Genomic DNA, 144,179 nt, shown 5'->3' with positions numbered 1-144,179 from the left:
ATGATCTCTTTTAAAAGCTGAGCAGGGAAAAGCTATAAGAAATAACAGAAATGTCTTTTTTCTCTTCAAAAATAATTTTCCTCTATTTATTATTTTGTTACAATTGTGAACTGAATTGTGTAGACTCTTCAAATATAATTATACATGAGATTGGAAGTGTCAATGGGAAAAAAATAATGTCACAAATTATGAATAGGAGATAAATCTGAATAATGATAAATATTTTGTAGGAGTGAGTGGCCTAACTTAGAAAAAAAAATTCTATGAGTAACAGAATATATATATTTATTGACATGAACAATGGATATTCTATCCCATAGGATATACACACATATATATATTATCCATGTCATTAAATAACCAATCAATTCAAGGACACACAAATTTTTTTTCTTATATTTCATCTTTTAAATTTTATTTTATTGACATACAGTTGATTCACAAAGTTTTGTTAGTTTCTGCTGTACAGAAAATGATTCAGTTATACATATATGTTTTCCATATTGTTTTCCATTATGGTTTATCACAGGATATTGAATATAGTTCCCTGTGCTATATAGTAGGACCTTGCTGTTTATCCATTCTATATATAATAGTTTGCATCTGCTGATCCCAAACTCCCAATTTATCTCACATCCACCCACCTCCCCCTTGGCAGCCACAATCTGTTCTCTATGTCTATAAGTCTGTTTCACACATAAGTTCATTTGTGTCATATTTTAGATTCCACATATGAGTAATATCATATGGTATTTGTCTTTCTCTTTCTGACTTACTTCACTTAGTATGATAATCTCTAGGTCCATCTGTGTTGCTGCAAATCACATTAATTCATTCTTTTTTTATGGCTGAGTAATATTCCGTTGTATATATGTACCACATCTTCTTTATCCATTCATCTGTCAATGGAAATTTAGGTTGTTTCCATGTCTTGGCTATTGTGAATAGTGCTGCTATGAACATAGCGGTGCATGTATCTTTTTGAATTATAGTTTTGTAGAACACACAAATTGAAGTTAAATTAACATTGTTCTGACATCATTTATTCATCAGCATCTAGTACCATTTTGCGCCTCCATATCTATGTTCTATCCTGCTCTCTAACCCAGGAGGTTGACCTGTATAAATCATATCCATGGTTTCTCATTCCTTTGACTTCCAGTTGAGTTCAGCCAGTGGAGAAATCTAGCAATAGTTTGAAGGGAGAGAAAAGAGTAAGGTAAGAGTATTTATTTTCCTGGCTTCTCCCTTCCCTTTCTAAGTGAGCTCAGACTGGCTAGTTCCTGAACCAAAAGTCACTCTAGGTAGCAGATGACACTCTACTATCTCCCTCTGGGTTCCAGTTACACCTCTTTGTTCCCCTAGGCCTAGGGTTGGTACCAGCTCATCTGCTGCTGAAGTCACTTTATTGAAGTAGCCTTTGTGATTTCCCTACACTGATTCTTTTATCTATGTCAATAAACATATCAAAATTATCCTGTTTTCAATGGGCCATATATTTTCTGTTGAGATGAGATTGATACAGAAAAGATATCTCTATTAACCATCTTCATATGCATATGTACTCTTTCTAAAGCAAAATATTTATATGACTAATGGTTTTATTTATTTATTTGTTGGTTTATACATCTTTATTGGAGCATAATTGCTTTCCAATGTTATGTTACTTCCTGTTGTACAACAAAGTGAATCAGGTGTATTTATACATGTATCCCCATATCCCCTCCCTCTTGGGCCTCCCTCTCACCCTCCACATCCCACCCCTCTAGTTCCTCACAAAGCACCAAGCTGATCTCCCTGTGCTATGCAGCGGCTTCCCACTAGCCTTCTGTTTTACCTTTGGTAATGTATATATGTCAATGCTACTCTCTCACTATGTTCCAGCCTCCCCTTCCCCTGCCCCGTGTCCTCAAGTTTGTTCTCTACATCTGCATCTTTATTTTTTCCCTGTTGCTAGGTTCATCAATACAATTTTTCTAGATTCCAGATATATGTGTTAGCATACGGTATTTGTTTTTCTCTTTCTGACTTACTTCACTCTGTGTGACAGACTCTAGGTCCATCCACCTCACTACAAATAACTCGATTTCATTCTTTTTTTTAGCTGAGTAAAATTCCATTGTATATACATGTCACATCTTCTTTATCCATTCTCTCTTTATTTATAAAGTCATACTTTCAGTGTATTTATCTGGAGGAAAAAAGAACCATATGTTGCATATACACAAATGATGCTTCTCTTCTTAATACTGACCAATATTTTCTTAAACTACAAATTAACTTTTATATTAATCTATGTTACATCATTTATCCTGACTTGGGACATCTTGGTGGCCCACCTAACCTCTATCTTCACTGTCTTAGAAGAACTCAAATCATATCCAGTAATCAACCCTATTTTTTACTCCAGAGTTGGAATCCTGATTGGTCTCTATAGCATTCTTCAAAAGGATCAAGATTTTTTGTGTTCTGAGAAGTAAAAAATTTTCAGGCTGTCTGTAAGAAAACTATTACAAATTATAAATGTAAACATATGAATGATTAAATATTTGTTAAAAACAAGAAAATTAATAATTAAAAAAAATTTAAACCTAAAATTAAAGCAGAAAAATAAATTTTATTAAACTGCTTGACTCATCTCTGTATTTTCCTTCCTTTTCAAAATCCATAGCCCTTGATCACTATTTCCTATGAAATAATTTCATAGTATTATTTTTGATAGAATAAAAACATGCTTTAGTCTTTCATTCAGAAAAGCTAAAATCAAACAACTTTGATTTTACTATTAATAATCACTTTCTGTTTTTAGTTTTGCTATTGGTATGTGCCCTACAAATTAAGAAATTCTGATAAATTCTATTTTATGTAATTTCCATCAAAAAGGAAAAAATATGATTTATTTATACTTGTTTATTCTACAGTATGAAATATATTCCAGACAAGAATAATCTTCCACTTTAATAAGTTAAAGATGCAAGTTGAATCCTCAGCTAACAATTGTACTCTTCTGGTGTTGGAACAATATTTCATAGACTATTTCTTATTTTCTATATTTTAAATTGCTTTTTCCAACCATTATCCACACCCTTCTCACACCAGATACCTTAATATATATTCATATTACATTTCAACCTAAGTACTATGTGCAGTAAATTGGAAGCCTAGCAAAATGTTAACTGTACCAACTAAACGTAAAGGTGACTACAAACCACACAAATACATACCATTAACCCTATACTATGTGAACTTCCAATCAAATTCTCCATAGCAGGATCTCTCCAAATATTCAAAACTTGAACACCATCTGAAATGAAGGGTAGTGACTGTGATAGAGAGAGTAAGTCAAAGTTCAGACACAGCAGTCTTAACTAATTTGGATTAAAATATTTTATTTTGCAAATTTTTCCAAAAAAGAAAATATGAAAACATGAACATATTGCTAGGGCCTCTGTCTGTGCCTTAGGAAAAGGTTATGGGCCTATTATGGGCCAATTAATGGGCCTAAAGCTTAATTATCTTGATATTAAATCCAATTCTTTATTAAAATTTTATTTATTTATTTATTTATTTATTTATTTATTTTTTCTTGTGTTGGGTCTTCATTGCTGTGCATGGGCTTTCTCTAGTTGCAGCTAGCGGGGGCTACTCTTCATTGTGGTGTGCAGGCATCTCATTGCAGTGGCTTCTCTTGTTGCGGAGCATGGGCTCTAGGCGCGTGGGCTTCAGTAGTTGTGGCTCTTGGGCTCTAGAGCGCAGGCTCCGTTGTTGTGGCACACAAGATTAGTTGCTCCTCTGCATGTGGGATTCTCCCAGACCAGGGATCGAATCCGTGTCCCCTTCATTGTCAGGTGGATTCTCAACCACCTGTGTGCCACCAAGGAAGTCCCTTAAATCCAATTCTGTCTCTGGTGATTGTATCTGCCTCAGATTTGGGCAGACAGTCTACTCTCTGAACTGACCAATCAGAGTAAAGAGAAGTGTTATTTTACCTGTGTTGGAAAAAGTTCTCTCTCCCCTTTTCATGGAGATGTGAACAAAATTTGCAACCATGAAGACACTGGCCAGAGTAAAGTTAATGCTGGCCAAGTGGGTTTGGAAGAGACCTCAACTCTTGAGGGAATGTTCAAAATATGTTCATAGCATCCCTGGAAATTACCCTATTTATGGATTTTTACTTTGTCAGGAAAATACCATTTCAGCTAGTTGAATTAGCATTTTCAGTTAATGAGCACAGAAATCATCCTAATACAATTAATTTGCATTTTTTCAGGCTTATTGTTTAAATAAAAGTAATTTACACTTAGATATAATTCTTAAATATGGAATTATTTAAAAATCCTTATAAACTGTTGAATTACACAGCTATCACAGATGGCATAAATGTTTTTTCCCAAATGATAAGAAAATTTTTAAGACCAGTTATTTCTCAAGTATAATAATAGCATTTAGTTTTAAGGACATTTAAGTATATGAAATAAAGTTAATATGTTAGAATTTACATTGGTATCCTATTCAGCATTCCCCTAAGGTAAACATTTTAATTTGTTGAGAGTAAAACATAGTTTTCAGAGTATTTTTTATGAATTTTCAAAGTTCAAGAATAAAGCATATGCCTCCTAAAAGCATTGATATAAAAATATATATCAAAGCATTTTCCTATTGATGAGTTATGTTTTAAAGGTTTGCAAATCTCAATTAGGTGTATTTCAAGGCATAAAATTGAAAAAGAAATTTCTTTTATTGTTAGCAAAAGAAACAAAACAAAACAAAAAACATAATCCCCTTAAGACTCAAAGCTCATTAAAGTTGCTTTTGTGAATAACTACTATCTTTTGGTTTACAATCATTAACACTCTGGGAAGTCCCAGGCAGGAGACAGTGAAACACATAACTCAGAGTGAGAGATAAAAGTGACTAAAGAGGAAGAAGAGGAAAAAAGGTTTTGTTTAATAATTCCAAAAGGAATGTAACAAAAGATCTTGTCAGAAAACATTAAAATTCTTTCATATGCAAAAAAAAAAATCATAAGCAGAGAGAAGTGAAATATAATGCCCAGAGGAATACTGATTAGTTTGAATCAGTAGAATATTTCTGTCTTATATGGAAACAGTTTACATCTTGAAGTTCCCTGGCAGAGCAAGGAAGTACTATTAGCAAATGGAGACAAAGAGAGAGAAACTGATTCACAACCTTTGATACCACTTTTCTATTCCATATGCTTCTGACAACTAAAGAATGATACTCACCATCTGGCTCTACATGGATTAATCATTAGCCACTGTACTTTCTAATTCTGAGAGGAGTTCAAAGTGGAGATCAGAAATGAGGCACTCTGTGCTCCGGGAAAAACTGGCAGAACAGGGTTTCAGACAGATATTTTCAGGAGAAAATTTTATGAACCCAATTTCTTGCATCTTCTCTTACCTAGAAAAGCACTAAGATCATTAATGGAGACATCTGCTCCTTGCGACTAGTAGCAACCTTCTACCGAGATGTGTGCTTGATTGCACATACCTCCTTCACCAAAATCATACATATCATATATATTCTGACCTTCCCTGCTACCTCTTCAGAGTAGTTCCTCACAGCTGAGAGGCTTTCTCCTCAGGAAGTCCTCAAATAAAACTGAACTCACAGCTCTCACATTGTGTGTCTTTTTCAGTTGTCACTTCACATTTCCCAAAGGTTCCTATAAATAGGAAACTGTTAAGGCAGTTCTCATAATGGCTTCAGCTTCATTTTTCCCTTATTCTCACTTTGAGATGCATTTACAGAGGTCTCCCAGGTCCCAGAAAGAACAGTCTAGTTTTCTGTTTCTAAAAGGATGTCATATTTATAGATATGTTTATGTCTACACTTTACTGAAATATACAGAAAGGTCTGCAAGAAACTGAATTTTACACATTTTATACAGGTGGTTGACATCCGTTGTACAAATCCCCAAGGAAGAATTGTATTTGAAACTATTCTGGTTCTTCTAAAAATGCTGTGGTAAATGTATGCAAAATGTGTTTGGCTCAATAACAAAAATTTTCATGTGTTTCAGTCCTTTTATGTTTATCATGTCTTTTTTTATTAGTTATATTTGCTTGTTGACCAAGGACCTACAGTTCAGTAGTTAACACAAATTATGACTGCTAAGAAAGCAGTATTTTTCGTTTACATTTCTCCAAAAATTTGTATTACCTCATTTAGGATACAAAACTTCTTTGCCTTTGTGCCTGAACTCGAGGGTTTTTAGTTTAGTTTGGGAGACAACACACAATAATATTAACCCATAAAGGTGATAACAAGGGTTTTTAGGTTACAAGTAGAATAAGAGGTACAAATAGATAAGAGGGTTTTTAGGGTACAAGCAGAATAAGAGGTACAAGTAGATAAGAGGGTTTTTAGGGTGCAAGTAGAATACAAAAGGATAAGAGGGTGTTCAGTGATCCCTTGTTTATTTTTTTAACTATCAAATAGTTCAGGTCTAATCATTTACAGAGAGAATGATATAACAAAAACCTAAGTTTCTTCCCTTAAGTTTTGTTAACTTGTAACATTTTTGTATCTTAAATTTAGATTACTCAAAATAATAAGAATACAATAATGCAGGTACATATTAAATCTGTTCTGCTAGTGTCTTCAATCTCTTGTCCTTACTTAGAAGTGACAACTGTCCTAAACTATCTGGACATCCTTGGTTTGAAATAAAGATACTGTACTATTGTACTGTATACAGTACTGTACAGCAAAGTACACAAAAGCACAACCACTTGTAGAGGATGCACACACATGACAATGTACACCAGACACGTGAACTAACTTACATGATTGGTCATGTGAACTCATGTTTGCATCTTTGAAAGTTCTCAACTTGAAGATTTGTATATAGGGAACTTACTGTATTTTAGCCTTTGACTGTAATGTTAAATATCTCAAATCTTTTGTAATTTCTTCAGTATTCCCCAACATTCAAAAAATATACATTAAGTTTTGTTTTAATTGTTATGGGAGTATAGTTAATTTACAATGTTGTGTTAGTTTCAAGGGTACAGCAAAGTGAATCAGATATATATATCATATACATATCTCCACTCTTTTTTAGATTCTATTCCTATATAGGCCGTTATAGAATATTGGGTACAGTTCCCTGTGCTATACAGTAGATTCTTATTAGTTATCTATTTTATATAGAATAGTGTATATATGTCAATCCCAATCTCCCAATTTATCTCTCCCCACCTTCTCCCCCTCTGGTAACCATAATTTTGTTTTCTACATCTGTAACTCTATTTCTGTTTTGTAGATAAGTTCATTTGCACACTTTTTTTTAGATTCCACATATAAGCAATATCACACGGTAGTTGTCTATCTCTGTCTTACTTCACTCAGTATGACAATCTCTAGATCCACCCATGTTGCTGCAAATGGCATTATTTCATTCTTTTTTGTGGCTGAGTAATACTCCATTGTACCACATCTTCTTTATCTATTCCTCTGTTGATGGACATTTAGGTTGCTTCCAGGTCCTGATATTGTAAATAGTGCTGCAATGAACATTGGGGTGATGTGTCTTTTTGAATTATACTTTTCTCTGGATATATGCCCAGGAGTGGGATTGCTGGATCACATGGTAGCTCTATTTTTAGTTTTTTAAGGAACCTTGGTACTGTTCTCCATAGTGGCTGGACAAATTTATATTCCTACCAACAGTGTAGGAGGGTTCCCTTTTCTCCACACCCTCTCCAGCATTTCTTGTTTGTAGATTTTTTGATGATGGCCATTCTGACAGGTGTGAGGTGATACATCATTGTAGTTTTGATTTGCATTTCTCTAATAATCAGTGACATTGAGCATCTTTTCCTGTGCTTTTGGGCCATCTGTATGTCTTCTTTGGAGAAATGTCTATTTATACCTTCTACCCATTTTTTTTATTGGGTTGTTTGTTTTTTCAATATTGAGCTGCATAAGCTGTTTGTATGTTTTGGAGATTAATCCCTTGTTGGTTGCTTCATTTGCAACTATTTTCTCCCATTCTGTGGGTTGTCTTTGAGTTTTGTTTATGGTTTCCTTTGCTCTGCAAAAGCTTTTAAGTTTCATTAGGTCCCATTTGTTTATTTTTGTTTTTGTTTTCATTACTCTAGGAGGTGGATCAAAAAAGATTTTGCTGCGGTTTATATCTAAGAGTGTTCTGCCTGTTTTCCTCTAAGAGTTTTACAGTATCCAGCCTTACATTTAGATCTTTAATCTATTTTGAGTTATTTTTGTGTATGGTGTTAGGGAATGTTCTAATTTCATTCTTTTACATGTAGCTGCCCAGTTATCACAGCACCACTTATTGAAAAGACTATCTTTTCTCCATTGTATATTCTTTCATCCTTTGTCATAGATTAGTTGACCACAGGTGCATGGATTTATCTCTGGATTTTGTATCCTGTTCCATTGATCTATATTTCTGTTTTTGTGCCAGTACTGTATTTTGATGACTGTAGCTTTCTAGTACAGTCTGAAGTCAGGGAGCCTGATTCCTCCAGCTCCATTTTTCTTTCCCAAGATTGCTTTGGCTATTCAGGGTCTTTTGTGTTTCTATACAAATTGTAAAATTTTTTGTTACCATGTGCCAGGAAATGTTCTAGATACAAAAGGCAAATAAGACAAATAAAAGTCCTGTATTGGGGAAGAAAGATGGTGGCAAAGTAGAAGGACATGGAATGCATCCCTCTCCACAGATGCATCAGGACTACACCAAAAGATGCAATAATTCCCACAGAGAAGCAGCTGAACACTAGCAAACAACCTCGGACACCAGAAAGGACTGCAAAGATCTTGACATAATTGGGTAGGACAGAGGAAAAAAAAAAAAAAAAGGAGAAAGAGGAGGAGAAATAAGGAAAGGGACGGGTTCCACACCCTAGGGCGGGGGGATCTGAAACAGAGGGGAGATTGCTGAATTCGGGGAAATGTCCCTTGTCTGGCAGGGAAACCCCTTCTTCAATGGGGAATTTTCCCTGGATCAGAAGGGAGGCATTTGGGACTGTTCAAAGAGGGTGAAGCGGCTGAGCTGTGGCAGATGGGAAAGAGTGAGAAACACACGGAGGATCTGCACCACAGCTCAGCATGTCTGGACTGAGACATCAATTCACAGCTGAGCAGGGATTCTGGGAGCTGGAACGTGGCAACCGGAGAACTGGTTCAGGGTGGGAAACATTGTTGGCAGTGGGGAGACAGACTGAGAGGACAGGAGGGAAGAAATCTGCAGCAGAGAGTGCCTACCGCAGAAAGCTGTGCAGCCATAGTGGCAGCTCGATACTGCTGACTCACAAGCAGTGGGGAGGAGCCATGGGTGTAGCCTCTCTTTCGGTGTCTGCAACGGACAAAGGAAGAACCCCTGTGGGCCTAGCTAATGCACTCAGAGATAACAAAGGCCCCTGGGTGAGGCTGGCCTAGAGTGCCTGCAGCCGAGAGACAAAAGCCCTCAGAGTGGTCCAGCTCTGGAGACATTCTGTTTACACCTGAGCCGCCGGTGTCCCTCTGCAACAGGCACCACCATGGCCGACTGAGCTGCCGTGACCCAGGCAAGGTGCACTGGCAGAGTCATAGCAGTGGGGAGGAGCTGCGGTTGGAGTCGCTCTATCAGCCTGAGCCACCCAAGCCACCGTGACCCAGGCAGGGTGCCACTGCTCACTCAGTTCCAGGGGGAGGAGCCACTATTGTACCCTCTCTCTCCCCACACACACGCACTTACAGACAAACAGTAAATGTAGCTCTGCTGGTTGCAGGATGATACAAAAAGCCCAAGGTAGGTAGAAGGACACATACAGCTGAGACCCCAAGGAAACAGAAATATTAGTATTAATTCTATTGATCTGGTCCATTCTGGGGTCAGTTCTAGGTTTTTCTTTTTTGTTAATTACTATCTTAGTCCTAAGGGATCTACATGTTTTTTTTTTCTATTTTTTATTCTATTTTTATTTTTAGCCTTTTTATATATTTCTATCTCTAGCTAAGTTTTTTGTAGTGCTGACTGTATCTCTCCTACCTTCTTTTCATCTCTATCTTTTATACATTTCTATTTCTTTCTTTTTCTTTTCATATTTCCAGTCACACTACGCTCTTCTGTTGCCCTGTCTTATATCCTTTTTTAGTTTATTTTATCTTAATATACTTATAAGCAATATTATTGGTCTGCTCTGTTTCCTTGCTTTATTCTCCAGTTGACACACTGCTTTGGTATTTATTATTAGGTTTTATCTCTATCTTAATTCTAAGTATAATTGTCTGATTTCATTCTGAGAATCTTCAGTCTGTCTGGTGGTACTCTTGCTCTTTATTATATATGATCCTAGCTTTCAAAATCTCCCTGAATTTGTGTTTGTGTGTGTGGTGGTTTTTTTTTTTTTTTTTTGGTTTGTTTGTTTTTGTTTTGTTCTGTTTTGGTTTTGAATTTCTGTTGGTTTTCTCTTTGATTGTCTGATAGCATACTCGGGTTCTTCTGTCAGGTCTTTCTAGTGCCTTATGTTCTATTTGATTCAGTATTTGTGTGTCTTATGCATGTATGTGTTTCCTTGATTTACTATTTGTTTGACTCAACACTCTGCCATTAGTCTGGGGCTTGGACAGTCTTCTTTAAACCCCTCTATTGCTGGGACAAGCAACCTCTGAAGTCTGGACTACTATGAGGAAACAAAGAAACACCATGCAGGCAAAGGAGCAGGAAAAAACCCCACAAGACCAAATAAATGAAGAAGAAATAGGAAAATTGCCTGAAAAAGAATTCAGAGTAATGAGAGTAAAGATGATCCAAAATCTCAATAACAAAATAGAGAAAATACAAGAAACAGTTAATAAGGACTCAGAAGAATTAAAGAGCAAACAAACAGTAATGGACAACAAAATAACTGAAATTAAAAATACTCTAGATGGTATAAACAGCAGAATAACTGAGACAAAATAACGAATAAGTGAGTTGGAAGATAGAATGGAGGAAATAACTGCCACAGAGCAGGAGAGAGAAGAAAGAATAAAAAGAATGGAAGACAGTCTCAGAGACCTTGGTGACAACATTAAGTGTACCAACATTCGAATCATAGGCATCCCAGAAGAAGAAGAAAATAAGAAAGGGTCTGAGAAAATATTTCAAGAGCTTATAGTGGAAAACTTCCCCAACCTGGGAAAGGAAATAATTAACCAAGTCCAAGAAGCACAGAGAGCCCCATACAGAATAAACCCAAGGAGAAATACACCAAGGCACATACTAATCAAACTAAAAAAAATTAAACACAAAGAAAAAATATTAAAAGCAGCAAGAGAAAAGCAAAAAATAACATATAAGGGAAAACCCATAAGGATAACAGCTGACCTTTCTGCAGAAACTCTGCAGGCCAGAAGGGAATGGCAGGATATACTGAAAGTCCTGAGCGAGAAAACCTACAGCCAAGAATACTCTACCCAGCAAGAATCTCATTCAGATTTGAGGGAGAAATCAAAAGCTTTCCAGACAAGCAAAAGTTAAGAGAATTCAGCACCACCAAACCAGCCTTACAACAAGTGCTAAAGGAGCTTTTCTAAGTAGGAAACACAAGAGAAGGAAAAGACCTACAAAAACAAACACAAAACAATTAAGAAAATGGTGATAGGAACACACATGTCAATAATCACCTTAAATATAAATGGATTAAATGCTCCAACCAAAAGACACAGACTGGCTGAATGGATACAAAAACAAAACCCTTCTATATGCTGCCTACAAGAAACCCACTTCAGACCAAGGGACACATATAGACTGAAAGTAAAGGGATGGAAAAAGATATTCCATGCAAATGGAAGTCAAAAGAAAGCTGGAGTAGCAATACTCATATCAGACAAATTAGACTTGAAAGTAAAGACTATTAAAAGAGACAAGGAAGGACACTACATAATGATCAAGGGATCCATTCAAGAAGAACATATCACAATGGTCAATATCTATGCCCCCAATATAGGAGCACCTCAATACAGAAGGCAAATGCTAACAGCTATAAAAGGGGACGTCGACAGTAACACAATAATAGTGGGAGACTTGAACACCCCACTTACATCAATGGACAGATCATCCAAACAGAAAATCAATAAAGACACACAAGCTTTAAATGACACATTAGACCATCTCGACTTCATTGATATTTATAGGACATTCCATCCAAAAACGACAGACTACACTTTCTTCTCAAGTGCACACGGAACATTTTCCAGGATAGATCACATCTTGGGTCACAAATCAAACCTCGGCAAATTCAAGAAAATTGAAATCATATCAAGCATCTTCTCAGACCACAACGCCATGAGACTAGATATCAATTACAGGAAAAAAACTGCAAAAAATACAAACACATGGAGGCTAAACAATTCACTCCTAAACAACCAAGGAATCACTACAGAAATCAAAGAGGAAATCAAAAAATATCTAGAAACAAATGACAATGAAAACACAACAACCCAAAACCTATGGGATGCAGCAAAAGCAGTTCTAAGAGGGAAGTTTATAGCAATACTGTCCTACCTCAAGAAACAAGAAAAATATAGAGTAAAAAACCTGACCTTACACCTAAAACAATTAGAGAAAGAAGAACAAAGAAACCCCAAAGTGAGCAGAAGGAAAGAAATCATCAATATCAGATCGGAAATAAATGAAACAGAAAGGAAGGAAACAATAGCAAAGATCAATGAAACTAAAAGCTGGTTCTTTGAGAAGATAAACAAAATTGATAAACCATTAGCCAGACTCATCAGGAAAAAAAGGGAGAAGACACAAATCAACAGAATTAGAAATGAAAAAGGAGAAGTAACAATGGACACCACAGAAATACAAAAGATCATGAGAGACTACTACAAGCAACTATATGCCAATAAATTGGGTAACCTGGAAGAAATGGATACATTCTTAGAAAAATACAATCCTCCAAGACTGAACCAGGAAGTAACAGAACATATGAAGAGACTAATTACAAGTACGGAAATTGAGGCTGTGATTAAAAATCTCCCAACAAACAAAAGGCTAGGGCCAGTTGGCTTCACAGGCGAATTCTATCGAACATTTAGAGAAGAGCTAACACCTGTCCTTCTCAAACTCTTCCAAATTATAGCAGAAGAAGGAACACTCCCAAACTCATTCTACGAAGCTCCAAAACCAGGCAAAGATGTCACAAAAAAAGAACATTACAGGCCAATATTACTGATGAACATAGATGCAAAAATCCTCAACCAAATACTAGCCAACAGAATCCAACAGCATATTAAAAAGATCATACACCATAACCAAGTGGGGTTTATCCCTAGGATGCAAGGATTCTTCAATATATGCAAATCAATCAACATGATACATCATATCAATAAATTGAAGGATAAAAACCATATGATCATTTCAATAGATGCAGAAAAAGCTTTTGACAAAGTTCAACATCCATTTATGATAAAAGCTCTCCAGAAAATGGGCATAGAAGGAAATTACCTCAACATAATAAAAGCCATATATGACAAACCAAAAACCAACATCATTCTAAATGGTGAAAAACTGAAAGAATTCCCTCTAAGAACAGGAACAAGACAAGGGTGTCCACTCTCACCATTATTATTCAACACAGTTTTGGAAGTTTTAGCCACAGCAATCAGAGAAGAAAAAGAAATAAAAGGAATCCAAATTGGAAAAGAAGTAAAATTGTCACTCTTTGCAGATGACATGATATTATACATAGAAAACCCTAAAGACGCTACCAGAAAACTGCTAGCACTAATTGATGAGTTTAGTAAAGTAGCAGGATACAAAATTAATGCACAGAAATCTCTTGCATTCCTATACACTAACAACGAAAAAGCAGAGAGAGAAATTAAGGAAATTCTCCCATTTACCATAGCAACAAAAAGAATAAAATACCTGGAATAATCCTGCCGAAGGAGGCAAAAGACCTGTATGCAGAAAACTTTAAGACATTGATGAAAGAAATCAAAGACAACACAAACAGATGGAGGGACATACCATGTTCCTGGATTGGAAGAATCAACATCGTGAAAATGACTGTCCTACCCAAAGCAATTTACAGATTCAATGCAATCCCGATCAAATTACCAATGGCATTTTTCACAGAACTAGAGCAAGAAATCTTACGATTTGTATGGAAACGCAAAAGACCCCAAATAGCCAAAGTAATCTTGAGAAGGAAAGGTGGAGTTGGTAGAATTAGGCTTCCTGACTTCAAACTATACTACAAGGCCATAGTGATGAAGACAGTATGGTACTGGCACAAAAACAGTAAGGAAGATCAATGGAACAGAATAGAGAACCCAGAGGTAAACCCAAGCACATATGGGCACCTTATCTTTGACAAAGGAGGCAAGAATATACAAGGGATAAAAGACAGCCTGTTCAACAAGTGATGCTGGGAAAATTGGACAGCAACATGTAAAAGAATGAAATTAGAACACTTCCTAACACCATACACAAAAATAAACTCAAAATGGATTAAATACCTATATGTAAGGCCAGACACTGTAAAACTCCTAGAGAAAAACACAGGCAGAACCCTCTATGACATACATCAAAGCAAGATCCTTTTTGACCCACCTCCTAGAATCATGGAAATAACATCAAGAATAAACAAATGGGACCTCATGAAACTTAAAAGCTTTTGCACAGCAAAAGAAACCGTAAACAAGACAAGAAGGCAACCTTCAGAATGGGAGAAAATACTTACCAATGAAGCAATGGACAAAGGATTAATCTGCAAAATATACAAGCAGCTCATTCAGCTTTATACCAAAAAAGCAAATAACCCAATCCACAAATGGGTGGAAGACCTAAATAGACATTTCTCCAAAGAAGACATACAGATGGCCAACAAACACATGAAAAGATGCTCAACATCACTAATCATTAGAGAAATGCAAGTCAAAGCCACAATAAGGTATCTCCTCACACCAGTCAGAATGGCCATCATCACAAAATCTAGAAACAATAAATGTTGGAGAGGGTGTGGAGAAAAGGGAACTGTCTTGCACTGTTGGTGGGAATGTAAGTTGGTACAGCCTCTATGGAAAACAGTTTGGAGTTTCCTTAAAAAACTACAAATAGAACTACCATATGATCCAGTAATCCCACTACTGGGCATATAACCAGAGAAAACCATAATCCCAAAAGAAACATGTACCATAATGTTCACTGCAGCACTCTTTACAATAGCTAGGACATGGAAGCAACCTAAATGCCCATCAACAAATGAATGGATAAAGAAGATGTGGCATATATATACAATGGAATATTACTCAGTTATAAAAAGGAGTGAAATGGAGCTATATGTAATGAGGTGGATAGACCTACAGTCTGTCATACAGAGCGAAGTAAGCCAGAAAGAGAAACAAATACTGAATGCTAACTCATATATATGGAATCTTAAAAAAAAAATGGTACTGATGAACTCAGTGACAGGACAAGAACAAGGACACAGATGCAGAGAATGGACTGGAGGACATGGGATTGGGGGGCAGGGGGCGAAGGGGAATCTGGGACGAAGTGAGAGAGTAGCATAGACATATATATACTACCAACTGTAAAATAGATACCTAGTGGGAAGCTGCTGTATAACAAAGGGAGATCAGCTCAATGATGGGTGATACCTTGGAGGGCCGGAACAGGGAAGGTGGGAGGGAGTCGTGGGAGGGAGGGGATATGGGGATATATGTATAAATACAGCTGATTTACTTTGGTGTATCTCGTAAGCTGGTACAAGAGTGTAAAGCAATTATATTCCAATAAGGAGCTTAAAAAAAAAAGTCCTGTATTATTGGCACCAACCTTCTATTCAATTAGATTTCACTGATATTATAGTCACATGACAATAAAAAATAGAAATAATTCACTGTTTTTCTCACTATTTTCTGGTTTTTATTTTATTTTTAATTAATTTGGAATTTATGTTCTTGTATAGTGTGAAGATATTGCTTATTTTTTATATAGATATCTAAACAATTATTCCCCAAACTCTTCATTTCCACATAGTCGAAAATGCCATATTTATTATACACTAAATCTTCGTTGTCCTAGAGTGTAGAACAGTTAGTTTTTATTGATCCCTCTTTAGCTATTTCTTGTTTGTTTAGATTCATCCTTTTAGAAGATTTATATTGTTTTAGCACATTGCAATGTTATTTAATTTTAAAATAATTTTCTGTTTACTATAATGCAGTTTATTTATTGAATAATCAAAGTCATTAAACATTTTTAAATGGGCAAAAAGCTGATTATGAATATCATCATGGGCTTTTATACATCCACCATAAGGTTAAAGATGAAAAGTTTAGCTGTTTCTTGGTAACCTAGTTTGAAAACTTTTGCATTCTTCCTAGCACCTTACTTTGCATTGTGCTTCAGATAAAAATTTAAGTTTAATGTTGTATTGCACTTGTTAACATGTTTGTATTTTAATTTTCTCATACAAAAATGCTCAAGTTTATGTTGGATATTTCCATGTGTTATGGTTTCAATTTTTTCACCATTGTCACATTAAAAATACAATTAATCTCAACTAAAATACTTCTGGAATAATTATTATTACAGCAGCAATAGTCATGCCAAGATGATTTATATTTTCCTCTTATCTGACCTTTCCACATCATGTATCATACTCCTATAGCTTTCGTATACATTAGACATATTCTGATCACAACTAATTAATGACTTCATATTATCTACACAAGCAAATTTAACATGTTTTCCAGAACTTTTGATGTCCTCCACAATTTTTTCCCATTTTATTTCCCCAGCCTCACCCATTACTATTGTCTAAAATAAGTCATCTACTCTAGCTGATGTGATACATGCTGACTTATTGCGAGCTACATAAATGTACCTGCCTTCTTTGAAGTCGTCTGCCTTCCTCAAGTCCATTGTTGTTTGTGAAGGAATATTTTCTTCTACAAACTATCTAAATTTACCCCTATTTTGAGACACCCAAACATCACCACTAACATGACACCTGCCCTGTAATTTCTAGTATGAACTAGGTTATTTGTCTTCCAGAGTATCACCACCTTTCCACCCCATTTATTTAATGCCTAGTCACATGCTGCCTAATAATATACACATTTGTTAAATGAATTAATAATTAAATCATGTCATATATTGTTACCTTGTGTTGCTATTTCACAAATATTTTGGAAATAAATTTTCATTTCATTCATTAATAAATATGTTTCAAGCTATGATGGGGGAAGAGTATAATATTGTTGTTAGTCCCTGATGGTATCAGTCAACTTTGTTAGATAATTGAGTGAATCAAGGAATCAGTGACACTGATGGATTGCATCTATGCTTTCTTCTCATAATTATGTATGTTTATTTTTCTTTGCCTGAAAGCCATGCTGTTTGTACTCTGCCTGATATTTTCTTTTATTTCTGAGGGTTAAAATGAAATTTTAAGTTCAATAAAAAGCTCTCCTGTAAGTTTCATTTTGCTTGTCAAATTGGATAAAAATTTTCTGCTTCTCTCTAAATTACGTGAGAAATTTAAACTCAGTAGACCTGACCACATGGTGGATATTTTTCTTTATAATTTTTAGTTTTTCTTCTGCTCAAGAATGTTTATGGCAGCATTTTGATATATTCAGTAGTTGTACAGCTGAGTTGAAATTCGGTTTCTTGTCCAAGTTCATTTTAAGTTTATTCTCTCATTTTGTTTTCTTTTGGAGGAATCACTGATCTTTTTTAAATCAGTGACCTCAATTAGGAAATTTTATGTTTGCTTAAAAGTGCATAGTGATATTTAGAACAGCAGTCATAAAGTGGCTATCTACACTTTGCCAAAATATCACGTGTTGAAAATGCATAGACAGTAAATATTACATAATTTCTATACCAATGAGATGATAACATATGATAAGAAATTTCCACTTGTGATTTTTTTTTTATGTTATCATAAATCTCATTTACTTAAACTCCAATACCAGATTATACACCGTCTTTGGAATATGCCTTACTTCGTCTTGCCTGATGTCTTCTCTGGCAGTGACAGTATTTTCTAATCATTTAAGAAGTTTTTACAGAAGAAACCCATTCCTATTACATATATCTTTATTATAAGTTTTTAATTCACTGTTTCTAAAATAGTTTGATTTATTAATTTATGTGTTAACTCATTTATTCACTCTATCTTTTTTTTTTTTTATTTAATACGTAATCTATGGGGGAATAGGGTTTTTTTTTTTAATTTTTTTTGGGGGTACACCAAGTTCAATCATCTGTTTTTTTTTTTTTGGGGGGGGTACACCAGGTTCAATCATCTGTTTTTATACACATATCCCCATATTCCCTCCCTTCCTTGACTCCCCCCGCCTCGAGTCCCCCCCACCCTCCCCGCCCCAGTCCTCTAAGGCATCTTCCATCCTCGAGTTGGACTCCCTTTGTTATACAACAACTTCCCACTGACTATCTATTTTACAGTTGGTAGTATATATATGTCTGTGCTACTCTCTCGCTTTGTCTCAGTTTCCCCTTCACCCCCTGCCCCCTCCCATACCTCGAGTTCTCCAGTCCATTCTCTGTATCTGCATCCTTGTTCTTGTCACTGAGTTCATCAGTACCATTTTTAGATTCCGTATATGTGAGTTAGCATACAATATTTGTCCTTCTCTTTCTGACTTACTTCACTCTGTATGACAGATTGTAGTTCTATCCACCTCATGACATATAGCTCCATCTCATCCCTTTTTATAGCTGAGTAATATTCCATTGTATATATATGCCACATCTTCTTTATCCATTCATTTGTTGATGGGCATTTAGGTTGCTTCCATGTCCTGGCTATTGTAAATAGTGCTGCAATAAACATTATGGTACATGTTTCTTTTGGGATTATGGTTTTCTTTGGGTATATGCCCAGTAGTGGGATTACTGGATCATATAGAAGTTCTATTTGTAGTTTTTTAAGGAACCTCCAAATTGTTTTCCATAGTGGCTGTACCAACTTACAGTCCCACCAACAGTGCAGGAGAGTTCCACTTGTGATTTTTAAAAAAAATTTTAAATTATAATTTATCAATTCTTTATATAAATGGGAAATATCTACAGGTCATTCTTCCTCTCCATAATATTGTAAAAGTATCTGAAACCACTGGAATTTTATTTTCTCCTCATTGTTACTGATAATGCATGTGACAAATTGAGATTAAAGCTATAGACTATAAACATGGATTTAAGAAAAGTAAATGTTCTTTGCTTTTAGCCAAGGAATGGAAAAAAAAATCCTTCCAATTGTTCTACAGTACAGTCATATAAACAGATCATTCAAAAACATGTTTGAAGACTTTGCCTCCTCTTTTTTACGTCCTGTTTTAATCCTCTGTCAGTTGAGAAGACTCAAATACCTTTGCTAAGAGGTATTTGCTGAGAGATAGAGAGCCGTTCATTCCAAATGATTAAATATAATTCCCGATATTTTTATCTTCTAGTTAATGTACCTTAATTGTGTTCCTCTGGCATGTAGAAAGTACCTTATCTAGTGTTGTATCTTGGATGATCATGGATTCGGTAAGGTCAAGAGAGCTGAATACTGCAAGTTGCATCTAGGTTAGCAAGTGTGTTAATATGACTAGTAGTCTAGACACGGTGATTAGGAAATGAAGTAGTATGTAAGGAATGCAATGGTTGGCTGAAGGACAAATTCAGGTTAAATCTGGTATAACTAGAGAAAGGAGAAGATCAATGAAATTCATCTTTTGACCATGTTGTTTACTTTTTGAGCTGGAACATTTTCCATCATGTTTCATTCTCCTTTTAATTATATCCTGATATTGAATTATATCTTTAATCATTTCCTATTCACTTTCTTTCTCCTGGAATGCTTATATAAGGCAGTCTTCTATCAACCACATTCTCCTTTAATGCAATCTATTTATGTAGAATTACTTTTAGTTATTACAAAGTAATAGTGTCATCATGGAATGTCTGGAAACAACATAACAATAGCAAGAGGAAAACGAATCACTCATACATAATCTCTGCTAACATTTTGTCATATTTTATTTGTGTAATTTTTATGGGATTGTGACCCTATATACATTTTTGTGTTCCCTTCTCATTTAAAAAACATTAGCTATTTCTCTATTTTACAAACTTTTTCTAGATACATTGCAATAATGGGATGATATACACTTGTAGATGTCTTATTAGGTGATCCAATTTGGAGAATGTAGGGTATTCTATTTTTCATCCATCTTCATAATTATCTACATTTTAAATTTCTTATCTTCCCTCTCACATAATCTCCTCAATTCTTTCTCTATACTAAAATGTCAAATGTATTTAATCTTATAATGAACTACTCAACATCGATGGGAAGATATTTATATGTTCTTAACTCCTCTGTTTCTCCTAAATGTTATCCAAACTATAAACAAATTCTTTTGGCTTGATCTTCAAAATACATACAGAACCAGACTTCTAACTTCTCATTAGGATGTAGAAAGTTGGAAAGAGTATTATTCTCACCGTAAAATAAGAAAAAAAGTAATAAAAAAACTATAACTTTTGCTAAATCTTTCAGATAGCTGAGGTCCCAGAATAATCAACTTGTCTGAAATCTGAGTAAATTCAAATATCTCCCTGGAGTGACAGTACACTGGCTTAGCTGGAGCAGAGAGCAGGAGCCAGAAAACCTGCCAAGCTAAACTATTCAGCCAAGTGTGTGTTAACATGAGAGTACAAAACTCCCGAGAGCCTCAGACATAAGGAAAGTTGTGCCTCCTTGCATGTTCTTCTTCATGTATCTCACAGTGTGCATCCAAATAAAAGAGTTTTTTGGAGGGAAAAGGATAGAAAACTACAGAAAGCCTCCTTTTCTGATGCAAATAAGATAGGAAGTCTATACTATATCTTTCTCTCATATAGAACAAAGGAATTAATTCTCTGAAGGAAAGGTGGGAAACCCTAAAAGCACAGGTGAAGAGCCATTGTGGTTAGAGTAAGGGAACAGAAAACAAAATTAAGCTCTGGGGGAAAGGCAGCAAAAGGACCTGGGTCCATTAACTATCTCCTGCCACTGGGGAGGGAAAACAACGTAGAGGAAGCCAACCTCAAGGCAGAGGAACACATAACCTGTCTAAGACTGAGAACGGACAAGGACAAAGAGAAGGCTCCATGTTCCTCACCATAAAGCCAGCAAGAAGAGAGTAACAAGTACTAGCAGTTTACCTCCAGGGGAGGGGCCAAAGCAAGGATATGCAGGATCAGCAGGGAAAGGTGAACACTAAGAATGGAATATAAACAGTGTGAAAAAGCCTCCAGGGATCCACACTGCACCTTAAGCACAAGGTGAAATTAGAATAATCGGAGGATATGGTACAACAAATCCAAACTCAAATTAATTTCTAGTTAGGTTAACTAAGTTCTCATAGTAAAGGTTTAGCAGAAGAGGCATGCTTATTTCCAAGCATAAATAACTTCAGTTTCTGCTGTCCTACACACGATGACAAACTTCCAATAACAAACTGCAAGACATATCAAAGAGGAAAGGGAAGAGAGGAGGGGGCCACTATCAAGAAAGAAAGAAATCAACAGAACCAGAACCAGATATGATAGTCTTTTGAAGACATTAGACAGGGAAATTAAAATAGCTATTCTTAATGTGTTAAAAGCTCTAATGGAAAATGTGAACAACATTCATGAATATATTGGGAATTTCACCAGTGAGATGGAAATTATACAAAGCAGTCAAATGGAAATGATAGAAATAATAATTGTAGAAACACTATCATAAATGACTAATGTCTTTGGCAGGCTTATCAGTAGTCTCAGCACTGACTACAAAGGGACAAAAGAAAATTTTGAGACGGGGGAGTGATGGAAGTTTTCATTGTGCAGTGAACAATGCAGTGTATTCATTGGTCAAAACTCTTAGAAATTTATACAAAAAGGGCAAATTTTACTGCATTTAGAGTATGTATGTGTGTCTGTGTATATCTTCATCTGACTGTTTCTTATCAGCTCTGGAGCTACCATCCTGGTTCCAACTACATCACCTTTTTCTGTAATATATAAATAACTGGACGTTGATGTTACTGCTGACAAAAATTAAAATTTTAGTTCTAAACTGGGAGCTAATTTAGGTGGAATGGTTTTGAGTTTGTTTTAGGCATCTTAAATTTGAAACATTGTCAGGCACTCATAACAAGACATCCGGCCTTTCTTCATCAAGTTCATGAAGAACTAGGCCTTCTCGCTTAAGTACCTCTCAGCAGGAAAAATTTTCCTCCTGTTGAATTAATAACAAATGAATTTTAAATATGTAAAATTGGTGAGGAGTAAAAAAACTAAGTAGTTTTCTATTCTTTTCTATGCCTTTAAGGTCTGAGGAACAGCTTTACTGTAAAATGCTAGGACATACACTTGAATCGAGCAGTTTGGGACCTAGATATGGTGATGTTTTAATCAAATGAGCAAGGGAGCCTTATGCACGTTCAATGTGTTACCAATGTTAAAGACAGAATTACAAATCAGATAAATTTGTTTCAGTGTGCTTTCCATTTTATAGCAGCACCCACATTAGCATGGAAGGTGTGAAGGCATTTATAGGCCACTTGCATCTCTATGTAAAACTTCTCATAATGCTGATATATTTCTGGGTAAGCACACTTTAAACTTAAATAACTTTTACATGAGATGCAAGTTCTGCAAATATTTCTAATGGGAGTTTTGTCACTTGGAATTCAAATTTCAAATTCAACTCTTGCAAACTTAGTGACTCATTAAACACAGAAAGAATTGTAAGTGTGTATTTACCACCTTGAGAGAATAATTGGATGATGAGAAAAAAAATCAAGTGCACAAATTAATGACCACGTTAAATCTTTTTGAGGAAAATGTAATTAGTTTATTTTCGGGTGACTTTTAAAATATCATTGTCAGATAAAATTGCAGCTTGTCAGTTGCAATGAAGATTTAGTTGAATGTACCTTCAGGATTTTAAATGAGTTTATCATGTTATCAAGAAATTATATGGGTCTATAAGCTAATGAGAAATGTGGTTAATATAAAACTAAAGTTATAAAAACATGTGTCACTGATTTAAAGAAGCTTAGAAATCAGTAGAGCCTAGCAAATTGAAATTTCTAGACTATATAATTTAAATAATTTGCAGAAAACTTTTTTTTCAAGTACTCCAAGAGTGCAGTCAAGCCTCCTCAGAATTAAGGCATCAGACACAGTATCTTGAGTTAGCTGTAAAATTCATAAGTATCAACTCTTATCCAAACACTCTCAGTTAACACAGATACTCATTACTTTCTGCAGATTTTCTATAACAGATTAGAGTTAATTAAAAATTGTACATTTCCCCTAAACAACTCTTATTGCCAAGCAAATGAGGTAAGTGGCACATTTGCCCCTAGGATTCTGAGGCATTCAGTATGATGTTTCCTTGAAGTGCCCTTTCTTGTCTCAAGAACCACAATTTCTATAATGCACCAAATTCTCTTGCATTCTTCCTGACAGTAAACATTGCTTGTCTTTGGCCTCATATAATTGCAGGCCATTTTCTACCTTTGGAGACCTTCTTTTCACATCTCTTTTAACCTAAGTCCTGGCCTGACATGTTCTTTCAATACTGGTCTCAAAATCTATTTACTCTAGAAGCATTTACTATTTAAACTTTATTACTTTGTGAATATTCAAAATATTTGTTGAAACAAATTGTGGTAGAAAGTTTAAAAAAATTACCTGATATATGTATGTTCTCAACTCTGCATATATGTAAATCAATTATTTCAGATTAGAGTGCAGACGTATCTTTACTATTCTTTTGTTACCTTCTTAACAAATATAGACTTACTCTCTAAATAATTGAACACATAAAAATTAGCATACGTATATAATTCATGTACATATATGTTTAAGGTAAATTTCAGAAAAGTGATGTTCCCTATAAATGATATTGGCAATCATTAAATATGAATTTATATTGAACTTGACTTGTTGGAAGTCATACAAAGGAAAGCTAGATGATATATGTTTTTAATAGAATTACTCATGCTATATATATGAATACATTGTTGAAAAAATAAAGGATGAAAGCAGTGACAGTTATTTAATTCTCCACTTGATCCAATCCAATATTTAGAGTAGTATTCCATGGCATAATTGTATAAATTATTAAACTATCTCAGCAAGGTCATATAATTCTTTTTTACCCTCCCAAACTCTCCTCTCATTCATACTTTTACCCTTTTATGTACTTTGGCATATATATCATGAGCATATTTTTAATAGTGGCAAATAGAGCTTACAAAAACTAACATACCCCCCCAAAATGATAACTTGTAGAAGGAATGGGAGAGATGGAGTGGGAAAGATGTGAGAAAAAACATAATATTGAAACATAAAAATTTTTTTAATTAATCTTCAGTCATAGTGGGTCTCCTTGAGCTTGCAAAACCTTTGCTTTCTTCTCCTTTTGTTCTTGCTAGTGTTTCTTCCACTGCTCCTCTCTGGGCTGGAGATGAAGCTGTTTAAACAGTGTAAGTTTTCTTGTAGAAGCTAACTCTGTTTATATGTTCATTCAAGGAATTATTTTCTTTAGATTGTCCCTGTGGTTTCATCTTTCATTTGTGTGTGGCTTATAGTTCAGGAAACTAGACAAACTTGCTTTGAGATCAAACACAGGTTTCCTATGGGAGACCTGAGTCTGCACTGTCTCAGCTGGTCAACTTGAATGTTTCAAAGATAGGCTCAAAGATAGATGCTCTTGATTGTCTATATTATCTCTGTTTCATCCTTCCTCTGCCACATTTGAATTCCTTTTTCTGTTTAAGTTCAATCTCTACCCCTGTGACTAAGGGGAAAGAGATCTCCATTCCTGACCTCACGGAGATTTTCTCATACATCAAAGCTAATCCTAGAAATCTCATTTTCTTTACCACCATATTCTTACAATTGGAGTTTTTACCAAATTCTGGCCAATGACCTGCTAGCAAAGTCTATGAGGAATTCTGGGAATAGTTCCTTCTTTTTTCCTCTCTGGACTCCTATCTGAATATGGCACCTGTAATGGCTGAGAATTCCCTAATATCTCCTGAGAATAGCCACCCTATGTGAAGGGCAGAGCCAAGAGGATGACAGAAATGTAAACCGCCACACTTGAATACCACACTTCCTCTGGACTATTGTTACGCAAAAGCCTATCCTTCTCATTCTTGAAATAATTTTTAAAAAGTGATTTTGTCTGTTACAAGCAGTAGAGGGCATTTTAACCCATACAAATGAAAAACCCAATAATTCCAAATCTATAAAGTAAATTTGCAGGGTTTTTATTCTTATCCAAATCATAATGACAGGAATCTCCAGGAGCGTAATTTTTGAAATTATAACCTTTCAAAGTGTCCTTATTTTTCCTGGTTGTTCCCCAGTAGCTTTCTCACATGGTGGATTAACACATCAGTCTTTCAACTATAGTCACGGCATAGCCTTTATTCAGGGCTTGTTCTTCTGCTCCTCATTCTGCTTGTTCAATTCCTCTTCTTACTAAACTCCACAGAGAAGTATCCACATTGATGGTGACCATCTGGAAATCAACAATATTCATGCAAAGCTTGCCATCACGAAATGTTGCCAAAGTTCTCAATCCTCCAGCTGCATGCTATGTTCTGTGCAGAGAGGCAAAAAATCATTCTCCTCCTCAATTCTGTACCATACTTGGTTTCCTTGTTCCCATGCAGCTCTGATTTTTCTCAAAAGTTTTCTACATGTTTCTGCCTTTAATGTCTCCCTCAATCAGGGCTCAAAAGCTGGCCATGTGGGGAAACAGAATGCATCACATCCCTGCTGTCATGATCTCACTTTCTCTCCTTATTAAAAAGGAAAAGTTGCAATGGATTCAAGCAGACACCGTGAGGAGGGTAAGGATGCTGATGCTGGCTGTTAGTTGTAATAACTGTGAATAGACACCTGCCAAACGTGCCCTGTTACAATCAAAAATTAGAAAAATAGTCTTCATGGCTGAGTGTTTTTCCCATTAAAATAGCTATTTGCTTTTTCTTGTCTTTACAAATACTGCTTGCATAAGTACCTTAAGGCAATTTCCAAATCTGTCTTGAATTTAATTAGATTGTTAAAACACTCAAAATAGCAACACTTGTGGAGATAATTTCAATTTAGGATACATTCTGAATTAAAAGCTGGCCACAAACTCCATGTTTATAGATCTAAGATGGTCATAACAACCTAATATAGTCATTTCACTCAGCCTACTAAATTTCTCTTTTATGCCCTAAGTCAATTATTGTTATCTCAACCCCATGGAAGATGAACATCAGAATATTTACGGACTAAATCTAGATGAAAGTGTATATTATCTAGGATGACTTGATGACAGGGAAGGTGAACTTATTATTTACAGGAGCTATGAAAATATGAGTAGGCCATGTAAAGGTGGCCTGGAAAAAAGTGATCTACTTGGCAGGAAAGAATATGTCCTACCTAAAGGTGGCTACCACGTCTCTGCTTCAGCTCATAGCTGCTAAGTAGAACTGTTTATTATCACACCTTCTAGTTTTTCAAAAGAAGCTACAATTCTAGGTTTCCATGTAAAATCTTTAGCTTTTTCAATATTGGCTACATTTTTAAATGTTTCAAAACATTATGTGAGAATGTGAATCAAAACCACAATTAGATACAACTTCAAATTCATTAGGATGGCTCTTATAAAAAAAAGGCAGGAAATAACAAGTGGTATATACACACAATGGCATATTAGTCTTAAAAAGGAATGAAATTCTAATACATGCTACAACATGGATGAACCTTGAAAACATATGCTGTTTGAAATAACCCAAACACAAAAGGACAAATATGACATGATTCCATTTACATGAGGTATCAAGAGTAGTAAGAGTCATAGAGACAGAAAAGTAAATGGTGGTCTTCAGGGGCTGTGATGGGGATAATGGGGAATTATCATTTAATGGGTAGACTTTCAGTGTGGGATAATGAAAACATTTTGGAGATGGATAGTGGCGATGGTTGCACAACATTGGGAATGTATTTAATTCCAGTGACTAGTGCATTTTAAAATGATTTAAATGGTAAAGTGTATGTTGTTATGTGTATTTTACCACAAACCAAAAGCTATGTGTACCTAACAAAACACATCTGCAGGTTGGATTTGGTCTAAGATCTGTTCTTTTTAGAAATAGAATTGTAGTAAAAGATTTAACATAAAACTAATTGTCTGTGGAAGACTAAACAGTAAAAAAATAATGAGGACATAAAGAACCAAATTGTCATATACCCAATATATGGAGTATTTTCTCTATAGAAAGTTTGCTTTTTTAAAAGGTATTCAATATACATTTGCAGAAATTGACTCCCTAATATTACCAGATCTCAGATGAAACTAGTTAAACTAATTCAGAATCAGCTCCTAACTCTGATATAACAATCTTGAGGTTTTATGACATCCCTTGAGGGAAATGGAGATCTGGTCTGTGGAGTAGACTCCAGCTTCTGATGGGAGGCTCCGAGTGTGCAGGGATGGGAAATGAAACAATAAGAGGATGGGACTCTGACTACAAGGTAGTGCTGCTGTAGTTGGCACATCATTTCTTTCAACTTTTTCTGATGACCCGAGACCTGATACTGTAATTTTTCTAGGGCAGGAGTCTTCATGGGGAACTCAAAAACTTATGGTTGAAAAAGTGTCACTAATACTACATCTATAATATTAGCATCAGCTGCACCTTTCCAGAGCTGGCCTAATCAGAGTATCTCTTCTGGGAATCTGAAATTTGGAATTATTTACAAGCCACAGAGTTGCTGAAGTAAAGTCTCATTAAAGCTTTGACTTACTTTCAGAATGGCAAGTCTGAATATCTTGAGACTGACTCATCAACAGCTTTGCTCGGTCTTGCTTGTCCAAAACTCTGAATCCTGAGAGATATGCTGCTAAACTATTAAATTATATAGATCTTTTTTTTCTATGAAACTCCTGTCTTTTTCTTAAAATAGCTCAGATCGGTTTTTGCTCCTGGAAACCAAAGAAAGACTGCTAATATCAAGTTAAAATAGAATTCTTAGCTGAATTGTTTTTCACCTTGACAATGACTTTAAAATTTATTAGGAATCAAAAAGGGAAGTAGCATAATTTAGTGTCTTTAATGTTGCACAAGTAAATACAATTGGGCCTTCACATCCATGGGTTCTGCATCCTCAAATTCAACCAACCACAGATCAAAAATATTTGGGAAAAAAGATCCAGAAAGTTTCAAAAACAAAAGTTGAATTTGCCATGTGTCAGCAACTATAGCATTTAATAGCATTTATATTGTATTAGGTATTATAAGTAATCTAGAGATAAAGTATAAGGGAGGATGTGTGTAGATTATATGCAAATACTGTGCCATTTTATATGAGTGACTTTAGCATCCTCAGGTTTTGGTATCCTCAGGAGTCCTGAAATCTATCCCCCACAGACTCCGAGGGATGACTGTATTAACATTTGTTAGGCCACAGTAACTAAAACTTAAACAGATATTACAATTGTTTTCAAATTGAATAAAAATATATGAGAATATAAATGTTAGGATTAATAGAAAATATGAATATATGGTTTTTTCAAATATCTCAGACAGATGTCTAAACTTAGATATTTCATAGAATAAATTAAAATCAAGTAAAATGCCTTTTTTCCCTGTTACATTAGCAAAGATTTAAAATAGGATAATACAAATCCACATAGATGTTCAAGGAAAGAAACATACTCAGGTATGTTGTAACCAGCAGAAGCAATTGAACAACTTCTACACAGATTCTTTTAGAATGTCTATAATTTCTACCCATTATTTCAGTTTTAAGAAATCTATCTTAAGAATATAACATAAAGTATGAAAAAGAGCTTCATTCCCAAGTATATTCATCCCCCAAACAATATAGAAATCATCAGTAAGAAGACAATCAACTAATCTCTTCCCAAAATGTGTTCTATAGTATGTTAATGTTATTTGAACAAAAGGTTTTATGATCAAGAATATTTAAGAGGTTTTTTTATATAGGGATCTTCACTCTAAGCCTTCTCCAACATTAAATGCTAATATGCACTATATAAGTTCCCAAGAGAGACATTTCCTCAAAATCCTTATCCCTAAGGCATTAAAAGATGATACATACGAAGAGTAACTAATTCTGTGGAAACTGCTTATAATTCACTTTCCATTGGAAAAAAGGGATGATAAGGAGTTGGAAAGAGAATATGTTAAAGGTAGAACAGGAATGTTGTTTCAATGACAAGATGATGTTTTTCTGTTTCTCGGACTTTCTGTGTTGTATTTACAAAACTATCTGAAGAAAGCAATAAATAAAAAATTTAAATAAACCTTTATTACAAATTTTAATACAAATAAGATAATTACTTAAAATAATCCTTCAATATAAACTTAATTCTGGAATGGCTGAAAAAACATTCCAAATGAAACTGTGTTAACTTGCACTATTTTCTGTATACGTGTGTGTGTATTTTGTGTATGTGCATTATGTGTGTGTGTGTGTTCATGTAGGTGTGAAAGAGAGAGAAGGTAAAATATATTCATATGCATATATCACTTAGGTAAAGGAAGACATATGTTTTCCTGATCCTGACATATCAACAAGTTTGATTCCTTCATGAGGTAGAAAATATTTGAATTTCACTAAGGATGTCAATGTACTATAATGAAAATAACAATTTTTTTGCATCAAAATGTATGAAATTTACCACAATTTAGTCCCCTCCAGGAGAGATGTAAGACATTTCATATTTAAATAGATGCAAAGAAACTGTGTTCTAGAGTGAATGTGAATAGATCGATTCTCAAATTGCTCATGAATCCAGATCCATTGATTGGCAGTGAATATTGGCGCTTTCATATTGTAGTAATGACGTAGAGTTAGTTTTATGTTTTTGTTTTTGTCTCAGTTATAAATCCACTTTGTCTCAGACTGAGAAGGAGGTAAAACACTGGAATAGGGGATATGTTGAACCACAAAGATTCCTCATTTGTCTATCTTTTAGGACAGTTGCAGGAGAAAAGCTGAGGTATCATTTGAACACATTAAAATTATTAAATTAATCGTTACATTAGTGAATCATTAATTAAATAAGTGATTAATAATTTATTTCATTAATCATTAATTAAGTTAAATTAACTACTAAAACACATTAAAACCCATCGGTTTTCTTTTTAAGGTGATGAAACTTTTCTAAAACTGACAGTGGTGACGGTTGCACATATCTAAGAATATACTAAAATCATTGAGTCTTACACTGTAAATGGGTGGAATCACCCACCAGTGAGATATCTGCTCTGATTGGTCCTAAACAGTTTTGTCCAAGTTTGTTGGTCTTTTATTTGAAACATTTTTGTGGGTACATGTAGGCAATCTATAAATAAAACTTTGTCTTCTGATCATACTAATATAACTTTATTAAACTAAGACATGAGATACTTTAAAAATGGGAATTGTTTAAATTTTATAATTGACCTGTAGCATCATACTTCTCAGAAGACCTTTCTCTTATATCATACATCTAAAATGCTTCAAAAAATCTCATATTCTTAGTTATCTCATTTCATGTACAACCTACCCATCCAAACCTCAGCATACTTGGAAACAGCTGCCCTGACAAAGAAGTTATGTTGTTACCCTTCCTCTGTTATATTAAATATATCCTATTTTTTTAACCTGTGTATTGATAATCTTATCAGTAGCAATTAGGTGCTTCTACTAGGAGAAATACATCTTCTTATCTGTAGGAAAACCACATTCTAAAATAAAGAAAGTGTATTTCATGATTTAAAAATATGAAACATAGTCTATGGTTTTGAGTGTTCAAATCCACTTAATAGAGACAGTAGGCAGAAAATATGCTGAACTAAGATAAGTATTTTGGTTAGGAGACAGTTTGACTTCTCTAAATCTCTCACTCCATATCCTAAATTTTATGAAATTACTACATAAAATCCTGGATTTGATAGCAATTAAGTCAATCAGTCTTAAGTTTTTGTCAAAAGTAAATCACTCTTTATTAATAATTTGGCTCCCAAATTTAGCTGAACTTTACAACTTTCAGAAATCAAATCAATCATAGGGCAAAACCAATATATGAATGCATATTTTCAAAAGATTGTATGGTTTAACTCTTGTTTTCTTAAAAAGATATATTCTGAATCTTTGCTAAAATAAATAAATATATATATAATTATTTATGATCTAACCTAGAGTTTTAAAATTACAGAAATGTGTACTTTGCTAGTAGTAAAATGATTTTACAGTCAGAAGAATGTCTTGATAATGGCAGTTCTTACCAAAGAAAACTTTGGGGCTCATAAATCCTAAGGAGTCATGATAGGTCTATTTCATGGATCTTTAAATGATGACAATTTGAGCCTGTTAATAACTAGACTTAACTTGAGCATTCTAGATACAGTCTATCCAGGACTCACCATTTCATTCTGTGTCTACATTCTTAGGTGGTCTTCAGCCTTACTCAGAATTTCATGCACACTTAGAAGAAATCCATCCTATCAGCAAAAAATGTAACCACCTGTGAAGGTGTTTCTGGAAGGGATTAGCATTTGAATAGGTAGGCTAAGAAAAAAAGACCAATTTCACCAATGAGATTTGAAGGAAGGGAGGGAGGGAGGAAAAGAAAGAAGTAAAGGAAAGAAAAGAAAAAAAAAAAGAAAAGAGGCAAAGCCATTAAAAGCATTACCTTCATACATATTTTATATGTATATTTTTAAGATATTTCAATTTAATTTTCAGTGATCCTAAAGTAAGTAATCATCTTCTACTCAGCAGATATTAAGCACCTGAAATTACTACTAGAGAAACATGAACAATCTTTCTTAAGTAGTACTTTATTTAAACCTTTTGAATGCCATTTTCATGGAAATAGATAGATATAATTTGTTTACAAATGTTCAATAGGCATAAAAAAGCAAAATATAATTTTATGTTATTTAATATGAGCTTTCATCAATAGGCAAATTACATAGAACTGGAAGTTTTCTTTTAAAAAAAATAGAATGCCAGTGAACAAGCAAACAGACATGCAAACAGAAGTTGATTTTATTTTGATACATTAACAGCAATAGGAGAGAGCACAGATCAAGTCTGGATAGCCAGCTTCCTTGTCTTGAGACAAAGGGCTGGAGAGTTTTTGAGCTCTGGGGTTAAATAGTAGAAAAGTATGGGAGAACAGATGTTAGATGGGAGGTTGATCAATAGGATGTGTTGACTACATTGGGTTATCTTGAGTTTGCAGATATTTGGGAGGGGGCGGAATTGGGCCATTTGTGTTTGTCAATTGGCATTCATGGAAGTTAGGCTCCTTCGTTCTCAAAGAGACTGCGAGATAGGGACCCTCTCTTCCTTGATGATTACATTTCAAAGGAATGGCTCTAGGTCCTTGAGGAAGAGGTTTCTGGGTTATAAAACTGGCAAGAGTCTGGGAGAAGATTTATATACATTTCAAAAAGGGCAGAGAAAGAGTTTACAACTGTAAGTTTTCTAAAGTCAATTTTCTAAGGAAAAGGAGGTCAGGGACATGCAGTCAGTTAGAAACCTGTCTAAACTTAAATCAAACTCATGGGAACATTAAAGCTGCCTTGGTCAACTATAAGGTGAATCAGATTAAGCACTTTAATTGAGCTAATTATTTTAAATAATTCTACATTTAATATTCTATAAGAATATAATTTTAGCTTATGGTATGTAATTTTCCTAAAATTAGATATATATGATAATTCTATACACTTCTCAATCCTCGTATCGAAATATTCGGAAGGAAGTATCTTCAGATCAGGGTCTTAAGGTAAAGGATTCATGGGCTTCGAAGTTCAGGCTGCTTGTGACCCAAATCTGACGTTTAATGGGTATGTGACCTTAGTGAATGATTTAGTTCTTTCTTGTAAAATGGAGATAAGAATAGCCATCTTCTACAGGCTTTAGCTATATCTGACAAGATACTACTGTAAAATGCCCAACACAATGACTAGCACGCAGAAGACTGCCACCAAATACCAGTCACCTCCTCTTAGTATCCATGAAACTGCTGTAAATAAAGACTAGAATAGAAAACATAACAATTTTCTGACAAGGAAAAAAATAACTGTATTCTCCCCTCTTTTTCCCTTCAAGCACATATAATTATATCCTGTACGACTGAGTGTTCAGAGCAAGGGCCTTGAGGTCGTCAGTTTGGGAATTCCATGTCTTAGCACACCAGTGACTTCTGTGACCTTAATTGAACCTCTGAGCCAGAGCTCCTCCATTTGTCAATTAGATATAATATTGGAAAACATCTCTCGTTCACGAGGGTGCTTTTAGCATTACTGAAAAAAAGAATCTTTTTAAAGCACACAAAATGAAAGTACTGTTGTTATTAAATATGTGATGAATTGTTGACAATTCATAGTCTGTGATGTCATAAGAATCCATACCTTTAGGAAGCAAAGATTCTCTTGAGAATCTTAGCCAGGAGAAACTATTTAATGACAATTGAATTACCTGTAAAATTGAAAAAAAAATCATTGAGAAAACTCAGTATCACTATGGAGAAAGAAGAAGCTATTATATTATACCTTAGTAAAATACATATAACACTGGAAGGGAATTTAGATACAGTCTTATTCCTTGGCCATGTCTATAAGAGGCAAGAACTACACTGGGACATAGTCAAGACATTTCCTTTTTTGAACAATATGCTGTCAAAGTATATATTTTATTTTATTATTTATTTTTTTAAAGCTCTTTATTGGAAAATAATTGCTTTACACTGTTGTGCCAGTTTTTGCTGTACAACAAAGTGAATCAGCTGTATTTATAAAGTATATATTTTAGAAAGCATTTAATTTAGTGTTTGGAAAGTCAGGACCTTTACCCACATTAAGAAATTAACACCTACTAATTAATTTGTGGCATACATTTTTTATACATTGATAACATGCAATTTGTAAATGTTTCAAAATATACAAGTGGTCAACTGAATATTGAATAAAAGCTTTCCAATGTTTACAAGTTTCCCTTTGTAAGCTGTAAAATTTCAGCTTGAGAAGGATGAACTTTTTGTCTAGGATACAACAAGTTTTGATGTGAAAATTAACATTTTAAATAAGATCAATGCTTACTGGAAAGAGAATGAAGTTTATAATCTTTGTAGCAGGTTATAGTTGAAATACTGAACGCATTAATTATAAATGATCCTTAAAAATTCTTCATGGTGTCATAAATTTTAAAAAGCTGGATACCTTCACTTAAAAGTGATAATGACAGATTTTAATGAGTAATATCTATTTTGATAGAGAAAAGAGTACAACAGGAAGTGAACTCAACTTCTATTTGTACAGAGGTGACTCGGTGTTCTATAGGAAGAATGATGGAATAGGGAAGGGGTTGAACAGAAACTCAGTAGGGTTAGGTAAATGAAAAATTGGGGGGGTCAGCCCATGTGATACTTACCTGGATATGCTAACTGACATTTATTGAAGTTAGGCTCCTAACATCCCACAGAAATTGGGGGATGAGACCCTATCTTCAGATGTTGGCTGAAACAAACAGTTAAATTATGTTGGCAGCCTTGACTTTTCTCAGGTAGGCACCTTCAGGAGGATTAGGGTCTCCTATGGATATAGCCTTGAGCTTTTAGATGTGATTTTGCCTCTTGATCAAGGGGTCTACAGTCTAGATAAAAGTAAAAGCCATGAAGAAAGAGTTAAAGTACTACAGGTGCCATGGTAGAAGTCTGTACAAGGCACAGTGCAAACATAAATAGAAGTCCACTCTACCTGGACAATGAATATTAATAAAAGAGGTAATATTAGAAGTGAGCTTTGATGATCAGGTAGATGTTCTTCAGGTAGACAGGGATGGGAAAAGTAGTTTGTGTAAAGGAATCAGAATGAGAACTGCAGATATATAAAATTCTCCAGCATATCTGAGAAATATATGTGGAAGAATAGAGTTTCCATTAGTGGGATGGAGACTCAAAGGGAGGGGAAACAGTTTTTAAGTGAAACAAATAGAAGCATATGATGAAGAAAAAAATATGCCATTGTATCTCAGCACCCAAACTGTGCACCCCTCCACCCCAGGGCGGCACAGAAACCTCATAGGAGTGCCATGGGACATTTTACATTTCAGGGGGAGACACTGCAATATTTGTGTCATACCGCACAGATCACCCCTATGAAGTCATCAGAATTAACTACTTAATAAATCATACTGTTGGGTATTTATTTTACCTGAAGGGTGCTTTGAAGAAAATAACTGTAATATGAAGGGTTCCAAGTGCCAGGAAAGTTTAGGCAATAGCCATAATGACCATTAATTTTATTTTATAAGAAAGAGAGAAAACCAGAAGAATTGTAAGAAAGGGAACCAAATGGACGAACTTGGATTTGGGGAAGATTGTATTGATAGCAGTGGGAAGCATACATTAGATGGTTGCCATTTTGGAGGCTTGGTAACAATTTGATATTATTGTAATTAGACAGGAAAGAGACAATGAGATGTCTGGTGAATGAGGGATCTGTAGCTAAAGGAATAACTGCTATTACTTAGGTAAGTGGCTCTTTACTTCCTTGTTGTTCCTTTGAAATGCTAGAAGTCTTTGGCAACACTCTTGTAATTATTAAATTATATTAACTATTGCTTAGCTGAAATTTTAGTCACATTTCTTTTTTACATTTTTAAATTTATATTTAATTCTCTGATAGATATTTGAACAAAGTCATTTACAGTGTTACACAAAGCAGTGATGTGACACAGAGCAACATTCTTGCTTGCATGTCCCAGTAAATATGGTATATTTAAAATGCTTGGTTGACATCATATTACACCTTTAACTTACTTTACAGAGAAAGCTAATATTCTACTAATTAAGAACCAGTGACCTTGACTGATCAGCTTAATGGAAGCCAGTACCAGAAGTAGTTCCTTAGTACATATGACTCATAAAATGTTTTCATTTCTGAGCTCAGTTCATGGTTGGCCATGAACTGAATCTTCCCTTGCCACTGAGGACATTTTTTGCAAGATCATTTTATGTCCTTAGTAACCTGAGTCCTGTATTAAAAAAGAGAGTTCAAAATATGTTATGGCTAGTATTTCTTAGGTGCTTTCCGTGATGCAGGCACACTTTTCAACACTTAACATGCATTATTTTACTTGATTCCTACACCAACCCTACGATGAAGGTACTATCATTATTATACCCAATTTACACATGAGGAAACTGAAACACAGATGCAAGTGTGTCAGGTCACATGGGTATTAGATTTCATTACTCCACAGTCTGTAGTTTTAACAACCACACTGTAACTCTTTCATGTGCGAGCACTAATTAAAGTTTGTGTTTAATTACATATATTTTTGAAGAATATTTAGTTTTAGGTTCATAAGATAATTGAGGGGAAGGTAGAGTTTTACCAAATACCCCTGCCCTGACCTATGCATAGATTCCTTCATTATCAACATCCTCCACAAGAGTGGTATCCATATGTTTGTTATAACTGATGACCCCACATTGACCCGTCCTAATTACCCAAAGTTCATAGTTTACCTTAGAGTTCACTCTAGGTATTGAACATTCTGTAAGTTTGGACAGATGTAGTGATACATATTCACCATTAGTATTATACATAATTTCACATCCCTAAAAATCCTCTGTGGTCCTCTTCTTCATCCTTCCCTCCTGCTAAGCCCTGGCAAACAGCGATCTTTTTATTATCTCCATGGTTTTGCCTTTTCCAAAATGTCATATAGTTAGAATCATCCAGTATGTAGCTTTTTCAAATGGGCTTTTTTTCACTTAATAATATACATTTAAGTTTCTTCCATGTCTTGTCTTGGCTTGATAACTCATTTTGTTTTAGTTCTAAATGATACTTTGTTGTCTGGATATATGATGGTTTATTTATTCATTCATCTATTGAAGGACATCTTGTTTGCTTCCAAGTTTTGACAATTACTAATAGAGCGGCTATAAACATTCTTGTTCATGTTTTTTGTGGACATAAATTTTCAACCCCTTTGGCTAAATACCAAGGAGCAGGATTGCTGGGTTGTATGGTTAGAGTATGTTCAGTTTCATAAAAACATGCCAAACTGTCTTTCAAATTGGCCATACCATTTTGAAATCCCAACAACAAAGTATGAGTGTTCTTGTTGCTCCCCATCCTCACCAAAATATTTTTTAAAGATTTATTTATTTATTTATTTTTGGCTGTGTTGTGTCTTTGTGGCTGAGCACGGGCTTTCTCCAGTTGTGCAGAGCAGGGGCTACTCTTTGTTGTGGTGCGTGGGCTTTTCATTGTGGTGGCTTCTCTTGTTGCTGGGCATGGGCTCTAGGCATGCAGGCTTCAGTAGTTGTGGCACGTGAGCTCAGTATTTGTGGCTCATGGGCTCTAGAGCGCAGGCTCAGTAGTTGTGGCTCACGGGCTTAGTTGCTCCATGGCGTGTGGCATCTTCCCAGCCCAGTGATTGAATCTGTGTCTCCTGCTTTGGCAGGCAGATTCTTAACCACTGTGCCACCAGGGAAACCCCTCACCAAAATTTGGTGTCATCGGTGTTCTGGATTTTGACCATTCTAATAGATGTGTAGTGGTATCTCATTATTTTAATTTGCATTTCCCTCGTGACATATGAAAGCATCTTTCCATAGCCTTATTTGCCATCTGTATATCTTCTTTGGTGAGGTGTCTGTTAAGGTCTTCAGGCCCATTTTTTTAATGGTGCCGTTTGTTCTCTTATTCTTGAGTTTTAGAAATCTTCGTGTATTTTAGATGACAGTCCTTTATCAGATATGTCTTCAGCAAATGTTTTCTCCCCATCTTGTGACTTATCTTCTCATTCCCTTAAGTAATCACGTATTTTAGATTTGAGTTATATATACTAATTTACAAAGCTCTCTTTGACCTAGTCAGTTGGATAAAATATTATTAATCTTGTTTTAGAGAAAATATTATTATGACTATCGAGGGATATGTTAATAAAAATAAGCTTGACGATGGCAGTTAGAGGGAGATTGCTTTAAAAGGGCAGCCTCACTAGCTACAATGCTTTGGTGTCAGATGCATAGTCCTTAGGTTTATGGATAAAAGAAACTTGAATTTCTCAGTTCTTTCATATTTATAAGGTCCTCTGGTGCTGAGGACTTTATTATTTCATAATAAAATCATGAAATACTGATGTTAACTTGGAATGTTACTACATAGACACTGATAGCCTAGTCACCAGAACTCTAGTACCCACCATCTGGGTTCTTCCTTTATTACATCAAGGTGCTTGGGACAAAGATTTGAAAAATAAGTGAATAATAATTACAAGATTACATGATGACCATTTAATTAAAGAGAAACAGAGGGTCTTGGGATATAATTCATTCATGCCATGATAAGGCTTGAGTAATTGTCACTGCCTTATGACAAAGTACATTCTTTAAGACTGAGGTGAGCGGGGGTGGTGTGAGGTGAGCGGGGGTGGTGTGAGGTTCACAGAGCATGTGGGTATTGTAAACAAAAGGGAAAATGTGGCAAATGTTCAGGGATAAGAGAAGATTACTTCTTGGAAGTACAAGTATTTTAAATTAAAATATCTATCCATCTACGGTTAATAGGTATATACAGAATACGAATGAGAATTGTAAGAGAAGATGAAGCAGAGTCATATAATGAATGGATGTCTCACTAAAGAGACTGGATGTTTTCCTGAAAACATCAATAGGTTTCACATTTATTTAGCTTTATGTCTGGATACAGGCCAGGAGATACAGAGCTATAGCATCTTCAACTCATCTTCCTCTCTCTCAGTGACTCCATGTACATAGGTTTTTTTTTTTTTTTTTTTGTCTATCTCACCACAAGGATGTTTGGGTTCCACTAATGAGAGCCAACGTATATGTGGGTCACCTTGTCACACAGAAGCTACAAGCTGTATTTTCTGCCAATTGTTTATACCATTTCATCCCTGGGCCCCAAACCTGTAGCTCTCTCACCCCAGGGCTGACTTCATACAACAAACAGAAATACTATTTCTCAGTTTTCTCAGCTCCACTCCTTCCAAGGAAAGGGTGCTGTGGGAAACTGAGGTCCTTCTCTGAGAGGCTGCATCAGATCAGGCTGATGTTAAATTCTTTCTTGCAGTTTCACCCCCACATCCTCAAGTCAATATTTTCACAAAACATATTCCTCAAATATTCTGTGATGTTTTTCCTGACAGGCACATCTAATATTTTATATGCAGGAAAAAGCAAGCTAGCACATCTGCAACCACCAAGATTTGTGCTACCCAGTAAAGTGTAGGTATCATTTTCCTAATACATGTTAATCTTGAGCAATGTGCTTCATAAATCTTTAGATACCTTTTTATCAGTTGCGTGTTGCCCTCTCATTCAGTAACACTTGTATCTTTTAAAAATTATTAGAGACATTTGTACATGTGTTTAGTTTCTCTAAGGCCAAATTTACTATTTTGTCTGGACAATCAGTTTCCAAGGGGGTAATGTCAATTGAGGATTTTAAACCAGTTTCCCAAAATATCTTTTTGTCCTGGGGGTCATTATCAGTATCCATTTCGTTTTCTTTAATTTCCATATGTAAGCCCATAAAATATTATGCCAAATAGCAATAGATGAGACATTAAAGTAATGCTTAGCACATAAACCACTTGTTAATATTACACCAAATAGCAGTCGATAAGATATTACAGTGATACTTAGCACACCAAACATTTGTTTTTATTGCAGTGTAACTTCCCCATCCTTCCCAGCAGAATCATCTCTTACCCATAGACTATATATTTTCAGTGACAGGGATGGTCACTAGAGAGTTCAATAAATTCAGGATTCCTTCTGGCCTGGAGACATAATCATACTCAGCTGTGAAGGAATAGGTTTTTATTGACACTGGTTCCCACATATTAATATAGAGTGCAACTCATTTACCCTACAGAGAGAACACAGTGTTGGTCTTTTATCTGCTCAATACCCACTAACTGTATAGCAAGAAAGGGCATCTCCTTTTAAATTCATGGCACACATGCAATAAGGGAATGATAAAGAACACATTTTCCAGTGACATCCTACTATAATTTAGCTTGCCCTTAGTATTTCAATAGGTGCAGCTCTCTGCCTTGGGCTCTGAAACACCGTGGCATTGCCCTTTAAACACAAAAGCTATCAAGAACCTTCCTGGGTGAAAATACAGCTCCTTACCAGAGTTGTTGCTGGGTAGAATGTCACAAATAGCCTTTTCTTCCCTCCAGGTAACGAGAGCATCACCAGGTCCTTCTGTTCCTAGAAATAGATGGTAGGTTTGCGGAGATAAAAGATAACAGGTCAGTGTCTACCACTGGGCAATAAGGCTACATTTAGGGTGAGTCTTAGCTTGGTCACATTAGGCAAAGTGACCATCTAATCTACGATTACCTTAGGAATAAATAAAATTCAATTCAAAGGCATACAGTATCTTAAGGAGTAATGCTCCATTCAGCTGGAAGGACGGTAAATGCAATCCTAATCTACACCACTAGATCAGATAACCCAAAAGAAAGGAAAGCCTTGTGAGGTATGAAAGATGCAGATTAATGCCACAGCTTCATATCCCACCCACTTTTTCCAAGTAAATAGAAACCTTCCCTAAGTCTATTCTTCCCTCAATCCTTCTCATATTCGAATGAAGCACACACTCTCTGAACTGCTAGCCAGGCTTTCTTATCCTTCTTATCCTTTGCACCCTCTGTCATTCAAACCTGAATGTTTTAATTGCCTATTCTAATTTTCAGTTAAGCCACTCCTGTGTAACTGATAGGAATACATGTCCATTGTATATTGTGCTTTTGGTCCCATTTTGGTAAACTGGCTATGGTGAAGTGTATTCCCTCTAGGACATATAAAGGGGACCCCAACCACTTATCTATTCCTGAAAAGACCCACTGAAATACTCCAGGGGCCATGAGCAGTGTTCTGCATAATCCATTTGTCATTGGTGTCCTTAATCCCATGGAATCTCCCAATGCCATTTTTGGACATTCTTTTTCCTCTTGATAGCATTTAAGACAGTCTGTCACTATACTAGTGACTTTCCTGGGTGACCCTGGTACATGCCGTTGTTTCATCCACCGTGGCATTGCTTGAGCACTACTGTGCAAGCTCAGCTCATGTACCCAACTGTTTTTTCCCAGGGGCAGACCAGGGCATCTGCCTTGTCCTTCCAGTGCCATAAATGGATTCTCTTGGTGAGCATCTACAGATGCAGTTCTCCCTAGGAGTTTCTGTAGGGTCATCCACAAATTCACCCTTTCACACCAGGCTTCTCTTATATATATGCTCATCAAGGAGCCATATGCCTGTATGTTTATGCAGTACAGCCCTGGGCTGTATATGCATCTAAATAGTCAGACATTTCCCTGAGGCCAAGAACCCAGTTTTTCTTGCACTGTAACATATACTACTCTCAATTCAGCCCACTATATATTCTTATCCTGTAGCTAGGACTTTTATGGACCACTCTCAGGTAGCAACAGCCTTCCATACAAAGTTCCACCATTCAGTAGAACTCCCATCAGTGAATCTGGCAGATGTTTTGCCTCATCAGATTTCAGACCCTATGGCAATAAGAGCACATAGATCTTCAGGAGCCCCATTATAGAGGCAGAAATACTACCTACTTGTGGATATAGTGCACTCCCCCAAAGCTGATCTCTCTAGAATGTTCCCAGATATACCATTTATATTTTATCAGGAAACCTGTACAGCTCCTTTTCATTGAAATCTCTTTCTGATATCACCCATTGAATCATAGGTAACCCAAGTCTCAATATAATCTGATGCTCTTCAGGTGTGGGGGCTGTTTCTACTAGAGCCAGATAATGTGCATTAGCTCATGTCTCTCACATGAGCTGTTATTAGACGTAGTATCAGGGAGTATGTTGGTCTGGAAGTCTAGCAAACACCTTTAAGCAGCATTCTAAGGTTTTTGTGAGGGAATCAAGTCTGTGTGTGTTTCAGTATTGGCCTTCTCTAAAAATCCTGGCACCTGTTATGACAGGAGTATAAGTCCCAGAAGGGCATTTTGGGCTACTGTCTGCTCCGGACCACATTTAAACCCATTTCTTTCAATAGTCTCTTTGTATATCAGGGCCAACAGGATTCCCAGATATGGTATATGTGTCCTCCAGAATGCAAACAGGGCTTTTTGTGCCTCTCTCTTACTAATAAAGACCAGAAAGGATAGAGGTTTGCCCTTTACTCTTTGTGAAATTCCTCTTGGTAGTCCTAGCCCAGATCATTCCTAGAAAAAGGACTGACTGGGCTGGGCCCGGAGTCTTAGCCAGATTATTTAGGTATTCTCAGCCAGTCTCATCACAACTACAGCTTTTAAATTACTCTCCCTCCAGTCCCAGCTTCCTTTCTGAGAAGGAAAGTATATTATCAACTTCATGAATCAACAGAAAGTGCAGTAACTGAATCCTACAGAATGTGAGTGACCTTAAAGGAAGATAGAAAAGTATATATAATGGAATCTCTCTGGTGGAGATATACACAGTGCTTCACAGTTTTGGGAGATTCTGAGTCTGTGGCCACATTCCATCACCACTGGCCTGCTTAACTTCCTGATAATTTTCACCATGTTTGGCACACTAGAAGCTTTGGGGAGAATTGTTTTCCTTATTTCTGGATTTTCTCACAGGCCAGAGAGGACTAAGATGTCAAGAACTGGTGTTCAATAAGGACACTTGACTTCAAGACTTCTTTAATCAGGGCAGAGACTTCCTGTTGCCCTCCTGGATGGTGGTGGTACAGTTTAGTCTTTACTGCAAAATAAGGGTAAGGGAATTGAAAAGGCTCCCAATTAGCTGATCCAATTAAAACCTGGCAAAGGGCAGATGTCCCCAACATTCAGCTATAGACCAGGAAGGGCAAGACCTCTGTTCATGTGTCACATCCTTTCCATTTACAGATTCAAGCAAAGGGGATGGCACTAGTGGATATCTCTTCCTTTATCAGGTTCCTTATGTGGAGTTTACTAGGACCATGGTACCTCCTATCACAGCATCTCCATCTCCCCTCACCTTCCTTTATGACCTCTTAATAGTGTCACCTTGCTCCCTGGAGATTTATAGTACATTATGCATACCAATGCCCACTTATTTCAAAAAGTTTTACCAACCCTAGGATATTCTACCTCAACCAAAGCACACAGCCTTGAAAACTCCACTGCGGGTAGGGCAAACTGTCTTAACCTTCAAGTCAATCCTCTTTGGTTTCTACTGCTTCAACCTACAGAGTTCATTTAGCAGCCTGAGTCAACACATTTTGTTATTGTTCCCTAACAGCATCATTGGATTTAAATTCATCCAGGCTGGGTTAAAGAGAGCATATCTCATGGGATTTATTAAGGAAGGCAGCTGCCAGACACGGAGAGGATTTTCCTCTTTCCAAATACTGTTAATGAGCTAGTAAACCGTTTGAAAGAATGCCTTAAGTTTCTTCCCTTTTTATCCTTTGTCCTAACTGCCACCTAATAATAGGTCTAGTCAATTTACCCTTTCCTTAATTCTTTAGCTGCTGCTCTCTCAGCCTATCCCGTTTTGCCTTTCTTGACTATTTTACCAGTAATCCAGGAGATACATCTATGTAATTCAGCCACCCAGGCACCAAATTCTCAACAGAATCTCTTCACCACCCATACCCAGTTCTCTTTCCTGCATCATAGTGTTTTGACTCAAGGGTCTGAAAGCCAAACCTACTTCCAACACTTTTCTCTAGCACCACAGTTGTGGTTGTGGGTATGCGTTAGCAACCAGACTCAAGAGACACAGAAAGGATTTAACATAGTACTATGCTTGCTAGGTGTTACACAAGGACATAAAGCAGGGCATGCAGTAAGTTCAGCATCTTTATCTCATCCTCATCTCATCTCAGCAGCTACTCAGATATACAGGAGAAGAGTTTCTTCTGCAGCCTCAACCACATGGACACGTATGCTGCCACAGATGAGAGCCAAGGTCCATGTGAGTCAGCTTGACACATGGAAACCTCAGCCTCTATCCCCACCATGCTTTAGATCATAGCTATCACATGGGCCCTATACTAACTCGCAGCCCCTAACCTGAGGCAGATGTGTGTTCCACACAACAAATGAGGCACACAAAATATTCCTCATTTATCTTAACTCTACTGTTTCCAAGAAAGCAGTACTATGAGAATCGGAGATCTTTCTGAAGCAGGCCTGATATTCAGGCCTGATAGTAACCCTTTATTCATAAAAATTGCAAATATATATATTTATATATATATAATACACACATATATATAATATATTGTCAATGTGTTATTCATGTTTTTCTATTTCTGTGCCTACATTGTTTTCATTTATTACATTCATTTTATTTAAACTTTTATAATTTGTAAAATGTAATTATCATACAAAAATACATAATCACACTATAATAGATAGTATTTATATATAAATACCCATGCAACCACCTCCCAAACTGAGAAAACAAACATTGTGAGCACCTCAAAAGCCTCCAGATCATCACTTCCCAGACCAACTCTCCTTAGTATTTTCTGGCCCCATTTGTGTGTTTGACTTCTTTGGTAATTACAACCATGTGTTTCCCTATGGTTTTACCACTAGGTATACATCTCTGAACAGTACAGCTAAGATTTTCCTGTTTTAACTTTTATATAAATATACAAATGCTATATGTACTGTGTCTTACCTTTTTGTGTGTGAAGGGGCTCAATATTATCTTTCTAAGATTCAATCATGTTGAAGTGTGCAGTTATAGTTCTTTTATTTTCATTGCTATGTAGTATTATATTATATGAAAATATTGATATTACAATTTACTTAACATAATCATTAATAACAGACTGAATTATTTTAAGTTAAGGATACAAACAATGGTTCTTTTGGAATATTCTTTGCGATCATTTTTGTTTTTCAGACCAAAAAAATGATGAATAGAGACAGGAAATATAATTTAGCCAATATCATTCACCTGGTAGAACTGAACTTCTACCTAGGTCTCTGTGACCCCTAGTTCATGTTCTTCATTTCTTAACTAGGCTCTTGTAATAAGAGATATGGGATCAAACTAAGATAGTGGCAACTGAGATGTAATTGAACACACTCAACCTATTCTACGAACACAGATTCACTATGACGGTGATTAATTTGAAGTGGTCACTGCAGGAGATGGAAAAATCAATGATAACATCAATTAGTTTGGACTTGAACCTACTTCCTTTGGTAACTGGCAAGATAACCTAGTGATCAATAGTAATAGCTAACATTATTGAGAACTTACAATATGCCAGGAACTGTTGTGAATTCTCTACACGCATTAACTAATTTAATTCCTACACAGATCTATGAGGTAGGTTCTGTTCTCGTGTCCATTTTATAGATGAGGAAACTTAAAGAGATTAGATACTACTGTTGCAGAAAGCGTGGGGGGAACCTGTTCCAGGGCCCAAGAGTGGGCTCTTGTCTAAGACTCAAAAATGAATTGTCTGAGGAGACACACATGCAGAGAAAGCAAGAGACTTTATTTGGAAGGTGCACCCAGGCAGAGAGCAGCAGGGTAGTGGAACCCATGAGAACTGCTCTGTCACTTGGCTTGCAGTCTCAGGTTTTATGGTAATGGCGTTAGTTTCTGGGTTGTCTCTGGCCAATTATTCTGACTCAGGGTCCTGCCTGGTGGCCTGTGGATTTCTTAGCTGAGATGGATTCCAGTGAGTAGGATTCTGGGAGGTTGGTAGAATGTATGGACTGACATGTCCTCTCTCTTTTTGACCTTTCCCGAATTCTTCTGGTTGGTGGTAGCTTGTTAGTTCCATGTTCCTTACCAGGACTTCCTGTTTTAAGACAACTCATGCAAGTGGTTATTATTGAGCCTGCCTAGGGTGGGCAGTTTTGGTTAACAGTATCCCAACATTACAAAGTGGCCAGGTGAGTCAAAGTACTTACATAAGCTGCCGCTTCCAGAGCTCATGTTCTTAAACACAAAAATATAATATCTCCTGATAGAAGGACCCAGCCAATAGGCAGTTAACTATACAGATTTGATGCTTAGGCAAGAGATCTGGGCTGGAAATATGAATCTGAAAGCTGCGTATGTGCATACGCATGAATGCTTGGAAATGGATGCATTAATCCTGGAGGAGAGGGTAGCATGACCAGAGTTATGGGCATCATATGGAACTCAGCGAGATATAAGGAAGAAAGAATGACATGTTCGAGCTGTCCAGACAGAATTAGGATGAGTGGGTGAGGCTTTACACTCTTAGGTCAGTAGTTTTTAGCCAAAGGTAATTTTGCTCCCTCCTGGCCCCCCACCCCAGGGCATTTGGCAGTGTCTGGAGACATTTTTGATTACCATGACTGAGGGTACTACTGGTGACTAGTGGGTAGAAACCAGGGATGCTGCTAAACATCCTACAATGCACTGAACAGACCTCCATGATAAATAATTATCCTGTCAAAAATATCAACAGTGCATACCAAGGTTAAAAAAAACCTGTGCTAGAGCACAGATAATCAGATCTGGCCCATTGGATGTGGGCCAGCCTAGAAAGGGAGAGCGAGGCAGGTGAGGAAACTCTTCAGCTAAGAGGGATCTGCTGGTAGCACTTCCATCAGCTGGGATAAGTCATTTATTTCTAACTAGGAATGCAGCAGTGTATCACAGCATCTGCCATGACTGTGGAAGGGAGATAAGGAAGCTTGTTTCTGTCTAGCTGCTGGGATCAGCAGTGTATTAATCATGACTTTTTATTTTCTGTAGTTTTAATGCTTTGACATCATAGAGTCTTGCTGATCCTGAAGAGATTGTCCTTTGCAGGTACTAGCCAGTTCTTAGAGATGGTAAATGATTAGCCCAGGAACACACCTTTCATATGCAAACCAACAAATCCAGAGCTCTCACACTGCACCACCTCCTCTTTGTGACAGCCCCTACACCCCAGAGCCTGCTGAAATTATTCAAACTAGCCAGTTCTAAACCTGCTTACCCTGCCATGCCTATTCCTTCCCAGAAACACCACAGTGAAGGCTCTTGCCCAGATTTTCCCCTTGTAACCTCTGCATCCAGGTCAACCCTGGTGCATCCCCATGTGGCCCTGTATGTCATGGCATACGCCCTATTCTTGGGTACTGGAAGTAACAAACTATCTTTTCTATGGTAATCATCTCTTTTTTTGTTGGCCTCACCATAACTAAATAGTAAAATCTACATTTTAAAACAAGCAGGTGATTAGAATGATTAATGTATTTTTATTCAATTTTTGGCTTATTTTCTTTCTTTTCTTGTTTTATTAATTTAATTATTTATATTAAAGCATTTAAAAAACAACTTGGCTTTGGCTGCATATCAAGTATTACATTTTTTACTCTACCCATGCATATTTTTCTCTTTCAAAATCTGCATATTCTCCATGATAAGACTATATTCACACCTGATATTTGGCCATAAATATTATAGGTGAATTGCCCTAGTGTTGTTGACTGCCTATGTAGTTGCTAATACATCCCATCCTCTGATTTTAAGCCAAAGAGTCTATGGACATAGAGCTTCTATCAAATATTTAATAACATTATCATTAGTATTGCCTTGTAAACAATCAGTAATCCCCCTTGATCCATGTTAATGAGCCATGCATTGTTTATTTCCAAATAATTAATTTTCAACATTTGTTATTAATGACTATTATTGTATTGTTATCTAATATCACAATATGCACAATTTTGGATTTTCTGTAATTTAACTTCTTTGTGGCCTATTATAGGTCCAGTTTTTGTAAATGATCCATTAGCTTTTAGAAGAAAGTGTGTATGCTGCTTATTTGGAACATACTTGGCCCATGATTTAAATAAATTATAAATTAAAGTATTATGTAAACTTTATATTTTTACCTTTTTTTCTACATGGTTCTTTAAACCTGGAAAGTGTATCTCCACGGCTGCATTATTTTTTTCTTTTCCAGTTTTTCCTTATAAAGTTTTATTGCAGAGTTTTTACTTTAAATATTTTGTAGCTATGTATTTACCATATACAGATTTATGCCTCTAATATCTTCATGGTGGATGTATTATTTTCCAATATAAAATGACAGTCAATTTTTTCTGATCCTATGATGATTTATTTCCCTCAAAATCTAATATAGCTGATTTTAATATTATACTCTTTCTTTTGTTTGCCTTTACATAACACATCTTTGGCAGTTTTTTTCCCCCTTTGTTCTTAATTTTTTATTATTATTATTTTTACTTTCCTAAGTCATATTCCCTGAGGTGTGTCATTTGGAAATAACATCTAATTGGACCTTGGACTTTGTCTTTAATAGGAGAGTTTAACCCATCCAACTTCAAAACTTTTAGGCCTGTTTTATCTGAAAAGTTTGTCCACTTGCCCCTTCAGTTTCAATTAGTTTTTTTTTCTTTATTTTTCTCCCTCTCTCTCTTCTTTATCTGACTCTTCATGGACTATAATTTTATTACCCTTTTGGCTACTTTTTTGTAAAACATACATCTTAATTTCAATCAAACAGATACACACAAGTTAAAAAATAAATTCCAATAATCAATTTCAAAAATAAAATAGGGTTTTGATACCACCCAATGCAATCCTGGATATTAGCGTTATTTTACTTTGCTTCTTTCATCCCTCATTCACTTCTCAGTTGGATAATAGGAGATTGTTATGATCTGGAATTTGAGGCCTAGATTATTATTTTTACATGTTATATATTTTACTTCGATTATTACTTTTGTATGTTGTCTCATAACATATTTATAACATTTAATTCAACTTCTTTGGTACTACTGTTTGTAATGCCTAATACTAGGTATTCTTTAGTCTTTTATTTGAATTCATCTCTTAGCTGGATTTATGCATATCTTTGAGTAACTTGTTTTCATGGAGAGTCTTTGCTATTGCATTTTTATGTTAAATTAGTGTCCTTCCCTTATCAATCTATTGAATTTTCACTTTTTTTTTTTTTTTTTGCATCAGAGTCAGTATTTTTTTTGTTATATTAAGGACACAAAGCAGATGCTTTAAAAAAAAAGTGCTTTAAATTTCTGACAATAAATTTTTTCCAAAAATGTGTCCTTGCATCTTAAATACTGTTATTTTTCTTTTATGTACCATTTGTTACAATACCCACGTCTTTTATATCTGCTTATCCTGACAAGGAAAATGTATCCAAACATGGTATTTGTCCATAAACATTGTGAACCATCTGACTCTATTATACTCTCCCCTCAGATGGATTTTGAGCCAGAAGAATTATGGAGGTACAGAACCTCTATTAAAATTTCTTACATCCAAAAGACATTTATCTTTTGTGGCTATCTTGTCTTTTGAAAAGGATCATTGAAAATATTCTTTCAATCTTCCCTTGCTAGACACAGTGCAAACAACAGCAGTACGCAGTGTACAATGCTCCATGCTTCTGATCACAATCACTCCCTATTGGTACTTCTGTATTCCCAAAGGGCACCAGCACCTTCCATGTCTGCCTCTAGCTGGCATGGAATAATAATAATGTTATTTGCAGAATGAACAGAGAGAATGAAAAATGTGAGAAATTGGAGGATTGAGTAGTCTTGTATGTTCTAGAAAGCAGCTCTTTTCATTCACATTACAGGAAAAGTTTAGTGTTGTAGTTGGTACAGACATTGGGCATTGAGGCCAAGAGGCTATCTCTGGCAGAACAGTGAAGGCTAACGACCTTTAGGTTTACATGTTAGTTATCCCTTGTGATAGCTAATTATATGTGTCAACCTGCCTGGATCAGGGGATGCCCATTTATTTCTGGGTGTGTTTGTGAGGTTGTTTCCAGATGTGATTAGCATTTGAATGTATGAACTCAGTAGAGTAGGTGGACTTCCCCACAGTGGGCATCATTCAATCCATAGAAGGCCTGAATAGAGCATAAAATAGGAAACAGAAATTTGCCCCTTCTTTTCTGCCTTGGTGCTTGAGCTGGGACATCTCATCTCATCTTTTCCTCTTCTTGGACTGGGATTTATATCACCAACTTCCCTTAGGTCTCAGGTTTACAGACTTAGACTAAATTACACCACTTACTTTGCTGGGTCTCCACCTTGTAAGATGGCTGATTGTGAGTTTTCTCAGCCTTTGCAATCTCCTGAGTTCCCTACAATCAAGCTATGCATCTACGTCTATCTAATCTACGGGTTCTATTTCTCTGGAGAATACTTCCCTCAAAAGGCGAAGTATCACTCGTTAGTTATATTTCCTATTTCAGTTCAAGGAAACTTGTAATTTGTGTAGATAATACTCGTTGTCTTGATTTGGAGGGTTATGAATGCTCATATTATAATATTTTTATGGATTTCATACTTGGGAAGACTTGATCAAGCACTGCTAACAGAGGTGATTCTGACGCTTGTACTCATCACTTTAAATATGCAGCACAAATCCTAAGCACGTTTTAGGTTTCTGTAGTTACACTTCATAATTCACATCGCACTATCATCATCCAGTGATTTAAAATAGGATGTGGTTTTTTTTTTTTAAATAAATGTATTTATTTACTTTATTTATTGGCTGCATTGGGTCTTCATTGCTGCACACGGGTTTTCTCTAGTTGCAGCGAGCGGGGGCTACTCTTCATTGTGGTGCACGGGCTCCTTATTGTAGTAGCTCCTCTTGTTGCGGAGCACAGGCTCCAGGTGCATGGGCTTCAATAGTTGCGACACATGGGCTAAACAGTTGTGGCTCACGGGCTCCAGAGCACAGGCTCAACAGTTGTGGCACACAGGCTTAGTTGCTCCGTGGCACGTGGAATCTGGCATGTGGAATCTTCCCAGAGCAGGGCTTGAACCCATGTCTCCTTCATTGGCAGGCAGATTCCTAACCACTGCACCACCTAGGAAGTCCCGGGATGTGTTTTTTACCTATAGGTACCTACCAGCTTCTGTTCCCTGTTTTCCCACAGCTGGTGTTTCCTAACCCCCACACACAGCACAGCAGATTCTAGGACAAGCCTGATCTAATGAATTCTAGCCCCACATTCTGACAGTAAGCTTTGTCACCTGTGCCTCTGGTCTTGCTATAGTTTTGAAAATGTTGCTTTTGTTTCATTCTCGCATGTGAGTTTTGACAACTGGGCTCTGTCTTTTCCTCTGTGGCTTCAAATCCCTCTCTTGGTTACCTACTCAGTACTTTAAATCCTCTGGGTTTACTTATCTCCTAACACAAGCGAGGGATTGTAATCCTGCCCTGTACAAATCCTGCTCCTTGGTCTGAGGAGGACATTCAGCTGCTGCCTCGCTGCCCCTCTGCCTCTGCCTTCCTGCTGGAATGTATACACCTGGCCCTCCCAGTAGGCTTCCTTTGACACTACAACGTCTAAAACTACCATTTCTTTTCAACATTGTACTCTACTCCCAAAGAGTACTTTTTAGGAAAAGAGCACTTTCCCTAACTCCTGGCAGCAAGCTCTATTTCAAGATTATAGTTAGACCTGGATCAAGGTCAAGATTTTTCCAAGATAGACATATATATACTACCAACTGTAAAACAGATAGCAAGTGGGAAGTTGCTGTATAACAAAGGGAGTTCAACTCGTGGATGGATGATGCCTTAGAGGACTGGGACGGGGAGGGTGGGGGGGAGTCGAGGGAGGGAGGGAATACGGGGATATATGTACAAATACAGATGATTGAACTTGGTGTACCTCAAAAACTGGTACAAGAGTGTAATGCAATTATATCCCAAAAAAAAAAAAAAAAAAAGATTTTTCCAGGATTATCGAAACTGTTTCCTGGGCCGTACCTTGTCATATTAAAAAATGAGAACGTGTTGCATAAATGAGACATTCTTATCTCTGGGTTATGCCTGATGTTTCCTTCCATCTCATTCCAGCCAAATCCACAGCTAGTCCATCGCTGATGTAGTGGCTGCAAATCCAAATATGTATTTCTAAACTCACCAGAAGTCCCTAGATGAAGTCACAATTATCTTTTACCTAAAATAAAATAGCCTCTAATGTGCTCCCCAAGTTTACTATTGTCTGTGCCCCATTTCTTCTCTATGGAGCACCCAAGAGGATCCAGTCACTCCGCTGCTTCAAACCCTTCAGACCTCCCACCACGCATTGTTTTAGCATATGCTTCTAAGCCTTTGTTTGACTCATGCCTTCAGCTTCTACTTCTTTTCCAGTTTCTCTCCCTCTCTCATTCATTATGTTCCAGCCATACTGGACTGCCTTCTGGATTTTGAAGTTATGATTTATATCTCTGTCTGGAATGTTTTCACCTTCACTCTTGTGGCCAAATGGCAGTAAATTTATCATTTAGGCAACAGTACCTCCTCAAATAGGATGCCCTCAAAGACATCCTTACTGACCTCCCTGTTAGATTTCTATTCTATTCTCTGAGAGCACCCTGTACATTTTGTTGGTAGTATTTCTAAATTTTAAAAAATGTATTAGTTTAAATACTTGTCTGATATTTGGTTCCTTCATTATTCTGTAAACTTCATGATGATATCTATTTAGTTCATCACTCCCTAAGGCCTAGCAGTGTCTTGTACAAGTAGAGACTCAAACATATTTGGTCAATGGATGATGAAAAATAGGTGAACATGAAATGTAAATGAAATAGTAACAGTTTAGCAATAATATTAACTATTTCTTATTAATAAATTACATGCTTAGTGACAATGCTAGGTTAAGATGTTAGTCCACAAGGAAGTCTATCAATATTTTCTTCATATACATAAAAAAGGGGGAGAGTGTTAGGGTGTGATGTAGTTTAGAAACAATAATTTAATAAGTATTGGGCCTAGTTAAGAGATATCAGCTCTTTAGATATGCCAAAATTTCTTTAAACATTTAATTGTTCATTTAAATGTTTATCTGTGGTTGGAAGCGTTCAAACATCATTTTTATTCCCTTATACATGATAGTGAAATAGATGTAAAAACATATTTCACCAAAATTCATATAGCAAGTAGGAAGATAAATTTCTTAACTTTCATTCCTGAATTTTGTCTGCGAAACTGCTAATAAAGCAGGTTCCGGCGCCCTCCACCATCACCCTCTTCTGGGCATCTGACTCTCCTGACATCCGTCTTTCCAATGCCATTCCCAAAGACTCTATCGAGTTATGCTTCATAGCTCATGAGACCTGTAACGTCAGCAGCTCTCAGAGAACCAGCTAGTGACCCGTGTTTATCTCCCTGTGCTTTTCCTTGTTCCCTACTGTGGATTTGCTTCTCATCCTGTAAACATTGGTTTTGAGATTTCTTGAAGGTATTGGTAAGGCTTTGTCAAAATGCAAATTCCTGGGTTTTACCTCAGAAATCTGGATTTGGTCATTCTGAACCAGGGTCTAAAATCTGAATTCTTAAAAAAATTACAGCAGGTCCTCCCTATGCTCATGGTCCACAGAAAACACCTTCAAAAATCATCAGCTACTTCTGTTGTTTTTCATCTGGTCATCTATTATCTGAAGTTAGCACAAGCATTCTTTTGCCTAAGGTCACCAAATTTTGTCACTGAAGCAGTTGCCTCCGTATAGGGTCAACATTATTTAAAAGAAATAGTTTTCCACAAGTTAGCATTCATTAATTTAGTATTACTTTTGAGAATTCATAATATATACATTTTTTATTTAATCTTTAGAAAGGCTTAAATTCTTTGATTTATTCAGCTATTAACTTAATAAATATAGACAATATGGATTTGATTTTTGAATTTTTATATACATTTTTTATTCTACAACTTTGATAGTACAGGTTAAAATGCTTCCAAAGAACAAAGAGAAAACATAATAAACTTGAGATGAATTTGGCAAGAAAAGTAAATGTCCATTAATTTGTTCTTTAAAATTGTTTTAACACTTCAAGTATACAGATAAAATCAGCATTATGTTACACTTTCATGGCCATATTGTGCTGGATTACCTCCCCAAATCCCCTTTCCAGTCAAAAATGATGGTAAAAATGTGGTTTTACATCAGCTGCTTGACTAAAATATCTTTACTCACTACACTTCTAAGAGTCAGACTGCAGGTGGTCCTGAATTTACTTTAGATGTCTGCCACTATTCTCCATTTGAAATTTCTTTCAAGCAAAACAACTTAAAGGAATATCAGGAAGCAATTTGTTGGAGATTATGTCTTTATTTTAATCAACATAGAAAATTAACTCAATGACTGTAATACATCATCAGGACTCAGCTACATTCTGTGTGTTTTCTAGATGAAAGACTGAAATTTTCTGTGATTCATTGTGTGGTATGGTTTCTTCTTTTTTTAATTAAATTGAATCTAAATCAATTATCATATTTCACATTAAGTACTATTCTTTACTCCAATTCAAGACATACAACTTTATATTCTATCTCATAATCATGTAATGTCTGGTACAATTTTTCATACTTCTAAAAATCCTTATAAATTATACTACCTTTATGCTTTACAAAAAGAAAATTAAGTCTATATTTCTTTAACTTAATTATCTATGTCAAAACTAAAGCAGTGTATATTTATTTACTTCCTTTCAAGATGACAAAATAAGTATAGTTTTGGCTCTACCTTCCAATTTTTAATCTGCATGTTTGAAACAACTTGTAACTTTTAAACATTGTCTATCTTTTCTTTCAAAATGTTTTATGTCATTTTCCTTATTTTATACCAAATTAGAATTATTTTTGCAATTGTATATTTAAATATTTAATGATCCCAGACACAACTAAATGGCCTAATTCTTACTCATTTAAAATAAAATATTTTTTCTTGATTTTAATAGAACTAAAAGCTCATTGTTAAAAAAATCAAAAGGTGTAACAACAAAATGAAAAGTTTTTGTAATCCAGAGAAAAATATCCTTGTGTTTTTCTGTTCAGACTTTTTAAATAACGTAAATGTAAAAGTGTTCTACAGGTACCTGTAGTAGTCTCTTTTTTGTTACATAGCCTGCTTTTCACTTAGCAATGAATCAAGGATATCTTTCCATATCATTATATATCTTTGCATGGCATATGAATGTCTTTATATATATGTAATATAGCTAACATTCAATTGAAGCATAATATGCAATTATATAAATGTATCTTTCTATTTGTCATCAATAATTTTATGGACATTTAGATTTGTTGATGGTTTTTGCTATTATAAACAATACTATACATCCTTATTTTTACATATTGGTCCAATTAATTCTTATAGATTTAATTCTGGAGGAAGAATTGGAGCCAAGTTATTCATTTTAAATTGTGGTATATGGTTCTAGAATGTTTGCGAATGGTTGAACAAAAAATGTAGAAGAGTACTGCCTTATCTACACTATGGATGCTATATGATAGAAAGGTTTTTTTGTCTTTTTAAATCTGAAAACAATTTTTAAAATTTGGAGTTTGATTTGTATTTTGTTGACTATATGTGAAGATTAATTGGGACTGACTATAAAATGTGCAGGACGTGGTACAAAATGAAAGTCCAGGGACTTTGTTGAAAAAATATTAAGAATTTCAAGACTTTGACAGCAGAATATTATACCAAGCATGGGGACTTTATAAGCTTGGGGTTCTGTGTGACTCTGAAAGTTTCAGTCTTATGAATCTGCTCCCAGCCTTATGAACCTGGTCCCAGCCTTAGCTTTTTAAATGCATGTTAGCCCTTTTAATTTGATTTTTGACTAATGTTTATGAGTGGTTTTCATCCAGTTTTTGAAATTCTAGTATATCTTTTTAGTGATTTATAAGAACTTCTTATATAGCTCCATGCCCAAATTATTGAAGCATTATCTAATTTTTCTTATGTTTATGATTTTTTGTTTACATTTAAGTTACATTTAAATGTTTAATCTTCTTATATTGTTTTTTTACTTCATGTCATATTTTAACTGTATTTTCTTTTCACCAAACTGGTTATTCAATTGACCTGATATCATTTATCTTGTAATCAATATTTTACCCAGTGATTAGACATGCCACATTTTTCATGTGCCAGTAGGAACATAGGAACAAATTTCTAGGTTTTCTATTCAATTTCATGACTGTTTTTTCCTCCAAACCACACTATTTTAATTACTGTGGCTCTATGATTCTTTTCATTTGTCTTCCTTCAAAAATTTTCTCTTATTTTCTTACTGGTTAATTTTCTAACGTGTATTTTTTAATTGTTTCTTCAAGCTGGGAAATGGAACCCTTGTGATTTTGATTGAAAAAACAATGGATATGTTGATCCAACTGAATAAATTAATGTATTTAAACATTAACTTTTCACACATGAACAAGGTATAAACCTCCATTTATCTAAGTCTTTATTCATGTACTTCAGTAAAATATCTTTTTTCTTATGGGCCTGGCACATTGTTAAGTTTATTCTGCTTTTAGATTTGATCTTTTCAAAGGGCGAATGAAAAGCAGGTTGTTTTACAATTTAATTTTGTTAGTAGTCACCATGCTGTTTGCTTCTGGAGGTCTGTTTTTCACCTTTACCCACACTATGCCAAAGGGAAAAGTCCACTGTGGACCAAATCAGTTTCCCTTGTATTCTGGTTGAGTTCATAAGGAAAGGATAGCTTCCAGTACTTTGACAGCCCAGAGAAAATGTCATTACAATTTGCAGATTAGTGACTTATCTGCTACAAGAATTTGCTTGAATTCTGCTTGTCTTCTATTTAGTGGGACGCATCTGATCATTCACGTATTACTTAAGTTTAAGGGATTTGCAATGTGTAAGGTTTTATTACCTATTCAGTTGTTTAGCTGTCTGAAGAGAGAGGAGGGCTACACTTGCAGACCACCAGAGCCTAGGGAATTTTATTTTTAAAATTACTTCATCTGGTACTATATCCACTACCAATTGCAGAAATGCTTAATATAGGTTACTCTGTCATTTTGTTGTGAACTTGCCACATTGGTAAGAATTTTAAGAGATTCAAAACAAAACAAAACAAAAAAAATGAAATGAAACAAAACAAAATGAAACAAAACCCTTCCTGCTGGCTTTCTCTTTGTTGCATAGATGCATATTTTCTATGCACTTGTACCTTTTTGTCTGTAGGCTTCATTTATGGACTCTGGTCTAAGCAATTTGGGTGTACCCTTGCACTGAGGCTTTACACATCCCTTTTCTAATGAAACTCCTTGCTATTAACCAAATGCCAGATTAGAGAAGCATGACAAAGAGTGTCCCTTTAGGTACTTTCCTGTCTAGCTACTTTTAACTGTAGCTGTCTTAGGTTGGTAGTCTCTTGTTATTGATCTGTGGCAGGGAATGAGGCCTCAATTATAGCACACATCTTCAGCCCAAATTCTTGAAACTAAGAGATAGTAAAGAGAGTATTATTGGATTTGAAATTAGTATTTTGATTATCATTTTGTCTTTTTTTTTACTTCAGGAGTCCATCTGAATTTTTTGATAGCATAAGACAGACACTTTTATTTTTATTTTTGTAACTCATTTGACCAATTAAATGGGCATACTATTTTAATTAATTCCCTAATGTCAAACTATTATTCCACTATGAAGATGAATCTAAATGTGTTGTAGTATATTATTTTTTTAATATACTACTGGGTTCTATTTATGAATGTATTTTAATTAATTAATTAATTAATTAATTTACTGAGGTATATTTGACATATTTTAACAGTTTCAGTTGTATAACATAATGATTTGATATTTGTATATATTACAGTGATCACCACAATAAGTCCAGTTAATAGTTGTCACAAAAAAATAATTAATTTCTTTTTCTTGTGGTGAGAACTTTCATCAATAGCTTCTCCTTGACAAACATAACCCTTATCAATTTTTATTTGTCTGGAGTCCTTAATGGACTTTTTACTCACCTTATTTCAGGAGCCCTGTGCTTTCACCTAAAAATAGATACAGGCATTCCCTAATGTTTTATTTTTAGTTCTCGTCTTTTTTCTCTATATTTCCTATATACAATTTCATCCAGCTTTGTGGCTTCAATCATCTCTACTTTGTGGGTAACTCCGAGATCTTACTATCTACTTTTGCATTTCCCATAGGCTCTGGTTCACGATGATGCTTTTAAGTCAAAGCAATGTGTCCAAAACTAAGCTCATTATCTTCTACCTTCCCAAATATTTGTTCATTCATCTGTCCATCTATACATTCATTCATTGTTGTATTTATTGAATACTTTCTTTGTATCAGGTCCTGTTGCTGGATGTATATTAGTGAAAATGGCAGACAAGCGCACTCCTCTGAGCACATTTTCACAGAATCAAGAGACATGCATGCAGTACAGAAGTTGGCAGGTAAATGAGGGCTGGCATGATAAATGCCAAGTCATAATGAGTGTGGGATAGAATGAAAGAACAAAGGGAGCACCTAATCCTGTCTTGGGTGTCAGGAAAAGCTTCTTAAAGGAAGTAACATCTAAGTTAAGTGCTAAAGCTTGAGTAGTAATTTAGTCACGTAAAAGAGAGAAGAAGAGAGTGTTCCAGGTAAAGAGGACAGGAAGTATAAAGGTAAGAAAGGTCATGGCACAGGAGCAAGCCTAGAAACAGAAAATAGTTTGCTTTAGCTGCACTGCAAGGGGTATGAAGTAATGAGTTTTCCCACTGGAAAGGTAATCAGGAGCCAAATCCTTAAGGGCTCTTTAAGTTGTGTTAAAGAATCTGTACTTTTCCTGAAGGACAGAGAAAATATTGGAGGATTAAAAGGAAGGGAATTATATGATCAAATTTGAATTTAAAAATATCATTTTGACTGCGGTGTGAAGGTTACATCGAAAGGCCAAAGGCAGAGGAAAGAACAATTACAATCAAATGAGAGGTGATTAAATCTTTGATTGAAGCGGTGACATTAGTGATGAAGAAAAGCTAAGGATCTTAAAATATACTTTGAAGGATGTGGTAGTTTCATTAATTGGGGCTTTAGGGGGAAAAACAAAGACTTCTGGCTTGAGTAATGGGATGTATTAGGATGTGTGCGTGTGCGTGTGTGTGTTCTGACTCTTCTTCTGACCAACTAAATGTCCTGCAACTAACTACCCTGAATGTAGCATTAGACTCCATAGATTTAAGGGCTCAGTCCACAAGTCTGCCCTCACTTCAGATGCCAGTTGCAAGTACTGAATCACCAGGTTATCTACACTTCTGTCACTAAGCTAGAAAGTCAGGGGTTTCCACAATATGCCTCCCCTCCATTTTCCAGGCTCAGCAATTTCCTAGAACAACTCAAGAGGATCAGGAAAGCAATTTACTTGCTATTACTGCTTTATTATAAAGGATAAAACCCAGGAATAGCAAATGGAAGAAATGCGTAAGGCAAGATTTAAGGGAAGGGACACAGAGCTTCCATGACCTCTCCAGGTGCACCACCCTCCTAGTACCTTGACATGTTCACCAGCCCAGTAGCTCTCTGAACCCTGTTGTTGAGGGGCTTTTGTGGAGGTTTCATCAGAGTTACCTCATTAGAATAAAAGATGTTCTGATAACCGTTATCACTCAGGAAATTTCATGGATTTTAGGAGCTGTGTGTCAGGAATGGGGAACAAAGATCAAATATTTATTTTTTCTTATACTACAACCTTCTATGAGAAATGAAACAGAAGACGAGAAGCAGGTTAGGGAGGAAAACTTGAATTCAAAATCTTAAACATGTTGCATTGGAGTTTCCTAGAGTATTTATAAACATAAATAATCAGTAAAAAGTGAATGTGTCTGGAGTTTAAGAGAAAAATCTGAACTGGAAACTTTGCCTTAGTAATCCTTAGGACACTAGTGGTTACTGAAACCATGAAACTGAATAGAGATTGCCAACAGTGAGTACATTGCATGAGAAGAGAGAGGATCCAGATGTCTATTTAAGGGCTCAACCAGGAAAGGGAAGCCTACAAAGAAGATGGTGGGGTCATCAGAAAAGTAACAGGAAGAATCACAGGACTAAGCTAATATATTTTAAGCGTGTGTGTTCACTGAGCCTTGAATGCAGTAAGTATTTTGCATGGATTGATTTATGTAAAACTGGACAGCGTGGAGTCAAGAAAGTCAAAGGAAGAAAGTGTTGAACACAGATGAAACCAACTATAGAGCTGAATGCAACCAAGTGTGTTTATTGTATTTCGTGCAAGAAAGTCACTGGAGAACTTGAGAAAAGCAATTTCTGAGGAGTATTGGGGGCAATAACCATCCTACAGTAGGTCTAGGAAGTAATGGAAGGCAAGGACACGCTTCTCATGACTACTGCTAGGAACCCTGCTATTCGATGCATCCGGAATTGAAAACGTCTTCATCTTGGATCTGTTTCTTTCATTTGTCTTCTGAGGTGAATTCTAATTGCACAAGGACTCTTGCTTCTCTCTGGCTTCTTCTTGTCATTGCCTCTAAGAGGGCCACTCTCATTCAATCCTGGGCTCATAATCCAACACCTCAAATCCAGTTCCTGTTTAGGGAAAATCATACTATACCTATTATTTAAGGCCCAGTTCATGCTGCTTATTTGATTAAATCTCCCAATAATTTCATACTCAAGCATCTACTTTTTGCTAAACTCTTATACACTTCATGGGTACCCTTTTATAATATTTATAATTTTCTGCCTTGAGCATGACCACCCACATACTTGTCTTACCTTCCTTCCTACATGTTAACTTCATTAGAAGTCATATGTATTTTTACATTGTACATAGTTCCTAAAACAGAACATCTAAGTACTTATTTTGTTTCTGCATGATTTTGAGCTTTTGGACCTTGGGCAATCCTATCTAGGTCTTCTGAATACTATTCCTTCCGAAAAATGATAATATTATCTGTTCTGCCTACTTAATATTGTAGAATCGTTTTCAGAATTTAAAAAAATTAATGGTTTTGAAATGCTTTGAAAATGGTAGCATATACACCATTAAAACATGAATAATTTCTTATTTACACTGTTATTACCATTGCAGTGTTATAGTGTTATTAGTGTTGTTATTATAGTAGTGATACTAATATGATTGTTCTATGCTAAAAATTGCTAGTCTATTTAGTTATGCAGCAATTCAGCCAATTAGTAGCTTAAATGTTAATTTCTTCAATTCATAGCATATAACAACTATGGGGAAGTGTCTGCCCATTTGTTTTGATGAATAATTCAAGAAACATATATTTACTCAGAGATCCTTGAGTGTGTGTGTGTGTGTGTATAAAGTGTACATAGAGATATTGTGGTAGGCATAATAAAGGGCCCCCAATGGTGTCCACACCCTATTCCTCAGAACCTATGATTATTGGTCCTTACATAACAAAAGGGACTCAGCACATTGCAATTGAGATGGGGAGATTATCCTGAATTCTTTACTTGGGTCCAATACAATCTAATGAGTCTTTAAATTGGAAAAGGAAAGCAAAAAGTGGGTCTGTGGAATCTAAAAAATAATACAAATGAATTTATTTACAAAACAGAGCCTCATAGACATAGAAAACACTTACGGTTATCAAAGGGGAAAGGAAGGAGGGATAAATTAGGAGTGTGAGATTAACAGATATATACCACTATATATAAATTAGATAAACAATAAGTATTTACTGTATAGCACAGGCAACTATATTCAATATGTTGTAATAACGTATAATGGAAAAGAATCTGAAAAAATATATATAAATATATATATATAACTGAATCACTTTGCTGTACATCTGAAGTTAACACAATATTACAAATCAACTATACTTCAATTTAAAGAAGTAGGTCGGATGAATGTGACATGAGAAGGACTAGAGCTGCCATTGCTGGCTTCAACAACAGAGGAAGGGAGCCATGAGCCAAATAATGCCGTGGTCTCTAGAAACTGGTGCCTGCCCTCAGTTTATAGCAGGAAAATGCAGATCTCAGTCATGCAACTGTGAGGCACTGAATTCTGCCAACAAATTGAATAAGCAGGGAAAGGGTATCTCCCCTAGAGCCACCAAGAAAGGTAGTCCTGCTGATTCTTTGACCCTAGTCTAAGGAGACCTAAGCATGACTTTTACAGAACTGTCAGATAATAGATTTGTATTGCTCAAGATACTAAATTTGTGATAATTTGATAGGATAGTGATAGAAGGTACACAGATATAAATATATTTCTATAGCTATCTACATAATTTTGCAACTAACTTTTTCTTGAAAAAATATACATGAGCACCTTTTCATGTCATTTACAAAGAGGGCTCACTTACATGCACAGCTTTGCACACTACCAATGTAATTTTATAGAAGAAATCTTAAACATAGATTGGCTTGCACCAAGAATTAATATACCTACCACTTTATCAGATGCAGCCAATTTGCCCTTCAAAAAGGTTCTTTCAACTAATATTTCCACTAATAATATATGAGAGTGTACATATTCCACATCTTAGCCCAAACTGGATATTATCAGTTATTTTAATGCCATGGCCTTTACCTTTTCCAGGAATCAAAACTGCTTTTATGACTCTTGAGTGCTATTATTCATTCTTTGAATCTCACATACATTCTAATGTGACACATCAGAGGGTCACACATGATTTTATGAGAATATCCTCTTGACCTAGTAGATTTTCTTGGTGTCTATGATGAATTAGCAGTAGAATATTAATTATTCACTCAGAAAATACTTAATTTTGAATAAAAGGTCCATATTTCTGCATCCCAAAGCTTTGTATTAGGACTCAATTGATGGAATGCTGACTGTCCACATGCAACTGGATACTTCACATACCATAGTTGATGATGTTACCTAAAGTTACCCTGATTCTCATTCCATTCTCTGGTCTCTTCCTACCATCACTATTCTTCCCTAAGTTCTGAGAATATTAGTTCTTAAGTAATTTAAATAAAAGCATATGAGGGGCCTGGGCATATTTTATGAACACATAACAGCTAATATGCAGTAATCAATAGAGGACTCACACAAAAATAGAAGAGCTTACACAGAAAGTAGGTAAACTTCATGAGAGAAGGCTTTCATGGGGAACTTATTTAAAATTACACTTGCTTACCAAGTATCCCCAAATTTCTCCTAGATACTTCTTAGATTTTTAAAATCATGAAGCATTTTGAAATTTATGTTAAAATTTACTTTTGAAATATACATGAAAAATATGAAATGCATGTACCCATAATCCATTTAAAAATTAGTCATAGTTGCCTGAAACTTCTTTTTCCTGTTTATGTGAATATTTTTTGGTAGCTCTTCTAAAACTGTCTGCACTTAAGGGGTTGTTAATATTATTTATATTGTTGCCTTTGTTGTTTGGCTTTAAGGTCTCTCTTTGTTTTTGACACTTAAAGTTCTCTCTTTCTTCCAGCTCTGTCACATATTAAAACCAAACAGTTTGCAATTACATTTTACCCAGCATTTCTATGTAAGGGGGGCTAGTCACATTGGTTAGTTCACCCAGTGTTACATTCAGCAGAAGTTTTCTCTTGAAATTTAAAGTAAGGTTGTTGTGAAGAATTGGTCTTTTCCTTTCCTCTTGATACTGACATATCAGGCAGCATTGACAGAAGAACACTTTCCAAAACAGAGTGTATTCTGCACTGGCAACTCAGTCCTTTATTCTGGATGCAAAGTCACACAGAATTTTTAAAGAGGTCAAAATACTCCTTTCTAAAAACTTGGAAAGAAAATTAGAGACATATTTATTTATTTTGGGGGCTTTCTTATAGAAGAGGAATTATAGTGTTTTCTGTAGCTCTACAAAGAGCTAGGACCATTGTATGGAAGCAACAGGGAAATTCATTTGGGTGCAGGTTGAGGAAAGCTGTGCAGAATTTGTCCTGACTTGAGAATTATTTGCCTATTCTTGGCTGTTTCAGAGCAAAGTATAGCAATCACATGTTTGGAGTAGAAGAGATTGTTCTGCTAAGAGAAATGTTGTCCAGTTGAGCCCCCTAACATGCTATGAGTGGCCATAACCCCAACAAAGCCCCAGCAGATGCAAAACTGATATAATCAAAAGTAAAGTTAATGAGCCTAAGCCAGGTACCAGGTCAGTTAACACATTCAGACCTGCAGATGAGTATAGCTAGGGGTTATCGCTGAGCTGCCCACAGTAGGAGGGAAAAGAAATTTCAGGTCAGGAGGAAGGATAGAAGTAAGAAGAGAATTGTGTGGGGACTTTGAACATATGTAGGAAGAAATCAAGATGGAAAGAAATTTTGGATAAAAGTTTAGGAGAAGACAAAATCTTTTATTCCTTGGTAAACCCAATCTAAAATTTCCTCATTTTGCTTTTTTAAAGGGATTAATATCATTGATACTTTTGAAGCCAATACTTTCTCTATCTTTTGATACGTCTTTCTGTACTTTTCATGAGCAAGTTGCAGGAAATCTAAAAGTTAATGTTGCAGAATGAAAGTATTTCATATCTTGCAACAAATTCTAAACCTATAAAAGCAGTTAAAATGTAGGTATAAAGCTGTATTTTAAATACATCTTTCTGGGAGCACATTATATTTTTCTAATGAATCATAAAGTATTATTGACAGAGAGTACAGAATATATATGTATTCTTTTCTCTGCTGTGAAATCATAAATGGCCATTTGATAAGTTCTGCCTTTATTGTTGCACTTTTTTCATTTTAAAAGATGATTAAACATACTCAGGGAATTTATTCCTAAAGAAGCAGGAGTAAAAAATGTTACCACCAAGTTATCACACGCATGAATAGACACATACACACACATACACATATAGTGCTTTGTTTCTTATTCAGTCAATAAAGTATGATTTTTTGGCCACTAGATACATTCAGTTAATCAAATTTATTTGAAGATTTCCTACACTAAATGCCTTGAACTAGGTGCTATAAAAATACATGAGTGAAAAAAAAAAAAAAAGCCTGCCATATTTTCAAACTCTTTTGAAAGTATGGACCATGAAATATTATTTAAGTAACCCAAGCAGTGGTAAGTAGATAATTAATATAACTATTTACAGTGTATAGCTCTTTATCTCTTGATAGATGGCAATTTCCTGTAAGACAGACATTTCTTATGAATTGAAGTAGTCTACAGTAGGCAACCCCACCCCACATTTTGAATAAATGCATAATCAAATAAAACCAATTATCATAAAACATATTGAGAAATCTCAAAAAAACCAAAACCAACCAAAACAACCAGAATAAGATTTGGTAAACACAAAAACACCAGGTTAAGTCAATTAATTAGTTTTAACTCTGTGGATATATTTGAAGGATGCTGTTTCTCTCACATCCCAAGAACTGTTTCAGGTCTATAATTAAAAAAGAATGTATAGTATATCTACTGTCTTTCTCTTCACATACTATTTTTAGACCAACCTGCGCATCTTATAATTAATGTGATATTTACTGAATCCCTACTGTTCATTGCTTCATTTACCCAGCACATTTACTGAACACTATATTAGTTTCCTATGGCTGCTGGAACAAATTACTACAAACTTGGTAGCTTAAAAAACATACTTTTATTTTCTTGCAGCTCTGAAAGTCAGAAGTCTGAAGTCAATTTCACTGGGCTGAAATCAGGGTGTTGGCATGATCACTCTCTCTTCAGAGACTTAGGGGAGAATCTGTTTTCTTACCTTTTCCAGTCTCCAGAGCTGCATTCCTTGCATCTCTTTACTTGTGGCCCCTCCCTCATTCTTCAAAGTCAGCCATTTCGCTTCAATGATTGCACTGCCTTTTTCTCTGTCAAATCTCCCTCTGTTTGTCTCTTATAAGGATAGTTGTGATGACAGTTAGGACACACCCAGGTAATCCTTATCTCCAGATCCTTAATCACATCTGCAAAGTCCCCTTTGCCATATGAAGTGACATTCACAAGTTTAGGGGAGTAGGACCTAGATATCTTTGGGGGGCATGATTCATCCTACTACAAGCACCTACTATGTGTTGGATGTAGGAGACATAGCTGAATCAGAATCTCTGTACCTGCACTCAGGGAGCTTGATATGATGGAAGGTAGAGAAGATGTACAAGGCACAGATCTGCTTTTTAATTGGGTTCTCTAACAGAAAAATATTTTATCAGAGAATAAATGCATGTTTTTTCTTCTTCTAACAAGAGAAATCTCCAGCTACTTCTTAGAATAAGCAGGCACAGAAAAATCACCTTGCAGCAGATACTGTTGAGAAGAATTACTTGTGGACTCTCATATATAAATAGAAGATGAATGGGCTCATCTATCTTAGGAAATAGCAAGCCTTTTTTTTTTTTTTCTTCTTCTTCTTTCAGTGACTTTGCAAACTGCTCCTTTTTTCAATGTCAGGAGAGGGTGGTGTTATGGCAGAAGAAAGGTTGGGCCAATTTGGTTAAGGAACCTAAGGCATCCTGAAAAGGAAGAAATCCACACACTAAAGCCTTAGGAAATGACTCTATAAAACCTGTATTTAAGTGGTATAACATTTGGAGTTTGGCTGATAAGGGTATGAAACTAATGCACTATCACAATATATGAAACTTCCTTCCCTCAAAACACCAAGAGGCTCTGGATCAACCTGTAGTTTCCCAACTCATGAAGTGTTGCATCTCCCTGCTGGCCCAGCTTTCAGCTAAAGGCATGCATGTGTCTCAACTGCCACCATGCCTGTGAAAGGAACAGTGTCTCCCTCAGGAGAGATGGTCCATACTCAGTCATTGGTGCATTTACATGTAGCAGCTCCAATCAACCAGAGGTGAACATCCTGCCACCTCTCTATGGGAAGGTATGACACTGGTACTCTCTTCCATCTCCGTCACTCAAGAGTGTCATGAGCCAGGCAAGTGCTTGAATCAGAGAATGAGAAGAGCTTTTGTCAAGGGATTTGGCCTGTTTACTTGGTGTCTTAATTTGCTCAGAGATGCTATAACCAAATGCCATAGACCAGATGGTTTATAAAAAACATTTACTTATCAGAGTTCTGGAGGCTGGAAGTAAGTCCAAGATTAGGATGCCAGTATGATCAGGTGAGGACCCTTTACTGGGTTATGGACTTCTCATTTCATCCTCACATGGGAAGGCAAGGGATCTCTTTGAAGCCTCATTTATTACGGCACTAATCCCATTCATGAGGGCTCTGCTCTTATGACCTAATAACTTTCCACGGGTCCCACCTTCTAATACCATCACCTGGGGAAGCTGAGGAGCTAAAGACATATAACATAGGCTGAGCTAAGCAGATTATTCCAGCCCCAAATTTGAATCTTGAAGAAATGAGACAAATAATGCAAGTAGAATTGAGAAATTACTCAACAATTTTGAGAGTTCAGTGCACCCCTGAAAGTATCAGGGCCCTAATCTGCACTGCGGTAGGAAGCTGTGTTCCCAGCGCTCAGCTCTTCTGGGTTCCTGTCCATTGCTGTTGCCAGCCTTTACCTTCATGCTGTACTCTACAGCTTTTCACATAAAGTCTGTCTGTGTTTTACCTGACAGATTCAGTTTCTATTCCCTGCAAAAAAACTCCTGACTAATGGGAGTAGAGAGGATGTGAAAAGGAACGGAGAAGACATCTCAGGTGAGTGGAGATAAAATGGCACGATTTATCTAGGAGACTTTAATACAGCTTCCAAGATTGGAGGGGAAAAAAAAGACTTGAAATACAGCTAGCCCTCTGTATTTGCAGGTTCCACATCTGCAAATTCAACCAAACTCGTGTTAAAAATATTTTTAAGAAAAATTAAAATTACAGAAAGTTCCAGAAAGCAAAACTTGAACTTGATGCACTCTGGCAATTATGCATATATACATAGCACTTACATTGTACTACTATTTACATAGCATTTACTTTGAATTATTATAAATAATCTAGACATGATTTAAAGTATAAGGGAGAATGTTCGTGTTATATGCAAATACTACACCACTTTACATAAGATTCTTGAACACCCAAGATTTTGGTAGGGGTGAGTGGTTCTGGAACCAATCAATCCCCTGCAGATACCGAGGGATGACTGTATTCAGGAGACAGACAGTAAGAACAGTTTTGGGACTAGAAAAAAGAGTACATATCAGGAAGTAGGGTTAAATAACAACAACTAAGTAACCTCCTAATTTTTCAGTCATTTATCACCCCAAAAGTTGTTTGTTGAATTTTTGTTGGCTCTGGACACATAAAGATAAAAATGGCAAAATCTATGTTGTCAAGGAGACACTAGTCTTTTCCAGTGCAGTAGGGAATTTCAGGACACAAATTCCTTTCATCTTTTAATTTGACCATTTAGATAATTCTCTCTCTCTAGGGCAAATTATTGTCACCCATTTATCAGCTTTAAGAATTGTTAGAAATAGACATTAAGCAATATTTCCAATATCATATAATTTGAGAAGAATGAAAGTAAGAGAGTGTGGGTCTTGAGGGCTGTATTCTTTATTATAAGAACATGTATCTATTTGCTAGTTACAGTTAATTATAAATTTATAAGTTTACTGTGAAATAGTACAGAAAGAGGGGATTGAAAATCCACATATGATAGCAGAAAGGCTGGTGCCACCAAAGTCTGCCCTGCTAGTTACCACTTGATCCAGCTGCCCTTAGGCACGTACCAACTTGTACTCTCAGAAAGCCCTTCTTCCTGGAATACACAGGCCTGGATTGAAATTCTATTGCTACAATTCTAATAGTCCTCTTGAAACTGTAATCAAATAGAATAGGGAGTTTAAGGTATGAAGTGGCATAAACTCACTAGCCAATCAGAAAAGGAAAATGACAAAATGTATCTCTCATGGCCAAAAGGACACTGATGTCTTACCTTTTTCCAAATTCCCCATTACTGGAAGAGAAGAAAAGAACTAGAAAGACATGCACTAAGTTATAAGACAAAATTACATGATGCAGAGCTGGGAAATAACACTAGTGCATGGAAGACTCACAGGGGCTTACTTATATAGAGATAAGGAGATTGTCCAAACCTAGTCCTCACTCACAGATGGATGTCACAGATGGATGGTTTCCCAATCTACCCACAAGCCACAGTGGCATTCATTGTGGTCTTCAGTCATCTCCCAGCAAAACTGCTGGAGCCCCAGTTTCCTGAAGATTCTTTATATAGTGGTGTGTTGTGGTAAAGTGAAATTATTTAGCTAGGGAAGAATTTGTCATTTAGGGTGCCACTAATGTGTTAAAGGTATGCCAACACATCACTCTCCTTAACCCTAGGATTTACCACATAGGGTCTGGGCTAGTCAGAGTCACAGATCTACCATGTTCACTTCAAGTAGGCTGTTTGCCTCAATGTTTTACGAAAATATTATTTTCTCTGTTTGGCAAAGTGTGAACAAGGATGGGAAGCACTAGGCAGAACCAACACTTATTAGCCTCTCTAAATGGGTAACTCTGGGAAAGTTTGGTGACACAGCTCAGTTAGTATCTACATTGACCTCAGGAGACCTCTGCCAATTCCATTCCAATTATATCCATATAGGATTTTTTATGGATCTTGGCTGACTCACCTTCGAGTTTACACGGAAAAGCAAAGAGACAAGAATAGCTAAGGCGATTTTAGAGAAGAATTATAAGGAAGAGGGGCTCGCAAAATGTTTGGAGACATAGAATTGAGTGCATGGGTGTTCATTATGTTATAATCTGTACTTTTCTGTGTCTAAAATATTTCGTAATTAAATGTTAAAACTTTTAGAAGAAAATAAAAGAGAATAGCTTATGGTATCTGGTTGGGAAGACTTGTAAAGAGAAGAAAGCAAAAAGCACAAAATTATAAGTTAAAAAATTGTTAAATTCAGCTAGCAGTGCCTTAAAATATACAGCTTTTGGTCATCAAACGACACCATAAAAAGTTAAAACACAATCCACAAACTAAGAGAAGCTATTTGTAACACATAAAACTGACAAGAAAGAAGTATTTAAACTTTAATAATATATAAAGATTATCAACAAATTAATTTTCAAAAACAATCAAGCCAATGAAATGAGCCAAAATTGAGAACAGGCATTTCACAGAAACCCACATAGCCACCAAACATATAAAGATGCACAACCCTATCAGCAAGGGGGAAAATGAAAATTAAAAGATCAATCAGATGCTACTGCAGACAAAAATTTTAAAATCTAACAATATCATGGGTGTTATAGATAAAGACGTGCCAGCCTAGTGCATGTGAAATGGAATTGTGTGTAGATGAATCGCAAAACCTGAATGTGTAGTGGCAGAAGTTAGAGGAAAAAAATGTAGTATAACTTAGATACAAATACAACAGTGGGATAGCTATATTTTTAGGGAATTATACACATATAACTATTTTTTAAAAAGCAAGTAAATGAGTAATATAGAGATTAGAATAATAATTATTTCCGGCTGGGAGGGAAAGAGATACTTTTAAAGAGGCCTCTTAGAAGGCTTCAAAAATGCTGGTACTCTTCTGAATCTTCAGGTGTGTAGTAAATACCTGGGTATTCTTTTTATTATTATCCTTTAAAATGTGCACATATGGGATCTGTTTAAAGAATCCAGTGAGATTTTAATGAGAGCCCTTACAAAATTGTTCACATTAGCACTTCTAGACTGAGTGAGTTTTTCCTTGTTACTACGTAACCAAACAAAATAAAGAATTCTCTTGGCTTCTGAGGCTGATGTAAGGTGAAAACCTTCAGCTGTAACCCCTATTTTCAAAAGTTATCGTTCTTCACAGCTGCCTCATTGTCCTCAATTATTTCTATAAGTATTCCAACACAAACGTGATTTTTATCAATACGTTTGCAAATTAAAAATGTCATCTTTTAGCTTCCAAGTAAAGTTTCATTTTTTCTTAAAGGGCAAAGAGTTCCTTAATTTAAAAAGTTTGAAAACAGCCAGTGTACTCGAATTGAAAGCAAAAACACCTCACATCAAACACAGCTGTCCTCTCTTAGTGAAAGCTTCCCAGGAGAACCTTCAAACACCAGTTTCTAAGAGAGGAGTGGGTCATATCTAGCTGGGGAAAGAGGATGGGAGGCCAGCCCAACTCTGCTTTGCCCTTCGGCCCCACTCCTACCTGACGCCCCCGAAAACCTGCCGCTGCGCTCCCCTCCGCATGCGCTCCGGTCCTCACAGACCCGACGGGCCTGTGCCAGGAAACCAGAGCCCCGCCCCCTCAGCGAGCCCCGGCCCGGCCCGGCCCCGCCCCTCGGGGCTCCCGGAACGCTCCGCGCGCGCCCCGTGAGAGGCGGGGCTGCTTGGGCGCGCAGCCGGGGAGCCGTGGGCGCTGTGCACTCCCGGCTTCGACGTCTTCGGCGGCGGAGTCTCCGCGGGAGGCGGGTGTCCCTGACTCTGGTGAGTAGCTGGAGGGTTCAGGGCCCCTCAGACGCGGTGGTGGCGGGCACCGAGGCCCCTCCCCCCATCAGCGCCTGCGCGCGCACCCGCCACCCGATCTGCTGGATTGCAGGGTGGCCTTTGACTCTGCGCCCCTCCGGCTCGCGGCAGGCAGCGTCGAGCTTTAGGACCTCGGGACGCCCTGCCTTTTTACTCTCGCCCCTTGTTTTGTCTGGGTTAGTTTTATTGCCTTTTATCCTACTTTATCCTGACCCTCCCAGCCTCATCTCCTCCACTTCTTTGGAGCGGAACCTCCGGTCGCCTCGGTTTTCCCTTCCCTCCCCAGCAAGTTGTCATGTCGGGGGTCGTGACGGAAGCCTTTCAGCGCCTTGACCTTTTGTCCCCAAAGTCGGCCTTGAGCCTTAGGGGCAGGTGGGAAGGTCGAGGCCCACCGGGCTCGTGCTGCAGCAGGCAGGTGGCCGGCTCTGGTCTCCAGACACCCGGGCGTCGGGGGAGGAGAGCGAGCATGGGGAAGGCCAAGGCAGAGATGGGTTTTCCGTTCACCTGTTCACACGTTTGGCACGGTCGTCTTGGACTGTTATCTTATGCTAAAACACAGGATGCAGCTATGCTGGAATGTATCTTTTCCCATTTTCCAAAGCTGTATATTGAAATTTAGGCAGTTAGGATAGTTTGTTTTCGTTTCATTATTGCAAGACCCTGCGGATAGGAGTTAAGCGAAAACATGGAAGTGCTTTAAAAAGTAAATAGAACAAGGAAGAATACTGTTAATTATGTAACTTTAAAAAATGGCAAGTAGGACTGGAATGGGTTGATGATGTTCAAGTATTTAGACAATAATTTGAAAGAAAAATACAAAATAAAATCTAGGTATTAGTAATATTAAGTCACATTGCACATCTTTTTCATGACAATATGTTACTCCATTCATATTAAGCTATATGCAAACCTTGAAAAAAATCGTGTTGTGTAGTGAATCTTGTGGATTTTCAGGCTCTGTGCATAAAACATTCCCAAAGCTGTTGGCTGTTAGTCACACAATGATTAGTAAGTGTATGATAAGAAAATAAGCTTTCTTCAGATTAAATTTGGACTACAGTTTATGAGTAGGTAACAGATACTCATTGTTTTCTAAGTCCATAATCTTTAAGTGAAAACATGATCATATGTCAGCAGTTGTCATCTGTCACAAAACTTATGATGTTATATTCTCTAAACTTGATTTGTCTAAAATGTTTTGGGAATATGGAATAACAGGACAAGAGCGTGGGTTCTGGAGCCATACTTCTCTGCGCCTTGCTAGCTGCTTAACCTCAGACAGGATACTTAACCATTTGTTAGCCCAGAGACTTGGAAGAAGTTACCAGCTGCTCTGTAACTTAGTTTAGTCATCTGTAAAATGGTTTTAAAAAGAAGTTCTACTTCATAGGTTGTTGTGCAGATTAAAATGGAAAGATGAGATTAGGATTAACTGAATTTCTATTCATGAAAGGACACAGGTGTTTACATTAAAACCGACCTCGGCAAGGAACTCATGGTACAGAAACTGATTTTGAAAGTACCAGGTGTGTCTTCTATTATTAGTTATATTTCTCTTAAATGGCTTCTTAGAAAATAATATTAGAAAAACAGCTAGAAAAAGCAAAAGCAACCAGAAACCTGTATAACATAATAATAATTAAAAAGTGAAATCTTCTTGGCTTTTCTTAGTAGCAGGATAGGAGCTAATCCTTTTCGAAATCATAATTGATATCACACTGATTCTGATCTCTTATATCTCAATAGACCTCCAGGTCAAAAACTATCATTTCAAAGATTAAAAGACCTCCAAATCACAAAAAACCAAAATAGAAGCCACAGAATTTCAAAAGAACGTAGTACGTATTACTTCTGTGTACTATTATGTCATGTAAACTACCCTTTGTAGGTACTAGATTTTCATTACTCAATACCTTGAGTATTGAATAGGTTACTATTAATACTTTGGGAACCTATACATCTGCAGTTAACTTGGAATTTTTTTCCTGAGGTGACTTCTGAAACTTTTTTTTTTGTTAAAACCAAATAAGTAGTTCCACCACTCCTTTTTTACTAAAGATCATTAGACCTGTTGGGCATCTCAAGTTTCGTGGTTTTGCTAAGTTGAATATGATAATTTTTATTAAAATGAATTTTTGAAATTATTGGATCTATCTATTTATCTATGATTCTTCCTGTGTAATATGTTCAGTATAGACGGAACATGTTAACTGTATGTATAGTCAGTAGAATCTGTTTATACACGTATTGCCCAAATAGATGCCAATGTCAAAAACAAAAGGGCCAGAAATTAAATTCTTTAAGCTGAACACATAATGGTCACTGACTAAATAAATATAAAATATTGGGTAGGCCAAAATGTTCATTTGGGTTTTTCTGTAAGATTTTACGGACACACTTTTTGGTCAACCCAATATATTGGGTTCTACTAGAGTGTAAAGGTAAGGACTCCATTTCTGGACTTCATGGAACAATCTAGTAGGGTGTATAATACATTAAACAGAATGACGGGATACATAAAGAAATGCCAATTTAAAAAGTGGGCAATGGTGTAATAATAGACTTATGGGAAAGTTAGTGTGTTTTACTCTGGAATCATTGGGAGAGGTGTCAAGAAGAGGCAACAGTTCAGCTTTGTCTTGAAGGATTAGAGTAGAGTTCAAAAGTTAGCCATACGGAGAATAGGTATTTAGGGAGAGAAAACTATGTGTTGGCTGTTTATTGCTTTCCAGACACCCATCTTTAATAATAATGATCATCAGATTAAACAGTTGCACTGAATAATATTTATTCAGTGTTATACTAAGCCAGAAATGATTGTAACAGTTTTACAATATTAACTTATTTCATCCTCACAGAAATTCTCTGAGTGAAGTAATAACTCATTGTAAAGATGAGAAAAGAAGCAGGGAAAAGATCAGGTCACTTGAACTCAGGCATTTGAACTGCAGAGCCCATGCTTTTAATCACAGTGGTCGTCTGCCTTTACTTAGGTTGAGATGACTTATTGTTCATTGAGATCAGGAGGTTGGGATAGAGGCAGTGGATCACCTATAATGATGTGATAAACATTTAAAGTGAATGAATTAAATGAGTAAAATAAAAGGAAAAGAAATTAGATTTAGAGGCGGGGGGGAAGGCAGCTTTTATAAATAGATATTTTGTGTTTTATGTTTATATCTCTGAGAAATGAATCTAACAAATATAAAAATGCCTGAGAACTATTTGTTTCACATATTTCTTCACTTTTCTCTTTAAAATCCAGTTAGTATTTATATTTGATTACAACATTACCCTTTTACATTTTATTTAACATACACCATCTTGCATGATTTACAGAACAACTTTGTCAGAAAACAGAACAGTTAAATTTTTTTTTAAGATGATTTAAAAAAACTCAGGGTCACACAATTAGGTCAACATAGCTGATTTGAACTTAGGTCTTCAGATTCCAGAATCAGTATTCTTTCCATTATGTATCCTGACTCTTCCATATATTTCACCCCATTCAGCTGATCAACATTTCAAACGTCAGTCTTACTAATTTGTAAATCTAGTAATTATTTCTCCCATTCTCTATATGATTTGTCAATATTTATTACCATTGATTATTTCCTTATAAAATACCTACTCCAAAGAAACTTTTCTTATGAAATATTATGTTCTAATTTTAGAAGACAGCATAAGAAAATATCACTGAGTAAATGATTACCCAGAGGTAATCATTATATATAAGTACACTTCCTTCCTCTCTGTATATCTTTGATATAGTTGAGATCATATTACATCCATAATTTTTTTTCTACTTAATGGCTTGTCAAAATTCTCATTCTCTTTAAGCACAGGGAAGGATTTGTTTTTATCTTGACAGCTAGGAAATTTTAGGACAACAAATCATAGAGGCAGGTCAGAATGGTTATATCATCCCTTTATTCCTATGCACAAGGCTCTCACATTCTATGCATAGGAATATCACTCGCAGGAGTCCTGAGTTGGTCCTTCCTGGAAATAGGCAGGTATGTTAAAAGTTCATGTCCTCCAGTTTGCTGGTGATAGTCTTTTTTTTCTTTTTTTTTTCTATTTTCAGATAATTTTAGACTTAAAGAAGAGTTTCAAAAATAATACAAACAACTCAGCGATCCCTGTATATTTTTCCTGCAGATTCACCAAATGGTAATATTTTGTCACATTTGCTTTATTATTACACACACACAGACACTTATATATTATATTGTGTATAATTTTACATACATATTATATGTAACATCTGTATATATATATACGTATATATGTAGGCACATTATGTGTATGTATCTTAATATGTTGTCTCATGTTTCTTCATGATTAGATCCAGATTAATGTTGACAGAAATACTATGCCAGTGATTCTGTGTTCTTCTTAGGGCATCCACTCTGTAGGCTCATGATATCTACTTATTCAAAATTAACTAATAAAGTTAATTTTGAGCACTTGTGTAAGGTAGTGTCTGCTGGGTTCTGCACTGTTAAATTACTGTGTCTCCCTTTGTAGTTGACAGGTTATCTTTTGTGGGGGGAGATGCTTTGCCAATATGTATCTACATATCCTGTTTCTCATAAACCCTATTTCTTTTACATATTTCTTTGCCAGTATGTGTCTACATATCCTGTTTCTCATAAACCCTATCTCTTTTAACACCTCATTGATATCCATTAATGATTCTTGCTTGATACAGTTATGGTAGCCAAATAGTGATAGTGATGGAATAATAATTCCATTATTCCATCTAAATTTATCAGTTGGTATTCTAATATGTCTTCTTTATTCCATTTATTTATTTTCACATTTTAAAAATATCAGTATGGATTCATGAATTCTTATCTTAATGTCTGTAATTTATTATTCTTATTCATTATTTTGATGCTGAAATTGTCCCAGATTTAGTCAGTGGTTGCCCCTTCAAGCTGACGCCTGTGTTCTGTGGGCATGTCTGTACATTTTTTGAGTACTTCCTGATTTTCATGCAAGATGTCCCAAGCTCATCTTTTACTTTCTCAGCCATGTTCTTGGAATCAGCCTGGTTCTATTAAGCAGAGAAGGATATGTAAAATTCAGAATCTTGGCATCAGATTTGTTTATTGCTGCAAGGATTTCTTTGGTTCTAGACTTTCTCAGTGGACAAAGCTAAGAAATAATGTACATGTATTTATATGTGTACACACCCACCTACCCCCCCCCACACCTATTTATTGATCGTTTACAAGCCATACATCCATACTGATGCTGCCAATTACAATCTGACACACAAGTTTCATTTTAGACTCCCACTTTCCACATTTGTAACTCACTTTTTTTTTGTCAGTGAAAAACCTGGGCCCCATTTCCCAGCATATATTGCTTATTTTTACAATACATAATTAAGTATTTTAAGAATCGCTAACCTGTTTCATAGCAAAAAATAACCCATTTACTAACCGGAGTTTAACATTTAATATTTTTTGTTTGTTTTGAATGTGTGAAGTATAACATGGTCAAAAAGACAAAACTACATAAAAAGTTATACTCAGAGAAGAGTTACTTCCATTCCCCACCCTTCTACCCCGTTTTCATCTCCCCATATTTTCCACCCAGTTTCTCTTTACCTTCTGTAGATAATCAGCCTGATTAGATTCTTGTTTTCTGTGTTACTTTTGCTCACTTGAGAAAATGTATTTTTTCCTTATTTACATTTGGCTTTTTTCACTTAGCAGTATATCCAGAAAATCACTTTGTCATCTCAAAGATCTCTTCCTCATTTTTTTCTGAATACTCAACATTTTACAATTACAAACAGTGCTATATATAAATTTGTGTACTTACTATTGGTTGTGTATTTTAAAGGTAAATTCCATGAAGTAGCATTGCTGAGTCAAAAGGAAAATGGATGCGTAATTTTGTTAGATTTCCCGAATTCCCAAAAAGTTTGTACAAATTTGCATTCACTAGCAATGCATGGGAGTGCTTGTTTCCACACTGTCTTGCAAACAGGATGTAGTTTCACACTTTCAATTTTTTGCCAATCTCATAGATAAGAAATGATAACCTTGTGTGTTTTTAATTTACATTTTTCTAGTTTTGAGTGACACAAATATTGCAAATATTTTCATTCAGTTTTTCAGTTGTCCTTTCACTTTATTTTATAGTGTTTTTTGAAATATATATTTTAAAAATATGTAGTTATTACATCTGAATTTTGAGTCATAGAAAGTCTTTCCCTACACTAAGGATATAGGGAAATTCAGGTGGAATTTTATAAGTATTTGATTCTGAGCCCTACAACTTACATTATTATAAGATTAGGATAAGAAATAGGGGGGTAATTTAAAACCTCTGATTCAAAAGTAGCAGCAGAGAAGCTGAGAATATAAGTAGAAAGTGGCAGGTGAGAAAATGAAGAGAGCTTTCGGTAGTTTCATGGCTCTGTGGGGACCAAAATTGGAATTCAGGGCCCTTCCAAAGCCCATCCTAGAGGAGGGATCTTGATAAATACCTGTGACTTTGTTTTCAGAACCCGTGGATATAAAGGAGTAAAGATGAATCAGAAATGCACCAAATATTTGCAAGGACTTAAACCCAGTTATGAAGATTTCAATCTATGATTATATTAAGGTAATCTTTCTCTACCCTAGAAGTCTTCAAGAAGCAAAAAGAATCTTTCTCTGAAGGAAAATAATATATAGAGCCTCACATTGTCTCTGAAAATTGTCATACATGATCTCTGGCATTCAGTAAAAAAAAAAAAAAATAGCAGCCTATAAAAAAAGATAGTTACTGTCCAGATATTAAGAGGAAAAAACCAAACTGGCAATAGAAACAGAATCCTAAGATCCAAATTTGGGTTATTAGAGGTGGACTTTAAATAAATGAGGTTAAAAAATACAAGGAATTAAAAAAGCAGATGGAAAATTTTAGCAGAGAACTGATATCTTTGGGAAGAGTCAAATGGAAATTCTAAGACTAAAATTATAACTGAAATTAATTAGTCACCGCTGAAAAGGATCAGGAAACTGAGGATAGTTCAGAAGTATATATTCAGATTGAAACATGGAGAGACAAAAGGAGGAAAACTTAAAAAAATGTTTAAGAAACACATGGGACATAAAATTCTGATGTATGTAATGTATTCCATAACGAGAGATGACAAAGCAAGAGTAATAATTGAGCAAAAGCACCATATGAAGAGATAATGTTCAAGAGTTTTACAAAGCTAAGGAAAACCTGCAGATTGAAGTGGCACTTTGAACCCCAAGCACAATAAATATTAAGGGAACTGTACTCCTGTATATTCCATAGGAAAACAGCTGAAAACCAAAGATGAAGAGAAAAATATTAAAAGAAACCAGAGAAAAAAATACATTATCTTTAAAGTCTTTCAGGGATTTAAAAAAAAACAGTAGTTGGGTTTTCATCATAAACAAAGACAGAAGATAATGGGTGGTGTTGAAAGAAAATAATTACCAATAAAGAAGCGTATACAGAAAAAGTCAAAATGAAGGCAAAATGAAGATATTTTCAAACAAACTACTATGAAGAGTATCAGCAGCAGACCAGCACCAAAGACCCTACTAAAGGGAATTATTTCTTCATCCTAAGGGAGATTATTTTGAATGGAAATGTGGAGATGGAGGAAGTGAAGAAGAAAGGAAAGGGTACATATAATGAACACTGACTATACAGGAACAATGTAATATCTGGAGGTATAAGGTATATGTAAAAAAATAAAATACACAACAATAGGAGCACAAAAATTGGGGCAGGGGTAAAGGAATCAAAGTTTTCTAAGTATGCTTTCATTGTTTAAGAAATAGTAAAGTTCTAATTCATACTGCATTTTGACAATTGAGAGTAATCACTAAGATAACTAAATAGCAAAGAGATTGTATGATTAACAAGGAAATAGGGAAGAATGAAACAATTCAAAAGAAGGTAAGAGAAAACAGAGCCTGTAAAAAGGAAACCAAAAGGAAAGCAAGTAGAAGGGTAAGGGTAGATTTAAGGATAAAAGTAAGAAGTAGATTTAAAGTTATAGTATCTGTATTTGTAGAATGGTAAATGTGCTAAATATTATAATTATTGGACAAAGACTATCAAATTAGATTAATATCAACAGTAACAATAAAACAATGTCATATTTCCAAAAAAAGCCATTTCAGGTGACAATGAAATGATAAAAATGATATTCTGTACCAACATGAATCAGATAAAATGTTATAGCTATATTAATATTAGACAGAGTGGAATTTAGGTTAAAATCCATCAGTAGAGAAGGGAAGGAACATTTCATTATAAAACAAGATTTTAATACTTCAGGGAAATATAACTGTCCTAAATTTGTCTCCACATAATAACATCAGTGAAGATTATATAATGTAAGCAGTTAAAGACATGCCATAACGATGGTGGGGGATTTTTAACACAAGTAGAAGAAAGATGAGTGAGATATAAAAAATATAATCAACATGCTTAGCATATTTGGTTTGATAGACATATGTAGAACTCAGTAACCACTAGCTTCAGAATATATATTCTTTTCTGGTGCATGTGGGATGCTTAACGAAATTGTTCATAGGTTGAGCCTTGAAGCAAGTCTCAACATATTTCAGAGGATTGAAATCACACAGGGGATGTTCTTGGTTGATTCACACTAGAAATCAACAACAAAAAGATGACTAGAAAATCTCCCAACTTATGGGAGATTTTTCCCATTTATTTTTATAAATGTCATCAAAGAAGAAATCATAATGGAAATTAGAATATATTTTCAACTAAGTGGTCATGAAAATACAGAAGTGAAAAACTCATGGGATACTGCTAAAGATATACTTAGAGGTAAAGTTATAATATTAACTACATTTTTAGGAAGGTACAAAGAAGTTCAGGGATGATAGCAGCAGCAGTAGCATAGTGTTTAAATCTTCCTGAAATCATAACAACAAAGCATTAAAGGAATAAAACCAAAACAAACATCTGCAACAAAACTGAAATGAAAATTTATCCCCACAGACCCCAAAATACGAGTTGATGGGGACAGCTCCCTAATAACTAAAAGACTTGTATTCTGTCTCTGTGCTGGAGGAGCAGAGGGAAGCAATAGTTTATCTGCTTGATCTGAGAACAGGAAGTTCTCTACATGTAGATATTGAAGTCTTATATCTGAAGAGGCTAGAGCATCTTGGTTTCTAAGAACTCTGAAAAACTAAGTAGCTGAAGCTTATTTTCAGGACAAAGCCCCATAGTGAAGAGTAACTTCTGGAAATAACTTTCAAATTGAGCAAGGTAGGAACAAAGTGGAAGTGAGGGAAATAAAATCCAGGTAGGTGTGGGAATAGAGAAAACCCCAACTGATCTCAGAAAAAAATTGAAGGCCATAGTAAAACTTCACAAAAACGACAGAAGAATGATTGCTAGAGTTGTAAAGCTAGAAAAATTAGCATGATTCAACATTCATTTCAAATATTAAGGAAAAATTATCTTGTGTAATATCAAGAAAAAAAAATTTCAGTCAAATTCCAAATAAAGTTATTATGGGCAAAAAGTTAACAAACTTGTAACTACTGAAAGCATGCCAGAGAAACATGGTCATAAATATGTAACAACTGTAACCTAATATTTAAATAGAAGGAAACAAAATAATTATGAGAGATATGAATGAACAAGTGAATTACAATTATGAAAACTCAAAATGAGAGAATATTAATCAAAATAATTAAAACTGACAAAATTATTTCATAAATTATTTAATAAATGAAGACTAGAAGACAAACATTACAGATAATACCAAATAATAAATAGAGGGTAAAGAGACACTTAAAAATTAAATGAAGAAAGAGGTGAAAAAGAGAAGGTGCAGTTGTGAAAATTCAGCAAAAATTCAATAAATAGAAGGAAAGCAAAGCAGTGAAACAGTGTTAAAATTAAAACTGGAAATATTTGCTGAGAATAAAACAGTAGATGTTACTAGGTTAGTTAATTTCTTAATGAGAAGATAGAGGATTTCTTATATGATTGATTCTGTCCTCTGTAAAGTATAAGACGTCTATCTGAAGAGAATAAAGGGAATTGGTGATGTAGTGGCAGGTTTGATGAAAAATGAGAAGGGCTGAAATAATTCTTTGGAGGTTAAAAAAGTGAAAGTACTGGGGTATAGTAGTACGCTTGTTAAGCCATCTTGAGTGTCCAGAATTTATGGTCATAAATTCAGAGTGAAAAGTCAGCATGGTGTGTTTTTTCTCCAGTATCATTCTGTGATTCTGGATCAAGGTCAAGCCAGGCATCGTTTGTTTGAGATTGTACCAGGTAAATATTAAGAAAGGAGAGAAATAAAGGAAGTTAAGGGTACAGTTGTCCCTCAGTACCCATGGGGTGGAGTGGGGCTGGGATTGGTTCCAGGACCCACGTAGGTACCAGAATCTGTGGCTGAAATCCCTTACGTAAAATGGCATATAGTACAGTTGGCCCTCTGTATCTGTGGGTTCCTCATACGTGGATTCAGCCAACCCGTGGATATGGAGGGCCTACTGTATTTTCAAGTGAGGAACTGCAGTGCAGGACTATGGGCTATAAACTGCTTCACTAGAGACAAAATATGAAGGAAAAAAATAATAGTGAAAAAGTGGTAGAGTCAGTGGATTAGACATCTCAATAGGTCAAGGAATTGACTGGGAGTACTAAAGTAGAGAGGCTCAAAGCATGGAAGGTTATGTTTAGAAATGGAAAAAAAAATGAAATAAACATTTGGAGTGGTAAATGATTGAATATGACAAGATCAAGATTATGAATAAGACACTGGGGTTGGTGAAATGGGGTGGAAGAACAGGTCATTAGAAGTGAGGCAGTCAAAGAACAAGTTTGTTGAAATTCATTTAATGACTAGGCTTTTCATATAAATAGTATATTAACTTACAGACTCTAAGTTAAACTGTTAAGCATCGTTTAACACTAACGTGTTAACACTAACATTTCTGGGTATATTATTTTTATTTATACTATTTATAAGTAGTTCCTTTTTAAGTATGAAGTTTTGATTTTGTATTTAGAAAATTTTAGTCTCTATATGGAATGTTTCCTTTCTGTTGTCAGTGTATGTAAAATCTGTCCAAATGATGAAGAATAATATATCCATCTTCTTAAATAAAATTCTTAAAATCTTTATCAGACAAAAATGTAATTGTGATATTTCCAAATAAGTACTCCTATTCAGTCTAGCCATATAGACATTCTTCTGTAGCTCTTAATATTTGATTATATAATTAATGTCATAATACTCTAAAATTTTTCAGTGTAACAGACTTTATGGATTTTAGTTTTCCTTTTGACTATATTGGAAAATATTGTTAATACCACTTACTAATTACCATTTTTTAATAAATTACAGCTAAACATTTACCGTTTTGGAGTTTAAAGTATGACATCATGGCAAAGTTTCGAAGAAGGACTTGCATCATTTTGTCACTTTTTATTCTGTTTATTTTCTCTCTAATGATGGGTTTAAAAATGCTGAGACCAAATAAAGCTGCTTTTGGAGATCCTTTTGGACTCGACCTTCTTCCAGAAATTCGGCAACAAACTCCGCATTTGGTGAAAACTGCTGATTCCCAAAAGAGTGACAAAATCAACAGTGAAACTAACGTCAAGAATTTAAAAAGTGTTGAAATCACTGTGAAACCTTCCAAAGCCTCTGAACCTTACTTGGAAGAAATGCCACCTCTGAATTATTATTTACATGCATTTTATTACAGTTGGTATGGAAATCCACAATTTGATGGTAAATATATACATTGGGACCATCCAGTTCTCTCGCATTGGGACCTTAGGATATCCAAGAAATATCCCCAAGGGAAACACAATCCCCCAGATGACATTGGCTCCAGCTTTTACCCTGAGTTGGGAAGTTACAGCTCTCGGGATCCTGCTGTCATTGAAACTCACATGAAACAAATGTACTCAGCTTCAATTGGTAATTATTTTATGTGTGTGTTTAGATATGTATGTGTATGTACATGAGTGTGTATATATATGTATGTGAGTGTGTGTATAAATAAATTTTTGTAGAATATTAATTACTAATTAGTCTCACATTATTATTAATTATAATTTTAAACTTACAAATTCTAAATTAAACTGTTAAGCATCTTTTAACACTAACATGTTAACACTAACATTTCTGGGTATATTTTATTTCTAATTTAATAGTCTTTCTGAATTTTATTAAATTATGATTGACATAAGATAAAATGAATTCTCTCACTTTGTTATACATTTGTCTAAATATCACCCCAAATCATGAAGTAAAATATTCTGTAGCCTCCAAATTTTTGTCATGCTTCCCTTACTCAGCTCTCCCTACATGCCAGGAAACTAGGTATCTTATTTTTATCGCTGTAGGGTAGTAGTTGTAAATGTTCTAGTATTGTATAAAAATGGAATCATCCAACACTTATGTGCGTGTGGTGGGGTGGTGGGGAGCTTTTGCTTGCATGCTATTTTGAAATTTACCCATGTTGTTAACTGTATCAGTAGTTTAGTCATTATTATTGCTTAGTAGTATTCCATTGGATGAGTACAGCAATTTGTTTCTGCATTCATCTAGATGCACATTTGTGCTATTTCAAATTTTAGGCATGTAGCATATAATTTAGTCATTTTTTTGTTTGTTTTTTAAACTAGTCTGACAATCTCTTCTTTTTTAATTCCTATTTCCTTTATATTTAATGTAATACTGATATGGTTGATTTAAAATGTTTCATTTTGCTATTTGTTTTCTATTTATCCCATCTGCTCTATTCCTTTCCCCCCTTTTTTCTTCCTTTACTTGTATTGAAAATGTTTACTCCATTTTATATTTTCTTCAGGCTTATTAGGCATATTCCTTCATTTTATTTATTTTATGATTGCTCTGACATTTACAATATGCAGCTTTAACTTAACTGATGGGAAGTCACAAATTATTCATATTCTTATGCCCCTTCCCCTCAACTTTGCCTTCCCTCTAACTTCTGGCACTCCAGTTACACATATTTACATAGCATCATGTTGTCCCACAGGTAAATAATGTGAAAAAAATATGTAATTGGGTGTCTGAAAATTCTTCATTAATATACCCTTTGCAAAACTCTCCCTGTTTTGGTTCCCTCTTTTTTTTTTTTTTTAATAAATTTATTTATTTATTTATTGGTTGTGTTGGGTCTTTGTTGCTGTGAGTGGGCTTTCTGTAGTTGTGGTGTGCGGGGGCTACTCTTCGTTGTAGTGCGCGGGCTTCTCATTGTGGTGGCTTCTCTTGTTGCGGAGACGAGCTCCAGGTGCGCGGGCTTCAGTAGTTGTGGCATATGGGCTCAGCAGTTGTGGCTCGCAGGCTGGGCTCTAGAGCATGGGCTCAGTAGTTGTGGCACATGGGCTTAGGTACTCTGTGGCATGTGAGATCTTCCTGGACCGTGGATTGAACCCGTGTCCCCTGCATTGGTAGGGGAATTCTTAACCACTGTGCCACCAGGGAAGTCTGTCTTGTTAGTGTCTCTAGTACTAGGGCCATAAGAAGAAATTGGATGTTGTCACATTTTTCTGACTCTTCAAAAAGTGCCAACTCACTGTTGAGCTAATACGGGTATAGAAATGTGCAAGACTTTTTCATGAACAAAACCAAAAAAGTCCTATGAATCTACATCAACTATGTACAAGAAGACTTGTTTTTCTTTTGTGGAGTAATTGGTTACTTTTCAACTATTTTTTAAAAATCTAACATTCTCGTATATATTTATAACTCTAGTTTCTGTGTTCTGTGATAAAATATTGCATAAAATAAGATTGGTGAATTGAGAGCATTGACTGCTGTGTGTGTATATATCTGTCTCTATTTACAATTTACTTTTGTAGGGAGAATCTTTCAAAAGACTTTTCCTATTTTCTACAAAGTATTTGTACCACATTCAAGTCATTTTTGTTATTTCAAGATTGATTTGTTTACGGCTATGAAAGTATACAATGCAGGTTTTTTTTTTAACCTCAGATGTATAACATACATATGTATATATATTTATAACACATATAACTATTATATATAAATATATAAATAACATACTGCATATTTTATAATTTTAATTGTGATTAGGAAGAAGAGTTTCAGTTCATATGGATTTATATGTCTAATATTTATAAAGACCTTCCCCCATATATTATTTTACTGCTATATAATTTTTTGAACATGAATTGTTTCAAAACATAGTCAACAGTACAATTTTAATTTTAAATGTTGACAGTTTCACTACTGAAGAAAATATTTTATTACTTTGTAGATTTTATAGTGGGGAAAATTTAACACTTGTCAGTAATGAAAGTGACATTACAGTCCATCTGTAAATAAATTATTTCCTTAGTTAAATATTGAATTATACTCATTTTGTTGAGAAATAATTGACATATAACATTATATAAGTTTAAGATGTATAGCATATTCATTTTATATATTTATAGTTCAGTATGACTGCCATTATAGCATTAGCTAACACCTCTGTCACATATAATTATCATTTCTATAATGGTGAGAATAATTAAGATATAGGCTCTTAGCAGGTTTCATGTTTATAATTCAGTTTTGTTGTCTATAATCATTGTACTGTGTATTATATCTCCAGGTCTTAATTTGTATACTAGTTGCAAGTGTGTGCCTTAAACAGCACCTCTCCCATTTCCCTACTTTTGCGCCCCTAGTGACCACCATTCCATTCTCTGTTTCCTTGAGTTCATTTTTTTTTTTTTTTTTTAAGATTCCTCATATAAGAGATCTTATAGTGTTTCTCTTTCTAGGTATGACTTATCTCACTTAGCATAAAGTCCTCACAGTCCATCATGTTGCGAATGGTAAGATTTCCTTTTTGCTTGTGGCTAAGTAGTATTCCATTTCCATATATATATTTCACACACACACACACACACACACACAAGGGTGAGTCAAAAATTATCTGTACTCCGGTTATATTAAAACTTCTATAAATTCCGCAGCCAGACTGGGGGTAATTTTTGACTCACCTTCTTATAATGGGATATATGTATATACATACACACCATATTTACTCATTAGTGGACACTTAGGTTGTTTTCATATGTTGGTTGTTGTGAATAATGCTGCAGTAAACTTGGGAGTGTATATATATATCTTTGATAACCTGTTTTCATTTCCTTTGGATATATACCCAGAAGTCAGATTGCTGGAACATACGACAGTTCTATTTGTAATTTTTTGAGGAACCTCTATACTGTTCTCCATAGTGGCTGAACTGTTTATAGTCCCAACAGCAGTGCACAAGGGTTCCTTTTTTCCCACATCCTCATCAATACTTATTATCTCTTGTTTTCTTGATGATAGCTATTGATACAGATGTGAAAGGATGTCTCAATGTGGTTTTGATTTGTATTTCCCAGGTGATTAGTAATTTTTTCATGTACCTGTTGGCGATTTGCATGTCTTCTCTGGAAAAATGCCTCTTTAGTTCCTCTGCCCACTTTAAAAGTGGATTGTTTCCTTGTTTGTTTGGTTTTTTGTTACCGAGTTACATGAATTTTTTGTAAATGATGGATATTACCCATTATTCATTACATGGTTTGCAAATAATTTGTCCCATTCTGTAGATGCCTTTTAATTGTGTTATTGTTGCTTTTGCTGTGTAGAACCTTTTAAGATTGATGTAGTCCCACTTGTTGATTTTTTCTTTTGTTATTTGTGCTTTTGGTATTGTGTGTAAAATATCAGTACCAAGATGAAAGTCAAGGGTCTTCCTTCCTGTGTTTACTTCTGGGAGTTTTATATCAGGTCTATATTTAAGTCTTTGATCCCTTTCAAGGTGATTTTTGTGAGTAGTGTAGGATCGGCCCAACGTTTTTTTCTATGTATGGTTATCCAGTTTTCCCAGCACCACTTTTTGAAGAGACTGTCCTTTCCCCATAGGGTGTTCTTGGTTCTCTTATCATGTATTAGTTCCTCAAGGTGTAAAGTTAGATTGTTTCTTTGTAATTTTTCCCATTTCTTAATATCTGCATTTATCACTGTAAACTTCCATCTCAGAATTGGTTTTGCAGCATCCTGTAGGTTTTAGTATGCTGTGTTTTTATTTTCACTTGTTTCAAGATAATCTTTGATGCTTATTTTGATTTCTTCTTGCACCCATTAGTTGTTTGGGAATTTGCTGTTTAGTTTTCATATATTTGTAGATTTTCCAGCTATTTTGATTATCATAATTGTCCTGGCTTCCTTTTGGTTTCCACTTGCGTGGAACATGTTTTCATCCATTCACTTTGAGTTTCTGTGCATCCTTAAAAGCTTTCTTGTTGACACCATGCAGTTGGGTCTTGGTTTTCATATATCCAGTCAGTTATGTGAATTGGTGAATTCAATCCATTTATATTTACAGAAATTATTACTATGTAAGGACTTATTAATGCCATCTTATTCTTTTCTGGTTTTGCATTTCCATTATTTCTTTTTCTCTTTCTGTGTGCATTTGTAAATTGGTTATTTTCCATGGTGGTATGCTTTTTTTCTCCCTTTTTTTGTCTTTTATGCCTCTGCTCCAGATTTTTGTTTTATTGTTACCAAGGGGGTTATGAAACATCTTACAGGTAAAACAACCCAATTTAGGCTGATAGCAACTTATTTTTAACTCCCTAAAGCGTCTACTATTTTACTTCTCCATTTATATTATTGATGTTACAGTTTACCTCTTTTTTTGTTGTATATTCATTGACAACTTATAGTAGCTATAGTTATTTTTCCTACTCTTTCATTTAGTCTTTATACTATAGTTGAGTAGTTAACACGTCATCCAACTACCAGAGTTACAGTTTTCCAAGTCTGTGTATTTCTCATGTTTACCAGTGTGTTGTGTAATTCTGTATGTTTCATGTGGCAGATTAGCCTGTTTTCATTTCAGCTTGAAGAACTTTCAGCATTCCTTGCAAGGCAGGTCTAGTGGTAGTAAACTCCCTTGGATTTTGTCTCAGAAAGCCTTTACTTTACTTCTCCTTCATAGCTGAAGGATAACTTTGCTAGATAAAGCATTCTTGCCTGGCCATTTTTATCTTTCAGCTCTTCACATATGTCATTCTACTGTCCCCTGGCCTGAAGAGTTTTTGCAGAGAAATCTGCTGATAGCTTAATGGTAGTCCATTGTAGGTTCCATTCTTTTTTTTCTCCCCCTGCCTGCCTTTAATGTCTTAGAGAATGTCATTTTGCATTAAAATAATAGGATGATCTATTACCTTTGTAGACTTGTATACCCAAGTCTTTCCTCAGATGTTAGAAGTTCTCAGCTATTATTTCTTCAAATTAACTTCCTGCCCTTCCCCTTCTTTGTCTGGAATCTGGATTATCCTGATATTTGTCTTTCTGATGGATATCCATAGATCACGTAGGCTTTCTTTGCTCTTTTTTAACCTAAATTCCCTCTTCTCTTCTGTCATTTTAAAATTCCTGTCTTCCAAGTTAACATTTTTTTTCTTCTGTGTGGTCTGCCCTGCTGCAAATTCTCTCTATTGCATACTTAAGGTCATTTATTGAATTTTCACCTGTAGAATTTTGTTTGGTTCTTTTTAATAATTTCCTTCTCTTTAATAAAGAATCATTTTGCTCATCTATTTTATTCCTGATATCATTGAATTGTCTGTCTGAGTTTTCTTGTAACTTGTTGAGTTCCTTCAGAATAACTAGTTTGAATTCTTTATTATTTAGGTCGTATATTCTGCACCTTCTAGCTTGGTTGCTGGAAAATACTGTTTTCTTTTTATGATACCATATTTCCTTGATTTCTTTTTATAGTCTTGTAGATATATGTTTATGCTGTCACATTTAAAGTAGTAAATACCTCCTTAACTCTGCTTGTGCCTTGCATGTATGACATGTTATCTTTGTAGGGTTGATATTTGAGTTTTTTTCACTGTGAAGCTGTACCTGCTCCAGTATACTTCTTACACCTTGTGGGCAAACTTTCAAGCTTTTATGTCCACTCAGCTTCTTACATTTCACCAGGCTGGCTGTTGGAAACCTCTTTTGTTTTTCAGAAAGTGGCTGCTATAGCTCAACTTTGTGGTTTCTCACCTACCCACTGACTGTGGTGGCTTATTTTCTTAGTGGGCTCCCTGTTTACCAGAACACATTTTCAGAGGCTTACTCAGGAGGGAGCGCAAGGAGCCAGCAGCAAAGTGGGAGGAGGGGTGGGCGATAGCATTGAGGTGCATGGAATGTGCCCACAGACCCGGTTGAGCGATCTCTGTGGGTAGTGTTTCAAAAGGCTCATAGGTGGACTTCCTGCCCAGTGCTATCCCTTTAATACTATTTGAAATTCTTTTCTGCCTCTTTGCCATCATCCTCCCTTCCCTCAGTTGTGAAGTTCCCATCTTAGTGCTCCAGGTGCAGGTGAAGAGAAATGGGTTTCTCCAGCCATACGCTGCCCAACTTTCTTTTTACTGTTACTCACTGCTTTCTTTTTCCCATGAGGGAGAGGTTGCCTCCACTGGGTAAATCAGGGTTGTTCAGTGTTTCCTTGGGGAAGGGGCAGCACCAGTAAAGTTTCTCAGACTTCCTTCTCTGTGACCAAATTCAGGTCCTTTTGTGAAGGCTGGGCTTCTGCAAGTTTTTTTTGTGCATAAGTGCCTGCCAGGGACAGCACTCACTCAATTTTTGCCTGATAGCAGCCAGTGGGGGTCTAGGCAGATTTGCTGGCCCTGCTGGCTCGGAAGCCCTTAGAGAGGTTTAGCTGTTTTTTTTTTTTTTTTTTTTTTTTAAACTTTTATTGAGATACAGTTAACAGACAATAAACAGCATATATTTAGAGTGTACAATTTGGTATCCCAATCTCCCAATTCATTCCCCCTCAACCCTCCCCGCTCTCCCCACTTGGTGTTCATGTTTGTTCTCTACATCGGTGTCTCTATTTCTGCCTTGCATTTCCTCTTTCATAGTTGTTAGCATTTGCATTATGTATTGAGGTGTTCCTATATTGGGTGCATATATATTTATAGTTGTTATCTCCTCTTCTTGGATGGATCCCTTGATCTTTATGTAATGTCCTTTCTTATCTCTTGTAACATTTTTTATTTTAAAGTCTATTTTATCTGATATGAGTATCACTACTCCAGCTTTCTTTTGATTTCCATTTGCATGGAATATCTTTTTCCATCCCCTCACTTTCCATCTGTATGTGTCCCTAGGTCTGAAGTGGGTCTCTTGGAGACAGCATATATATGGGTCTTGTTTTTGTATCCATTCAGCCAGTCTATGTCTTTTGGTTGGTGCATTTCGTCCATTTACATTCAAGGTAATTATCAAGATGTATGTTCCTATTATCATTTTCTTCATTGTTTTGTTTTTGTTTTTGTAGATCCTTTTCTTCTCTTATGTTTCCTGCTTAGAGACATTCCTTTAGCATTTGTTGTAGGACTGGTTTGGTGGTGCTGAATTCTCTTAGCTGTTGCTTGTCTGTAAAGCTTTTGATTTCTCTATCAAATCTGAATGAGATCCTTGCTGGGTAGAGTATTCTTGGTTGTAGGTTCTTCCCTTTGATCACTTGAAATATATCATGCCACTCCCTTCTGGCTTGCAGAGTTTCTGCTGAGAAATCAGCTGTTACCCTTATGGGAGTTCCCTTGTATGTTATTTGTTGTTTTTCCCTTGTTGCTTTTAATAACTTTTCTCTGTCTTTAATTTTTGTCAGTTTGACTACTATATGTCTTGACATGTTTCTCCTTGGGTTTCTCCTGCCTGGGACTCTCTGCGCTTCCTGCACTTGGGTAGCTATTTCCTTTCCCATGTTAGGGAAGTTTTCAACTATAATCTCTTCCAGTATTTTCTCAGGTCCTTTCTTTCTCTCTTCTCCTTCTGGGACCCCTATAATGCAAATGTTGGTGCATTTAACACTCTTAGGTCTCTTAGGCTGTCTTCAGTTCTTTTCTTTCTTTTTTCTTTTCCGCATCAGTGATGATCACCATTCTGTCTTCCAGCTCACTTATTCGCCCTTCTGCCTCAGTTAATCTGCTGTTGGTTCCTTCTAGTATATTTTTCATTTCCGTTACTGTGTTGTATATCTCTGTTTGTTTGCTCTTTAATTCTTGTAGGTCTTTGGTAAACTTTTCAATCTTTGCATCCAGTCTTTTTTCAAAGTCGTGGATCATCTTCACCATCATTATTCTGAATTCTTTTTCTGGAAGGGTGCCTATCTCCTCTTTAGTTGTTTTTCTGGGGTTTTATCTTGTCCCTTCATGTGGTACAGAGTCTTTTGCCTTTTCATTTTTTCTGTCTTTCTGTAGCTGTGGTTTTCAGTTCCACAAGCTGAAATACTGCTGATACTGCTTGATACTGCTGTCTGCCCTGTTGTGGAGGAAGCTATCTAGGAGGCTCTTGTGTGCTTCCTGATGGGAGGGACTGATGGTGAGTAGGGCTGGGTGGGCGGAGCTCAGTAAAACTTTAATCTGCTTGTCTGCCAATGGGTGGGGCAACCTTGTTGGTTGTTTGGCCTGAGGCTACCTAGCACTGGAGCTTACAGGCTCTTTGGTGGGGCTAATGGTTGACTCTGGGAGGGCTCACGCCAATGAGCACTTTCCAGAACTCCTGCCACCAGTGCCCCTCTCTCCTCGGTGAGCCACAGCTGCCCCCCACCTCTGCAGGCAACCCACCAACACCAGCAGGTAGGTCTGGTTCAGTCTCCTATGGGGTCACTGCTCCTTCCCCCTGGGTCCTGGTGAGCACACTTTTTTGTGTGCCCTCCAAGAGTGGAGTCTCTGTTTCCCCCAGTCCTGTGGAGGTCCTGCAGTCAAATCCCGCTGGTTTTCAAAGTCTGATTCTCTGGGGATTCCTCCTCCCGTTGCTGGACTCCCACATTTGGAAGCCTGATGTGGGGCTCAGAACCCTCACCTTAGTGGGTGGACTTCTGCAGTATAACTGTTCTCCAGTTTGTGAGTTACCCACCCAGCATTTATGGGATTTGATTTTAATGTGATTGGGCCCCTCCTACCGTCTCATTGTGGCTTCTCCTTTGTTTCTGGATGTGGAGTGTCTTTTTTGGTGAGTTCCAGTGTCTTTCTGTCGATGATTGTTCAGCAGTTAGTTGTAATTCCGGTGCTCTTGCAAGAGGGAGTTTTTTTTTTTGTTTTAGAAAGTTAAACCTTTATTTGGAAGAGTTCAAATGGCCATTTAATACCTCCTTTCATTTCCAAAACAAAAACAAATAAGAAAACAAGGAAGATCATCTATCAAGCTCGTGCCCTCTGCCATCTTTAGCCATTTTTAAACTACATTTTCTGGCAGAAGAGAACAGCGATGGGCCCTAGTCCAAGGAACCAATAGGGCACTGTCTTGAGACCATCTCAGGAAATGCCCAGGGAGAGACAAACAGAGTGGATGGTGGGGTGTGGACAGAATGGCCTGGGGCTCAGACAGGCACATACCCAGTACCCAGGAAACAATATTTAAAAACTTGTATGTGTAGATAAATTCCCCAGGACCTAGGCATGGAAAGCTTATAAACATGAACGCAGCAGCAGAATTCAAGCTGGGTCTTTGGCTCTCAAAAAAAAAAAGAATGTTAACCTCTAGCTAACTGTCCCTAACTTCAGCCCCTCAAGCCATATCCTCCAGTCCCATTCTGGAGGCCAGATGGGCCAATTGCAAATTAAAGCTGCAGGGCCAGCAGCTACACCCAGCAATGAAAGATTAAGGCATGCAGGTGACTCGTGTGGGCAAGGGAGCCCCCCCTGAATGGGCCAGGGTACCTCTGCACCAGGAGAGGGAAAGCAGAGGCAGTGAGCAGCCCAGGTCTTGCCGGCTGGAGCAAATCCTCAAGCACCGCCACCTCCATTTCTTGGGCCAGTTTTGTCCAAGGCTGCCTTTATGCTGAGAAGGTTTGGCCTGAGCTTAAATACCAGGCTTTCTAGGGAAAAAAGGAAGGGAATGGGGGAGGCAGCAAAAAGTAAAAAGCAGTGGGAGGAGAGCAACAAAGCATGCAGCTTAGGTGTGTGGAGGAAAGGGACCAGGTCCCTGAGGTCTTGAGTCCCAGCTGAGGCCGCTGCAGAGCCTACCTGCTCTCTCTCCGCTGGTACTCCCACCCTCGCCCCAGTCCTCCAGTGAGGTGGGAGTTTCCTGACAGTTCTTTCTCCTCATGTTTAAAGAGTTTTAAACCTCAAACCACTATCCCTGTCCACTAACCCCCACACACGGGTTCAAACGTTTCCCTCCCACAGGGCGGCCTGGGGAAAGGGGTGAGCCCCAGAGGAAGCATGCCAGGCCTGTTTCTTTCTTGCTACACTTTGGGGGAGATTCCTCACAGGTCCCTTGGAGTAAGGTGCTAGGTCCCAAAATACCCACAAAGGTGATTCATTTATATAAGGATATCTAATTCACTTATTGAAAAGGGGGATATAAAGGAGGACTGTCTTTTGCCATCATGTTGCTGATGTCACTTCCTATTACACTTTTCATTATTAGGTGAAATAATTTGACTGTAAAAATAGTGAACACAAAACGCTATTTTGGTCCATGGAATTATCATGCTGACCCTGGCATTTTTTGAACTGAAGAAGACAGTCAGTGAAAGCTATTTAAATTGCTATATGGTTGAATGTGATTGACTTCTTTAACATTCATATTTTTCCTTTGATATAAATGGCCTTGTTTTTATTTTTATTGAATTGCTGCGTGAAATAATTATACTTTTGTATCACACAGTGCAAGCTGGTTAATTATTTGCTTTACGATTAAAGTGTTATGTGTATAAATATTAGTCATCTAATCTTTTTTCCCTAGAAAAGAATGATGAAATTAAAATGAAATATTAATGTTATATTTAAACTCCAACCATTATATTATAATTATATATCAGATAACAGATAGAAGCCAGTGATAGATATGTATCCTTTTCAAATCTTTTAAGTATCACAGATGAGTACCTTTCTTTTTTTTTTTTTTTACAAAATTTTCAAAAAACATAGTGGGGTATTCAGAATAATAGCCCCAAAAATGTACATATTCTAATCCCCAGAATCTCTGAATATGTTGTCTTACAAGGCAAAATGAATTAAGGTTGCAGATTTATAATGAAGGTTGCTAATCAGTTGACTTTGAGGTGGAACTAATCTAATCATCAGAGCCCCTAAAATTAGAAGAGGGAAAAGAGAGAGTCAGAGATAAGTGACCTTAAAAGGACTCAGCTTGCTGTCTCTGCCTTTGAAAATGGAGTTAGAAAAGTCATGAGCCAAACAATGTAGTGTCTTCCACAAGCTCAGAACAGCAAGGAAACAGCTTCTTCCTTGGAGTCTCTAGAAAGAATATAGTTCATTGCAACCCCTTGATGATAGCCTAGTGAGACCCATGTCAAATTCTGACCTATAAAACGGTAAGATAATCCATTTTCGTTGTTCTACACCATTAAATTTGTGTTAATTTGTTATGGCAGTAATGGAAAACCAATACACTTAGCAAAACATAATTCACTCTGTCTTTAAAATTATCTTCCCTTTCCTTCAGCTTAGCACTAAATATTTATGGAGTTTCTACCATGTCCCAACCTTATGCTAGATTCTGGGGGCAAGAAGAAGTCACATATCCTGGACTTTCCTTTGTTTTCTTCATTGCGGCTTCAAAAGCCCTGGATGGAAACTAATATTAGAATATTTTCTGAAAGTGAAAATTATCAGTATTCATTAAGGCCACAATTCTTATTCCTGTATCTCTTGCCTTTAAATATTGTACATAAAAGTAGAAGAAATAGAACTTATAGTAAGATGAATTAGATTTTTGAAGTTTAAATGAACGTATTAACATCTAACAAACTCCCTGTTCCCCTTACCCCACCTTTGGCAACCACCATTATACTTTGTCTTTATTATTTTGTATTTAAGCACCTCATAGAAGAAGAATCATAGAGCATTTATCTTTCTGTGACTTGTTTATTTCACTTAGCATAATGTGGGTTCATCCATGTTGTAGCATATTGCAGAATTTCATTCTTTTCAAAGATTGAATATTATTCCATTGTATTTGGATACCACCTTTTGCTTATATATTCATCTGTTGATGGATACTTGAGTTGCTCCCACATTTTGAGTATGTGAATAATGATACTATGAACATAATAAGTGTACAAATATAAATATTTCTTCAATAACCAGCCTCCAGTTTTTTTAGTTATATACTCAAAAGTGGAATTACTAGACTATGTGGTAATCCTGTTTTTAATTTTTTGAGGAACTGCTCTACTGTGTTCCATAGCAACTCTAGCTTTACATATACTTACTAGCAGTGCACAAGGATTCCAGTCTTTCCACATCCTTGCCAACAATTGTTTTCTGTTGTTTTGTTTTGTTGTAATAGGAGCTAGCCTTATGGGTGTGAGGTAGTATCTCATTATAATTTTGATTTGCATTTCCTTAATGATTAGTGATGTTGGACATCTTTTCATGTGCCTATTGGTCATTGAATATTTTCTTTGGAGAAATTTCTATTTAAGTCCTTTATTCATTTTTAGTCTGGTGATTTATTTTTTGTTGTTGAGTTTTTTTTTTTTTTTTTTTTTTTTTTTGTTGTTGAGTTTTAAGAGTTCTCTCTATACTCTGGATGTATTAATCCCTTGTCAGATACGTAATTTGCAAATATTTTTTCCCATTCTATGGGTTGCATTTTCACTCTGTTGATAGTGTCTTTTGATGCACAAAACTTTTAAATCTTAAGTTCAGTTTATTTTGTTACTTGTTCTTTTGGTGTCATATCCAAATAATCATTACCAAATCTGTGGTCAGGAAGCTTTTCCCTTATTTTTTCTTCTAAGAGGTCTATTGTTTTAGGTCTTACATTTAGATCTATGGTCCATTTTGTGTTAATTTTTGTGTATGATATTAAGGTTCCAACTTAATTCTTTTGCATGTGAACATCCAGTTTTCCCAGCACCGTTTGTTACAAAGACTGTCCTTGCCCCACTGAATGGTCTTGGCATCCTTGTCAAAAAACATTTGAACATATATGCAAGGGTGTATTTTCAGGCTTTATTCTCTTCCATTAGTCTATATGTTTGTCTTTATGCCAGTACCACACTATGTTGATTACTGTTGCTTTCTAATAAGTTTTGAAATCAAGACTTATGAATCCTCCAATTTTGTTCTTTTTCAAGATTATTTGGGCATTTCAGGGTCACAGGAAATTCCGTATGAATTTCAGGATGGGTTTTTCTGTTTACGCAAAAAAACATTGTTGAGATTTTGATGGGAATCACATTGAATCTGTAGATCACTTTGAATAGTTGTGACATTTTAACAAAATTAATTCTCTCAATCCATGAACTTGGGATGTGCTTGCATCTTTTGTGTTGTCTTTTAATTTCTTTTAGCAATGTTTTGTATTTCATTATACAAGTCTTTTGCCTCCTTGGTTAAGTTACTTCTTAAGTATTGTTTTTCTTTTTGATGCTATTGTGTTGGTATTGTTTTTGTAACTTTCTTTTTAGATTGTTTGTTGTTATTCTATACAAATGAAAACTAATTTCTGTGTGTTAACTTTGCATTCTGCAGTTTTGATTAAATCACTTATTCTAATATTTATTTTGTGTGTGTGGAATCTTTAGAGTTTTCTACATAGAAGATCATGTCATCTTCAAACAGAGATAATTTTACTTCTTTCTTTCCAATTTGGATGCCTTTTAATTCTTTTTCTTTCCTAATTGCTGTCTAGAACTTCTAGTACTGTGTTAAATGGAAGTGGTGAAATTAGACATCCTTGCCTTGTTCTTGACCTTAGAGGAAAAGCTTTTAGTCTTTCACCGTTGAGTATGCTGTTCACTGTGGCTGTTTTATATAAAGCTTTTGTTGTGTTGTGGTAGTTTTTTTTCTGTTCCTAGTTTTTGAGTGTTTTTATGAAAGAATGTTGCATTTTGTCAAATGCTTTTTCTGCATGGAGATGATCATTTATTTTTCCCTTCCTTCTGTTAATGTGGTATATTACATTGACTGATTTCCACATGTTGCATCATCCTCACATTTCAGAAATAAACCCTACCTAGTCATGGTGTGTAAACTTTTTAGTATGCTACTAAATTCAGTTTGCTAATATTTTGTTGAGTTTTGCATCAGTGTTCAAAAGGGATAGTAGTTTGTAGTTTTCTTGTGTCTTTGTCTGGCTTTGGTATTAAGGTAATGCTGACCTTATAGAATGAGTTAGGAAATGTTCCCTCCTCTTTGGTTTTTGCAACAGTTTGACAAAGATTTCTTCAGTTCTTGTTTAAATATTTGGTAGAATTCACCCACGAAGCCATCTGTTCTAGGGCTCTTTTTTGGTCAGGAGATGTTTGTTTATTGATTCAATATCCTTAACAGTGATAAGTCTATTCAAATTGTTTATTTTTTCATAATTCAGTCTGGATAGGTTTTGGGCTTCTAGGAATTTGTCCATTTCATCTAGGCTATCAAATTCGCTGGTGTACAGTTGTTCCTAGAACTCTTTAATAATCATTTTGCATCAGTAGGATCAGTAGTAATATCCTCACTTTCATCTTTGATTTTAGTAATTTTTGTCTTCCCTCTTTTCCTCTTAGTTCATTCAGCCAAAAGTTTGTTAATTTTGTCATCTCTTCCAAACACCAAATTTTGGTTTCATTGATTTTTTCTCTGTTGGTTTTCTGTTTTTTATTTCATTTATATCTGAGCTAATCTTTTTTTATCTCCTTCCTCTGCTAGCTTTAGAATTAGTTTTGTTCTTTTTCTAGTTCCTTAAGTTGTAAACTTACGTTGTTTATTTGAGACTTTTCTTGTTTTTTAAATGTAAGCATTTACAGCTGTTAATTTACCCTTTAGCATCTCTTTGGCCACATCCCATAAGTTTTGGTATGTCATGTTTTTGTTTTATTCATCTAAGTGTTTTCCAATTTCCCTTGTGATTTTTTTCTTTGATTCATTGTTATTTTAATCTTTAGTCTTTAATATAGGTACTTATATGGATTGATTTTTAAATGTTGAATCTCATTTTCTTTTTTCCTAGAATAAACCATTTGGTGATGATTTATTATCCTGTTTATATATTGCTAAATCCTATTTGCTTATCTTTTTAAAGGATTTTATGTCCTCTTTCATATGAGATTTTGGTCTGTGATTTTTCTTTTCTTGGTGTCTTTCTCTTTTGTTATTAGATTAGTTTATGACCTCATAAAATTAATGAAGAAGTCTTTTATTTTCTGGAAGACATTGAGTAGAGTTGGTTTTTTTTTTTTTATTATTCTTATTTGATAGTATTCACCTGTGAAACCCTCTTGGGCTGATGATTTATTTTTTTTAACTACAAAATAAATTTCATGAATATACATAGGACTGTTGATGTTATCAGTTTATTCTAGAATGAATTTGGGTACTTCTATCTTTTAAAGAACTGGTCCATTTCATCTAATGTGTTAGTTTTTGGACAAAGAACTGTGGGTATTATTTATTTCTTATGCTTTTAAAGTATATGCAGTCTATATAGATGTTGCCTCTTTCATTCTGTTTCTTTTCTCTTTTTTTTCTTGTCAGTATTTCTAGAGTTTGATTAGTAGTGTTGACTCTTGCAGTGAACCAACTTTTGGTTTCTTTGATTCTCTGGAAATGAATATGTTCTGCTGCTGTTGAATGGATTATCTTATAAATGTCAGTTCAAGCTCATGATAGTATCATTCAGAGCTTTTTCATCCTTGATGATTTTCTACTTGTTTTACCAATTACTGAGAAAGCAGTTTTGAAGTCTCCAAGTATAACTGTGGATTCATCTGTTTCTCCTTTCAGATTTGTCAGTTTTTGCTTCATATATTTTGAAGATCTTTTTTAAGTACATAAAACTTTTAGGACTATTATGGCTTTGGGGATAACTGAGTCTTTTGTTATGAAATAATCCCTCTTTATTGCTGGTAATATTCTTTGTTTTGATGTCTACTTTGTCTCACATTACTATAACAACTCCAATTCTCTTTGATTAATGTTTGCCTCGTATTTTCTTCATTCTTTTAACTTATCTTTGTCTTCATACTTAAAGTGGTTTTCTTGGACACTATGGTGTTAGGTCTTATTTTTTTAAAATCCAGTCTGAAAGTTCTGTCTTTAAGTCAGTATGATTAAACTGTTTGCACCTAATATGATTTATTTATACAGCTGGATTGATTGAAATCTATCTTTTCAGTCTCTTCCTAGTTCTTCCATTTATTGTTTCTTTTTCTCTCTTTTTCTATATTCCTTTGGATTAATTGAATACTTTTTATGATTACATTTAGTGTCTATTATTTGCTTAGTATTGAATTTTTTTCTTTTTTAGTTGATAATCTAAGGTTTACAAAATATATCTTTATGTAATGAGTCTACTTGCAAATAATACATGCTTCGTATGTAGTATAAGGACCTCACCACAATATATTTCCAATTTTTCCTTCCCATACTTTTTGCTATTGTTGTCATAATTCTTCTATTAGAAAAGACACTATACACTACTCCTATTATAGACTAGAGGTTGGCAAATATTTTCTGTGAAGGACCAAGGTAACAATAAATATTTTTGATTTTTATGTACTGCACTTCTGCAGCCACTCAATTCCGCAATTGTAGTGTAAAGGTAGCTGTAAGCAATGTGTAAACAAAGGTGTAGAAGACTTGTCTTGCGGAGGACAAGAATTGGTTCATGGGCCATATGTTGCTGACCACAGCTTTAAACATTTGGTCATCTTATAAAGCAATTAAAAAGAAAAGAAAGTATTCATTTTACCTTCATTTATTACATTTCCAATGTTCCCCCTTTTTAGAGTAAATCCAAGTGTGTGTTTGGTATCACATTCATGGCCTCAAAAATTTCCTTTACCATTTCTTGTAGTACTGATCTGCTTGCAATGAAGTTTTTTTTTTTTACATTTGTTTGTATCCTTTGTTGAAAGACACTTCATCTACTACAGAATTCTCAGTGGGCAAATTTGGGGGTATTTTGTTTGTTTTCTTTTGGAACTTTAAAAACATTACTCCATTATCTTCTGTCTTTCATGGTTTCTGATGAGAAGTATGCTGTAATTTTTAAACATCTCTTTATATGTGTCTTTTTTCTCTGACTTTCTATGCAATGTTTTTTTCTTGGTTTTTGATTTTTAGCAGTTTAAGTATGATATCTTTAGTTGTTGTTTTTGGTACTAGCTTTCTCCATGTTCTCTGAGCTTCTTGAATTTCTTGCTTTGTGTCTGTCATTAACTTTGCAAAATTCTTAGCTGTTATTTCTCTCTATATACCTTTTACTTCTGAGCTTTCAATTACATGTATGTTAGAACTTTGACCTTTATCCCAAGGTATTAGATGCACTGTTTATTGTTTTTTTGCCCCAATCATTTTTTTTCATTACATTTCTGGTCTGGTAATTTCTTGTGACTTGCTTAATTACCTCTTTCCTCAGCTCTGCTTTGTCTGTTCATAAGTCTGTTGAAGGCATTCTTCATCTCTTTTAATGTATTTTCATTTCCAGCATTTCTGTTTGATTCTTTAAGTTTTCATCTTTCTCCTAATATTTCCCACCTGACCTTACATGTTGACTATCTTTCCCATTAGCTCTTTTAACATTTAATCATAATAGTAATTTTAAATTCCTTGTTTAATGATTTCAGCATCTATTTCAGATCTAAGTCTGGCTCTGTTGATTGCTTTGACTGTGCATTATTTTTATTGCTTTTTTATATACCTTATAATTTTTTTTGAAAGTGTGTTATCCTGTGTAGCGATAATAGTGTTTATGTCTGGAAATGGGCTTGCCTTTCCTTCTATTAAATCTTTAGTTTGAAAGAATGTTTGAGATGTTTGAAAGAAGCACTAAGTTAAGTTCTCTATATATAAGAGAAGCTATCACAAGCTCTGAGGTAAACATAAACAAATATACTTACCATTTTACTGTCTTCCTGTTACTAAATGTTTTTTGTAATTACTTTTTGAGGGAGGTCTTACTCTGCATAATGCATTCTCTCACCTATACTTACTAAAACAGACTTTTAGGTTGTGAACTGAATGTATTGCCATTTTACAAATGTGAAAACTCAAGTAGACTAACTTACCTAAAGGTAAACATCTATCATATGGCAGAACTGGGACTGGATTCTCCAGGTCTATCTGATTTCCTACCTGTGTTCTTAACTGTTACCCTGTTTAGAAGCATTTAACTTAACAAGAATATTATTGTTGGATATCAGTTATATTGAAGGTTCTGTGATAAGTGCTGTGGAGGGAGGATGTGATAATGGGCTGATCTGCATTGAATATGCTAATGTTCTAAGAATCGACTTTAAATAAAGAGTATCCTTTTTCACTTAGCAATTGGAGTGGTAGAAATATACAGTAATAGATTTTATTTATAAATGATACTTGGTTGACATATTTTCAAGAAACCTTTTGGACTACTTGTGAAGAATTCATTACATTTTAGATGTACCAATTCTCCTCAGGAGTAGGACCATCTTTGGCTTGGTTGCCAGGGCATTACTTATTCCAAGCTCATGAGTGACACAGCCCAAAAGACACTGTACAAAGATAAATTGGATTGTGAAGCAAATATGGGGATATAATTCAGCATGTGGAAGTGATAAGTGATATAATAAGACAGCTGAAACACAATAATAGGATAAGGAAGAATAAGGAACATTCTCCCAAAGCCTTAGAGTATACCTTCAGCAGGGATAGGAAGGAAGAAAAATCACTGGACAAGAACAAGTTGGCAAGGTGTTCGGAGAATCAGAATACTAGTAATGCTATACGATAGAACTTTCTGTGATAATAAAAATATTCTATATCTGTGCTTGCCAATACGGAAGACAATGCTAGCCACTTTAAATTCACTTTAGAGTTAGAGGACTTCCCAAGCATTGTCCACCTGGGATTTAATCCACTGATTTTGAGGGCTGGTTTACTTCTGCCAATTAATGCTTAGGGTGGACTGACTTCCTTATTTTTCTGACTTCACATTTTCGCTTCATTTTAGACAGGCAATTCTTTACTCTCTTCAGCTCTTTGGCTTTTGTAAGTGTTTTTGTTTCCATATTTTATAATAATTTGTTTTTGTTGGGAATGTTGGTCCCAGTAACCTAATTTACTATTAGAAACAGGAATCTTGTTTTGTTTTTAATTTCATGGACGCATGCTGTGTTCATAGTTTTCCTGAGCTCTGTGGCATAATCTTTCTTTTGTATGTTTCTCCTTTATAATTTTTTTCTCATGTTCTTTTTCTCCTTTTTTTTTTTTTTGCATGATTTTTTTCATAGGTCCCATGTTGAGAAAATGTTTATTGTCACTTTTCATTGGAGGTGTTCTTATAAGCTGGGGAAGTAGGCAGTTTGCATGTTTCATCAGTTGTCTCCAGACACTTTTCTCATCAACATTTTTTTTTCCTATACGACTGCTTTCTTGGCTAGCTGAAAGCTCCCCTGAAACCCTATATATTATAGATTCCTTTTCCTACCTCTTTGTGTTCTTGTTGCTATTTTTATTTCCAGATTGTATAGGGGACAGGTATCCTTTTTTCCATTAACTTAACCTAGAAGTTCTGTTTTGTTTCTCTAGATGAGACTCCTCTGTTTGTACATGACATAATTAACACAAAGTTTATTTCTTACAGTTTAGTTCTCTGCCAGTTTCTAACCTTGCCTTTTCTGTATTTCCACATGCTTGCCTTTTGATAATATTGCATTTTCTCCATGTCTTAAAGAGTCTATTAAATGATTTAGAAATTAGTACCATACTTTTAGTGGCCTCTTGCTTCTTTATGTATGTAATGAGGCTTTGAATTAGTTGATTTCAGAGATTTCCCTTTCCAGTTAGTAATTTCTTTGCAGGCTTACTGTTTCTAAAACTTTCTTTTTGCAGTTTATCAGTTCGAAAGTAGATACTACAGGGATAAACTGTAATTTTAAAAATTTCTTGAATCTTCTGTTAAGTGATATTGATCCACACAAAAATCTGCACATAAATGTTTATAGCAGCTTTATTTATAATTGCCAAAAATTGTAAGAAACCCAAGGTCTCTTCAATAGATAAGTGGACAAACTGTGGCACACTGATACAGTGGAACATTATTCAGCAAAAAAAAAAAAAAAAAGCTGTCAAGTCATAAAAAGACATGAGTGAAACTTAAATGCATATTCAGAGTATTAAGAAGCCAGTCTGAAAATGTTACTTTATGATTCCACCTACATAACATTCTGGAAAAGGCAAAATATATAGAGATAGTAAAAAGATGAGTCATTTTCTAGGGGATTGAGGAGGGGGGATTAATAAGTGGAGTACAAAGGGTTTTGAGGGCTGTAAAACTGTTCTGTGTGATACTATAATAGCAGGTTCATGATATTATGCGTTTGTCAAAAGCGTAGAACTGTACAATACAAAGAGGGAACCCTAATGTAAACTGCGAACTTTAGTTAATAATGATATATCTACATTGGCTCATTAGTTGTAACAAGTTTACCACACTAATGTGAGATGTTAATTTTAATGGAAACTATGTGGCAGAGGAGGATGGTGAGTAGGACAGGAGAATATAGAAACTCTACTTTCTGTACAATTTTTCTGTAAGTCTAAAACTTATTCTAGAAAGTAAAATCTATTAATTAATTAAAAGATACTGATGCCTGATAAAAAGTTTAAAGTATTGGGCATACAAAGTAATCAAATAACCATAAGTGGTATCTAAGTAAAGTAACAAAAATGACATTTTTTGAGAATATGTTTCTTTATATTGTTAACAGTTTGGTCCTTATTCTGCCCTTTTTTTTTAAAAAAAAAATAATACCTGTAGTCATTTTTGTTCCTGTGTTTATTTATTTTTGTGTTATTTCTATTAGGTGTACTAGCCCTATCTTGGTACCCACCTGACTCAAATGATGAGAATGGAGAACCTACTGATAACTTGGTACCAACTATCTTGGATAAAGCTCATAAATATAATCTGAAGGTATTTTATTTTATTTATTCTACTGAGATGTAATTGACATAACATTAGATTAGTTTAAGGTGTTCAACATAATGATTTGATATATGTATATATTGTGAAATGATTATCACAGTCTAGTTAATTTCCATCAGCACACGTAGTTACAACTTTTTTTCCTATGATGAGAATTTTTAAGTTCTATTCTTTTAGCAACTTTTAAATGTACAGTACAGTATCATTAACTGTAGTTACCAAGCTGTACTTTTCATCCTGGAGGTGTACTTATTTTATAACTGGAAGTTTGTGCCTTTTAACTGTCTTCACCCACTTCACCCACGCTCTGTCTCAGGCAACTACAAATCTGTTCTCTGTACCTATGAATTGGTTGTTTTGTTTTATTTTTTTGTGGGATTTTTTTTTTTTTTTGGTTGTTGCTTTGTTTTGTTTTTGATTCCATATGTAAGTGAGATCATATGGTATTTGTCTTTCTCTGACAGATTTATTTCACTTAGCATAATGCCCTGAAGGTCTATTCATATTGTCACACGAGTAGAAACATTTCCTGTTTTTTTGATTGAATAATATTCTTGTGTGTGTGTATCCACACACACCATTTTCTTTATTCATCGTTATGGATACTTATGTTGTTTTCATTTCCTGAGTATCATAAATAACGATGCAGTGAACACCAGGTATCTTTTCAAGTTAGTGTTTTTGCTTCCTTTGGATAAGTACCCAGAAGGGGAATTGCAGGATAATATAATTCTATTTTAAATTATTTTAAGAAACTCCATACTATTTTCATAGTGGCTGCATCAATTTATATTCCCACCAAAAGGACACAAGGGTTTCCTTTTGTCCACATGTTCACTAGCACTTCTAATTTCTTGTCTTTTTGATAATAGCCATTCAAACAGGTATGAGGTAATATCTCATTGTGATTTTGATTGGCATTTCCCTGATGATTAGTGATGTTGAACACCTTTTCAAGTACCTGTTGGCCATCTGTATGTGTTCCTAGGAAAAATGTCTATTCAGAACCCTATGCCTGTTTTTCAATCAGATTGTTTTTTAGCTAATGTGTTGTAGGAGTCCTTTCTAAATTTTGGATATTAACCCCTTTTCAGATAACGTGATTTGCAGATATTTTCTCCCACTTAATATGTTGTCTTTTCATTTGTTAGTGGTTTCCTTTGCTGTACAGAAGCTTTTTAGTTTGATATAGTGCCACTTGTTTACTTTTGCTCTTGTTGTTTTGGTTTTGGTGTGAAATCCAAGACATTGCCAACACTAATTTGAAGGAGCTTATCACCTTTACTTTCTTCTAAGAGTTTTATGGTTTCAGGTCTTAAGACTTTAATCCATTTTTAGGTAATTTTTATGATGGTGTAAGACGCAGTTTCATTCTTTTGCATGTGGCTGCTCAGTTTTTCCAACACCATTTATTGAAGAGACTGTCTTTTCTCCATTGTATGTTCTCAGCTCCTTTCTTGTAGATTAATTGACCATTAGGTGCCTGGGTTTATTTCTGGGCTGTCTATTCTGTTCCATTGATCTATGTATCTGTTTTTATGACAGTGCCAAACTGTTCTGATTACTGTAGCTTTGTCATTTAGTTTGAAATCAGGGTGTGTGATGCCTCCAACATTGTTTTTTTTTCCTTAAGATTGCTCTGGCTTTAGGATCTTTTGTGGTTCCATACAAATTTTAGGATTGTTTGTTCTGTTTCTGTGAAAAATGCCTTTGGGAATTGCATTGAATCTGTGGATTGCTTTTAGTATTATGGACATTTTAATAACGTTAATTCTTCCAATCCATGACTGTGGGATATCTTAATATTTATTTCTGTTTCTTTAATGTCTTTTATTCACATCTTACGGTTTTCAGTGTACAGATCTTTCATGTCCTTGGTTAAGTGTATTTCTAGGTATCTTACTCTTTTTGATGCCGTTGTACAAGAAATGGGATTGTTTCTCTAATTTATCTTTCTGAGTTCATTATTAGTGAATAGAAATGCAAGTGATTTTTGTATGTTGATTTTGTAGCCTGCAAGCTTACTGAGTTTAATGGTTTTTTGATGGTCTTCAGAGTTTTTGTAATTTACATAATGTCATCTGCAAATAGAGAGTTTTACTTCTTTCCTGAATTGGATACCTTTCATTTGGTGGTGTTGTTGCATTATTGCTCTGGCTAGGAGTTTCAGTACTATATTGAATAAAAGTGGTGAGAGTGGATATCCTTGAGTCATTGCTGATCATGGAAGAAAAACATTTGATTTTCTCTCTTGAGTATGATTTTGGCTGGAGGCTTGTGATATATGGCCATTATTTTGTTGAAGTACTTTTTCTCCGTACTCACTTTGTTGAGAGTTTGTATCATGAATGGGTGTTGAATTTTGTTGAATGCTTTTTTTCTGCTTTTTCGATGATCACATGACTTATGTCCTCGATTTGGTAAATATTGTATATCGCATTGATTGATTTGAGGGTGTTAAACCATCCTTGCACCCCTGGAATAAATTCCACTTGATCACGGTTGTATGATCCTTTTGTTGTATTGTTGAATTTAGCTTGTTAATATTTTGTTGCATGTTTTTATATTTCTGTTCATCAGGGATATTGGCCTGTAATTTTCTTTTATTGTGGTGTCCTGACTGGTTTTGGTATCAGGGTAATGCTTGTCCCATAAAATGAGTTTGGACGTCCTCCCTTCTCTTCTAATTTTTGGAAAGATTTGAGAGGATTGATAATACTTCTTTGAATATTTGGTAGAATTCACCAGTGAAGCTTCTGATTCTGGATTTTGTTTGTTGGAAGTTTTTGATTACTGATTATCTTCTTTCTAGTAATCAGTCTGTTCAGGTTTTTTTTCCTCATGATTCAGTCTTGGAAGGTTGTATGTTTCTAGGAATATATCCATTTGTGATGTCACTGGAGTATTAAAGTCCCCTATTATTATTGTATGGCTGTTTTACCCTTTAGGTCTGTTAATACTTGCTTTTATATTTAGATGCGCCTATGTTGGGTACATAAATATTTATAAATGTTATATCCTCTTATTGTATTCATCCCTTTATCATTATGTAACGACCTACTTTGTCCTTTGTCTCTTATTACAATCTTTGTCTTATGTTCTGCTTTGTCTTATGTGTTTTCACCCCAGCTTTCTTTTCTTTTTTTTTTTTTAATTTATAATTTTTTTGGGGGGGTACACCAAGTTCAATCATCTGTTTTTTGTTTTTTTTTTATTATTTTAATTTTTTAAATTATTTTTGGGGGGGGTACACCAAGTTCAATCATCTGTTTATATACACATATCCCCGTATTCCCTCCCTCCCTTGACTCCCCCCCCACCCTCCCCATCCCAGTCCTCTAAGGCATCTTCCATCCTCGAGTTGGACTTCCTTTGTTATACAACAACGTCCCACTGGCTATCCCTTTTACAGTTGGTACTATATATACGTTTGTGATACTCTCTCGCTTCGTCTCAGCTTCCCCTTCACCCCCCGCCCCCTCCCAAACCTCGAGTTCTCCAGTCCATTCTCTGCATCTGCGTCCTTGTTCTTGTCACTGAGTTCATCAGTACCATTTTTAGATTCCGTATATGTGAGTTAGCATACAATATTTGTCTTTCTCTTTCTGACTTACTTCACTCTGTATGACAGACTGTAGTTCTATCCACCTCATTACATATAGCTCCATCTCATCCCTTTTTATAGCTGAGTAATATTCCATTGTATATATATGCCACATCTTCTTTATCCATTCATTTGTTGATGGGCATTTAGGTTGCTTCCATGTCCTGGCTATTGTAAATAGTGCTGCAATAAATATGATGGTACAAGTTTCTTTTGGGATTATGGTTTTCTTTGGGTATATGCCCAGTAGTGGGATTACTGGATCATATGGTAGTTCTATTTGTAGTTTTTTAAGGAACCTCCAAATTGTTTTCCATAGTGGCTGTACCAACTTACAGTCCCACCAGCAGTGCAGGAGAGTTCGCTTTTCTCCACACCCTCTCCAACATTTGTTGTTTCCAGATTTTGTGATGATGGCCATTCTGATTGGTGTGAGGTGATACCTCATTGTGGCTTTGACTTGCATTTCTCTGATGATGAGTGATGTTGAGCATCTTTTCATGTGTTTGTTGGCCATCTGTATGTCTTCTTTGGAGAAATGTCTATTTAGGTCTTCTGCCCATTTGTGGATTGGGTTATTTGCTTTTTTGGTATTAAGCTGCATGAGCTGCTTGTATATTTTGGAGGTTAATCCTTTGTCCGTTGTTTCATAGGCAATTATTTTTTCCCATTCTGAGGGTTGCCTTTTAGTCTTGTTTATGGTTTCTTTTGCTGTGCAAAAGCTTTTAAGTTTCATGAGGTCCCATTTGTTTATTCTTGATTCTATTTCCATGATTCTAGGAGGTGGAACAAAAAGGATCTTGCTTTGATGGATGTCATAGAGTGTTCTGCCTATGTTTTCCTCTAGGAGTTTGATAGTGTCTGGCCTTACATGTAGGTCTTTAATCCATTTGGAGTTTATTTTTGTGTATGGTGTTAGGAAGTGTTCTAATTTCATTCCTTTACATGTTGCTGTCCAATTTTCCCAGCACCACTTATTGAAGAGGCTGTCTTTTTTCCATTGTATATTCGTGCCTCCTTTGTCAAAGATAAGGTGCCCACATGTGTTTGGGCTTACTTCTGAGTTCTCTATTCTATTCCATTGATCTTCCTTTCTGTTTTTGTGCCAGTACCATACTGTCTTGATCACTATGGCCTTGTAGTATAGTTTGAAGTCAGGAAGCCTGATTCCACCAACTCCATTTTTCCTTCTCAAGATTGCTTTGGCTATTCAGGGTCTTTGGCGTTTCCATACAAATTGTAAGATTTCTTGCTCTAGTTCTGTGAAAAATGCCATTGGCAATTTGATTGGGATTGCATTGAATCTGTAAATTGCTTTGGGTAGTACAGACATTTTCACGATGTTGATTCTTCCAATCCAGGAACATGGTATGTCCCTCCATCTGTTTGTGTCGTCTTTGATTTCTTTCATCAATGTCTTAAAGTTTTCTGCATACAGATCTTTTGCCTCCTTAGGCAGCTTTATTCCTAGGTATTTTATTCTTTTGGTTGCAATGGTGAATGGGAGAGTTTCCTTAATTTCTCTTTCTGCTCTTCCGTTGTTAGTGTATAGGAATGCAAGAGATTTCTGCGCATTAATTTTGTATCCTGCTACTTTACTAAACTCATCAATTAGTGCGAGCAGTTTTCTGGTAGAGTCTTTAGGGTTTTCTATGTATAATATCATGTCATCTGCAAAGAGTGACAATTTTACTTCTTCTTTTCCAATTTGGATTCCTTTGATTTCTTTTTCTTCTCTGATTGCTGTGGCTAAAACTTCCAAAACTATGTTGAATAATAGTGGTGAGAGTGGACACCCTTGTCTTGTTCCTGTTCTTAGAGGGAATTCTTTCAGTTTTTCCCCATTGAGAATGATGTTGTCTTTTGGTTTTTCATATATGGCTTTGATTATGTTGAGGTAATTTCCTTCTATGCCCATTTTCTGGAGAGCTTTTATCATAAATGGATGTTGAACTTTGTCAAAAGCTTTTTCTGCATCTATTGAGATGATCATATGGTTTTTATCCTTCAATTTGTTGATATGATGTATCACATTGATTGATTTGCATATATTGAAGAATCCTTGCATCCCAGGGATAAACCCCACTTGATCATGGTGTATGATTTTTTTAATGTGCTGTTGGATTCTGTTAGCTAGTATTTTGTTGAGGATTTTTGCATCTATATTCATCAGTGATATTGGTCTATAATTTTCTTTTTTTGTGACATCTTTGCCTGGTTTTGGTATCAGGGTGATGGTGGCCTCGTAGAATGAGTTTGGGAGTGTTCCGCTTTCTGCAGTATTTTGGAAGAGTTTGAGAAGGATAGGTGTTAGCTCCTCCTGAAATGTTTGATAGAATTCGCCCGTGAATCCATCTGGTCCTGGGCTTTTGTGTGTTGGGAGATTTTTAATCACTGCCTCAATTTCCATACTTGTGATTGGTCTGTTCCTAGTTTCTATTTCTTCCTGGTTCAGTCTTGGAAGATTGTATTTTTCTAAGAATGCATCCATTTCTTCCAGGTTATCCAATTGATTGGCATATAGTTGCTTGTAGTAGTCTCTCATGATGTTTTGTATTTCTGAGGTGTCCGTTGTTACTTCTCTTTTTTCATTGCTAATTCTCTTGATTTGCATCTTCTCCCTTTTTTTCTTGATGAGTCTGGCTAATGGTTTATCAATTTTGTTAATCTTCTCAAAGAACCAGCTTTTAGTTTTATTAATTTTTGCTATGGCTTCCTTCCTTTCTTTTTCATTTATTTCTGCTCTGATCTTTATGATTTCTTTCCTTCTGCTCCCTTTGGGGTTTCTTTGTTCTTCTTTTTCTAATTGTTTGAGGTGTAAGGTTAGGTTGTTTATTCGATAATTTTCTTGTTTCTTAAGGTAGGACTGTATTGCTATAAACTTCCCTCTTAGAACTGCTTTTGCTGTGTCCCATAGGTTTTGGGTTGTTGTGTTTTCATTGTTGTTTGTTTCTAGATATTTTTTGATTTCCTCTTTGATTTCTTTAGTGATTTCTTGGTTGTTTAATAGTGAATTGTTTAGTCTCCAGGTGTTTGTATTTTTTGCAGTTTTTTTCCTGTAATTGATATCTAGTCACATGGCATTGTGGTCTGAGAAGATGCTTGATATGATTTCAGTTTTCTTGAATTTTCCAAGGTTTGATTTGTGACCCAAGATGTGATCTATCCTGGAAAATGTTCCGTGTGCACTTGAGAAGAAGGTGTATTCTGTCATTTTTGGATGGAATGTCCTATAAATATCAGTTAAGTCGAGATGGTCTAATGTGTCATTTAAAGCTTGTGTGTCTTTATTGATTTTCTGTTTGAATGATCTGTCCATTGATGTAAGTGGGGTGTTCAAGTCTCCCACTATTATTGTGTTCCTGTCGATGTCCCCTTTTATAGCTGTTAGCATTTGCCTTATGTATTGAGGTGCTCCTATATTGGGGGCATAGATATTTACCATTGTGATATGTTCTTCTTGAATGGATCCCTTGATCATTATGTAGTGTCCTTCCTTGTCTCTTGTAATAGTCTTTACTTTCAAGTCTAATTTGTCTGATATGAGTATTGCTACTCCAGCTTTCTTTTGACCTCCATTTGCATGGAATATCTTTTTCCATCCCTTTACTTTCAGTCTATATGTATCCCTAGGTCTGAAGTGGGTTTCTTGTAGGCAGCATATAGAAGGGTCTTGTTTTTGTATCCATTCAGCCAGTCTGTGTCTTTTGGTTGGAGCATTTAATCCATTTACCTTTAAAGTGATTATTAACATGTGTGTTCCAATTACCATTTTCTTGATTGTTTTGGGTTTGTGTTTGTAGGTCTTTTCCTTTTCTTGTGTTTCCTACTTAGAGAAGTTCCTTTAGCACTTGTTGTAAGGCTGGTTTGGTGGTGCTGAATTCTCTTAACTTTTGCTTGTCTGTAAAAGTTTTGATTTCTCCCTTAAATCTGAATGAGATTCTTGCTGGGGAGAGTATTCTTGGCTGTAGGTTTCTCTCTTTCAGGACTTTCAGTATATCCTGCCATTCCCTTCTGGCCTGCAGAGTATCTGTAGAGAGGTCAGCTGTTATCCTGATGGGTTTTCCCTTATATGTTATTTGTTGCTCTTCTCTTGCTGCTTTTCATATTTTTTCTTTGTGTTTAATTGTCATTAGTTTGATTAATATGTGCCTTGGTGTATTTCTCCTTGGGTTTATTCTGTATGGGACTCTCTGTGCTTCTTGGACTTGGTTAATTGTTTCCTTTCCCATGTTGGGGAAGTTTTCCACTAGAACCTCTTCAAATATTTTCTCAGACCCTTTCTTATTTTCTTCTTCTTCTGGGATGCCTATAATTTGAATGTTGGTATGCTTAATGTTATCACTAAGGTCTCTGAGACTGTCTTCTATTCTTTTTATTTTTTTCTTTTTCCTGCTCTGTGGCGTTTATTTCCCCCATTCTATCTTCCAACTCACTTATTCGTTCTTCTGCCTCAGTCATTCTGCTGGTTATAGCATCTAGAGTATTTTTAATTTCAGTTATTTTGTTATCCATGGCTGTTTGTTTTTCTGAGTTCTTATGAACTGTTTCTTGTATTTTCTCTATTTTGTTATCGAGATTTTGTATCATTTTTACTATCATGACTCTAAATTCTTTTTCAGGCATTTTTCCTATTTCCTCCTCATTTATTTGGTCTTGTGGTTTTTTTTCGTGCTCCTTTGCCTGCATGGTGTTTCTTTGTTTTCTCATGGTTGTCCAGACTTTTGGGATTGCTTGTCCTGGCGATAGAGGTGTTTATAGAAGACTGTCCAAGCCTCAGACTAATGTCCAAGTATTGGATTAAACAAATATTAAGTCTAGGAAACACATACATGTATAAGACACACAATTACTGAATCCATTAGGACATAAGGCTCTGGAAAGACCTGACAGAAGAACCCCAGTGTGCTATCAGATATTCAAAGAGAAACCCAACAGAAATTGACAACCAAAAGAGAACAAATCAGAGACAAAAGCAAAAACAAGCAAACAAACAAATAACACCTTACACATACAAACACTAATCCAGGGAGATTTTGTAAGCTAGGATCAAATATAGAAAAGAGCTAGAGTACCACCAGACAGAATGGAGATTCTCAGAATGAAATTAGACAGTTGTTCTAAGAACTAAGATGAAGACAAAAACCTAACATGAAATACCAAGGCAGTGCGTCATCTGGAGAATAGAGCAAGGAGTCTGAGCAGATTGATAGTGTTGCTTATAAGTATGTTAAGATAAAATAAACCAAAAATGACTGGAAGAAAGGGGAACAGAAGAGCGTAGTGTGATTGGAAATATGCAAATAAGAAGAAAGGAATAGAAATGTGTAAAAGATAGGGATGAAAGGAAAGTATGAGAGATATATTGTTTGTGCTACCAAAAACTTAGCTAGATATTGAAGTATATAAAAAGGCAAAAAAATAAAAATAAAATAAAAAATATCATTAAAAAAATTATGTTATAAAACTTGTAGATCCCTAAGGACTAAGATTGTAATTAATAAAGAAAAAAAGAAAAAAAAAAAAGAGAAAAAAAAAATCCAGAACTGATCCCAGAATGGACCAGTTCAATAGGATTGATACTAATATTTCTGTTTCCTTAGAGTCTCAGCTGTAAGTGTCCTTCTACTCGCCTTGGGTTTTTTTGCGTTATTTTGTGACCAGCAGAGGTTCCTTTATTGTTAGTCTGTAAGCCTCGGTGTGTGGGGAGGGAGAGGGTACAATAGTGGCTCCTTCCCCTGGGAGTGAGTGAGTAGTGGCGCTCTGTTGTTTCAGTCGGGCTTGGAGGTGCCTGTTGCAGAGGGACGCAGGTGGCTCAGGTGTAAACAGAAAGTCTTAGAGTTGGGCCTCTCTCGTTTTTTTTTTTTTTTCTCGGCAGCCTCCCTGCTGCTGGCATTCCAAGGGTTTTTAATCTAGCCCCACCCAAGTGCCTGAGGGTCCTTGTTATCCCTGAGTGCCTTAGGTGGCCCAGGGGCGTCTCTCCACTGCCTGTTGCAGAGGCGCCTAAAGAGAGAGAGAGGCTATGCGCATGGTTCCTCCCCTTCGCCCGTGAGCCTGCAGCATCCAGCCACCATCATGGCCGGGCAGCTCCCAGGGACGGGCACTCCTCTCCGCGGACCTCTTCCCTCCTGTCCTCTCAGTCCGTCACCCCACTGGCAACAATGTTTCTCACCCTGAACCAGCTCTCTGGTTCCCACGCTCCCTGCTTCCGGACCCTCTGTTCAGCTGTGGATCAACGTCCGGGTCCAGGAACGCTGAGCTGCGGTGCTGACCCTCTGTATGTTTCTCACTCCCTCCCGTCTGCCACAGCTCCGCTGCTTCACCCTCTTTGAGCCGTCATAGATGCCTCCCTACCAGTTATGTCGGCATCCTTGTGGTCCTTTCTGGTGTCCGAGGCCGTCTGCTGGTGTTCAGTTGGTTCTCTGTGGGAATTATTGCATCCTTCGGTGCATTCCCAATGCATCTGTGGAGAGGGATGCATTCCACATCCCTCTACTTCGCCGCCATCTTTTTCTCTCTGTCAACAGGTATTGATTCTACACTCTTCTCTGTGTCAGTTTCAGGTTCCCTTATCCTTCTAGTCCAATCTCTGGCCACTAACTTCAGAGGACTTGAAGCATCAATTAATCTTTCTGAGCTGGTCCATACAATTCCCCATCCATATAGACAGGTTCCTTAGTGTTCTGCTGGTCCATAGTCTTTGTTATCAACCACCAGGTGTTCAGTGTTGTTGAGGATATTATGCACTGCAGCTGCATCTGTCAGATTCCATCTTGTTCCAGATGACTAGGGAGAGAGTTTTCAGACCTCACTGGCCAAATGAAATCTCCCAGCTTTCTTTTCATTTCCAGAAGCATGGGATATATTTTTTCCATCCCTTCATTTTCAGGCTGTGTTTGTACATCCAAGTGAGACTCTTGAGGGTAGGATATAAATGAATTTTTAAAAATCCGTTTAGCAATTCTCTGGATTTTTGCTTGTTTTGTTTTTTCAGAATTTTGTCCATGTATGCATAATTATTGATAGGTATGGAGTTATTGCCATTTTGTTAATTGTTTTATAGCTGTTTTATAATTTCTTTTTTCCTTTCTACTTCTCTTGCTCTCTTACTTTGTGATTTTCTGTAGTGGCAGTCTTAGATTCCATTCTGTTTATCTTTTGTGTACCTACTTCAGGTTTTTGCTCTGTAGTTACCATAATGCTTACATGAAACAATTTATATTTATAATAGTCTATTTTAAGTTGATAAATTAAATTTGGTAACAGTCTAAAGTGCTACATTTTTTCTTACCCCCATTTTCTGTCTTTGAAGTTACCATTTACATCATCTTATCTTGCATATTCACTAACAAATTATTATAGTTATAGTTATTTTTACTGTTTGTCTTTTAACCTTCATACTAGCACTTCATATAAGTGATTAATCTATCACGTTTACAACATTAAGTTTTTCTAAGTTTTGCTATATGTTAATTTTTACCAGTGAAATTTATATGTTTATATATTTTGCTGTTACTGACTAGCACCCTTTTGTTTCAGCTTAGAAAGTCCCTTTAACATTTCTTGTAGGACTGGGCTATTGGTCATTACTCTGTGTTTTATTTTTCTGGAAAACTCTGTATCTCCTTAATTCTGAAGGATAACTTTGCCATGTAGAGTTACTTGGTTGGCTGTTTAATTTTTTCAGAGCTTTAAGTGTATCATGTCACTCCTTTCTACAATTTTTTCTGCTGGAAAATATGCCAGTAGTCTTATGGTGGTTCCCTTGAATATAAGAAGTTGTTTTTCTCTTGCTTCTTCAAACAGTCTGTCCTTGCCTTTAACTTCTGATGATTCATTTATATTACGTATTGGTATGGGTCTCTTTGGGTTCATCTTACTTGGAACTTTCTGGGCTTCCTGGATCTGGATGCCTGTGTCCTTCCCCTGATTAGGCAAGTGTTTGGCCATTATTTCTTCATAAATTTTCTCCCCTTTTTCTCTCCTCATTCTGGGATTGTAATGTGAATAATGGTTCTCTTGATGTTTTCCCATAAATTCCTTAAACTATCTTTGCTTTTTTTTTATTCCTTTTTTCTTTTTGCTGCTTTAGTTGCAGTTAAACTGCCTTGTCTGTGAGTTCACTGATCTTTTCTTTTGCTTCTAGTCTGCTTTTGAACCCTCATATTTGTCAGTACAGTTGTTGTATTCTTCAACTACATCATTTCTTTAGGGTACTTTCCTGTACTTTCTTTTTGTTGAAATTCTCACTTTCTTCATGTTTTGTTTTCCTGACTTTGGTGAGCATCTTTATTAGTTATTTTGAACTTTTTGTCCTGTAAGTCATTTATATCTTTTTCATTAAGTATTTTCCTGAAGTTTTTATCTTGTCCTTTTATTTGGAACATATTCCTTTGTTTCTTCAGTTTCCCTGACATTCTGTGTTGGTTTCTATGTATTAGATGAAATAACCTCTTCTCCCAGTCTTGAAGGTGTTGCCTCATGTAGGAGATGAACCTTAATGTTTAACCCAGTCCTATTTCGTGGTTGTCTCTCATACCCTTGTGATTGTCCAAACAGCCTACATAGTTCTTAGTGGCTCCCAGCAGTTGAGGGTTTGCTAAGACCTGCCAGTGTCCTAAAAGGGAGGATCTCAATGAGCACCTAAATTCAGGCTGATTGGAAGCCAGACTTTGGGCAGCAGTAGAACTTTTAAGTTATACATATATACTTCTTTCCATGGAAACCTGGAAGATGGACATTTCACTCTGCTCCCTCTATACTGAGCCCTGCATGATAGTTAAGAACCATTTCTTCCTTTGTGCCATCCCTTTAGATTCATTAACACAATACCCACTGGCCACCAGAGTCAGGCTGTCAAGGGCTATTTCTTCTGGGCAGCAACCACAAAAGTTGGTGCAACAAATGTGTGCAGAAGGTCCTTTTTCAAAGATACCTAGGGCTGGGCAGAGGGTTTTTGTGAAGTTGGTGCCCACTTATTTCCCTGGTCTCTGCACAAGATTGCATTTGGCCCCTAGATGTGTGTTTAATTTGATGTCTTCCCCTCAGACCAAAGCTATGAAAATAGGATAATAGTCCTCTTTCACAGAAAGATTGAATGCCTGTCTGTTGCTTCTCTGCTTTGTTCTGTGGGTTGTTGCTAGTTATGAACTCTTTCTCCATTTGTTTCAGTCCTATGGGGCTCACAAATGTCAACCACTCTGGCCGCTAGAGCCAGGTGATCAAGGTAGTGCCCCCTTAGCAACAGCTACAAAAACAAGGCCACCAGACATGTGCACAAGCTTCTTTCTGGGAGATGCAGGTGACCTGGAGTGAGACGGGGGAAAACACCAAGGTAGTTCTTGCCAGCCTCCTTGGTCTTTGGAGGGTATTCAGTAAGCTTCTAGGTATGCCTTAAATTAGATACCTGCCACTTAAGCTGAAGCTTTAAGATAAGTGTATTAGTCTCTTTTACAGAAAGACTACGCATTTTAATTGGCTGTCTTTGTGCTGGGCTCTGGGGTGTAGGCGTAGTGAATCCTTATGAGCCTTTTGAGTATGTTTCTCATTTCCCTATAGCCTTGTGTGTCTCATGGACACAAGCCCTGTTAACTTCCAAAGGTAAATATTTTGGGTGCTTGTCTCAGGTGCAGGTCTTAAAGTTGGGGTGCCAGATGTGGAATTCAAATCCTGTGCTCCTCATGAAGTTATGGGTTCCCTCCTGTTTGTGAGTCTCCATACCAGGAGTGGAGTTTATGGTTAGACTGTGTCTCAGCCTCTCCTATCCATTGCAACATCAGTCTTTTTTTTGTTCACTCAGTATGTAGGAGTTTATTTCAGAGAAAATCGTTCCTTATATGTTGTGGATTTGGTGTGTCCCTGGGAGGAGGTAAGTTAAGGATCCCTCCACATTCCCATCTTGAACTAGAACCTCTAAAGGTGTTTTATTTTATTATCAATTATTGATACTTGATAATAAAATAAAATACTCATGAACTATTCTTTTGGACATGAGGATAGTAATTATAATTTTTGGAGTAGTCATTTTAATTAAAACTTGATGTGAAAATAATGACTTAGAATCTTTTTTAATAATACATTTTTTCAGAAAAAATTTCTAGTTCCAAACCTCATTTAGATTGTAGCTTATTAAAGTTTCCTTACTATTTTTCTATATATGTTTTATATTCATATACTGACTATTTTAGTAGGAAAGAGAGAATTGTAGTATTCTTTTATGAAGATGATACAGTAATTAGTGAGATTTACATGTCTAAGTATCTTGGATGTCAAAGATTTACTAAAAACAAGTTTTGTTAACCACATGAATTTAAATGTTTCTAACGTAGTTACAAAACAAACTGCTGCTTAAAAATTTGTCAGAATCTGATTTTCATTTAAACCTTGTGTAACACACACACACACACCCATGTACATAAAAAATTCAGGTGAAAGTCTGAAGACAGTGGACCAACTTCAACTGGTCTACTGGACTGAGGAGCATTGTCCAGTGAGAAATCTCCAGCATGAAACTTTGCAAACCACTTTTGACATGTTTGGTCAGTCACAGCACCTTCTCTGTACACTGCACAAATCTTTTTTTGCATTTCAGTTGCATTTTTACCTTTCTTGAAATAACAAAGCATAATATGCCAAAAATGTTGCTTTTTTTCTTCCATCTTAAATATTAAAATGGCTACACAAAAATTCACCAATTTTGATAACTATGCAGTCTAACAAAATTGTTTAGAATGAAGTTAAAGGCAACTAAGCACTACTAGAACCATCTTACGAAAAAAAACAAACCTTTTGGCTAACCCAATATATAAGCCAATAGGATTCCTATATCACAGGGGAAAATATGGGAAAAACTACATTGAAAATAACATTAGCAGTAGATACAGGGGTATCTTTGGCATTTTATTGAAGGAAATGAAAGACATATAAATGGAGAAACATGAATTTTATGGTAAGATTCAAAATTGCGAAAGTGGCCATTTTCTCTAAAATTTGTACTTTTTTAAAATATAACTTATAAATTTAATGCAATCCCAGTTAAAAGTTTCAGTGAGATTTTAAATGAAGAATTAGGTTGTTCCTAAAGTTTATAAAGGTGTTAGAAAAACAGACTTCCCAGATACTAAAATGTATTTTAAAATGGCAGAAATTAAGAGTATGGCCTTAACATCAGTATCTACAAAGAGATCAGTGGAACATAATACAGAGTCTAGAAACAAGGGACTTTATGTGAGAATCTATTATGTAATACAAGAATCATTTAGAGTGAAGTGTAAAAGGAATGTTTATTAATGATCTTAGCTTCATGATACTGGTTTCTGTTTTTGCATTATCTACTCTGCTATTCTATGTCCTTGTGCATTAATTTTCAATAATTATTTCATGCCTAATAATTTTGCTTCTCAGGTTGTTCATTCTTCAAGTTTTTTCTTTTCAATACAGTGTGTTTGCAAATCTTATTGAAACCATGAATTAGAGTATCTTTTAACTAGAGACTATCTACCCTGAGTTCTCAGGTTGCTATTACTCTTAAAATTTTCTGATTTTCATTTGCTCTGAGACTTCTTGCAGTTTATATAGCCTAATGGAACACAGGCTGACCTGTCCAATACAGGTAATTGAGTAAGCTTTTCAAGAGATAATATGGATCACAGTTGAAATATTTATTTCCAAATAAAAATATGAAAAATTAGTTTTAAAATATTACTGTTGCAGCTTAAAGACTGTAGTTATTGGGGAATAGAAATGGGACTCTAGGGAAAGAGAAATAGCTAAATAGGCAAGAATTTTTTTTGTTTTTATTCCTGTCAATGAAGCCTTCTCTTACTATTTTACAATTCTGAAGCTAAGCAACATCTTTTAAATTAGCTGACTGGCAAGAACTGTCATCTGCCATGTCCCTCAGTTTCATTTAGTGAGCTCTTACTGGTACTTGAGATCTGCAAGTAGACAGACCTGCAGGTTCTAGCATCAGGTCTGAGACTAGATAAATACAACAAATTTTCCACAAAACAGGTCCAAAGGCCACTCTTTTGTCCAGGCCCTACTGGCAGATGGGAAGTAAGAAGCCTTCACAACTCAGGAGAGCTGGCAATTTTAGTACTTTCAGGAGGTTTTTAAAGGTAAAGTGAAATATTCTGACTCATGAAGATAGCTTGGTTTTTCTGTTTAAAGCTTTTGTGTAGAAGGAGAACGTGGCCAAGAGGTCTGGTTACCAACTTACTTGATCTCTCTGTGCTTCAGATTGTATATATGATGACCAGAAAAATTTGGAACCAGACAGGGTAATAGTTTACAAAATTTTTAGAACAATTTCTTGGCCTTGTGCTAAAAAAACAGACCAGGAACCACGAAGCTAGAGTTCTTGTCCCAGTTGAGTAGCTCTAGTTACTTCGTCTTCTTGGCTTTTCTGCTTCATTTGTAGAATGACAGGATGAAACCATAAGATGGTATTATTTATTGTATTTTTGCGATTTCTGTTGTGTTGACGTTCAGCATTGACATTTTTTATAATTAGAGGAAGTGTAGTAAATTCTGTTTTTGTAAAGAATGGAAAACTTTGCTTCCTAATATAAGGAAAAGGTAATGTTTAATTAATGATAATAATTTACTAGAATTATTGAAACGTCTAAGGCAGTGTGATATAAATAGATGAATAATAATAGTATTCTGAGTTCTATGCTGATAAACTGGGGTCTGTAATGCACATAAGTGATCACACCTGAAACCTTAAATATAAAATAAGTGGGTCCATTTTTAACAACTCTTTTTGCTTGCTAATCTTCAAACCAAGAAAATAATCTGCCCCTTTCCCCAATTTGATTAGTATAGATTTATTTAGCCCCTTTCCTCCAAAAAACAGCCCTTCAGTTTATCGATGATTTTACTTTTAAAATAGCCTAATAATTATAATATATTAATTCTACTTCAGTCTTGAATAATGTCTTTCTTATTCTTTGTGTTTGTTTTCTCTTTCTACTTTCTGAGATCAAAATTTTTTTAATTTTCATTCTGTTTAGGAATAGGAAATTGTTAGAGAATTAATTTGTCTCAGTTAAGCTTTTGTCATAGCTCATTACTTTTGATTACATAATGTTTTAACTAATATTCATCACTTAATACATTATAATTGCGATTTTGATTTATTAACTTCAACTAAAAGTCATTAGGTGAGTGCTTTTTTAAGTCATAAACAAGCAGGAATAACAAAAATGTTAGACACTTCAGTTACTTGCTCTACATTATCTTTAGCAAATGTAGACTGACTTTTTTTTTTTGGAAGAGTGAGTGAAACTAAAATGTAAATCATGATTTTTCAAAGAGATTTAGATATCTGCTCTTTTATATATTTATCTGCATTATTCACTAGAGCAAGCATTGTAGCAGTTTTAACTGTCACTCTGTAGGCTGGTTTTCTAGAGACTGTAAATATCTGAGCTGGATTTTTACCACTATATCATTAATACAGCATTGAAATAATCTTTTCTGTGAAACATGATAGATATGTTTTGGTAGATTGTATCATTTTTAGCAAATATTCCTGTTTTCCTTCCCCTCTATGGAAAGAGCAGGTATACCTCGTGCCCCGTTCATGTTGTGCTTGGCCTCATGGCTTGCTTTGACTGAGATGGAAGAAAACGTCATGTGTACCATTTCTGAGTAGAAGTATTATATGTGCTTCCATGGTTGTGTTCCTCTTCCATGAGAACAGTATGTCCCAGGTGCTTCTTCTGTCTAGGACCCAGAGGGACAGACATATGGAGCAGCATAGCCAGTCCATAGACCTATATGCAGTAAAGAAATGTTTGTCTTTGAAAGCCACTCAGATTGCGGATTATTGTAAAACATCATCACATCAAACATGACTGAATTAACCATCTAGGTAAAAGAAAATCAGGATTCTAGGGGAAAGAACTAACTCAGTCACTGCTGGTATTCTTGCATTTTAATAAATTTAGTATCACATTTTAAAAGAGCAAGTTTTTTCTACTTTATATATGTCACATTTCTCATACTATTGATTTATCACCATCCATTATTTATTTGGCCTGTTGTTCTAGAGTCATCATAATATCTGCTTCTCGGGCTTCTGCGGATTTTCAGCCATGTGAAATTTGCATGTAGTATGTCTATGGTTCTTTTCTAAATGATTTTTCAGCTCCATCTGAAAAATTTTAGTCTATGACCTCTTTTTTTTCACTTTTTGCCTTACTGTTCTTAAATTAATAATATAAATTTTTGGTGAATATTACATAAATGGGGTATATAAATGGCAGGCCTAGAGTTTAATTTGACTGTTACCTGTTGTATGGAAATCATTCATTCGCTCATACATATATTCATGCATTCAGGGCCTGCTGTGTGGCAGGTACTATTGGAGATGCTGGTAGTACTAAGAAGGATAAGATATTTTCTGTGTACTTGAGACCTTGCAATCTACTGAAGGTCAGAGATAAACACAAGTAATTGCAGGAGGAGTATGATGGCACCACATAGGAGTATGATGGCACCACATAGGAAGATAGGTAGGAAGATGTGCGTCATTCTAATTGTGGGGGATGGAGGGTGTGTAGGAGTGAGGAGGGAATGGGGGACATCATCAGATGGAGAAGGAGAAAAGCATCATCAGATTTTTGCTTAATTTTTCATTATATTGAAGTATAACAAAATTATGTAAGTTTAAGGTATATAACATTGATTTGATACATTTATATTGCAATGTTACTCTCATTGATAGCTAATACCTGTATCGACACACAATTAGCATTTCTTCTAGTGATGGGAACAGTTAAGATCTAGCTTCTTAGCAAATTTAATATAATAGTTTTGTTGTTTATAATCACTGTTAGATTAGATCTAGATCTCCATAATTTAATTATTTATCTACTAGTTGCAAGTATATATATATATATTTTTTAAATTTTTATTTTATATTGGAGCATAGTTGATTAACAATGTTGTGTTAGTTTCTAGTGAACACCAAAGTGATTCGGTTATACATATACATGTATCTATTCTTTTTTGACTTTGAATCATTTTATTTTTTTATTCTTTTTAAAATTTATTTATTTATTTATTGGCTGCATTGGGACTTTGTTACTGCACATGGGCTTTTCTCTAGTTACAGCAAGTGAGGACTACTCTTTGTTGCAGTGCGTGGGCTTCTTATTGCAGTAGCTTCTCTTGTTGGGGAGCATGGGCTCTAGGTGCACAAGCTTCAGTAGTTGTGGCATGCTGACTCAATAGTTGTGGCTTGTGGGCTCTAGAGAGCAGGCTCAGTAGTTGTGGCGCACAGGCTTAGTTACTCTGTGGCATGTGGGATCTTCCCGGACCAGGGATTGAACCTGTGTCCCCTGCAATGGCAGGCAGATTCTTAACCACTGTGCCACCAGGGAAGTCCCTGCAAGTATATATTCTTTTTTTTTTTTTTAATTTATTATTTTTTGGGGGGTACACCAAGTTCAATCATCTGTTTTTAACAAGTATATATTCTTAAACAACATCTCTTTCATTCCCCCATCTCCTAGCCTCTGGTAACCACCATTCCTTTCTGTTTTTTTTCAAGTTCATTTAATTTTGGATTCCACTATGAGATATATCATACGATATTTGTATTTCATTGTCTGATCTGTCTCACTTGGCATAATGACCTCAAGGTCCATCCATGTTGTAAACAAATGGCAGCATTTCCTTTTTTCTCATGACTGAATAGCTTTTCATCGTGTGTGTGCATACTGCATTTTCTTTATTCATGTATCCATTGATGACTCTTAACATTGTTTCCATGTATGGGCTATTGTAAATAATGCTGCAGTGAACATGGGGGTGCTGGTGATTTCATTTCCTTCAGAGAACTACCCAAGGCAAGAAAAGGGGTTCCCTTTTCTCCATATCCTTGCCCAATACTTATTTCTTATCTTTTTGATGATAGCCATAATAACAGATGTTAGGTGCTATGTCGTTTTGGTTTTGATTTGCATTTCCCTTATGGTTAGTGATGTGGAACTCCTTTTCATGTATCTGTTGGCCATTTTGTTGTCGTCTTTGGAAAAAAATGTCTCTACAGGTCCTCCGCCCATTTTTTAATAAGATTTTAAAAAGTTGTTGTTGTATGAGTTCTTTATAAATTTTGGATATTAACCTCTTATCCAACACATGGTTTGCAAATATTTTCTACCATTCTGTAGTTGTCTTTTCATTTTGCCATTTCTTTAGCATTGCAGAAGCTTTGGTGTTTGATCTAGTCCCACTTACTGATTTTTAATTCTGTCATTTGTGCTTTTGGTGTCATGCAAAGTGTCATTAACAAGACCAATGTCATGGAGCTTCTTCTCAGTTTTCTTCTAAGAGTTTTGCAGTTTCAGGTCTTATGTTTGAATCTTTAACCCATTTTGAGGCAATTGTTTTAAGTGGTATAAGGGTAGGGGTCCAGTTTCCTTTTTCTCCATGTGGTTATCCAGTTTCCCCAACACCATTTATTGAAGAGACTGTCCTTTACTCATTATATATTGTTGGTTCCTTTATCATAGAGTAATTGACCGCCCAAGTCAGTTTATTTCTGAGCTCTCTACTTTGTTGCATTGATCTCTGTGTCTATTTTTATGTCAATACCATACTGTTTTGATTACAATAGATTTGTAATACAGTTTGAAAATAGAGTGTGATGCCTCTAGCTTTGTTCTTTTGTCTCAAGATTACTTTAGCTATTCAAAGTCTTTTGTGGTTCCATACAAGTCTGAGGATTGTTTCTTCTATTTCTGCGAAAAGTGCCATTGGATTTTGATGGAGATTGTATTGAATATAATTAGCTTTGGGCAGTGGTGACATTTTAACAATATTAACTTTTCCATCTCATGAACATGGCACGTCTTTCCATTTTATTGTGTCTTCTTTTGATTTCTTTCAGCAAAATTTTATAGCTTTTATTGTACAGGTCTTTCACTTCCTTGGTTAAATTTATTACTAGGTATTTTATTGTTTTCGAAGCTATTGTGAATGGGATGGTGGTTTGGTTTTTTTTTACATTTATTTTTCAGGTGTTTCAGTTTTAGTGTAATAGAAATGCAACTGATTTCTGTGTACTGATTTTATGTCCTTTACATAATGCAATGATTAGTTGAGTCTTTGGGATTTTCAATATATAAGCTCATATCATCTGCCAATAGTGACTTCCTTTCCTATTTGGATGCCTTTTATTTCTTGTCTGGCCTGATTGGTCTGGCTAGGATACTTCCAGTACTAGAATAGTAAAAGTGAGCACCCTTGTCTTGTTCCTGATCTTAGAGGAAAAGCTTTCACTTTTTCTTCACTGAGTAAAATATTAGCTGTGGGTTTAGTGTATATTTTCAATATCTTTAGGTGTGTTCCTTCTATATACAATCTGTTAAGATTTTTTTTATCATGAAAGAATGCTGTATTTTGTCAGACACTGTTTCTGCATTTATTGAGATGATCATATGATTTTAATCCTTCATTTGATTAATGTGCTATATCACATTTATTGATTTGCATATATTGAACCATCCTTGAATCCCAGGAATAAATCCAACTTAGTCATGGTACATATTCTTTTAATGAATCCTTGAATTTGCTAGTATTTTGTTGAGAATTTTTGCATCTATGTTTATAGGGATATTGGTCTATAGTTTTCTGTTCGTATAGGGTTCTTTTCTGGCTTTGGTATTAGGGTAATGCTGGCATATAGAATGAGTTTAGAAGTATTCCCTCCTCTCCAGTTTTTTAGAAAAGTGAAGAAGATTGGCATTAATTCTTCTTGAAACATTTGTTAGAATTCACCAGTGAAGCCATCTGGTCATAGGGTTTTCAGGGTTGGGGCACTTTTGATTACTAATTCAGTCTCCTTAAATGTTATTGGTCTGTTCATACTTCCCATTTCCTGGTTCAGTCTTGGATATTAAATGATTCTAGGAAAATATCCACTTCTTCTTGGTTATCTAATTTTTTTGCTTACAATTGTTCTTAGTAGTCTCTTATCACATGTATTTTTGTAGTGTCAGTTGTAATCTCTTTCATTTCTGACTTTATTTCAGTCTTCTCTTGTTTTCTTAGTTATGCTTGAGGCTTTTCTTTTTTTCTGTCTGAGAAAACACCTCTTTCTTGATTGTTTCTATTGTTTTACTGGTGTCTGTTTCTTTTATTTTTGCTAAGATCTTTAATTATTCCCTTCCTTCTGCTAACTTTGGGCCTAGTTTGCTGTTTTTCTGGTTCCTTGAGGTGAAAAGTTAGGTTGTTTATTTGCGCCCTTTCTCATTTCTTAATATATGCGTTTTCACTCTCGGAACTGCTTTTGCAGTGTCCCATAGGATTGTGTGTTATGTTTCCATTTTCATTTGAGATATTCTATAGTTTTTAAAAAAGTAAAAAAATCAAAGTAGAATTGACACATGACATTATATTAGTTTCAGGTGTACAAGTTAAAGATTTGACATTTAAGTATACTGTGAAATGATTACCACGAGTTCACATCCATCACCATACATAGTTCCAAAATTTTTTTTCTTGTGATGAGAACTTTTAAGATCTACTCTTTCAAGGACTTTCAAGTATGCAATACAGTATTATGAATTATAGCCATTATTCAGTATTACATCCCCATGATGTATTTATTTTATAACTGGAAATTTGTATGTTTTGCCCACATTCTACCCCCATCCCCTGGCAACCACCAATCTGTTCTCTGTATCTATGAGCTTGTCTTTTTTGTTGTTGTCTTTTCCACATATAAGTGAGATCATATGGTATTTGTATTTCTCTCTCTGACTTCAGTTAGCATAATGCCCTCAAGGTTAATGTTGCAAGTGGCAAGATTTTATTCATTTTTATGATGGGATAAATTGTATATACATACACATCATTTTTTTAATCCATTCATACATTGATGGACATTGGGTTGTTTGCATATCTTGGCTATGTAAGTAATGCTACAGTGACCATCAGGGTGCATGTATTTTTTCGAGGTGTTTTTGTGTTCCTCAAACAAATACCCAGTAATGGAATTGCCTAATCATATGATAGTTTGATTTTTAACTTTTTGAGTAACTCTTTACTGTTTTCCATAGTGGCTATACCAATTTACATTCCCAAAAATAGTGCACAAGGGTTTCTTTTTCTCTACATACACTTTTTATTTCTTTTCTTCATTTTGATATGCATGAAGTGATACCATGGTTTTAATTTGCATTTCCCTGATGAGTAATGATTTTGAGCATCTTTTCATGTGCTTGTTGGCCATCTGTATATCTTCTTTGGAAAAATGTCCTTTCAGAACCCTTGCCCATTTTTTAATAGGATTTTCTTTCTTTCTTTCTTTCTTTCTTTCTTTTTTACTTTTTGCTACTGAGTTGGAAGAGTTCTTTACGTACTTTGGATAATAACCCCTTATGAGATACATGATATGCAGATATTTTCTTCCATTGCCTCTTTATTTGTTGATGTTTTCCTTTGCTGTACAGAAACTCTTTAGTTTGATGTAGTCCCACTTGTTTATTTTTGCTTTTGTTAAAAAATCATCACTAAGACCTATGTCAGTGAGCTTACCACCTATATTTTCTTCCAGGAGTTTTATGGTTTCCAGTCTTACATTCAATTTAATCCACTTTTAGTTATTTTTTCTATATAATATAAGGTAATGATCCAATTTTCTTAACACCATTTATTGAAGAGGTTGTCCTGTACCCATTTTATATTTTAGCCCCTTTGTCATAATTACTTGACTATATATGTGTGGGTTTGTATGTTTAATTTTGATATTTTGATTATAATATGTCTAGGTGTGGTTCTCTTTGGGTATGTTTTATTTGGCACTCTCTAGGCTTCCTTGATTTGGATATATTTTCTTTCTCAGGTTAGGGAATTTTTCAGTCATTACTTCTCCCAATAAGTTTTCTGTCCCTTTCTCTCTCTCTTCTCCTTATAGGACAACATCAAACATTCACATGATAAGTGTCCCTGAAGTCCCTTAATTTTCTTCACTGTTTTTCATTCTTTTTGCTGCTTGCATTAGGTGAGTGCCTCTTGCCCTGTCTTCAAGTTCAGTGATCCTTTCTTCTTCTTCTTCTAGTCTGCTGAACCTCTCTAGTGTATTTTTCAGTACAGTTATTGTATTATTCAGCTCTGTGACCTCTTATTACATTTTCTCTTTGTTGAATTTGGTTAGCATTTTTATTACCATTACTTTCAGCTCTTATCAGGTTACTTATCTCTGTTTCTTTAAGATTTTTTTTTTTTCCTGAGGTTTTATCTTGTACTTTCATTCGGATCATATTCCTCTGTTTTTTCATTTTGCTTGACTTTCTGTGTTGGTTTCTATGCATTTGATGATACACTCACCTCTCTTTGTCTTAAAGCACTGGCCTTGTGTATGAGATGAACCTTATTATTCAACCCTTCCTAGCTCTTGGTTGTCTCAAACTTTTGTGGTCGTTTAAGCAACCTATTTTATTTTTAATAGCTACTAGTAGTTGAAGGTTTGCTAAGACCAGTCACTGTCCTTAAGGAAAGGATTTCAGGTGGCACCTAGATTCAGGCTAATTAGAAGTCAGACCCTTAGGCAGCAGATTTTAACAAGTGCAAATATATTTAGTCCCATAGGACCACATTTTAAGCTCTGCTGGCCACTAGAGCCAGGTGATCTGTAGGTGTTTGCTGGGTGGCAGTCATAAAACTTGCGGCTCCAGTTGAGTGCCTAAGTTCCTTTCTGGGAGATATCAGTGAGCTATAGCGAGGTAGAGGAAGAACAAAAGATGGCATTTTCTGACCTCCCTACCCTGAGTACCTCTGTAGACTCTGGAATTGTTCCAAACCTGAAGCCTCCCTGCCCGGTCCCCGCCCCCCCACCCCCAGCCACCATCAGAGCCAAGTGATAATAGAGGCATCCCCTGACAAGCTGCTAAAATCAGGGCACCAGTCAAGGATTGGATATTAGACTACATCTCCTTTTCTGAAGATAACAGTGATCTGGAGCAAGGCAGAGAGAGAGTGCAAAGATTGTGCCCACTGCCTCCATTTCCTGAGAGCACCTCTGTAGGCTCCTGTAAGTGTGTAAAACCTAAAGCCTCCCCCACAGGCCAGAGCTTCTGTAAAAGGAAATAGGCCTGTTTTTCAGAAAGACTGTGGGTATGTTTCAGTTGGGTATCTGTGCAATGCTGTGGGAGTGGTACTCTGCCAAAAACTGCCTCTCTATTGTTATAGTCCCATGGGACCCAGGAGCACAAGATTCCCTGGACTCCAGATCCAGGTGATCAACAGGTGTCCCTCTATGGCAACTGCAAAATCTAGGTCACCAGACATGTAGATGCTCCCCTCTGGGAAATACTGGTGCTCTGGAGCATAACAGAGGGAGAACTCAACGATGACACCCACTACATGGAGTGAGGCAGATGGGGAGTGCAAGGACAGAACCTGCTGAAAGAAGAAAAAGATAAAAAGGAAAAGAAAGTAAAAAAATTGGTACCTGCTGGCTTTAGCAAAGCGGAGGGTAAACAGGAAGATAGAGCCCTCCAGCCTCTTTTCCCCATAGAATATCCCAGTAGGCCCTTGCCTCTCAGACCAGTACTTTTAAAATTAGCAGGTGAGTTTCTTTTACATAAAATTTGGGGGCTTTTCAAAGGGCTGCTTCTGCACTGGTCCCTGGGATGGATGAGTCTGCATGCAAGCTCTTTAAGAGCTACATTCCTTTGGCTATTCAAAGTCAGATATTTTGGGGACTCATCTTTCAGGTGCAGGTCTTAGAAACTGGTATGCCAAATATGGGATACAAACTATTTGTTCTTCAGCGAGAAGCTCTGGGTTTTGAGTTCCCTCCTGATTGTATGTCCCTGCTGGGGATGGGGTTTATGATGAGATTGTTTCTCAGCCTTTCCTCCCTGCTTCGATGTGGTTTCCCTCTCATTTGCCAGATGTAATGGGGTCATTCCACCAGGTTCTTTTTGGAGGAGCTTGTTCCATATATAGCTGTAGATTTGGTGTGTCTACATGAGGAGGTAGGTTCAGGATCTTCCTACATCACCCTCTTGAACCAGAATCATTTTATTTTTCCTACTATAACAGAGATATATTTATTTCAATAAAATTATAAAGTAAAACTATAAAGAAAGACAAATATTTGACACTTTGTTTTGTAAAGAAAGTTAATAGTAATCAGCTTAAGTGTAATGAAATATGAAGATCTGTTGATATGGAGGAAAATAACCGGAAGAAACACAGAAATAAGTGTCACAGCACACGGAAACATTTCCATAAAATATTAACAGCTTCTACTTGGTCATTTAACTTTTCAGCCCTGTTTAAATTTACATTCTTAAATTTATGTTCCACTGCGGTTTCTACCTGCATGTGATATCTTTTCCATCCCTTCATTTTGAGTCTGTGTGCATCCTTAAAGGTTAACTGGATTTCTTAAGAGCACCATACAGTTTGGTCTTATTTCTTTATCCATCCAGTCACAATGTGCCTTTCGACTGGTGAATTCTATCCATTTACATTCAGAATAATTATTAATATGTAATCTTATCAACTGCATCTGGTTTTATATTTCCATTATTTTTCTCTCTTTCTGCCGACATTTGTAAATTGGTTATTTTTCATGGTGTTGTGCTCTTTTTTCCCCCTTTTTTGGGAATCTGCTCTAGATTTTTGCATTGTTGTCAAGAGGGGTTACATAAAACATGTCTTAGATAAAACAGTCCATATTAGGTTTTTAGAAACTTATCTTTAACCCCCTAAGGTATCCACTATTTTGCTCCTCCCTTTTGCATACTGATGCCACAGTTTACCTCTTTATTGTATATTTATTAACAACTTATAGTAGCTATAGTTATTTTTCCTACTTTCATTTAACCTTTGTACTATAGTTTAGTTAACACACCATCCTACTACAGAGTTATTGTTTGCCAAGTCTGGCTGTATATTTTTCATATTTACCAGAGTATTGTGTAATTTTGTATGTTTTCATTTCAGCTTGAAGAAATCCTTTTAGCATTTCTTCCAAGCAAGTCTAGTGGTGGTGAACTCCCTCAGATTTTGTCTGGGAGAGCCCATACTTCTCTTTCATATCTAAAAGATAACTTTGCTAGATAAAGTATTCTTGGCTGGTCAGTTTTATCTTTCAACTCTTCAAATATGTTCATTCCACTGTCCCTGGACCTGTAGAGTTTCTACAGAGAAATCTGCTGATAGCCTATTGGCAGTCCTTTGTAGGTTCTTTTTTTTTTTTTCTCTGCCTGCCTTTAACGTCTTAGAGAATGTCTTTTTGCATTGAAATACTAGGATGATCTACTAGTTTTGTGGACTTGTATGTCCAAGTCTTTCTTTAGATTTTGGAAGTTCTCAGCTATTACTCTTTAAATTAACTTCCTTGCCCCCACCTTCTCTGTCTGGAATCTGATTATCCTGGCATTTGTCTGGATATATGGATGGATATATGGATATCCATAGATCATGTAGGCTTTCTTTGCTCTTTTTCTAAGTTCCCTCTTGTCTTTTGTGTTATTTCAAAATTTCTATCCTCCAAGTCAGTTTTTCTATCTTCATGTGGTCTGCCTGGCTACATAGTCTCTGTATTGCATGCTCTCCAGCTCCAGATTTTTTGTTTGGTTCTTTTTTTTTTTTTTTTAAATTTCTTTCTCTTTATTAAAAAATCATTTGTTCACATGTTTTTTCTTGATTTTATTGAATTATCTTTCTGAGTTTTATTGTAACCTGTTGAATTTCTTTATAACATCTATTTTCAACTCTTTATCAGATAGGTTGCAGTATTTGTGCTTTTGAGTTTGATTGCTAGAAATAGATAATTTTTATTGATATTATCAGAGTTTGATATTATCTGCATTTTGATATTATCTGAGTGTTGATACTATCAGAGTTTTTACTCTGTTTTTGTGAATTCGTACCTGCCCCAGTCTTCTTGTTCCCTCTTTCAGGAGAATTTTTAAACTTTTATGCCCTCTCTGGTTCTTAGAGTTCACTAGGCTGGCTATTGGAAACCTCTCTTTTGTTTTCCAAAAGGCTGCTATAGCTCAAGTTTGTGGTTTCCGAGCATGCTCTCAGTCTATTGGAGCTTTCTCTTGCAGTGGCACTTGGGAGCGCACACAAGGAGCCAACACAGAGTGGGAGAAGGTGTAGGTTTAGCACTGGGTACGTTGACGGTGCCTGCAGATGCAGTAGGATGATCCCAGGGGCTCCTAGGTGGACTTCTGCGAAGAGCAATTCCTTTCCCACCAGCTGAAGTTCTTATTTGCATCTTTCCTAATATCCTCCCTATCCCCATTTACAAAGCTCCCATCTTAGTACTCCAGATACTGGTGGAGAGAATGGATTTCACCAGCCACTTCCGGTCTAGCTGGGATAGCTGGGCACTGCTTCCTTTTCCTCTTTCAGTGTTTCCTTGGGCAGAGGCATGGTACCAGGAAAGCTTCTCTACTGCCTTCTGTTGCAACCAAACTAGCTTTCTTTATTTTTTTGGTCTCCAGTTTTGTGCTGGAGTTTCCCTTTGGGAGGACTAGGCTTCTGCAAGTTCTCTGTCTCATATGTGAGTGCCTGCCTGGGTCTTTACTGACCCAGTTTTTGCCTGGTAGGAACAAAAGGGGTCTAGGCAGTTTGGCTGGCTCCTCTGGTTCCCCAGCTCGAACAGAGGTTTGTCTCTTACCATCTTCGTGGTGGGTGAGACAACTCCTGGGTTCCTTGGAGTAAGACACTAGGTCCCAAAACACCACAAAGGCACTGTTGCTCATGTATGAATGTCTCATTTGTTGATTTAAAAAGGAATAAATAGTAGGAACATTTTCTATCATCATGTTGCTAATATCATTCTCCAGGATCATTAGATTTTCACTTTAGAAAGTTCACTTTGGGTGCATGGTCAAAATTAGAAGGATGAAATGAGGGAACATTTATAGAACTCTTTCCCCATCTAAAGATAATGCAAGCATTTGATTTTATATATAGTATTCTGTCATTTGTAAAGTCATTGTAGTATGGGTCTAATAGATTTTTCCAGATGGAATAGTGAAATGGTGATACATCATATTATTTATTAAACCTACAAAGTAATATTATTACAATTAATAAGTTAGAAATGAGGGAAAATATGAAGTATATCAGTAATGGCTTTTTGAATTACTATAAATGTATTGATCTGCACTTTACTAAAAGAAGCAAGCTATTTATAGTTTTTAACTTTAAAGCAAATTCATTTTAATATAGGATATTTGCTTAAATATGGTATCCTTTATATATAAAATGGAAACTTAGGAAATGTTGCATCTGAAGGGAGATTACCCAAGGTTACATTATATAAGGGTGTGAAAATACCCTTGCCAGTTTTCTTTCAGTTGAAGTTAAAAAGCAAATACCAGAGCTACTGCAATAGCTAACTGCCCTCGCAGTACTTACAATATACAGCACAAATGAAGTTGACCTTTTTTTATTACTAATAAAAGCTTTCTCTGTATAATGTTACTGAAATCTTATTTTATTAAAAGTAGGGAATGATAGTTTCACTAAATGTTGTCTGACTTTAAAATTAATTCTGTGAAAACTAGTAGCACTGATTAATGTAAAATATATTTCACTTTAATTAGGTGGTTGAAAACAAAGGCATTTTATATTGCAGTAGCATAGATGTCTCTAATTCCATACATGCTTCATAGAAACCAAACTCTAAAATTAAAATATTATCAATAAGTTTATTAGACTGCTGTAAAGATTTTTGTTATTGGTAAGTCAGTAAAATCAGTAATAAAAGTGAAAATTCTCATAGTTGTTTTGTAGATCTTAAGTAGATAGTACATATGATACTTCCCTTAAATGACAATCTACTCCACTAGTTATAAATGACATACAAAATGGTTTTGGTGGCCATAATTAGTTTTTCTTGATTTATAATGTAACCTTTTTTGGTTACTGCTTTCTGCTATCATGGTAGAGATATATAAATCACATCAATAATAAGCATTCTGAAAATTATTGTCCATTATAATAATAGCTTTTAATTTTTTTAAGTAATTTGTTATACGTAATTTGAATAATGGTACATAGTAAATGTAGATTATTTTGTAAAATGCTGTTTTAATGGTATAGGAGAATCTGTCATTTCAAGACATTTGCTGTTAACTCAATTTAAATGTAAACTTAATACACATGAAAAAAGAATCCAAGTTTTTCTAGATCATGTTTTGCTTTGCCATTTTTTAAAGAAATGATATGCTGGAATATAGAATGTATTCCTATTTATTCTTTAAAAGGAATAAACATATTGGAAAAACCATCGTACAGCTGTTGAACATTTGAGCTTTGAATTCAGATTGCTCATATTGCCTCCAGCTGGCTGGGTGGCAAGTCATTGTACCTACCTTAACTTTGATGGCTTCATATAGAAAACGAAGATACTAACAGTAACTACCTTACAGAGCTGTGAGAATTAACTGAAGTTAAAAAGTGTAAAATATTTAGGTTATTATTTAACAGAGAAAGCTCTTAGTAAATGTTATTACTATTAGAATTCTGTGGCAACTTGTGTTGAATAAGTATTCATCTTACCTCAACAAGGAGGTGAAAGACTTATGCTGAGAACTATAAAACATTCATAAAGAAAACTGAAGATGATTCAAAGAAACTGAAAGATATCCGACCCTACTGGATTGGAAGAATTAATATTGTTAAAATGGCCATACTACCTAATGCAATCTATAGATTTATTGCAATCCCTATTGAATTATCCATGACATTTTTCACAGAACTAGAAAAAATAATCCTAAAATTCATATGGAACTATAAAAGACCCAGAATTGCCAAAGCATCTTGAAGAAAAACAACAAAACTGGAGGCATAACCCTCCCAGACTTCAAACAGTACTACAAAGCTGCAGTAATCAAGAAAGCATGGTACTGGCACAAAAACAGACATATGGATCAATGGAACAAGGTAGGGAGCCCAGAAATAAACCCACACGCCTTTGGTCAATTAATCTTTGACAAGGAGGCAAGAATATACAGTGGGAAAAAGACAGTCTCTTCAGCAAGTGGTGTTGGTAAAGTTGGACAGCCGCATGTAAATCAGTGAATTTAGAACACACCCTCATGCTGTACACACAAAAAACCTCAAAATGGCTGAAAGACCTAAACGTAAGACATTACACCATAAAACTCCTAGAAGAGAACATGTGCAAAACATTCTCTGACATAAATTGTACCAGTGTTTTCTTAGCTCAGTCTCCCAAGGCAATAGAAATAAAAACAAATAAATGGGACCTAATCAAACTTACAAGCTTTTACACAGCAAGGGAAACCATTAACAAAACGGAAAGGTAACCTAAAGAATGGGAGAACATATTTGCAAATGATGTGACCGACAAGAGCTTAATTTCCAAAATGTACTAACAGCTCATACAACTGAGAAAAAACCCAAAAAACCCAACAACCCAATCCAAAAATGGGCAGAAGACCTAAATAGACATTTCTCCAAAGAAGAAATACAAGTGGCCAGTAGGCACATGAAAAGATACTCAAAACCGCTAATTATTAGAGAAATACAAATCAAAACTACGAGGTACATACCATGTTCCTGGATTGGAAGAATCAACATCGTGAAAATGACTGTACTACCCAAAGCAATTTACAGATTCAATGCAATCCCGATCAAATTACCAATGGCATTTTTCACAGAACTAGAGCAAGAAATCTTACGATTTGTATGGAAACGCAAAAGACCCCGAATAGCCAAAGCAATCTTGAGAAGGAAAAATGGAGTTGGTGGAATCAGGCTTCCTGACTTCAAACTATACTACAAGGCCATAGTGATCAAGACAGTATGGTACTGGCACAAAAATAGAAAGGAAGATCAATGGAATAGAATAGAGAACTCAGAAGTAAGCCCAAACACATATGGGCACCTTATCTTTGACAAAGGAGGCACGAGTATACAATGGAAAAAAGACAGCCTCTTCAATAAGTGGTGCTGGGAAAATTGGACAGCAACATGTAAAAGAATGAAATTAGAACACTTCCTAACACCATACACAAAAATAAACTCCAAATGGATTAAAGACCTACATGTAAGGCCAGACACTATCAAACTCCTAGAGGAAAACATAGGCAGAACACTCTATGACATACATCAAAGCAACATCCTTTTTGACCCACCTCCTAGAATCATGGAAATAAAATCAAGAATAAATGAATGGGACCTCATGAAATTTAAAAGCTTTTGCACAGCAAAAGAAACCATAAACAAGACTAAAAGGCAACCCTCAGAATGGGAAAAAATAATTGCCTATGAAACAACGGACAAAGGATTAACCTCCAAAATATACAAGCAGCTCATGCAGCTTCATACCAAAAAAGCAAATAACCCAATCCACAAATGGGCAGAAGACCTAAATAGACATTTCTCCAAAGAAGACATACAGATGGCCAACAAACACATGAAAAGATGCTCAACATCACTCATCATCAGAGAAATGCAAGTCAAAGCCACAATGAGGTATCACCTCACACCCATCAGAATGGCCATCATCACAAAGTCTGGAAACAACAAATGTTGGAGAGGGTGTGGAGAAAAGGGAACTCTCCTGCACTGTTGGTGGGACTGTAAGTTGGTACAGCCACTATGGAAAACAATTTGGAGGTTCCTTAAAAAACTACAAATAGAACTACCATATGATCCAGTAATCCCACTCCTGGGCATATACCCAAAGAAAACCATAATCCCAAAAGAAACTTGTACCATAATGTTTATTGCAGCACTCTTTACAATAGCCAGGACATGGAAGCAACCTAAATGCCCATCAACAAATGAATGGATACAGAAGATGTGGCATATATATACAATGGAATATTACTCAGCTATAAAAAGGGATGAGATGGAGCTATATGTAATGAGGTGGATAGAACTACAATCTGTCATACATAGTGAAGTAAGTCAGAAAGAGAAGGACAAATATTGTATGCTAACTCACATATACGGAATCTAAAAATGGTACTGATGAACTCAGTGACAAGAACAAGGAAGCAGATACAGAGAATGGACTGGAGAACTCGAGGTATGAGAGGGGGCGGGGGGTGAAGGGGAAACTGAGACGAAGCGAGAGAGTAGCACAGACATATATACTACCAACTGTAAAATAGTCAGTGGGAAGTTGTTGTATAACAAAGGGAGTCCAACTCGAGGATGGAAGATGCCTTAGAGGACTGGGGCAGGGAGGGTGGGGGGGACTCGAGGGGGGGGCGTCAAGGAAGGGAGGGAATATGGGGATATGTGTATAAAAACAGTTGATTGAACCTGGTGTACCCCCAAAAAAATAAAATAAAATAAAATAAAATAAAAAAAAAAAAAAAAAAAAAAAAAACTACGAGGTACCACTTCACACAAGTCAGAATGGTCATCATTAAAAAGCCTACAAAAAACAAATGGTGGAGAGGGTGTGGAGAAAAGGGAACACTCCTACGCTGTTGGTGGGAATGTAAATTGGTACAGCCACTGTGGAAAATACTATGGAGGTTCCTCAGGAAACTAAAAATAGAATTACCATATGATCTGACAGTCTCACTCATGGGCAGATATCCAGACAAAACTGTAATTCAAAAAGATACATTCACCCCAGCGTTCATAGCAGCACTATGCATAATAGCCAAGACATGGAAGCAACCTAAATGTCTTATCAGCAAATGAATGGATAAAGATGTGGTACATGTATACAATGGAATACTACTCAGCCATAAAAAAAAAAAAAGAATGAAATATTGCCATTTACAGCAGCATGGAGATGCAACTAGAGATTATCATACTAAATGAAGTAAGTCAGAAAGAGAAACACAAATACCATATGATGTTACTTGTCTGTGGAATCTAAAATATGACACAGATGAACTTAGCTATGAAACAGAATCACAGATATAGAGAACAGACTGGTGGTTGCCAAGGGGGAAGGGTTTGGGGGAGGGATGCGGTGGGAAGTTGGGGTTAGCAGCTATAAACTTTTATATATAGAATGGATAAACAACAGGGTCCTACTGTATAGCACAAAGAATGTGTATATATATGTGTAACTGAATCACCTTGCTGTACAGCAGTAATTAACACAACATTGTAAATCAGCTGTACTTCAATAAAGTATGTATCTTAAGGTTATTAAATCAGTTTATTAAAAATATGGGATGTGATTTCCTTTTTATTTTTACATTATAATTTTTTCTCTAATCAATATTTTTTGTTTTAGGTCACTTTTCACATTGAACCATATAAGAATCGAGATGATAAAAACATGTACCAAAATGTCAAATACATTATAGACAAGTGAGTTTCTGCTGTCCTGTAATTACTATTATATGATCCAATGATAATTACTGTTATAAGAAAAGTATATTTAAATTATATTTGAGATTTGAATGACATAGTATGACATTAAAATTAAACTAATTTTGTAATTAATACTGTAGTCATTTTAAAGAACATATCTGAATTTCCTTATAATTCACTTTCTATATGAATAGTTATAGGTTGCTGTTTTTACTGTTTTATGTGTATATTAGACTATGATTTCTGTCATCTGACATTTTAAATTGGTATTACTCTGTAAATCTTATGAATATAGAGTTGTCTTTTTAAAAGAAAGTTCACAGTGTCAAATGTGAATTGCTTTTACAATTTTGAATTGCTGTTAGATATGGTGGATCCACATCTAATATTTTCATTTATATTTAGTATGATTACAAGGAAAGAATTTATTAATAGCTTTGTTTTGTCTAAGGGTTTACTGATAATAGTCTGTGACAGATGCCCTACTCTTAACAAAACGTCAGCAGCAGTGGGATGTTTATCAGTTATACAAACCCCCCCAGTATTTTCATGTAGAAAATGGCTTTTTATTGTGTTAATCATCATTTCTAAACCTCAATATAAGATAATTAATTTCTTGTTTGTTAATGTCTCAGTGTATCCAGTATCTCATTTTTCAGTGTGTAAAATTAAAAATGCATTTTTAATGATTACACTTATATAGCTAATTCCCCAAAGAAGGTGAACATTGTGCTTAAATTGCACTGATTACCTTCATTTTCAATACCTAAAGCACTGTTGTCTATTGCAAATGTTATGAATATTCATTTTGCTTTCATATATGTTTGTATTATAGATATGGAAATCATCCTGCCTTTTACAGGTACAAGACTAAGAACGGCAATGCTCTTCCAATGTTTTATGTCTATGATTCCTATATCACAACAGCTGAAAAATGGGCCAACCTGTTAACCAGCTCAGGGTCTCAGAGCATTCGCAACTCTCCTTACGATGCATTGTTTATCGCACTTCTAGTAGAAAAAAAACATAGATATGAAATTCTTCGAGGTGGATTTGATGGAATATACACATATTTTGCCACAAATGGCTTCACTTATGGCTCATCCTATGAGAATTGGGCTAAGATAAAGCTTTTTTGTGATCAGTTCGACTTAATGTTCATCCCAAGCGTGGGCCCGGGGTACATAGACACCAGCATCCGTCCGTGGAACGCTCAAAACACTCGCAACCGAGTCAATGGGAAATATTACGAGACTGCTCTGAGTGCTGCACTCCAAGCCCACCCCAGTATAATTTCCATCACCTCTTTTAATGAGTGGCATGAAGGAACTCAGATTGAAAAAGCTATTCCCAAAAGAACCAGTAACACCGTGTATCTGGATTACCGGCCTCATAAACCAAGTCTTTATCTAGAGCTAACTCGCAAGTGGTCTGAAAAATACAGTAAGCAAAAAGCAACTTATGTATTAGATCACCAGCTACCTGTTTCTTAATGTGTTGATTAAAGTTTAAAAATTATAGAAATCACCTAATTTCAATACATTCCTTTTGTTTTGAGTTATGGAAAGAAAACTGTCAAAATCAGTATGTACTGTTACTGTTATCTCTAATGAAAGTAATTTGTACATTTTTAAAGGAAGTAATATTATCATCGCCACCTTTCATGATGTTGCACTGAGAGAAAAGTCATGCAAATAGCATTCCTTGTGGCATAATTTGCTGAATTTCAGACTGGAATTGAAATCCAGCTTTATAGTTATTTTTATTTCACAATAGGTAATTGCTTGTGTTACATAGAGTAGTTAGTACACAGTTATATCTTACTTGTATTCTGGGCCCAAAGAAATAGGACTGTGTATATATTTGATATGTCTGTTGAAGAAGAAAGACCTAAAAGATAGTGTATATGGTTGGTTTTTCTTTTTTTTAAATGATTCAATCAACTTTGTCATATTGGCATTCAGAATCCAGATAACTCCAATAATAATTCTTCCAAAAAAATCATATACCTTGAGCCTTACTGTGAACCATATTGTGTTAGGAAGGTCTGCTTTCTACAGCACAATATGATCATCATTTGCAGATTTGGGGTTTCCTAGAGCTTGCTAGGTGTTTTGAGTGTCTAATGTTTCTACTTTATAATGCTGAATTTCAGACTTGAGAAGTAAGGAAAATCTTTTCATAAAGGTTAAGGATTGCTTCTCAGTTATTAAAAAAAACAGCTGCTTCACAATTATTATGGAAATACAGTGGCTCAAATGTTATTTTTCAGATACTTTGTCAATGTTTAACTTGTTATTTTATTATTCATATTTTTAAATTTAATGTTACTCAGCATCCAACTGTTAGATAAGAAAAAGTTGATACTACCATTGGATTGTCTTAAGATTTTTAAGCTATTTTTACTAAAACTAATAAGGAAAATTTACTTAGCATTTACGATTTTAAGGACATGGAAATGAAAATTCATTACTAAGTTTGACTTAGGTGGAACACAATGATGGAAATATTTTATTAAAAGACTTTAAATTATTGTATATAATAATATCCCCATCTAAAAACATTATACTTTTATGTTACTAACAGGTTAAAGACCTGTTACTGACAGGTTAAAGATCAATTGTCATATTGTGACAAATTAATCATCTGTAAAAATGAATCTTTTTACTTTAAAAACTAGAGAATAAAAGACACTATTATTATAGTTAATATTATGACTGGAACTATAGTTTAAAAATCTAATATATATGCTATTACATGAATTTTTTTGGATACTTTATTGTAAGCAGTAGGGAAGTGCTAAACAGAAATACATATAAATATTCAGAATATAAGGACATTCATTTAGAAACAAATTAGTGAAATTTATCATAAAATAACTCAGTAGATAATGAAATTTATTTTTAAGCAGTACTTTTGAAGTAAACTATCATGTCTTGAAAAGAGACATGATTAATGTTAAACTTATTTACAGCTGAGAATTTGCCATTTCTCAGAATATTCAGACCGTGGGAAATCAGCACAATAGTAATTCACCTTCTAGAGGAAATTACAAGAATAAGTCTCTATAATGTTATAACTAAGCATCTTCATAGGAACACTCATACAGATATAACCTGTGGATTTTTCTTTTTCTTACATCCAGTTAGCCACTACATGTTATCTTAGGGATAAACTCTAAATATGTCATACCTAATAATATTTATAACATACCATATTTTATTAAAGTTTAGTTAGATATCTACTACACAGGAATTTTTGTCATTGCTTATACTATATGTTTGAACCCATAATGACAGACAATTCTATGAAACAGTTCTGAGATTAAGAGAAAGTGTATAAAAACAAGGTCAGCAAATCCTCAACATGGACACCACCATTTCTCTCCTGCTCCCATTGCAGACATAGATCATCTAGGACCACAGGTTTTCCCTCTGAGCTTTGTGCTATCACCCCAACCAGCCACTAACAGTCAGTCAGATTTCAAAGTAAGACAAAATAGATTCTGTCTTCATTGCAGAAAGTTAATTCTCAAGGGAAGAATGTTTGGACTCAAATGACAGTTTGCTAATTTATAATTATTTTGAATGTCATATTTCTTTTCTCCTGCTTTTAAAAAACAGTTATTAGAAGGAATTATCTCTAATAATTTTGTTATTCTTAGGGAAGAATGCTTTCAAAATCTTCCTCAGGTATTCATTACAGCTGCCTTTACCATTTGACTTATAACAAGTTTAGATTGTGTAATCACAAGTAAGAAATCAATTCTTTGCTTTTATTTAATTCAAAAAACTAAAGTAACCATTAAAAGAAAATGTAATATATGCAATGCATGAATCAAAATGAATTATTTTATGGTTTAATCAGTTTGTTTTCACTGTATAGAAACCAAATCTTTTACTGCTCCCTTTAAGGACTGATACTGTCAAAAACTGCTGTTATTAATGTTGATCTCAGTTGTATATTAACTTTCGTTTTCAGAGTGTAATTTAAAAATTACTATTTTGTTATATGACGTAGTTAACTTTCACCTAGTAAAAGCAAACACAGAATAAATTGTATCTTAGATAAAAAATCTGTTTCTTTTTATTTATGAAATGTTTAATTTCTGATTAACAGTTAAAAAGTAGTATTCAGGGCTTCCTAGGTGGTGCAGTGGTTAAGAATCCACCTGCCAATGCAGGGGACACGGGTTCTATCCCTGCTCCAGGAAGATCCCACATACCGCGGAGCAACTAAACCCGTGTGCCACAACTATTGAGCCTGTGCTTTAGAGCCCATGAGCCACAATGATTGAGCCCATGTGCTGCAACTACTGAAGCCCACGCGCCTGGAGCCCGTGCTCGGTAACAAGAGAAGCCATGGCCATGAGGAGCCCGCGCACCACGACGAAGAGTAGCCCCCACTCACTGCAACTAAAAAGAAAGCCCGTGCACAGCAAAAAAGACCCAACACAGTCAATAAAATAAATAAATTTATAAAAAAAAAAAAGTATTCAGTTGGCACTCTATATATCTCCTCTATTTGAAATATACAGCATTTAAAAAATACACATCTTTTAACTAAACATACTTTTAAAATCTGAATTTGTGTTATACACAAAAATATGAATTTTTTAAAATTTGGGAGATGGTTTCTTATTTTTTTATTCTTTGGGCATAATCATATATTAGCTTTGACATCCTTTAGGAAATTGATCTTCCTCTAAAACAGCAAAAGTAACAAGCCACTAGAGAACCTACCAAGTTCATAACCAAGCCTTTTTGAAACTGATCACAGTATTCAAGTTAAACACGATTGCTCCTAAACTCTGTAGTGCCTACAGAAAAAGTCCTTAAAAGTCTTTATCTAAATTTTGAATTGGGGTCGAACACTCTCATGTCCCATACTGTAGAAGCAATATTTTAAGTTATTTTTACAAATATTTACAATTTCAAAATGAAAATTTGAGCCAATAGAAGTTTGGCTTAACTATTCCTTTTTATTTTTTCTTTTTTAATGTACTGTAAGTTTAAATGTACTTTAAATTTAAATTATATACTGACTGTACTATATCCACATAAAGGCTAAATGTTATTGTATGCTTAATACAAGATTATTTCCTTGAGAATTCAGGTACTACTTTGGCTTACTTACAGAGAGTCATTTATCCTTAGCCAAATCAAAGAACTTAGTGCTGTTATATTCCAGCTATCGATGAAGGGGAGAACATTTTTCTGTGTGATTAGATTTTGTTGTTATAATTACTATTTAATTTATGATATCAGAAGACAAAATAATTTAAGGCCTAATAAGCAAATAGTCATAGATCTAAAATTTACGAAAGTCAAAACAGTGGCACTTTTTATATTGTATCTTCTAAACTTTGTTTAAAGCATCTTATATACTGAAGTTCAGATTTCTCATTTATATAAACATAAATATAGCTATAAAGTTAAGCCTTTTAGAGTCTATCCCATTGAAATAATTATTTCATGAAGCAAAATAATGATGTATCATGGTAGTGATAGTTCTATATACAATTCAACTTGTAGTGTATGATTGTATCATCATGCTTTTGTGTTCTTACTTTAGATTTTTAACCTATTCTTTTAAGAAGTTAAAAAATAATCATTATAAACGACACAAAGTCGCAGTCTTCAGCTACTCAATAGCATTTAAAAATAAATACATTAATCATGTCCATACATAAAAGTATTTTTGAGTCCATTTACAAAAGCAATTTTCAAAACACCTATATTACTATGTTAATTTGATTATAGTGTCTAACAGTGTGACTTTTATCCTAATTTTGAAAATATCAAATGCAAAAGAGAAAAATACTTAGAAGATATTCAATTGTAATACATGTAGTACATTTTTGAAATTTATATGTTTGAACATAGTTACCTGAGAGTAGCAGCCACACTTTTTTTAGTTTATACATACTAAGTTTATATTTACAGAGTACTGCCATTCTATGTATCATTTTTTAGTTACCCAAACATATCATCCATGTGTTAGACTATTAAGCCATTA

General features: G+C 35.5%; 1 protein-coding gene and 2 long non-coding RNA genes across 6 annotated transcripts; 1 reads left to right on the top strand and 2 right to left on the bottom strand.

Moving 5' to 3' along the window:
* Positions 1-623: 623 nt before the first annotated feature.
* On the bottom strand, positions 624-3,296 carry LOC130855663 (uncharacterized). Its single transcript, XR_009054352.1, has 3 exons — positions 3,225-3,296; positions 2,034-2,191; positions 624-1,185 (listed from the first exon to the last, which is right to left on the bottom strand). It is a non-coding gene; the product is annotated as an uncharacterized LOC130855663 (long non-coding RNA).
* A 22,579-nt stretch (positions 3,297-25,875) lies between these two features.
* LOC130855664 (uncharacterized) lies at positions 25,876-71,012 on the bottom strand. Its single transcript, XR_009054353.1, has 3 exons — positions 70,961-71,012; positions 40,245-40,325; positions 25,876-25,945 (listed from the first exon to the last, which is right to left on the bottom strand). It is a non-coding gene; the product is annotated as an uncharacterized LOC130855664 (long non-coding RNA).
* Positions 71,013-71,101: 89 nt separating this feature from the next.
* On the top strand, positions 71,102-142,628 carry MANEA (mannosidase endo-alpha). Of its 4 annotated transcripts, XM_057739859.1 has the most exons (7): positions 71,102-71,238; positions 75,365-75,450; positions 77,804-77,904; positions 82,670-83,251; positions 104,127-104,236; positions 138,082-138,158; positions 138,997-142,628. In XM_057739859.1, exons 4-7 carry the CDS (start codon positions 82,708-82,710, stop codon positions 139,652-139,654), a joined length of 1,389 nt encoding a protein of 462 aa, XP_057595842.1. In that variant the 5' UTR covers positions 71,102-71,238; positions 75,365-75,450; positions 77,804-77,904; positions 82,670-82,707; the 3' UTR covers positions 139,655-142,628. The 4 variants fall into 4 exon arrangements, with proteins under 4 accessions (XP_057595842.1, XP_057595843.1, XP_057595845.1 ...); XM_057739860.1 differs by lacking the exon at positions 77,804-77,904; XM_057739862.1 differs by lacking the exons at positions 75,365-75,450; positions 77,804-77,904 and having other exon boundaries at positions 71,103-71,238.
* The last annotated feature ends 1,551 nt before the right edge of the window (positions 142,629-144,179 follow it).

Source organism: Hippopotamus amphibius, chromosome 6 (assembly GCF_030028045.1).
Source record: "Hippopotamus amphibius kiboko isolate mHipAmp2 chromosome 6, mHipAmp2.hap2, whole genome shotgun sequence".
Classification (NCBI taxonomy): domain Eukaryota; kingdom Metazoa; phylum Chordata; class Mammalia; order Artiodactyla; family Hippopotamidae; genus Hippopotamus; species Hippopotamus amphibius.
Note: the sequence above shows the minus strand (reverse complement) of the source record. Positions and strands in the feature narration are given on the sequence as shown.

Excerpts from the sequence above, each read along its gene's own strand:
- MANEA (XM_057739860.1), top strand. The coding sequence starts at position 82,708 with ATGGCAAAGTTTCGAAGAAGGACTTGCATCATTTTGTCACTTTTTATT. Across the intron at positions 104,237-138,081 it reads CTCATAAATATAATCTGAAG|GTCACTTTTCACATTGAACC; the intron begins GTATTTTATTTT and ends TTTTTGTTTTAG. Across the intron at positions 138,159-138,996 it reads GTCAAATACATTATAGACAA|ATATGGAAATCATCCTGCCT; the intron begins GTGAGTTTCTGC and ends TTTGTATTATAG.